The sequence below is a fragment of the Nuphar pumila genome, chromosome 11 (genome assembly GCF_984573655.1).
Source record: "Nuphar pumila chromosome 11, dmNupPumi1.hap1.1, whole genome shotgun sequence".
Taxonomy (NCBI): Eukaryota; Viridiplantae; Streptophyta; class Magnoliopsida; order Nymphaeales; family Nymphaeaceae; genus Nuphar; species Nuphar pumila.
Genome location: NC_143259.1, coordinates 41,022,000 through 41,166,178, shown reverse-complemented (window position 1 = coordinate 41,166,178; position 144,179 = coordinate 41,022,000). Strand labels below are relative to the sequence as shown.

The following is a 144,179-nucleotide window of genomic DNA, read 5'->3' as shown; positions in this document are numbered from 1 at the left end:
CTTCATCTCTGTCCAATACAGTAGTTGTGCTCATAGGAGTATTTTTTGAAGCAGTTGAGTTCATGTTGAACCTTTTCAGAAGTTCATGAGCATACTTAGACTGATTGATGAAGACTTCATCCTTGGTTTGCTTAATATGCAGTCTAAGAAAGTAGGTGAGTTCTCCCATCATACTCATTTTGAATTGTTTCTGCATGGACTTAGAAAAATCTTCACACAGACTGTTGTTAGTAGATCGAAAGATGATATCGTCCACATAAATTTGAACGATTAGGGTATGATCATTCACTATTTTTACAAATAGAGTAGAATCTGCTTTGCCTACAGAAAATCTGATTTTTAATAAAAAGGTTTTAAGTCTGTCATACCATGCACGAGGTTCTTGTTTTAAACCATATAAAGCACGTTTTAGTTTGAAAACATGATCCGGAAATTATTCATTTTCAAAACCTGGAGGTTGTTTTACATAAACTTCTTTATTTATAAAACCATTTAGAAACGCACTTTTAACATCCATCTGATATAGTTTGAAATCCATATAGCTTGCATATGCTAAAAACATTCTAATAGATTCAAGTCTAGCAACAGGAGCAAATGTTTCATCAAAATCAATACCTTCTTCCTGGTTGTATCTGTAAAACCCATGAATTTTAAGAAATTTTCAATGAAATAAAAATGTGTGTTTATGTGAAATAATATGGTTTATGAAATATTCAATGTGATTTTGAGGCTTGCGGGCCAGTAGAGCAAACCCGGTAACGAATATTAGAAAGGGTACTTGGATCCGGACTTTAGCGAGATCCGATGATCCGACCCGGTTCACGAGGCCAAGTGGGGAAATCCGATGGTTTCGAGATAATAGCGTGAGATCTGAAGCACATTTAAGGTGAGAGAGTGCAAGGTTGAAACAAATGGGAGAAAAATTCATGAAGTAACGAGAGAGATCCACCAACGGGGGTAAACGTCTCAATAAGAAATAAAGGCAATTTCTTTGCAAAAGTAAACAACAAGCAGTGGTGTGGTGTAGTGGTAGGGCACACGGTTGTTTAAAGCCACAACCCAAGTTCAAAACTCACGGTGCACCTACGTAGGAAGGAAAAATGTTGTTTTTTTTCATGAAATCCGGAATTGAACCAAAAGGGTTAAATACAATAAAATCTACACACTTTGCAACAAAAATCAATGTAGCACAACTGGTGGGGCTCGTTACCCCTTTGGTGGAAGACCACAATTCAAAACCCCTTGTGCGCGGAGTTCTTTTTTTTGCACAAAACACCATGGTTTTTACCTTATTGGAAAAGGTAAAAACGTGGGCTTAAATTAAACCCTACTATTTTGGCCTCTCTCCACCAAAAACATGAGCAACTCCTCTCACTTTACCAAAAAAAGAGGAGAATCCCATGTGACATGGAAGATGGGTACCCATAAAGCAACCTTGGAAATCCTTTTGCTAAAGAGGTAAAGGGGGCAATCTTGGAAATTTCTAAACAAACCACACAAAACGTGGGTTGGAGATTAGTTTTTTTTTTAAATCAAAACTTTTCCTAAGTAGGGAAGGAAATTAAATGGCTGAAAAAGGGGGAAAACGACTGGACTTCCTTCCTTCTCTCTCTCTCTCTCTCTCTCTCTCTCTCTCTCTCTCTCTCTCTCTCTCTCTCTCTCTCTCTCTCTCTCTCTCCTCTCCATTTTCGTGAGTTTGAGCCTCTCTTGCTGGACGTGTAAACCTTCTATTGATGTGCAAGTGGACCTCCATTAGCGACATAGTGTGCCGCTTCAACGAAGATAAGGAAGTGGGGTGGTTTCCATCGCGAGACTCCAAAGAGGTAAGGAGTATTTGACTTTATATGTGCGTGTTTGACGTCTCGTGGCACAAACATGTTGCAGTGTCACCGGGCGATCTATGAATGGACGTCACTATAGACCCGAGTAGAAGTCACCATTAAAAAAAAACAAAAAAAAAAACTTAGTTCTGACATATGTTGTGTACCCATTAGAAGAAAAAAAATGTCATTTTCTGATTCTAAGAAACAGAAAAAAAAAACTTAGTTGTGATATATGTTGTGTACCCATTAGAAAACACGTCTTTTTCTGATTATAAGAAATAGAAAAAAAAACTTAGTTGTGACATATGTTGTGTACCCATTAGAAAAAAAAATGTCATTTTCTGATTCTAAGAAACAGAAAAAAAAAACTTAATTGTGATATATGTTGTGTACCCATTAGAAAACACGTCTTTTTCTGATTATAAGAAATAGAAAAAAAAAAACTTAGTTGTGACATATGTTGTGTATCCATTAGAAAAAAAATGTCATTTTCTGATTCTAAGAAACAGAAAAAAAAACTTAATTATGATATATGTTGTGTACCCATTAGAAAACACATCTTTTTCTGATTTTAAGAAACAGAAAAAAAAAACTTAGTTGTGACATATGCTGTGTACCCATTAGAAAAAAAAATAACGTCATTTTCTGATTCTAAGAAACAGAAAAAAAAACTTAGTTGTGATATATGTTGTGTACCCATTAGAAAACATGTCTTTTTCTGATTATAAGAAACAGAAAAAAAAAATTAGTTGTGATATAGGTTGTGTACCCATTAGAAAACATGTCTTTTTCTGATTATAAGAAACAGAAAAAAAAAATTAGTTGTGATATAGGTTGTGTACCCATTAGAAAACAATCTTAATAATGTTTGTTTGATGGATCAGATCATTTGCAATCAAAGAAGGTTAGGTATAGGTTAATTGTGCAACAAAATAATAATGTGTAAGACTTGGACTATTACTATAGTCATTGACTGTGGAATATTCAGAGTTTCAATTTTTTTATGTGACTAGAAGCATACCAAGTTATGTTGGGACGTCATTTGTCATTCCTTCTTGTATATTGGCATGTCACGAATGTCTACTTTTATGATGGCTATGTATGTATTTTTTAGTAAAGTGCTTACTGATTTGTACAAACATGCCACATTTTAACGCATAACTGTCTAATCTGATCTTGGGCATCAGGCCATTATTTTATTTATTCCTTTGATTATTCTGCTAGGTTGGATTAGTTTGACATAAAGTTAAAAAAAAATAGCTTATTTAGTGAATGAGGACTCAATCAATATGGTCTTCTACTCCGTGGGCTTGGGACAGATTTACATATCTTGCTATTTGCCAAATTTATGTTGAGCATGTTGGATCTAATGATTCTAAATTTATGCTGCCACTGATCTGATTAAATGCTTAGACCATAAAAGTCTGTAATCAGAGCAGTATGGCTAAGGGAACAGTAGTGTGGGTTTTGAACTATTATATTTTTTGTCTTAAACATGGGAGAGCCCTAAAATGCATCTTTGCCATGTTCTAAGTACAATATGTTCTTAATCGAACTTAATGTTTTTGGGCCAATTTACTGCTCAAAACTCAGTATGCTAGGAACTCATTGAAATATTTGTGATCTTAATGCATGCTCTATGATATGTCCTACTTCCGGCTAGTTTAAAGCTTTGGAGTTGATCGATCTCACCCGGACAGTGTGCCACGGGTTTTGGAGAGGCTGCAGGGGGGGTGAAAGACACTGATTATGATGGTCGGTAGACACATAAGGGTCTGATGTGACCCACGAGATCCAAATGGTGGTGTTGCACCACTAGCAGGGGTGCGGCAATAGTAGGAAGAAAACTCACTTTGGGTGTTTGATGGGCCTTGCACACATAGGTGACAGGAGGCTCCTCAACGAGCGATAGCGACGGTTAGCAGTTTTCGTGGATGGCGTCACCTAGAGGTGGCAGCCACAAGGCCACAACACGAGAAGGCTAATGACAGCCTGACTTGTTGCAATGAGTCTTTGTGACCTTAGAAAGGGCACTCTTGAAGAAATATATATGTATATATATTATAAATCAAGCAAACCATGCCACGTGAATGGCTTGGTTTGTGGGTACGAACGCGTACGCCATAGTTTGTAAACAAATACGTAATTGTGGGCTCTGAGTCAAACCTTTTTTCAAGAAATGCTATATTGATGGTGCTTAGGGCACCTGGACAAAAAAATGCATACAATGTATGTGAACCCAATGGCGGGTTCGGGATTTTGGAAATCCCTTGTGGTGCGATAGCTCGCACAGGAAAATAAATGAGAGATAAAAATGTATGCATAATCATAAGGTTCACGAGGCTCTGGGTATACCTGAAAGAAGGTATATGTTACTGGACCCCTCGTGGTGAGATGGCTCGCAGATAATTATAAAGAAAAGGTTAAATGAAAATATAAACATAAAACCTTTGAGATTCTGGGTACATCTGAAAGAAGGTGTATGTTACCGGATTCTCTGGGCTCTGGGTACACCTGAAAGACGATGTATGTTACCGGACCCCTCATTGTGCGATGACTCGCACCTGGTTTTAAAGAAATGTTAAATGAATACATAAATATAAAAACCTTTGAGATTCTTGGTACACCTGGAAGAAGGTGTATGTTACTGGATTCTTCGGGCTCTGGGTACATTTGAGAGAACGGTGTATGTTACCGGACCCATGATCTACCTTGGAGAGGGTCGGATACGATGTCGAATGCCTATGCGTACCCATTGGGTAATGGAAAGCTAAACATAAAAAGTTTACATTGTTCTCGTAGATGTTTGTGAATAAAAGTTGTAATCCTTGCAGTGGATCTTGTAAATGATAAAAACACATAGTGTATGTAAGAATGAACACACACCTGGTATTTTCTTTTTTCATAGCAAAGTAGAAAGCATGCATATTTTAGTAGAATTTTCCTTCTTAGCAAGTTATATTGCCTGAAACTTTACAATTATGATATCTACCAATGTTGCACATATTTATACACAGGACACTGAGTACAACATATAAATATAATACTTCTTACGCAGACAGAGGAGTCTGACCCTTCTGCATTAAAATTTTTCAGGTAACGCATAATTAGAGCATTGTGGCGTCGCATTTGGAAGTAGTCAAGAGATCTCAGTTTTTCAGTGTTTCCTGTTTAAACTCTGAATAGTTAGATTTGTATTTCCATTTATGAGATGTACTTAAAGCGTTAATAAATGAATGAAATGATTTCAGTACCTCTCTGGCTTACCTGTAACTCGCCCGACGCTTGGACTTGTCACTTCTGCTATTTCAAAAAAAAAATTACTCCAAAATTTTTACTATAAAAAAAGTTGGGGCGTTACAGTATCCTTGAGCTACTAGCTTATTTCTGAAGATTACCTATTTCATCTAGCTTGTTTCTGAAGATCCATCTTGTCCCAATGATCTGATGATCTGATGAACTTTAGGTCTTGGTACAAGATCCTAGACATCATTTCTTTGGAGTTGATTCAGTTCTTCAGTCATGGCTAGCATCCAGAACTCATCGATGATGGCTTCATCAATCTTTTTTGGTTCAAGTTGAGAAATGAATGCCATGTTTGCAATCCGTTTCAGCTGAGCTCTAGTTTGAACCCCCTTGGTCAGGTCTCCCAAAATCTGCTTTTGAAGATGATCTCTGATTTCGGCAAATGTTCTTTGAAGATCATCTTCATTGGGTTTAGTTGTGTTATCTAAGAATAAATCTGTACTTTCAACATCATCATCGTTAGTCTGCTTATGAACAGATTGATCAATAGATTCATAAAAACTGACATGCATAGATTCTTCAATAGTATTTGAACTCTTATTAAAAACTATGTATGTTTTACTATGACTTAAATATCCTAAGAATATGCATTCAACATATTTAGCATCAAATTTATCAAGGCAATCTTTTGTGTTAAGGATAAAGCATTTACACCCAAAGACTTTAAAGTAGTCTATCCTTAGAGTTCTGTCATAGAATAATTCATAAAGAGTTTTATTTAATAAGGGTCTGATAAGAACTCTATTTGATATATAGCATGCAGTATTAACAGCTTCTGCCAAAAAATATTTAGCAAGGTTATTATGTTGGAGCATAGTTCTAGCAGATTCCTGAAGGGTTCTATTCTTTCTTTCTACTACACCATTTTGAGGTGCAGCTCTAGGAAAGGCAAAATTATGTGAAATACCATGCAAGTTACAAAAATTTATAAAAAGATCATTATCAAATTCTCCTCCATGGTCACTACGAATTTTGATAATAGAAGAAGATTTTTTATTTTGTAACTTTTTACATAAAATTTCAAATTCATAAAATGTATCACTTTTATTTTTCAAAAATATTACCCAAGTAAATCTTGAGTAATCATCTACAATGACAAAAGCATATTTATTATGATTAAGACTAGCTACTCTAGAAGGACCAAAAAGATCCAGGTGGAGAAGCTCTAAAGGTCTTTTACTTGAAACAATATTTTTTTATTTGAAAGATGATTTTGACAATTTTCCTAGTTGACATGCATCACAAAAATAGTCCTTTTTAAATGATATTTTAGATAACCCACATACTAAATTGTTTTTAGCTAATTTAGACATGTATTTTGAGTTGACATGACCCATTCTCATGTGTCATAAATTTTGAGTGTCATTATTAGCTATAAGGCAGTGTTCAATAATATTCTCTAAGTATAATTCATACATATTATTTCTTCTTATACCTTTTAAAATGATATTTTCGTTGGTGTCTGCTATAAGGCATACATCATATTTAAAGCTAACATTATACCCTGTGTCACACATTTGACTTATACTTAAGCGGTTATGTTTTAAGCCTTTAACAAGAAGAACATATTTGATAAGAGGTTTATCGATATTATCAATATTGCCAATACCAATTATCAGACCTTTGTTGTTATCTCCAAAGGTGACGGTTCCTCCTTCTTTATGATGAAGAACAACAAAAAGATTTGGATGTCCTGTCATGTGTTTTGAACATCCATTGTCTAGTATCCATCTATTCTTCTTTTTTGGAGCCTGCAAAGCATCAAGTAAAAATTCTTTGTGGTACCCAATCGGGTCCCTTTTTGTTAGACTTTGGAACCCATATCCATTTTGATTTGGGTTTGTCTATAATTTTAGAGGAGTACATAGTATGAAAGTTGTAATACTCCTGCTTAGTTTCAACAGAACCTTTGACAAAAATAGTCTTTTTATTTATACAAGAAGGTTTATTCATGTGAGAGTAACCAATACCATTCTTGTAAAAAGAGAGTTTTTGAGAAGATAGGAGTTTATCCAGGTTCTCTTTCCCTTTGGTAAACTTGAAAACCCTTTTCATAAGGTTTTCAGTTTTGCTTTTTAATTCTAAAATTTCTACTTGAAGAATTTTTGTCTTGGAATTAGTAGAACTGATTTCAGAAGTAATAATAAGATTTTCCTTTTTCAACTCAGAAATTTCAATACTGAGTTCTTCATTTTTCTGGAGAAGCTCTAGATTTTCAGATTTCAAACTTTTGTTTTTGAGAATCGTTTTTCTTGATTCTTCAAAGAGTTCTTGAAAAGCATTTTTGAAGTTCTTCAAAAGAAAAAACAAGGGATTCACTTACAGAGCTTTCTGCCATGAAGCACATGTTGGTGGTTTCAGCTTCATCATCACTTGACTCTTCACTTGTGGATGGTTCTGAATCATCCCATTGAGCATGCAGAGCCTTTTTCTTGAAGAACATTTTCTTTAATTCCTTGATTTTGGGTTTTCTTTTAAGAAGAGGACAATCATATCTTATATGACCTGGCTTATTACATTGATAGCACATGGAATCTTCTTTAGAAACTTTCTTTTCCTTGTGCTTATTTCACAGTCTGTTCTTTCTCATGAAGCGTTGAAATTTTTGAGTAAGCAGCGCGATTTCATATTCTTTTTCAGAGTCCTCATTTTCAGAAAGGGCTGGGAAGGCTAGAGTTTTCTTTGTAGGTTGTTCTTCTTCCCTTCTTTCCTTCATATGGACTTCATAGGCCATAAGATTGCCTATTAAGTCATTCAGTGTAAGTTTGGATAAATCTTGAGCTTCTTCAATAGCAGTTGTCTTTTTCTCCCAATCAATTGTGAGAGGTCTCAAGATTTTCTTCACCTTATCAGTCTGGGAATAGGTTTCTCCCAGAGATTTAAGGTCGTTGGTGATGTTTGTGAATCTTGTAAACATCTCTGTGATGAGTTCATCTTTGTTCATTTTGAACAGCTCATATTTTTGAACCAGAGATGAGATCTTGGCTTCTTTTACTTTGTTGGTTCCTTCATGAATGACCTCCAGAGAATGTCAAATATCATAAGCAAATTCACAAATAGATATTCTGTTGAATTCGTTCTGATCAATGGCACAATACAAAGCATTCATAGCCTTTGCATTTAGATTGACCATCTTCTTTTCTTCATCAGACCATAAGCTATAGTCTGCGGATGGAGATGTGTATGGATGTTCAACAATTTTCCATACTGCAAAATCTATGGACTTTAGAAATACAGTCATTCTACATTTCCAGTATCAATAGTTGGAGCTGTTGAAGAAAGGAGGGTGAGATGTGTGTTGACCTTCAATATCACGAGCATAAGAGGTTGATGCCATTTGTACTGGAAGACTTGTTATGTCGAAACCAGCAAACCTGCTCTGATACCAAATGAAATTCTACTAGAGGGGGGGTGAATAGTAACATATGAAATAGATCGATAAAATAAAATTTAAATGCAATAAGGCACAACACATAAAACATAAGATTTATACTGGTTCGGTCAAGTCACTGACCTACATCCAGTCCCCAAGCAAAACACTTGAGCCTTTCACTATAAAATCCGAGTTACCGGATAAATAGTACAACACCATCTTCCTCAGAGGTCTACTTCTCTCAACAGAGAAGGAAAACACCCTCTTTCTCAGAGGTCTACTTCTCTCAACAGAGAAAGGAAACACCCTCTTTCTCAGAGATCTACTTCTCTCAACAGAGAAGGAATACAGTGAATAACAGAAAGATACAATACTTCCTATAGAACCTTCAAAATGATATGAATGCACGAATGAAGGATTCTCAGAATGTTCTGTTCTTTTCACTCAGATAATACTCTTTGTCAAAGAGCTATTCTTGACTTTTTTTCTTTCTTTTCTCTTTCTTTTCTCTTTCTTTTCTCTTTCTTTTTCTAGACTCTCTTTTTCAAATATCGAATAGGATTTTTTCTCGTTGTAAGCTAAAATGTCTTGTTTTGAAAAACTATTTTGTTTGTGTTTATATAGCCTCCAGAAAATAGTTGTTGCCTTTTTGAAATGATTGTCCTTTTGGGATGTGAGATGTCAAGTCATTTCAAAAACAACTTTGTGTAAAAAGATGTGTACTGTATTGTATTTTCGAAAAAGTCTTCTTTCTATAAGTGTAGCATTTGGGGTACACTATTCGTTGTAGTATTTTAGGTGTGATATATTTTGTGAAAGGTTTATTCTTATAATAAATTATTTGTAGTACTTTGAATGTTGGATTGTAAATCATTATGCAGTTTTGTCTTTATTCAATTTAATGATTTGTAGTATATTACTATTTTTATTATAAATCATCACTTCTTTACTTAAATGTATGTAAGTACAATAAATGCTTTGTTGAGTACTTTATTTGTAAATGGTCATTTCTCAAAATGCTTTATGAGGTGTTATTTAATGTCTACAGAAAGAATGATGACTTTAAGTAAGTCGACATTCTTGAGTGGGGATTAAGTAAATAGTCATTTCTTAAATGCTTTTGAGGTGGTATTTAATGTTTACAGAAAGAATGATGTCTTTAAGTAAGTCGACATTCTTGAGTTGTATAAAGTAACTAAAGTCTTTTCCAAACATAATATAATAATATTAGTTTTCTTATATTGTCAATTCAAGGTAGACGATTTTGTATTATGACTTAAATTCATTTTGTCTTTTCTTTCATACTTGAAATCATTAGTTTTTATTTCTTTTCAAGTTGTCTTATTCATAGATGCATGTTAAAAGGTACAATTAATGCTTTTGAAATTATGAGCTATTATATCTTGTCAAAATACCTTTTTCATAAAAGTTTGTAAGAAGGTACAATGATTAGTTTTTAAAAAGGTGTTTTTTGACATATTGTATGTTTTTATGAAACATAGCTTTTGTAAATATATGGCTTTGTAAATATGCACTATGCATCCTTCTGAAGGTTCTGTTACATATGACTCTAAAGAAGAAAAAAAATCTTCATCTTGAAGTAGCTGATTTCCTTGGATGATCTTTAACAATGAATGACCCATCAAGCTTTTTTTTCAGAGAGTATGATTGTACCAAAGGTTGTACTTGAGCAGGAGGTCTCCATCTTTTTGGGGTGAAATAACCTTGCATCAAATACTCGTTAAATACATGACAAATCATATCCAGTCATAATATAACATTATTCATGAAGGCATATTATCATATCATATTGAAGCCTATATATCATATTATGTGTCATCAAAACCTAGTTTCTCAACAGATTGAGATAGAAGTTATGAATCTATAGATTTAGCTTTTCTATTATAGCATGATTATATATTGAACTCAGATATGATTATTAGATCCTTATTGATTTTAGATCGTGATATGAGGTTATGATTGTGATGCTTATGTTAGCGTATAGGTGAATGACAATCACGCCTACAAATGGTTAGTTTTGACTTATTAGGTGACCGATATATCACGCCTACATTGTTTCGTTGCAAATGATTGCATTATGATTATTTGAGTAAATATATCACACCTATGTATCATGATTGATGTGTATCATGAATATCTAACTAAATTACTTATAAGGTATGTGTATGTGTTTCACGTTGGAATGGTCAAATGTAATTTGACTTATTGTTTATAAGGATTATGAATGCATATGAAAATGATGCAATGATCTGAATGTCTTATATATATATATATATATATATATATATATATATATATATATATATATGATGACTTGTATGACTTGAATGCATATAGATTATACTTTATTACGTGAGATAAGGTTGAATAGAATATTAAGTGATAAAATGCTTTTAAATACTTTATGTTTGAATGCTTGAAATGAATGACTCATAGGATGTTGTTCCCTTGTCTATCACTTGACGGTGGATGAATAATATATCTTTACCTTTAAATGCTTGATATATTTTTTTTGAATTTTGAGTTTGGGTTGCTTTACCAGACTTAAGCGAGTCTGACCCTATTTTATGGGAGACAGGTAATACAAGTAAAGTATGATGAGTAGTTGGAGCAAAGGGTTGGTCGAGCTGCATCCTCGAGGGTCCACTCTTACCTTGCAATCTTGGTATTCATGATCTTTTCGTTTTAAGTACTTGATCATGTAAAGACTGAAGTATTGTTTTCATACTCTGATTTGAAATGAAATTAAAATTCTTCATATTTCAATCTTATATTGTACGTGGTTTGAAATATGTATATCCCGTACATTTTGATTTGATTGTTATCTTTAGTGTAACCGCGCCCAAAGTCTTAACAATTTTTAAAAATCTTTTTCGCATTATAAGATTTGATTTACCTATACTTATAAAAAAAAATGTCTCGAAATTTTAATATTTGAACTATAATTAAGGTTAAAAATTTTGGGGCGTTACAATTGGTATCAGAGGAGTTTGGTAACAGTGGCCATGAGATGCGAGTTAGACGACCGTCGCAAGTAAGGTATTCGTTTTTAAATCCTGTAGATGTACATATATGAAAGGTGTCAATATTAAATGTGAAAGACCTATATGATTTGTGATGTTTAAAATGTTGTTGATGTTAAAATAAAAATATGCCTAAGACTCATATTTATTTTGTGATCTTTTCTTCGCCAGATGGTTTGGGTAAGAAGGGTCAATGACCTGATGAATACTCTCACATGTTTAAATGATTGTATAAATTTCAAGGATGAAATTTCTTTTAAGAGAGGTAGGATGTAAAACCCATAATTTTTAAGGATTATTAATAAATAAATAACTTATTTTGTTTATCTCCAAATTAGAAATGTGTTTCTAGCTTTTGAATTTCATTTATTTATTTATTACATATTCATTTGTTCATTCAAGCCAATCAAGGTATAATTTGCATTTATAAAACTATTTTGGGCTATAAATCACTATATATATATATATTATATTTAAATATATTTTTGATGGAGTTTGTAAATTATTAGAGTGTATTTGTGTGTTATTTGGCTCTTGGTAATGATTTATAGGGTAATTTGTTATTTTTGGCTCATCTTGTTATAATTAGCATTTTTTGAGTTTTTGGCATTTGCGATCGCACACCAAGGGTTTGTTATATTGCTTGGGTAGCGGTCTTTGCGGAATTCGAAACTCCTTGGCCTTTTAAGTTTTGATTCATTGTTCTTCACATTATTAAGGTAAGATACCTTAATTGAACTTATAGAGAGCATGTTTAGGCACTAATTGTGTAAGCATGATGTTGCATTGAATATCTACATGAATTGTAAATACAAGTTATGCTCACACACTTCACTTAGTTGTGGATATCTAAGACTCTTGTGATTGTAGTTCAGAGATCGTGTTTGTCATGATTGTAGTTAGCGAAATATGGAGTGTGTTTGTTGCAGATACACTTGTGTGTGGGTTTGAATGCATGTGCACTTATGAATGTATAATATGTACGCAATGTGTGTCATCATACTTTGGTTTGTGCATATTATGTTGCTTTGTGTGTTTGTATGAATTTGATACATGGTGCACATATAACTATTATGGATATGTATAAGTCATATTTGATGCATACTATGGATGTTATATATATTGTCTTGTCATATGATGGACTCATTTATTCTTGTATAGAAGAATGCATGTGAATGTTATAAATTATTTTGAACTTGTATGTCTTGTTTGCTTGAGAAATATATGCGTATGATGTACGGTAGGATGGTCAATGAGATTTTGACCAGCCCTTACACAATTATATCTAAGGTGATATATCAATTTATGTGGTAAAAAATGTATATGACGTTTATCATATGTGTAAATCTCGAACTACGTAGGAGTTATGTATGTTGAGGCTTAGTTGCTTCGTATTATGAAATGTGCATGTTCACGTATACATGCATAGAACTTATGTTTTGTTTACACATGCTTCGATGTTTAATTTATGAAGTACAATGTTCTTTGTGGCGATGATATGATGTGTAAGATAATATGCTTATTTATAATATGATTTAAATGTCACGTGAAATGAAATTATGAATGCATGTGATAAATATTTAAGTTCAATAGTGAACTTTGGTTCATGAAGCCTTATTGGTTAAATGTGTGATTTTATAATTTTAATGCCATATGAAGTGATGTATGATGTGATGCTTTAATTGTATACATGCTTATGTCTGTGTTGATGGCTATTGATCCTGATAGTGGTCAATTGTATTGATGCATGTATCACAATAGTTTTACTGGATATGATACACATTGAGGAACTGTTCCCAAATGATTCTCTGTGAGGGTGTGCATGACCGGATCAGGTAATCTGGCTAGAGCGGTAAGTCTCTGTGAGGGAGTGCATTGTCCAAGAGCGGGTAGCCTGCGAAGACGGTGTATCCCTGTAAGAAAGTGTGTTGTCCAAGACCAGGCAGACCATCTGTCTAGGGCTGTAACTCCTTGTGAGGATGTACATTTTCCAGATAAGGTGATCCGGCATGGATTTTGTAAATCTTTATTATGAATAAATGAAATGTTATAATGAATTATGATGATCTTTTGAGTTGATTGAGATAGCCAGTTATGAATCTATAGATTTGGCTTTTCTATTATAGCATGACTATATATTGAACTCAGATATGATAATCAGATTCTTATTGATTTTAGATCTTGATATAAGGTTATGATTGTGATGCTTATGTTAGCGTATAGGTGAATGACAATCACGCCTACAAATGGCTAGTTTTGACTTATTAGGTGAATGATATATCACGCCTACATTGTTTCGTTGCAAATGATTGTATTATGATTGTTTGAGTAAATATATCACACCTATGTATCATGATTGATGTGTATCATGAATATCTAACTAAATTACTTATAAGGTATGTGTATGTGTTTCACGTTGGAATGGTCAAATGTAATTTGACTTATTGTTTATAAGGATTATGAATGCATATGAAAATGATGCAATGATCTGAATGTCTTATATATATATATATATATATATATATATATATATATATATATATATATATATATATATATATATATATATATATGATGACTTGTATGACTTGAATGCATATAGATTATGCTTTATGCTTTTAAATGCTTTATGTTCGAATGCTTGAAATGAATGACTCATAGGATGTTGTTCCTTTGTCTATCACTTGACGATGGATGAATAATATATCTTTACCTTTAAATGGTTGATATGTTTTCTTTAAGTTTGAGTTTGGGTTGCTTTACCAGACTTTAGCGAGTCTAACCCCGTTTTACGGGGGACAGGTAATGCAGGCAAATTATGATGAGTAGTTGGAGTGAAGGGCTGGTTGATCTGCATCCTCGAGGGTCCACTCTTACCTTTCGATCTTGGTATTCATGATATTTTCGTTTTAAGTACTTGATCATGTATTGACTGAAGTATTGTTTTTATACTCTGATTTGAAATGAAATTAAAACTCTTCATATTTCAGTCTTATATTATATGTGGTTTGAAATGTGTATATCCCATACATTTTGATTTGATTGTTATCTTTAGTGTAATCGCACCCAAAGTTTTAACCGTTTTTAAAAATCGTTTACGCATTATAAGATCTGATTTACCTATACTTATAAAAAAAATGGTCTTGAAATTTCAATATTTGAAATATAATTAAGGTTAAAATTTTTGGGGCGTTACACTAGTTTTGCAGAGACATTCAAGGTTGTACTTTTTTATTTTTATTTTCTTTATTTTAATTTATTATTGATATAAATTATAAAAAAATTAGAATAAGAATTTAATTTCTTACTTAGAATAGGGTTGTATTACATATAATGTATTTTTCAATAATGTCAATGTATGTTGAATGATAATTCATGCATATTCAAATCTATCATGGTATACATGAATGGCACGTGCACTAGTTTCTAAGGAGTTGATAAACTCGATGGGTTTCGTATTTGTGGCCATAGTCAGAATACGAATAAAACCTAGATTTATCATCTTCTTTTAAGCCACAAACAGCCTACACTTTTAAGCATTTTCAGAAATCATAGCATATTTTCAAACTTTTAAGTATTTACCTCTTTTAGAATCAAGTGAGATATATTCAATACATATTCGTGGCCATAGTCATGGATATGTAGAGAATATATTTTATCTAAATTCTATAAGGCACATAAATTCATTTACAAAAGGTTTTTCTCAAAATTCTTCAAAAAAAAAATTTTGCCAATTGCATTCATGCATCATCTAGGTTAGACTGCATCATGAAAAGACTTTCAGAGGGCCACACGCCCATACCTTTTGATGTTTTTCAATTCAATCTCAACAAAAATTGATTTTCTCAAAAAAGATCTCCTTTTCTTCAGTAATCAATTTTCTTTTCTTCAAAAAGACTTCTCTAATGCAATTCATGATTTTCAAAGTGTTCTTTATCCAAGTATTTTCCAAGTATTCCAAGCATACATTATGTTTTCAGTCAAAATTTTTCTAAGTCATAGCATATGCCTGATTCTTTGTACATTTAGAAATAGAACATTGATTTAGACAAGTTGAGCAAAGCAATGCACATGATTGATCCTTGGTTCAGTTACCCCTGGTTATGGCACCATGAATGGTTGAACCTCGTACCGACAGACGAGTCTCATTCTACGAATTTTTTCCGCATTTTAAAATGGAGGTGAGTTATTTTCAAAATCCTTTTCAAATGTCAGTTTGACTTGCAAAAGTAAAATTTTGCAATGATAACACTTGTCCATTCATTTTTTATGTCATCAATGCTGCAATTGAGTTTTTATTACACTTTACTATGATTTTCATGCACATGCAAGGACAAATAACATTTTACTATGTTATCTGCTTGACATTAATTTCACTTGCAGGCAAGAGACATTAAAGTGAAGGCCTTGGAGGCTGCTGAAGCTGCAAAACGTCTTGAAGAAAGAAAAGAAAATGAAAGTAAACTAAAGAAAGAAGTTGCAAAGCTTGCGAAGGAGAAGCTAATGCTGGAAAATCATGGACAAATTGAACAGAGAGAAAGGGAAGAGGAGAAAACAAAGAAAAGTTGGATGGTATAGCAAAGAAAAAGGGAAAAAGAGAAGGAAAGGAAAGGAACTATATTCTCCTTAGAATCTTGGGTATTTTCTTTGTTGGGTTTAAAATCTTTAATCTCAAAAAGAGACAATATGATGAATTGGCTCAAAGGAACTATACACTTTGGGCCTGGTAAAGGGTATAGCAACAACTCTTCAAACATGTTCTCCTTAGAATCTTGGGTATTTTCTTTGTTGGGTTTAAAATCTTTAATCTCAAGAAGTGACAATATGATGTCATGTTTTTTCTTTGTTGATGTAGAAAGCTGCAATTGAACGTGTGTAAGCAATGTGTGCATGTGTGTGTGAGAGAGAGAGAGAGAGTTTATGTTGGCGCTTAAAGTAAAAAGACAGCAAAATTATGTATGACCTTAAGTTGATCTATAATTTTTTTCTCGATATTAGCCTTGAAAAGAAATCAAATAAAAATACAAAAACAAAGAGAGGAACAAATGTAAAACGGATGACCATAAACCACAGTATCATTGTGCATGCAGTAAAATATTTTCCTAACCACAAAACCATTAACCACACTACCATTGTGCATGCTCTAACAAGTCATGATTTTTCATAAAAGTGGTAAGCTACTACATGACCTTATTCCATGCCTTACTATTTTTGTTTTTCTTAGGCAAAGTAGAAATCCTTCTTTAAGATTTCATGTGAGAAGCTTCTTTGGTTCTCACTCCTTACACATTTCCCAAGGTTGGTTCTCTAAGCAAAATTGCCCTCAACCCCTTTGTTGGCTTAGTTGGTTCCATTCCAACTAAGTTCAACCAACTTAGTTATTTTATAATATTTAATATATTATTTTATTTAAAAGTATTTATTTTATGTATTAATTGTTTGAACCCTTAATTAAATTTTTTTTATATTGGATATTCAATTAGATCTGACTCTAATTGGATCTAATTCAAATCTAAGCTTAATTTATTTAATACTTAGTACTTGGCTTTATAAATAATAGTTTTGCTTAATGCATCACTAAATTTTCATCAAAGTATTAATTTACTATCACAAGAATTTATGATTTTTCCTCTAGTTGGCTAATTGTTTTTATTATTATTATTCTTTTTTTTCTTTTCTGTTATTAATCAAAACAATAATTGTCACTAACTTAAATATTTTTTCAAATTCATCCCCGCCAGACTAAATTGAACAGGTAAAATGAATTTTTCTTACATCGATCACTGAGAGTCTGATTTAAAGGTTTGAAGTTTTGTGGTCTTACACTTTTCACCTCTTGAAGGACCAACGAGGGTCCTCCCCCTTTCCAGGATTTCGGACGACAGCCTCACTGCCAAACTAGAGTTTCCCCCTTTGAGGGCCCGGATGACAAACAATGCTTGTCATCCTAACAGATTCCCCCCACCTGATCCTACGCTTTGCAGTGTACCGGACGATGATCTGGCATCTGTCACGGTTGACCCTTAATTGGGCTTACGGTAGGCATGCCAGGCCTATCGTCCATCACGTTTTTCCCTATTAGGGTTACCAATGGCGGGTAAAAGCTTGTTATCCGTCACGGTTCTCTCCCCTTTTCAGGTTCCCAAACGGCAGACCATATTGTCCGATCGGGTTTTCCACTTTTTTAAGGTACCGAACAGTCATTTTTGTTAGTTATGTTTGTGTTCCTGCCTGGACGATCGGACAACATCCCCATCTGACAACATCATGGTCAGCAGCAGCCACCATGCCGTCAATAGCGTAACCCTTTTGTCGTTAGTCTGGAAAAATATTGAAAAAAAGGAGGAGCCACGTACCGATCGGGGGTACGTTCCTTGTTCGATCGGTGGTGCGAGCCCATCAACCTCGTCATCCACAGAAAAAACCCCTTCATCTTCCTTTTTTTTTTTTCTCTCTTTTTCCCTCATCTCTTTGTCTGGCTTTTCTCCTCTTCTGCATTTTTTTTCCTCTTTCTTTATCCATGTTTGTCTTGGATTGGAAGGCGCAAAAAAGATATGAGTTTCCCTGTTGACATAAATTGGAAGGCAAAATAGAATTAGAACTTTGTTATTTTAATAAAGTCTATACATTGATGCATATTGAAAGGCTAATTTTCTTCATATCGATCGTTCAGCAAGAATGAGGGTCATATATCTGATGGGCAGGCATCATAAGCTGCAGTGGTAAGGCTACTGGTCCTATGAACAAAGGGCATCATTTTGTCCCACGAGCTGCAAATGAATCCTATGTGAAAATCTCATTAACTGTCAAACGAAAACTCCCTAAATGTTCTGGATCACTCTTTGATGATGTAACAGGAGCTTTCTTTGACGACGCAACTTTTGACGTTGTTTACTGCCGCGGGAGCAATCCTTTATCGTCGTCTGCTACGGCCGGAGCACCCCTTTGCAGTGAAGATGAAAAACAAACGAAGAAAGATGAGGAAGAACTAAAGATGAAGAAGAAGAAGGATGACGAAGAGAAGGAAAAGCAAAAGGAGAATGAGGAGGAGAATGAAAACTACGCGCACTTATGAGGCAAAAGGATTTCTTTCTGCCGACCATGCAAAATTAAATCTACATACACATCATTCTTCATGTTATCTATCATGATCGGCAGTTGCATCGCACTATACTATGCATCGAGTTGTTATTTATAGTGCCAATAAAAGAAATGACTTATCGTATATGTGCGTTGACGATAGTGATTCACGTGACAACAATTTAATGACAGCTACGACGTTGTGAAGCGATTTTAATTTTAATCGCTAAATGAACACCAATTTGAATACGTAAATTGCCACCGCAATCATGCAACAATGTAAGTGTTGCACTCACATGTTTCAATATCATAATATAAATATCTTACAAATCGACACTATCAAACACATAATATGTTACAAATCGATATACATATCGCATAACAACAACAACAACAACAACAACAACAACAACTACGCCTTCATCCCAAAACAATTGGGGTCGGCGATATGAACCAAAAAAGAAAATCATTCTGGGTCTTCCACATGATTCCTTCTCCTCCAATCATTTATATCTAATGCCATGTTCTCGATGAGGTTCAAAGCATTCATATCCTTTCCTATCACCTCCATCCATGTCTTCCTAGGCCTACCCCGACCTCTTTTAACTAATATATTTTCCCATTTCTCCATCCTTCTAACTGGAGCATCATTAGGCCTTCGCCGAGTATGTCCAAACCACCGTAAATGATTCTCTCTCATCTTATTTTCAATGGGTGCAACGCCTACCTTCTTACATATCTCCTCATTTCGAATCTTATCTTTTATTGTATTTCCACACATCTATCTCACCATACGCATCTCAGTTACACTCATTTTTTGAATATGAAGTCTCTTGTCAGCCCAACATTCCGTACCATATAGTAAAGCGTGCCTAATAGTCGTCCTATAAAACTTTCCCTTCAACCGCAATGGCATTCTACGACCGCGCAACACTCCAGTTGCACTTTTCCATTTCATTCACCCAACCTTTATCCTATGATTTACATCTCCATCAATTTCTCCATACTTTTGAATGATAGATCTCAAATATTTGAAACAATCATTCACCGGTATTTCTTGCTCATCAAGCTTCACTACTTCGTTGCTTACTAAACCGACATTCCATGTATTATGTCTTACTCTTACTCAACTTAAAACCTCTTGCTTCCAATGTCTATCTCCATAATTCTAACTTAGCATTAACCCCAGCTCTAGACTCATCAATCAAAACAATATTATCAGCAAACAACATACACCACGGCACATTTTCTTGAATTGATCTCGTAAGCTCATCCATCACTATAGCAAATAGGAAAGGGCTTAAAGCAGATCCTTGATGTAACCCAACCGTTATAGGAAAATTGGTTGTCACCCCTCCACAAGTGTGGACATTGGTTACTACTCCTTCATACATATCCTTAATTATACTAATGTACTTGAGAGAAACACCTTTCTTCATCATTGTCCACCAGAGAACGTCCTTAGGTACTCTATCGTATGCCTTCTCCAAATCAATAAAAACCATATGCAAATCTTTGTTCCTCTCTCTATTTCTCTCAATAAGTTGTCTAAGAAGATGTATAGCTTCCATAGTTGATCTTCCAGGCATAAAACTAAATTGATTCTCCGATATCATGACAACCTTCCTCAACCTAGACTCAATCACCCTCTCCTAAAGTTTCATAGTATGACTCATGAGTTTTATACCACGATAGTTTGTGCAATCTTGTATATCACCCTTATTCTTATAAAGATGCACCAAAGTACTCTTCCTCCACTCATTAGGCATCTTATTTGTCCGCCAAATCTTGTTAAAAAGATTTGTCAACCATTCTAAACCTTTCTCTCCCAAGCATTTTCAAGCCTCGATAGGTATACCATCTGGGCCAACTGCCCTTCTTGATTTCATTTTCTTCAAAGCCTCTGCAATTTCTTTATTTTGAATCTTGCGCATGAAGTCACGATTCATCTCATGAAAAGGAATGGAGAAGTCTCCAAGATCTTGAGCATGACTTTCATTAAATAGTTTATCAAAATAATCTTTCCATCTCTCCTTAATCTCCTCATATTTGACTAAAACCCTTTGCATTTCATCTTTGATACATCTAACCATACCCAGATCCCTCGATTTCCTATCTCTCATCTTTGCAAGCCTATAAATATCTTTCTCGCCCTCTTTGGTATCCAACTTGTCATAAACCTCCTTATATACCTTATCCATCGCGTTCTGAACTACTTTTTTAGCTTCCTTCTTTGCTATCATATACTTCTCCAAGTTCTCATTATCACGACTCTTACTTAGATTTCTATAACACTCTTTTTTAACCTTAATAGCTAATTTGACATCCTCGTTCCACCACGATATATCCTTACTTAGAGGTGCACCGCCTTTAGACTCACCCAATACCTCCTTAGCTACATTTCTCATGCCACCTGCTATCTTATTCCACATTGATTCTGAATCCTCCTCGAGACACCAATCAGCTTCCTTAACTACCTGCTCTAAAAACATTCCTTGCTTAGCTCCTTTCTGTGCCCACTACTTAATTCTAGGATTTATCTTATGTCTATTTGTTTTGCGGCATTGTCTAATTCTAAGATCTAAAATTAAGACTCTATGTTGTGTAGCTACACTTTCTCCCGGTATAACCTTATAATCAATGCAACAACCCCTAACTCTCGTTCTAAGTAGGAAAAAATCTATCTGACTCATATTAACCCCACTTTTAAATGTTACTAGGTGAGACTCCATCTTCCTAAACCAAGTGTTTGCTAAGATCATATCATAGGACAAACTAAAATCTAAAATCCTTTCTCCACTTTCGTTTCTTTCTCCTATACCATAGCCTCCATGGATACTCTCAAATCCATCCCTACTAATGCCTACATGCCCATTAAGGTCACTGCCGATGAAAAGCCTTTCTCTATAAGATATCCCTTGTACTACTCCATCTAAATCTTATCAAAATTGACATTTAATGGAATCATCTAAACCTACTTGAGGTGCATAAACACTAATAATATTAATAATATTCGGACCTAATACTAATTTAATAAGTAAAATCCTATCACCCTTCCTATGGACCTCAACTACATTATCTATAAACTCACGACTCATAACAATCCCTACTCCATTCCTATTCCTATTTATTCTCGTATACCAAATCTTATATCCCCAAGGTTCTATCACTTTTGCTTTCTCACATACCCATTTGGTCTCTTGTAGACATAAAATATCAATTTTTCTCCTACACATAACATCTACTAACTCTACCAACTTACCAGTTAAAGATCCTATGTTCCAAGTGGCTAACCTAATTTTATGGTCTTGGACTAACTTCTTTACCCCCACCCGTCCAACAAAGTGAGTGAACCCTTGCCTATTTGACACCACACCCGGGCGTCGGTGTGACGCGTCGCTTCCGGGCGACAACCTAGCAACCCTTGCCCATTTATCACTGCCTCCGGGCCTATAGAGTACAGCGCGTCGCTCAGTAGGGAACGCCCCAACGAAATTCTCATATTGGTTCATATTCATAGGGTATGACTAAGTTTTTATATTGGCTGTCACAAGCCTACCGCAACCCTCCTCCTTTATCCGGGCTTGGGACCGACAGTGTATAACTAAACAGTTATACACAGGCGGGGTTGATATACATATCGCATAATATATTACAAATCAATACAGAAATTCAGCTTAATAGCTTACAAAATCAATATTAACAAACAAAACAATATCTCATAAATCGATAGTATGTTACTACAACCGCGATTTGCGTTATACTATTCCAATATTTTTTTATACAAAGGCAAATCGTTGTGGCTGACATAGACGTCATTGCGTAAATCACATAAATCGTCAACCAGAATCCAGGTCTCACAAGACATCGATTTTTGACAACGAGCGAGATGTGAAACGATGTTTCTTTTATAAATCAATAACACATATTTTCGTAACAAAGGCAAATTGTTGTGGTGATTTATGATTTATATATTTGAAACAACAATGATTTATATATTTAATGCAGTAGCGATTTATGATTTATAAAGTTATCAAGATTTGTACTCAAGTTTGCTAAATCGTACAATGATGTTTACTGTTGAATCCCAAACATTACAATGATATGTACTTATGAAAGGTGTGATTTTTACATCGATTTATACGTTTGAAGCAGCGATTTATACGTTTAAAGTCGAAACGATTTATACGTTTGATGCAATAGCAATTTATACTTTTTGACGATAGTGATTCACGTGACAGCTATTTAATTATAGGTACGATGATTTAAAGTGATTTTCATAGAAATTGCTAAATAAGCAATGATTTGGACACGCAAATGGCCACCTCATGTCTCTACAATGTAAATTCCTCACGCACAGGTTTCAATTATATACTACAAATATCTAACAAATTGACACTAGAAAGCACTTAATATTTTACAAATCGGTGCGCATATCGCATAATATATTACTATACCTAACCCTAAACCCCGAATATCTTACTAAACCCTAACCCTAAACCCTTAATATCTTACTAAACCCTTACGCTAAACCCTAAACCCATAATATATTACTAAACCCTAAATGATAAACCCTAATGCCTAAACCCTAACCGTAAACCCTAAACCCTAAACCCTAAACCCTTAATATCTTACTAAACCCTAACTCTAAACCCTTAATATATTACTAAACCCTTTAACCCTAAACCCTAAACCCTAAACTCTAAACCCTAAACCATAAACCTAAACCCTAAACTCTAAACCCTAAACTCTAAACTCTAAACCCTAACCTAAACCTAAACCCTAAAACTAAACCCTAACCCTAAACCCTAAACCCTAAACCCTAAACCCTAAACCCTAAACCCTAAACCCTAAACCTAAACCCTAAACCCTTAACCTAAACCCTAACCCTAAACCTCAAACCCTAAAACCCTAACCCTAAGCCCTAAACCCTAAAATCCTAATACCCTAAACCCTAAACCTAAACCCTAACCCTAAACCCTAAAGCCTAAACCCTAAAACCTAAACCTAAACCCTAAAACCATAAACCCCAAACAGGAATTTTCATATCGATTTTTATGTTGATTTTGTATATCGGTTTATAAGCTATCAAACATAAATCACTTAAAGGTACATGTCATTTTATTATAAAATCTTTGGCGGCTCTCATAAGCATTAAACTCCTCTGCTATAAAAAGAGCTCCTCATAATATTTCCTCCTAAACGTTCCACAAAAAATCTTTGTCGTCGTTTGCTTTCGTCGGAGCACCCTTTGATGTCTCAGTGAGTTTTGTGTAAACATGTGTTTTTATTATTTATGAAGTTACCACGATTTGTACTTAGGTTTGCTAAATCTTACAACAATGTTTTTGTGTTGTGCAGGTTACCAATGGCTTACATTCATAAAAGAAGAAACACTTCATCGTTAGAGAGGATGACTCTTAACAAAATCGTCGAACAATATGCTTTGTATGAGCAATTAAAAGTGTACTACAGAATAATGACGATTGAAAATGATAAATAAAGGGAGCAAGTGTTGGTAAAGTATAGAGCAAAGCCTAATCCATCAAATATTGAAGAAGATAATCCAACAAAGAATGATGAGAAAGAAGTAAAGATGAAAAAGATGACGAATAATGAAGAGAATTAAAATCATAGGAAGGAGGAGGATAATGAAAAAAAGCAAAGATAATCAAGGCAAAAGGAGTTTAGGGAAAAGCAAAGGAAGAATAAGGAGATGAAGGAAGAGAAGCGGAGGCAATTGAAGAAAAAGGAGGAAGAAAAGCAAAGACAATTGAAAAGAAGGAGGAAGAGAAGCAAAGACAATTGAAAAAGAAGAAGGAAGAGAAGCAAAGACAATTGAAGAAGAAGAAAGAGGAAAGGCAAAGGAAGCAGATTTAGAATGAGGAAGAGAAGGAAATACAAAGGAAGGAGGAGGAAGACGAGGAAGAGAAGGAAAAACAAAAGAAGGAGGAGGAGAGGGAAAAGCAAAGAAAGAATAAGGAGAAGGAGAAAGATAAGCAAAGGCAAAAGAAGGAAGAGGAGGAGAGGGAAAAGCAAAGGAAGAATGAGGAGAAAGAGGAAGAGAAGTGAAGGCAATTGAAGAAGAAGGAGGAGGAAGAGAAGCAAACACAGTTAAAAATGAAGGAGGAGGAGGAAGAGAAGCAAAGACAATTGAAGAATAAGGAAGAAGAAAGGCAAAGGAAGCAGATTCAGGATGAGAAAGAGAAGTAAAGGCAAAGGAAGGAGAAGGAGGATAAGGAAGAGAAGGAAAGACAAAGGGAATAGAAGGAGGACGAGGAAGAGAAAGAAAGACATAGGAAGGAGAAGGAGGACGAGGAAGATAAGAAAAGGCAAAGGAAGGAGAAGGAGGAGGAGGAAGAGAAGAAAAGAGAAAGGAAAAAGCAGAGGATGGACACAAAAGAGCGAAGGAAGAAAAAAGTACAAAAGCAGAGGGAGGGGATAAAGAGGAGAAAAAGTGTGACCAAGGTACGTAAATCGCTATTGTTTGTCGCGATGTATTATTGTAGGTATTATTATGTATAGCGATTACTATGAATATGATTACTCTCTATAGCGATTATTGTGATAGTGATTACTATGTATAGCGATTACTCTTTATAGCGATTACTCTGTATAGTGATTACTGCGATAATGATTGCTTTGTATAGCAATTATTATGTATAGTGATTATTATGTATAGCGATTACTCTGTATAGCGATTACTGTGATAGCGATTACTATGATAGCGATTACTATGACAATGATTACTATGTATAGTTATTATGAGGTTACCACGATTTGTACTTAAGTTTGCTAAATCGTATAGCGATTATACGAACAAATGAAATGATGCTTGTTAAAAGTGATTTGATACGCAAATTACTCTAGTTGGCCACGATTTACTGTGATAGGTATTATTATGTATAGTGATTACTATTTATAACAATTACTATGTATAATAAAACTAATTGTGATTTGATATTTTGTGTTATAGGCAGGTCAGAAGAGAAGCATAGCAGCAAGTGAAAAGCTGAAAGGGCGGTGTCAGTGGCCTGTAGTTCTGTCGTGATATAGAAAGTTGAGTGAATATCATGACCGATTACAAAAGATGCACTTTGGCGGCCTTCTGAACCAACATTATTTTGAAAATTGTTGGAACACCATGACCCAGTTGGTCAATAAGTGAAACCATAAGATGAACACATTTCAGTTTGAGGGTTTTGAGATCACCATGACCTTAGAAAATATGGCACGGATTATGGGTCTTAAGTGCCATGAAAGTGTTGTCCTAACACCGAATTCAAACTATAACCCAAGGGACAAATGCACGGCCCTTCTAGGAATGTCGATGGAGGAATGGCGTATGTGTATTTTTGGTGGAAGCAATTCCATATCAATGAAAGTTTATTTTTTTCGTAATAAATGGGAAGGCTGGTTCGCTGCATGTGAATCTGAAGCAGTTGACCAAGAGTTGCGTGGCTTCCTTCTTTATTTTTTTAGACTTACTTTATTTTTTGACTGTTCTAGTTCGAGAATAAGTTACTTGTGGTTGCAGTTCCTGAAAGACTTAGATGAAGTTGACAACAGTGCATGGGGTGTTGCTATGCTCGCACACTTGTAGAGTCAACTTTACTGTGTGAGTAAGGGTACGAAAACTATCGGGGGGTTGGCCATTTGTTCAGGTATTTGTTTATTACATATTTAGTACTTATAAACTAAGCTCGTTGAAGGTTGTAGCCATACTAATATATTATTTTTGTAGGCCTGGATGTGAGAGCATATTGTCGCCTTGCGTCCTCAGTGTGGCCCTGCGGTTTGTGGTTTTCCTAAGATCGGCCAGCGGGTTACAATAAATGTCAAGGAGGATAATGCTCAGTTCATTTTAGATGGTTTGCAATTAAATGAGGTAACTAGTTTAAAATCGTTGTAATGTTTAGCATTCTTAAGTAACCATCACTTTAGGATTTTGTCTTTCTTAGTATAAATCGTTATCTCCTTAGCATCTAACTTTTATTAGCGTAAATCGTTGTAATGTTTAGCATTCCTAAGTAATCATCGCTTTAGGATTTTGTCTTCCTTAGTACAAATTGTTATCTCCTAAGCATTTAACTTTTATTAGTGTAAATCGTTGTAATATTTAGCATTCTTAAGTAATCATCGCATTCAGTATTTTGTCTTCCTTAGTACAAATTGTTATCGCATTCAACATTTTGCATGAATAATTATGTCTATATCTAAACCACAATATCGATTATACAGGTTGTGTGGAGACCGTATGGAGATGGGGAGGACGAGAACGAAGAAGTTGTTGTTGAGGCTGTAAGTCTATCTATCTGCGATATTTGGCTCTTTAGCCGAGTTGCAGCATGGTAGTCGAGTACTCCTACAAGCTGGCTTGGGACAGTTGATACCAAAAGTGCAGGTGGTATTGAGAAGGAAGATGAATAGTGGTGGGGTCAGGAATGTGAATTGGCACGAACGCTTCAGAAAACAATTGGATAGCTGGAACAAAGAAGGTGTTCGTGCCATACCATATGATTATAAAGAACGATAATATGACCCCAACTATTTCAAACAATATTGGCAACTCATGCATTGAAATCGACAAATTGAGAAGAAGCAACATGAAAGTAAGGTCACTCTTATCCTCGAGCATGTCGTCGTCCAGCATAGACGTAACATCCATCGTGTCCCTTTGGCGGATACTACGATTCTCTTTATTGTAGTACATGATAAGGAGCAAACACAACTCATAAAGGAGAAAGTAGTGTCTGCCAAAAGGTTAGCGATGCTGGAGAAGGAGAATAAGGAGTTACAGAAGCACGTGCAGAATTTAGAGAGACAAATACGGTCACTGGTACAGATGATTACCAGTGAGTTTAATAAGATCAAGGGAACAAAGAGACCACCAAATAAAGAGACTCCACCAAGGCAAAGAAAGAGACTATTTGTGTGTCCATCTGAGTCGTCAAGTGCCAGTGAATAAACATATTATGTGATTTGTGTATTTTGATAATTCTATGTTATAATTTAATTATTCTTTGTTGTAATTATATAATTCTTTCATTAATAAGTGTAACACAGAAGTGCCACTGAAAAATCTACAAGACTACATAAACTTAAGTTTGAAAAATCGTACAAGTTTCCTTTACTTATGTATTCCAAACATTACAACGATATGTGCTATGTAGGGTGCAATTTCTACTACGATTTGAACGTTCAAAGCAAGGATTTGTACGTTTGAAGCAATAATAATTTATGAAGTTATCATGATTTGTACTTATGTTTGCTAAATCGTATAGCAATTACTGGCTTAGGGTTTATTATATATCATGATTCATGTGATAGCGATTACTATGTATAGCAATTATGAAGTTACCATGATTTGTACTTACGTTTGCTAAATCGTATAGCAATTACTAGTTTAGGGTTTATTATTTGTAGTGATTCCTGTGATAGTGATTATTTAGTATAGCGATTATGAAGTTACCACGATTTGTACTTACGTTTGCTAAATCGTATAGCGATTACCAGTTTTGAGTTTATTATGTATAGTGATTATTGTAATAGCGATTACTCAGTATAGCGATTATAAAGTTACCACGATTTGTACTTAAGTTTGCTAAATCGTTAAGCGATTACTGGTTTAGGGTTTATTATTTATAGCATTTCCTTTAAGAGCAAGGAACATCGCATAACATTAGTTTAGGGTTTAGGGTCTAGAGTTTAGGGAAACGTCATCTGACACACTACTAATGTTATGCGACGTGTCATTTATTTACACGTACTAATGTTGTTTCGATGATACTAGCAAATGAAACGATGACTTTTAATTAATACACAATGTAATTTATTTATTTATTGTATTCTTTGGGCTTGATTTTTGAAAATGGGCAGAACGTGGAACGACGTGAACACAAGACATTTCCTTTAAGAGCAAGGAACATGCAACGTTTCATTTAAAGAAGAATTGGATCCTTTCCTATAACCCTCTTCGTGAGCAACGAACAGAAAAAATGATGTTTCCTTTAACCTCCTTCATCGCAAAAGTTGTATCAATGTCGAAGAAGGACGCAGTGATTCAGTCAAACGTCCACAAAAAAAGTACCTTCGATTCCTTTAACCTGCTTCATCTTTTTTATGTCGTATATTTGATTTGTTTTGTGTACTGTAGAAAGGAATTGCAACATAATGCTACAGTTTTTTTACTGAATATTCAGTTAATTTGAGTGCAACATCCACAAAACAAGGTGCCAGAAAACTGAGCAAAGTGCTCGAAGAGAACATCGACCGGATGTGAGATAAATTTGCAGAAGGAAACACTATCAGTAATTTTGTACGTATGAAACCACTATCAGTTATACATTTACATATTTCATGGGTATGTATATTAACAAATTCATATTTGTTGTAAATAGACTATACACGATTTCGTCATGTATATTCAAAGCAAGGGAACAACCATACCGGTCTGCATCGTCACCTCTTATTTTATGGTATATCGGTTATCTTATATGTTTATTTTCTATTTTGATTTACTAATGTACCTTTGTGTTTTAAACTTGCTATTATTAACAGAGTATCGTCCGCCGAATGTCATACGCAGCTGGATTTTTAGATGGACTATAATACTGGGTTAACGATGACCAAATGGCAGACTTTTCGTCAATTGAAAAGGTTTGTGACCATATCAATTTCCATATCGATTTAAGATATTGTTTTGATTCTTAATATCGATTTGAGATATTGTTCTGAATCTTAATATTGATTTCTATGTTGATTCTTAATATCAATTTAAAATATTGTTTTGGTTCTTAATATTGATTTCTATGCTGATTCTTAATATCTATTTTTAAGCTATCAATAAGAATTTTCATATCGATTTAAGATGTTGTTCTGATTCTTAATATCAATTTCTATGTTGATTCCTAATATCGATTTAAGATATTGTTCTGAATTTTAATATCGATTTCTATGTTGATTCTTAATATCGATTTAAGATATTGTTCTGAATTTTAATATTGATTTCTATGCTGATTTTTAATATCAATTTAAGATATTGTTTTGATTCCAAATATTGATTTTTAAGATATCAATATGAATTTTTATATCGATTTAAGATGTTGTTTTGATTCTTAATATCGATTTAAGATATTGTTTTGATTCTAAATATTGATTTTTAAGATATCAATCAAATTTTCAAATCGATTTGAGATATTGTTCTGAATCTTAATATTGATTTCTATGTTGTTTCTTAATATCGATTTAAGATATTGTTTTGATTCTTAATATCGATTTTTATGTTGATTCTTAATATCTATTTTTAAGCTATCAATAGGAATTTTCATATCGATTTAAGATATTTTTCTGATTCTTAATATTGATTTCTATGTTGATTCCTAATATCGATTTAAGATATTGTTTTGATTCTTAATATTGATTTATATGTTGATTCTTAACATCGATTTTTATGCCATCAATACGCATTTTCATATCGATTTTGTAAGATATTTTATAATCGATTTATAGATATTGATTCCTACATTGTGGCAATCGAGAAAGCATTGGGTCTTATACGTGTTGGATGTACGAAAATAACAAATATGGTTCTATAACTCTTTAGACTTTAACGGTGGTGTAGACCATGACATTGTGCATTTGGTAAGTTTCTATTTATAAGATTATTGTATCTTGTATCGTGGCCCGAAATTTACTTGCTTTTGCATATACCACAGGTTGGATTTTTCAGAGACATGTTGGGTGTCGTCATTGGCCCGTGGAGGCTTTACGTCGCAGAGAATGCTCCTTTAAAAAATAATGGCGTCGATTGTGATGTCTTTGTAATGAAGTATATTGAAGCAATATACTATGAACGAGAACCAGAATTCATTGTTGTATGCTATACACTTAAACATGTTTTATTATCCTATATTATTGGTGACTACATTTCTATATTGGTCTGACTTTTTTTTTTTTGCAGGATGATATACATGGATTCCGCACAGAACTATGCAAAAAATTGATGAATTTTCTAATTGCGGAAGATACAAAAACTCAGACTGCGAGATTACCTAGAGAGCAACAAAGGATGTGAGGCCCCCAGGAGTAAGCGGAAGTCATTTTAAACGTCTACCTGTTCTTAAGGATAACGTGAAGAGGATTACGTTCTACTGCTGAGAGAGATAGAGCAATTTTTTGTTCAATATTCAATTTGCCGAACATGACAATTTTTTTGTGTACAAACATTTATAACAGATTTTGTAGACTGTGAATACAAATTTTGTAAGACTGTGTACAAAATTCACATTGATCCAAAAACCAAAATTATGCACCTGGCACACTTGTGTTGAATACGCAAATCGCCACCTCAAGCACGCAAATTACAATAATGTAAATTCTGTAGACACACGTTTCAAAATCATAATATAAATATCTTGCAAATAGACACTAGTAAACACATAGCATGTTACAAATCGATATAATATTGCATAATATATTACAAATCAATTCTTAATATCGATTTATATGCTTATTCTTAATATCAATTTCTAAACTATTAATAGGAATTTTTCACTCGATTTTTATGACATTTTATCATCGATTTGCAGATATTGCTTCCTAACACGATGTTTACTATAAATTTATAGGATATTATATCAATTTAAGATATTGCTTTGATTCTTAATATCGATTTGTATATTGATTCTTAATATCAATTTCTAAGCTATCAAATAGGAATTTTCATATCGATTTGCAGATTTATAGGATATTATACAGATTTAAGATATTGCTATCAATAAACATCATGTTGATTTGTTGTTTCTTTCTATTTTTCACCTTTTATCAGTCATTGTGTAAATCACGATAAGACAAATTGTTTCTATCATTTTTTGTGAAATATTGTTTTGTTTGTTAATATCGATTTGTTAACTATTATGTTGAATTGCCGTATTGATTTATATATATTATGCTCAATTGTTGTATATCGATTTGTAAGATATTATGTGTTTTCTAGTGTCAATTTTTATGATATTTGTAGTATGATTTCTATTGTAGAATTACAATAAAGAATTATTGATTTATAACAAAGAATTATATAATTACAACAAAGAATTATCGATTTACAACAAAGAATTATAGAATTACAACAAAGAATTATAAAATGTTAAACATTACAATTATTTACACTAATGAAAGTTAAATGTTACAACTATCTTGTGTTCCGTCCAATTTTTTTGAATTGAACTGAGTCTGTCATAAAAGAGATCAATATCAGACACTACATTAAGTTCAACAAGAAATACAAACATCCTTTCAAAATTATTGCATATCAAAAGACTTGTAAAACCCATGCCATCGTTCCACTCAAACAGGTTGAGAGGATTGCAGGTTTTAACGTTGTAGTCCACGTCTGTAAGGTATTGCTGCATGTTGGAAATTACACAAGTTAGATATTGATAAGTTGCATGTAATACAATTTACATAGGAAACAATATACGGTATTACATACATGTTCTTGTGAAGGGCCTGGTTGCTTTGGGGTTGGTTGTTTCTTAGACATTTTCTTGCCAACCAATTTTAGTGCACCCTTTGTCCTCCGACGACTGCGATTAGAGGTAGGTTTCTTTTTTATACCCTTCGTTAGGTGAATATTTTCATCATAATCTACAACGCTCACTTCTGACTTGTAGAAGATGATGTTTATGCTTCAGCGCGACTTTTCATAAGGGTCAGGGGAAGCATGATTTTCACCTACGATGTTCGATCTCGTTTTCTTAGATTGGCCTTCATGAACTGCAATAGATTGATGGTGAATTAACTGCACTTTTTCAAGTAATTCCTTTAACACTTTTCTAATACATACATAGGCTTCTTCGCTTTTCGATGCTAAATCTACAATATGCATAAGTAACCTACATAGTTGTTGGCAACGGGAGGCTATGTGGCACTTTTCATCAACCACAGATGGACTAACATTATTTGTATCCAGCAGTTCAATTTTTGTTTGTCTCATCCATCTTCGTATTAAATATAACTCAGGTATTTCTTGTATCTTCTCTTAATTAAGTGCCTTTAATGCATGACGACATAAAATACTTTTGAATTCATACAATTTGCACGTACATTCAATTGTTCTGTTGTCAACATTATATGTAACATGTGCTTTTTGCCTTTTCGGATGCTCTTCGCCCTCCCATACAATATAATATTTGTGCATATTCTAGGTTTATACGCATCCTTCTATGTTGCAATTCATGACCTATATAACCTTCTTCTTAATTCATTCAAATACAGTTAGTGTATACAGATATGCAAGTCGCATCAATATTTTCATGCCCAAAGTTACAGAGCGTGTATTGAAGCATTTCACATCTTGTTCATGCTCATTCTGTCTAAGACCGTCTACAAATAATTCATACAGTTCCATGAAGTGATACATTATTAAACATGAATATAAGGTTTTTTTCAGTGTGGCATGCATAGATTCAGCTCTTTGTGTGCTTATCATACCAGCACAAATGTAGTATCTTCCATATGCCAATGTCTACTTCTCTTTGTCTGCATATAAATGTTGTAACCACACACAGTCTTTAAGGTCATACATCTGAATCATTTGCTTCCAATCAGACATAAAGGTGACTTTGTCTATGCTCTCAAGTACACACTTTCTAAACTTTTTATCAAACTTTGTCTTCTGATTAAAAATGTGTCCTATGTTCTTTGTTGCATTTTAAAAGATATGCCACAAATATAGGCAATGATATGCATCTGGCCATACGTGAGACACTACAGCCGCAATTGCATGATCACCATGTGTAAGTACAGCTCCAGGATGCTTCCCATTCATTGCCTATGTAAATACTCTGAACAACTACTCAAAGTTTTCCTTGGTCTGGTCATACAAAAAAGTGCCGCCTAATATGCAACTTCATGAGTGATGGTTCACTCCAACAAATTGCGCAAATGGCCATTGTTACATATTAATCTTCACTGTCGTATAAAAAATAAACACATCATTGAAGCATTCATAATCTACTCTTGACTTTGAATCTACCCAAAACATATTCACAGCATACCCATCTTCATCCAGTTGCATTGCACTAAAGAAACCAGAGTCGTTGCTTCAATTCTTCTGTAGGCAATCAACCAAAGAACATATTCCTCCATTCTTCATGTTGTCTGACCTTTTCCTTCTCAAGTGGTTTCTTAGATTCATAGATGTGAATGGTACATTCTCGCAACCACCATCTATATGCGTGCATAAATTATATATTTTTCTTGGTGCAATGTCGGCGCTATCAGCTATTTCAGCAATTGCAACATGCACTTTAGTTACTTTACAATGTGACCTTAACATAAGAGTCATAAATGAAGTGGCTAATTCATGGTCATGATCATTGATTAAAGTACGAACTACATATTTCTCATTCGAAAGTCTTCTTAACATCATTCTCGCTGAACATCCACATCTTGAATCTGGCTTGCTCCTTATTGGATTTCCACTTAACTTCTTCTAACCTTGCTTAGAACAAACATATGCCTTTCTCACCATGACACCCTGAGCATTTTTTGCCCAAGAATACTTTCTAACATTGAAGCCAAGTTTTAAGGTATAATCATTATAAAATTTGTATGCAGCTTCCTCATTATTAAACTGCATTCCCTCTACGGGAACAGAGTCAAGTGTACTATCATGTAGACTTGAGATGCTTGCACCTTTGTCAAGTGCACTGTCATGATCGTCTACCTCATTATCAAATTGCATTTCATCTGCTGGAATATTCAAGTCAAGAGTGAATCCAATGTCTGCACCCTTCTTATCATGTGCATCATTAGTGCACATATTCACTTCTTCAGGTGCGTCAATAGTACGAATGTTCGTTGTTCTATGACTTTCCAATGATTGAGATACATCATCTTCACTGTAACTAGTTGATAAGCTCAACATTGTTATGAGCAAAATATCAATTTGTGTTAGCCAGCACATACGTTTACTACGATTTATTTAAGATGCATATAACAATGGCTACCGATTAGTTAAGCAAGTCAAAGAAACGATTGAATGAATCCCAGTATCAAAGCAACAACATAATAGCTTACAAATCAACAATAACAAACAAAACCATATCTCACAAATTGACACTAGAAAACACATAATATCTTACAAATCGATATATGATAATTCAACATAATATATTACAAATCGGTATACGATAATTCAGCAAAATATCTTATAAAATTGATATACGGCAATTCAGCATAATATATTATAAATTGATATTAACAACCAAAATAATATCTCACAAATCGACACTAGAAAATACATAATATCTTATAAATTGATATACGGCAATTCAACATAATCTATTACAAATCGATATTAACAAACAAAACAATATCTCACAAATCGACACTATAAAATACATAATATCTTACAAATCGATATACGGCAATTCAGCATAATATATTACAAACCAGTATTAACAAACAAAACAATCTCATAAATCGACACTAGAAAACACATAATATTTTACAAATCAATATACGACAATTCAGTATAATATATTAAAAATTGATATTAACAAACAAAACAATATCTCACAAATCGACACTAGAAAATACATAATATCTTACAAATCGATATACGACAATTCAGCATAATATATTACAAATTGATATTAACAAACAAAACAATATCTCATAAATCGATATATATGTTACTACAACCGCAATTTGTGTTACATTGCATATACTGAGTGAATGGATGATTTTGGATGGAGTAGAGGCCCTTGCTCGCATCTGTAACCAAGCATTCTTGTCAACAGATCCCACCGCCTTACAAATATCTTCAAGTTTCCAACCATCGAAACAATAAAATCTACCTGCAACAACAAAATAATGCCTTAATGACACTCACAACGACATACGTTCTTCAACAATAGCATGATGATATGGAAAGGTACTCGCGATGCTTTAATGTCACTTGTTGGAATGTTTGTGCGTCATTGCTTTTTTTCATATTGTCTAATGAAAATGAAGAAGAAGATTGTAAAAAGAGATGGATGACAAATTCCCCTATGACGCCCACCAATGATCGAACCAGTCGTTCAATTTATAGTTATCTCCACAAGGTAGGAACAAACCTGGGAATATTTTCTATCTAACACAAGGCAGGAATGAGAAGGCGGCCATGTGTTGTAACACAAGCTAAAAACAAGGGCAGAACGTGCAAATCTATTTACGAGGAGCGGGAGGACATTTTCATCCAACACATATCTATCTTACAGGAGGACATTTCAGTCAAAAACATATCTACGTTTTTTATATGTTATTTTATTATAAAGTCATCGTGGTCAACATTGGCATATGAATTATCGTGGGTCCCAAGATATTCCTCCATACACACCGAAACATGTGAATTTGTGTTCCGGGGAGAACACACAACACCCTCTCCAAAATGGTCATGCCAAGGGATAAGCGTTGCTCATTAACATACCAACTTTTTAGCATTAGCATACATCATAGGTCCATGAGATGGTCACCGTTAGGAAAGAGCAAGAATCCCACAACACAAAAGCAAAAAGCCCTTAACATATGCTTCTTTGCATTCAAACGGGTGGTTGTGAGGCTGAAAGGTTGACCCCAAGTCCTCGGGCATGATGTGAGGATAACAGTTTTGTATGTCCCAAGATAAGTGGATTAGGTTCTAGTGTGAATGCCCAAACAGAGAAAAGGGTTTTGATACGTTCATAGTTCCCTGGCTCACTATGAATCCATCCATTGGATCTCTTGTGGGAGAATTAACCTGACCTAAAAGGTGAATCGTCTTGTAAAGAGTAATGGTCATCTCTCTAAAGGGTAATCAAAAGGTATTTGTACGAGGAATCTAATGTTCCATAAAGTCAAAAAGAAGGGCATCATTGGTGGGCATCTTTCGTAATCGGTAGACATGATAGATCTCAAAATTCTTGAAGAACTAACAATAGACAAATTAGAGTTCAGTATACCATTCGTCAAACCAGCAAGGGGCAATGATTCTCCCATCGTATTCATGGTCAGTCTACAAAAAGAAGGCATAAAAGCTAGGAGGAGATCAAACAAACATAAAGGAAGAAAATATTCTTACCAATCGCCCATAGTGGATGTGATGATGGGCACGTTCTTGGTGATGATTAACTAGAAAAACATTATTCTTCTCAAGGGTAACAATGACTACAGGCGAGTCCATTGTAGAAGCTAGAGAGCACCAACCAAGCTGAAAAAGAAGTAGAAAAACCAAGAATTTGGTGTGAACCAGACACAAAGCATGTTTATAAAGGTAAGAAGCGCAATCCTGGTGGAAGTCAAATTCTTGGGTGGATCCCGCATGGCAAAACTGATATCTCACATGGGATGACAAACTCAGTTTGTCGTCAAGCATAGGATGACAATGTTGTTGGTCCTTCATACACGGGATGACAATGTGAGTTTGCCGATAAATGCAAGGATGGCAAAGACCTTTGTCGTCCACCAGAGGGACGACAAAGCGTATTCATCATTTATTTTTGGGATGACAAAGTATCTTTGTTGTCTAGTCATCCATAAGCATAGTCACTTGTCACTTTTATTTTTGTTTAACTGGACTTAAATGGTCTAGACAACCCAGTTGTTTCCATCATTGGCCCAATCTCATTCGGCAAGACTTTAATGGTCTCGGCAACCCAGTTGTCCCAACCTCGTTCAACAAAACCCAAACAATCTTGGCAACTCAGTTGCCCCCAAATTGGCTCGACTTTATTCGATGAGACCCAAATGATCTCGACAACTAGTTTCTTTTCAAACTAGCCCAACCTTGTTTAATGAGACTCAAATGGTCTTGACAATCTAGTTGTCCTTAAACTGGCCCGACATCATTCGGTGAGACCCAAACATTCTCAACAATCCACTTGTTCCTAAACTGGCCCAACCTCGTTTGGCAAAAACCAAATGGTCTTGACATCTCATTTGTCTTCAAAACTGACCTGACCTCGTTCGACGAGACCCAAACAGTCTCAGCAACCCAATTATCTTCATACTGGCTTGACCTTGTTCGACGAGACCCAAATGGCCTCAACAACCCAGTTTCTTTTCAAACTTGCTCAACCTCGTTTGACATAACCTAAACAGTATCAGCAATCCAGTTGTCCTTAAACTAGCCCAACCTTGCATGATGAAACCCAAACGATCTCGACAACCTAATTGTCCATAAACTGACCTGACCTCGCTTAACGAGATCCAAATGGTCTTGATAACCTAGTTGTCCTCAAACTAGTTCGTCCTCACTCAGCAAGACTCAAATGATCTTGACAACCCAATTGTCCAAGCAGGACTCTTCATAGATGAGTTTTATCTGTAATGCCTTAAAATCTCGAACTTGTAAATTCTTTTAGGAAAAAATTGAAGCTTTGCAATAAATCTTTTTTTAGAGTTTAAAATGGTAGTTCATCAAAAAAACAGTGTTTGAAAGAACAAGTCAATGGACCTTGGATGCATTACAGGTGATCCTTCCTTTACACAATGGATTTGTATCTCCATACAATCATTGAAACCATAGATTTAAAATAAGGTTTTTCTATAATTAAAGTTTACACAAAATGAGGTATTTTAAAAGAAACCCTTATACAAAATTACAAAACATGCTCAAGAGTGAAACAACAAAGAGAGAGAGTGGGTTATTGATATCATCATGTCATCGAGTCATCGCTTGCCGCATCAACTTAATTATCACTTGTATCCCATAAAATGGGTCAAACTTATGAAAGCTAGGTAGGTGCATAAATATAAAAAATCAAAACAAGATTGACATATGTGTTATTCCTTTCGTGAGGTGCAGTTTTAGAATAAGTAAAATGAGCATGGTAATCTTATTTTGATAATTACTGCCCTGTGGGTACACAAAGGATAAACATAGAAACAACTGAGACCATCTCGGGGTTTGTTATTCTATGTATTTTGATACCCCCAAACAAGTCTGCTCCTAAGGGGATGGCCTAATAATCGAGAGAGAAATTCCCCAGAGGCATAAATGGAAAGGGATGCATCCCAACTTCTGCAAAAACCAATGGAATCTACTACCTAGGATATTATTTGGTAGCCCAGTCCCCTAACTTCGGTGACCAGGGGACACTGATTCATTGCTACTCGACGAGCGTAGTTGTTAACAACTTGTCCATCAGAGGTTTTGTACTATCTTATTCTCTCTCTTGACAAAACCAAAGAGATTAATGAGTATATTAGGTATTATTTTAATTGATGATCAATTTTACATGCTCTGGTCTTTTAAACCAAATCAAGCATCTTGCCTGTGAAGGCGATAATCTCTATTTATATAAAAAAAATTTAATCATCGTGCATTATCACACTACGAGGTTACCATAAACCTCCAGTCCAATCATTGTCGTACTAACATGTCGTGCATGTCTGATAGTACCACTACGTTGATAAAGATATTGGTTTCTCAAAAAGAAACTCAGACACAACATTTAGAAAATTTTAATATCTTAGACTGGGAAATATCCAAGTCATCCCGGGTACAGAAATGAAGAACCTGGTGTACGTACCACCGAAGCCTTTTTTGTTATATTGGTTTAAAGAAAAAACTTAGTTGCGAATATGTAAATGCAAAACACTTGTTTTGCTTTTCGAGACATCGAACAATGCGAGCTTGAAATCTTGTATGTAAAATCTTTTAAAATTTGAGTTTCGATAAGGATGCACAAATATGCATCTTTAAATACATACTAGCATAATCTAAAGTATGCAGGAGTACGCAAAATTGTGTACTTTATAAAATTAATACATATATATTAAAGCATAAGTATCTGCACACTACAGCGCAACGGTAAAGTAAATGACATAAAGTAAGGTCCAATGTGTGAAACCACATATTGAGCTAAATAAATTTTGTAAGCGAGACCTAGTGTACAAAACTGTATATCGGGCTAAGTGAATTACGTAAAACAAGAGCTTGTGCACATTATAGCGTGGTGGCAAAGTAAATGACATAAAGTATGGCTCGATGTGAGGCTAAATAAATTACAGAAAATTGGAGCATGTGCATATTACATCGCAATGACAAAGTAAATGACATAATTTAAAATGGACAAGAATATATATATATATATATATATATATAATACATATAAGTTAAAAGTATTTTGATATTGTTCTCGTATGCAATTTTCTCCTGCCTCGAAGATGGATTGAATCTCTAATGATTTTGAGCATAGGTTCTTAAAGGCTCAAGCCTCGGTAAGCATGTCTCATCCATTGTGTCAGTGTGAAGCACTAAAAAGGATTCTATCATGATGCATAAAGAATGATGTTAAAACCTTATTTTAGTGGACGAGGCAATGATTGCATCGTAGGGGTCGAACCTGAACCTAGTTCGCGCCGGACTCGATACAAGAAATCGAGTCAGCTTCGCTAGCAAGCCAAGTCGGGTATAACGAGGCATAAGAAGTTGGTTTGGTAGGGAATCGAGTTGACTAGGTTTGACCTAATCAAATTTGGTACCGAAAAAGATGGATTGAGCTAAGTTCGGCCGAACTTAGCTTGGTTGAGCCAAGTACGAGGCAGCCCTAAGCTTCCTCTTGACCAATCTGGGCTCGAGCTAAGGTGGGGGTAAAGCATGATCGAGCCAGGCTTAGTTTACTAACTGAGTTAGTTCGGTCTAAAAGGATGGACAGAGGTGAGCTCTGTTGAAACCGAGTTGAGCTCAGCAAAAAAAGCAAATCGAGGGAGGGGGGTGGGCTTGGTGGTCAGGCCGAGCCTGTTCTGGTCCCAACCCTATGACAGAATCGAGCCTTGCTCAATCCTTCAACAAGGGGAAGGGTGAGGGCCAGCGGACAACACCGGGAGGTTGGCAGCCAGGCCACTATCGGAGGTGGGAGGGTGTCAGACCTGCAGATTTCGGTGAGGGAGAGAGAGATGGGAGATAGAGGGGAAGTCGGGAGGGCATCGGTCTTGGCGATCAAGGCGAGGGAGAGAGACGAGGAGGGAGTCGGGTCGGGTGCATCGGGGGTTTCAGTTTCTTTTTTAAAAAGAAACCCCCCTGTGGGGGGGGGGGGGGCGGGGTTGTTATATTGATTGGTATGTTGACATTCCACCCGGATCCAAACCTTTTATTTTATTTTTTATTATTTTTTTAAAACCCCTTAATAGTCTATGGATTGTATATTATTCCTCTTCTAAGATAAGCACATATCTATTTGGGTTGAACTCAAATCCAGAAAATCGTTGATTTGTATCCTGTTATGGATTCCCATAAATAGGAGATGACTCCTATAGCCTAGAGGATCTGGAATTTATCTAGCTAAGTGTTGTCCCTAGAGAGAATTAGCCCTAACCTTGTTTTCACTCTGCCTTTCTCTCTCAAATTGTTGTACTCTACACGGAGGTGCTGCTAATGAAGAAAAGTCAGTCAGAGCATAAAGAATTAACGAACCCCAAAGTCCAAAAAAGGTAATTTTCATATTGATCTACTTGTTTATTCATCTATTTTAATTCCTACATTTAATTTGTTTCATGAGTGCTTATACATGCTTGATTTATATGGCATGTCTTGTTTCTCAGAGAATCATGAATTCGGACTATTTCGGTGGTGAGCGTTGCGTTTCAGAGATTGAAAAACCTTTTCCTGCTTTACCTTCTCATAGAGAAGAACGGCTGATGCTTGAAATAAGTGTCTCACATATTTTAAACGAATTTGAAAAAAGGTTTTGTGAAATCCATGTGAGTCTTATCTTCTTTACCACAAATTTTTTGTTAACAATATATATATATATAGAGAGAGAGAGAGAGAGATTGACAGTCCATAAGGTGTGGACAATATTGATTTTCATTGTTTCAAGCCATGTTTAATAAATCAGACCCCATAAATGTGTTCAACATGTGATTATTGGATCATGCCTTTTCGATGAAAAATATGATTTTATGAGCTTTAAAATGTATCAAATTTATATGCCATTGATTTTTGAATCCATATAGAAACCTGCTAATATGTGGTAATCACGTGATTCAAAAGCCGATTCCTAGTAAACAAACCATGTAGATCACATCAGTAAGGTCAGATTCCAACAAAAGTATTGAGAAAATGACGGTTTACACCTTTCTACCCCTACTATTAAGGGGAACCAATCACTACATATATGTAGTCTAACATAATGAAAGCTGGATATGGTGTTCATTCATATTTGTCTACTATTTGCATGATCCATATCCATATCCAATAAAGTGATACATGGTTTATCCATATGAGATACACATTCGTAGCCTATTTGTATAAATAGTAGTTTGGAAGTCCGCATAATATCGGGTCAAATATCCAACAAAAACTGGCTTTTGCTTAAATATACATATAATATACTTGGGTTGGCTGGGTTGGGTCAAATATCCAACAAGAACCATTATTCAAGAACACATATTACTCGCTCAGGTAGGAATATAAATGTAGGTTATGTTTCAACGATGCTCTGTTCTGATTAATACCTAGGGGAGCTTGGAAGGCACATTCCATCTGCTAGCCGAGTGGTCTTATGAGTGCAACGATCTTTCGGATTGGTCGGGATCAAATCCAACGTTCACGGTGTGTTTGATATGCAGGACACACCCGCGCAGGGACAGCCCTGTTCCTGCCCGTGTGGTGTCCTGCATTTGAAACGCTCAGGAACCACTTGGAGTGCAACTGGCATGTTCTGTACAGAACACTGCATAGAAGTTTGGGCGGCGTTCGTCCAACTATTCGACATGCTCATTCATTTGCACAAATTGAGAGAGAGAGAGAGAGAGAGAGAGAGAGAGAGAGAGAGAGAGGAACTCGACTATTGTGTTAGCTTTTTCTTGAGAAGAAAAAACAATACACTTACAAAGGGTTTGATGTCAGAAGATACGCCAATAACCTATCATCTGCAACTTCATATAATTTCAAGCTTCACGGGTCACTTGGACCATCAATTAACGCAAACCCAAAAACTCATGACTGTGTTCTTAAGTGTTATTTACATGCTCAATCCATATTTGCCTCAAAGGGGTTTGGCGTAGTGGGATGAGGAGCTAGGCCACTAGATGGGTAGTATGGGTTGAAATGCCATGCGCGTCAGCCCTTTGCACATTAAGCTGAAGCAAGGTGACTCCCTGTCGGTGAGGAGTGTGCTACGGTTTTATACCGCCCGTAAAGGGGACCGTAGGTTTAGCAGGCATAACTTCAGTACAATCAGGTCTCTTACTTCGGGGTAAAAAACAGAAAAACTCAACCCATATTTACAGTTTATTGTTGAACATATGGTGGGACACATATGCATAGCAACAGACAAATTTTCTTAAAAAATGGTCTTTAGTCAGTAACTGCCGCTAAAAACCATTTGGGCGGGCGCATAGCGCAAGTCCACCCTCTCAACACCCTTTTACCATTCACTGTTACACCAAATCCCATATTTACATGATTCAAACCCTCAAAAAAAGCTCATTCAGTTCCCAGCTCAAACAACTAAGCCTTCGACCAACTAGACTTGACTAGACAAACTATGATGCATGGCAAAATCACATGCGGGAACAGTATCATCCAATTGGTTGAATTGGATTTAGTAAAGAATTAGAAAGTTCAAAGCAAAATCTAATTCTTCCCAATAGCAAACAATCCAAATGACCATGCCGAGACTATGAAATAGGGGTGGAGAAGTTCAATATGCATGTTTGTGCATCATGTGAAACATGACTTAACTACTTGTAGGCACTTTTCATTTTTATACCTATGGAAGGAAAATCCTAGATCAGGTGGTGGGGCTTGGATAAGATTTGTTGGGTTAGGTGATATCAATCACCCATCTTGACACTATTAGGGTTAATTAATCCTTGCCTCATCGCTAGTACTTTAGAGCACGGGAAAAAATTAGATGATAGCATCGCCATTTGGTCAGGCACGATCAACGATGATGCTTCGTCCAAATAATCTTCAAACACTTTACGTGTTTGAAAATACATGTTATTATATATATATATATATATATATATATGTGTGTGTGTGTGTGTGTGGATAGCTGATAGCTGCCTACTCTGTTTTGTGCCTTCCATGATTTGAAAAGGTTTATTTCTATTTTTTCTAGATCTAACCATACAAATATGATCTATATGCTTGATTTTATAGAAATCGACTCTTGAATCAATCAATTCTAACATGCAGGTAGGTTTCTATAAGATTTAAAAATCAATGGTATACAATTTAAAAATATTCAATGCCTGAAAAGACATGTTTTTTTTATAAAAAAAAAAAACATGATCCAAGTATCATTTTCTATCAAATCAACCATATCGATCACATTTGAAGGTTCAGATTTGTGAAAAACAATCTAGAAATACGTATTTACTGATAGTAGGTTGACGGTAGGCAGTTACCACTTATATATATAGTTGTATTTGAGATTATATATATTTAACCATATTAAAATGATTAAAATATCTTTAAAAGATTGAGACTTTTGAAAATGCAAGGTAACTTTTTGTGGTTAAAAAGGTAACTTTGATGAATTCATAAAATCATTTTTTCCAAAAATGGTGTTTGACTTTTCATTTTTCTTCAAGTTCAAAATACCTATAATGGCCAAAAAAGTAAGTATGCATTTTCAAAAATGCTATTTTTATGGGTATTTTAATTATTTTAATATAATTAAATTCATCTAATGTTAAATACAACTAGTTTAATTTTAGATTAACCCTATACATATATATATATATATAATCACTGTATGAATTGAGATTTTTATTAGTTTTCCTGTTTTTCTTAAAGCTCATCATATATATGTAAGCTACATTCTCATTTTTATTGGGATGGATTCTCGGATTGACCAATTATGACACATAAGAAGAAACTTTAAAAGCTTGAAAATCAATGACTCGGAATTCTTGTAAATATTTGATCATCCAATAATCATATTTTTTCAAAAATACATGATCTAACAATCAATTCTTAGCAAAAGGACTCTGTATCCAAGATCGGATTTATGAAGAAAATGTTTGAAATATATAGTTCACACTCGTTAAATATGTTTAGTGATATATATAAAGAGAGAGGAAAATTGATCATTCAACCAAAGATCCAAAATCTACAACCAATGATGATTTGACAGCTCCTCTTCTCGGATGTTTAAGTGTATCATTGGTCAGGCCTTATATATTTGTTCTTTATAATTTACTAGATAATCGGTCTGCCCATATGACTAGGGCTCTATATAATAACTCAAATAATAAAAAAAAAGGTTTACATCGTGTAAGTTGAAAGTGAAAATAATGAAATCATAAATATATTGATAAATTTGAAATATTATAAATTAATTTCATTTTATGACTATTAAAAAGGGGGAAAATGTTTTTGGAGAAAGAGATTCCTTATTTTATGCCTATTAAGTAGAAGAGAGAGAGTTATAAATAATAATTAATTTATCAAAAAATTACATTGTGGCATGTAACACTTGTTTTTATGAATACTTTATGTAAATATCCATACAAATTTTTAATTACATTCTCAACCTTCATGACAACAATGTCGATTAAGAAAAAGTTATAAAAGCATCCATTTTTTTTTACACTTGTTACCCTTGCTTATGCTTTTATAATATTTAAGATTTAGTAAGAAAATGTTTTACATGAAGACTTTACAACAACTAGACATGTTTTTTGAAATGTGAAAAAATCAATGGCTCACAATGCATTTAAAACTTTACAATACAAAGTATTGTGGGCCATTGATTTTTAATGCTTTCAAAAATGTATCTAAAAATTCAAAATTCATAATTTAAAACATGTTACTAAATAAATGATAAAAATCCAATATGTAAAGTCTGATTGATAAAAAATTTGATCATTAGATAATGAACATCATCGATCATCATTGGACGATCCTTCCCCTATATGGATGATTAGAGAGAGAGAGATACTGAAATATGAGAACTATAAATATGGGCATTTCCAACACTCTTTTTTTTTATCCAACAACGTGGATGTGCTTGGCATGGGGAATTTGCTATTTTTTTATAAAAAATATGAATTTTTAATGCTTGAATATTTATGAAGATTATGAGTCATTGATTTTAAAGCCTTAAAAAATCTCGTATATGCATCAAAATTGGATGATTTAAGAGCAGATTCTTATAAAACCAAACATGTAGATCACATCCATAGGGTTAGATTCAGGAGAAAAGCACAAAAAACCATGAAAATCGTGGTTCACACATTAGTTCTCGCATTATAGTGACTCATATATATATATATATATATAGGACTTGAGAACAACCCCAAACAAATCAACATATCAAATATAGGTAGCTGATATCGGGATCCAGGTTGGATCTAGAACATATATAGCCCAGTCTAGCCAGACTTTGACTCAAAGTAGATAAGCATATGGAATTCGCATTAGGGAAGGAAATAGATCCTTTTTTTTCGTTTCTACGCCTTTTTAAAACATTTTTTGTTGCACGTTATCTGAACCTAGATCTGAGCTTTTGCATTAGGATTCAATTTTGATCCAGATTCAGATCAAGAATTATTTTCAACAAAGCAGACACAGGGAAATAGTATCAATTCAAGCATGTTCTGATTTGATTTGTAGCACATTCGGGACCGAATCTTAATTCAATCTGATTAAGGTATATCCAATTAGACGGATGTGATCATACCCACCTCTGAACCAAATCCAACCTGTTTACATTCTTAAATATAATGACCAAAAAATGTGATATTTTCACATTTTGAAAATATTGTGTTTTTTTTCGTGTCATAATTTTTTAATACTTTTACATGAATAGGCATGCTTTATATTGTTACATGTTGTATATGCCAATATTTTTTTCAAGAAAAACATATTTTTCAATATATATCATGTGATATTTCCGGGAACAATATTTGTGACATTTTCTATAGCATCTGTACTGCTTTCTCTCTAAAATCATTGGCGTAAATCCAATTCTTATCTCCTTACATTGCCAGTGTATTTGGATCATAATGAGGTTTACTAAGATTACTTTCATAAGCCAATCAATGCTTCTGTGTTTAGGGTTATGATATAATCCGATCCATTCATACTTTTTCTGTTTTTTAGATAGGGCAATAAAAAACTCTCTTCTATCATCTAATGCACATTGGCTGACCATCTAAACCACCGGGCAGTACAATCAGCTTCCACCTTGCAACAAGAGACAATCTCATGAGGTTAAAAACTCATGATTTCTAGTCAACTTGGAACCAAGGGGTCGGGCAAGGTCCCAGCCCCCACCGCCCCCCGCACCCCCCACCCACAAGAATTATATATATATATATATATATATATATATATATATATATATAGTGTGTGTGTGTGTGCGCGCGCGCTTAAGTGGAGCCCAAAACAAGAATTAAGTTGATTATTTTATTTACCTTTTCACACACACACACACACACACACACATATATATATATATATATATATATATATATATATATATATATATATATATATATATATATATATATATATATATATATATATCGTTGTCTTATCCATGTATGGTGTACATTGTTGTATTTGAGTTTGATAAGAGGGTAAGCATGAATGGCTAAGACTCATCTTGACTTCTATGGAAGCTTTAAAGCTGTTATGCTATGCACTGGTGTCATTGATAGCATAATTTTCAGGTTTGTGTAACAATTTCATGAATATCTTATGTATCTTGTATTTTAACCAAAACAAGAAATACGTGTTCTAAACTGGTTGTACACTCTCTTGATCTCTTCTATCTTGTGACAAATAAGCAACTTCCTCAGACAAACATGCATCTTCCTTCCTCAATTGACCAAGTGATTTCTCGTTGGTCATTTGGTCCTTCATCCTGCATCTTGCATTCATGACCAACAAATTAATTAAGTAATTCTGATCTTTGCACTTATCCTGTCGACCCAATTGGACCTTATAGATGGGTTCCACATAGTCCAAATGTTAAGAACCGGTTTTTTTGGACAAAAAAATGATTTTACGAGCCAAGACAATATTGCACATTGCAAGCCGTTGATTTTTCAAGGCTCATAAAATTGTATTTATGTGTCATAATCAAATGATTTAAAAACCGATTCCCACTAATCCTAGCATGTAGATATTAGTTTTATGAAAAACAATACATAAAGTGTTTGATGATGCCTTGGACACACGTGCGTCAATAACGAAAAAGACTTTCCGCGGTCAGATCGACCGCCACTAAAAGTACTTTTTTTGCTCGAGGCATTAACAACAGTCATAAACCAACCCTAATGCCTTTTTTTTTACACACATCAACCAACGACCTTGGTTTGAGGAAAACCCGTTCGACCTTATATATATATATATATATATATATATATATATATATATATATATATATATATATATATATTGATGGTCTTACCTAAATTTTCTGGTTTCACCCCTGCAGACGAGTATAGCCCTGACGAGTATAGCCCTTGTGAGCTGATTCATTCATACTTTTTAGGTAGACCGAGTACTACCAGTCGAAGCAGGTTATATGTTTCCCCACCCCGAAGACGCATGGTTTTACTATTAATGCTAAATAACAAATATTTTCATACTGAAACAAATTGATTTGTACATATCCACCTTCAGAGCGTTGAAAAATAGTTAGCACGATTTATTCTTATGAAGGCCAAACATTTCAACGATATGTGCTTATGAAGGCTAAATTTCTACAATGATTTGTACGTTGAAATGAAACAATGATTTATACATTAAATGCAGTAGCGATTTATACGTTTGATGTAGCAATGATTTATACGTTTGAAGCAGTACTGATTTAATGAAATTACCACGATTTGTACTTAAGTTTGATAAATCGTACAATAATGTTTAAGTATGAAGCCCAAACATTACAATGATATGTACTTATAAAGGTTGTGATTTCTACAATGATTTGTAAGTTTGAAGTAGCAACGATTTATACATTTAAAGCAGTAGCAATATGTATTTATGAAGTTACCTCGATTTATACTTAAGTTTGCTAAATCATACAATGATGTTTACTTATGAAGTCAAATATTGCGATGATTTGTAATATTGATGATTGTTTAACGAATGGGATAATTTGTATTATTATATACTTGGGGAGGCGGTTGTAACATTTAATGATGCAGTTAAATTTATGTGTTGTGCAGGTTAGCAATGTCTAAAGCTCGTCAGACAAGAAATCTCCTGTCGTTCGATGGGATGACTATTAGAGAAATTATCCGTCAGTCTCATCTATATGAGCGTTATGAAAGGTACCAAAATATAATGAAGATTGAGAATGATAAAGACAGGGACAAAGCATTGAAATTGTATAATGTGGAGCATTATCCATCAGATATTGAGGCTAAAGAGCAAATGAAGCATGAGGAAGAACTAAAGATGAAGAAGAAGAAGGATGATGAAGAGAAGGAAAAACAAAGGAAGGAGAAGGAGAATGAAAAGCAAAGGAAGAAACAGCAAATAAAAAAGGAGGAGGAGAAGGAGAGGGAAAGGAAAAGGAAGAAGGAAGAGAATGAAAAGCAAAGGAAGCAGGGCAAATAAAAAAGGAGGAGAATGAGAAGGAAAGGCAAAGAAAGAATAAGGAGGAGGAGGAGGAAGAGAAGGAAAGGCAAATGATGAAGAAAAAGGAGGAAGAGAAGGAAAGACAAATGATGAAGATGGAAAAGGAAAGGCAAAAGAAAGGGAGCAAGTGTTGGTAAAGTATAGAGTGGAGCTTAATCCATCAGACATTGAAAATGATAATCCAACAAAGAATGATAAGGAATAAGTAAAGATGAAAAAGATGAAGGATGACGAAGAGAAGCAAAAGCAGAGAAAGAAGGAGGATAACGAAAAAAAGCAAAGGAAATCAAGGCAAAAAGAGGATAGGGAAAAGCAAAAAAAGAATAAGAAGATGAAGGAAGAGAAGCGAAGGCAGTTGAAGAAAAAGGAGGAAGAAAAGCAAAGGCAATTGAGAAAGGAGGCAGAGGAGGAAGAGAAGCAAAGACAATTGAAAAAGAAGAAGAAAGAGAAGCAAAGACAATTGAAGATGAAAGAGGAAAGACAAAAGAAGCAGATTCAAAATGAGGAAGAGAAGGAAAGACAAAGGAATGAGGAGGAGGAGAGGGAAAAGCAAAGGAAGAATAAGGAGAAGGAGGAAGATAAGCAAAGGCAAAAGAAGGAGGAGGAGGAGAGGAAAAAGAAAAAGAATAATGAGGAGAAAGAGGAAGAGAAGTGAAGGCAATTGAAGAAGAAGGAAGAAGAAGAGAAGCAAACACAGTTGAAAAAGAAGGAGGAGGAAGAGAAGCAAAGACAATTGAAGAATAAGGAAGAAGAAAGGCAAAGGAAGCAGATTCAGGATGAGAAAGAGAAGTAAAGGCAAAGTAAGAAGAAGGAGGACGAGAAAGAGAAGGAAAGACATAGGAAGGAGGAGGACGAGGAAGATAAGAAAAGGCAAAGAAAGGAGGAGGACGATGAAAAAAAGGAAAGACAAAGGATGGAGAAGGAGGACGAGGAAGAGAAGGAAAGAGAAAGGAAGAAGCAGGAGGAGGAAGAGAAGAAAAGGGAAAGGAAAAAGTAGAGGATGGACACGAAGGAGCGAAGGAAAAAAAGTACAAAAGCAGAGGAAGGGAGGGGATGAAGAGGAGAAAAGTGTGACCAAGGTATGTAAATCGCTATTTTCTGTCGCAATGTACTGTTGTAGGTATTATTATGTATAGTGATTATTATGAAAATGATTACTCTCTATAGCAATTATTGTGATAGTGATTACTATGTATAGCGATTATTCTTTATAGTGATTACTCTGTATAGCGATTGTTGCGATAACGATTGCTTTGTATAGCGATTATTATGTATAGCGATTACTCTGTATAGCGATTACTGTGATAGCGATTACTATGATAGCCAATACTATGATAGTGATTACTATGACAATGATTACTATGTATAGCGATTATGAGGTTACCACGATTTGTACTTAAGTTTGCTAAATCGTATAGCAATTATACGAACAAATGAAATGATGTTTGTTAAAAGTGATTTGATACGCAAATCGCTCTAGTTGGCCATGATTTACTGTGACAGGTATTATTATGTATAGTGATTACTATTTATAGCAATTACTATGTATAATGAAACTAATTGTGATTTGATATTTTGTGTTATAGGTAGGTCAGAAGAGAAGCAGAGCAGCAAGTGAAAAGCTGAAAGGGCGGTGTCAGTGACCTGTAGTTCTGTCGTGATACAGAAAGCTGAGTGAATATTAGAATCACCGATTACGAAAGATGCACTTTGGCGGCCTTCTGGACCAACATTATTTTGAAAATTATTGGAACACCATGACCCAGTTGGTCAATAAGTGACACCATAAGACAAACACATTCCAGTTTGAGGGTTTTGAGATCATCATGACCCTAGAAAATATGGCACGGATTACGAGTCTTAAGTGTCATGGAAGTGTTGTCCTAACACCGGATTCAAACTATAACCCAAGGGACAAGTGCACGGCCCTTATAGGAATGTCGATGGAGAAATGGCACCTGTGTATTTTTGGTGGAAGCAATTCCATATCGATGAAAGTTTATTTTTTTATAATAAATGGGAAGGTTGGTCCACTGTATGTGCATCTGAAGCAGCTGACCACAATTCTTTCGCGATTTGCTATGAAGGCCAAACATTTCAACGATATGTGCTTATGAAGGATAAATTTCCACAATGATTTGTACGTTGAAATGAAACAATGATTTATACATTAAATGCAATAGCGATTTATACGTTTGATGTAGCAATGATTTATACGTTTGAAGCAGTACTGATTTAATGAAATTACCACGATTTGTACTTAAGTTTGATAAATCGTACAATAATGTTTAAGTATGAAGCCCAAACATTACAATGATATGTACTTATAAAGGTTGTGATTTCTACAATGATTTGTAAGTTTGAAGTAGCAACGATTTATACATTTAAAGCAGTAGCAATATGTATTTATGAAGTTACCTCGATTTATACTTAAGTTTGCTAAATCATACAATGATGTTTACTTATGAAGTCAAATATTGCGATGATTTGTAATATTGATGATTGTTTAACGAATGGGATAATTTGTATTATTATATACTTGGGGAGGCGGTTGTAACATTTAATGATGCAGTTAAATTTATGTGTTGTGCAGGTTAGCAATGTCTAAAGCTCGTCAGACAAGAAATCTCCTGTCGTTCGATGGGATGACTATTAGAGAAATTATCCGTCAGTCTCATCTATATGAGCGTTATGAAAGGTACCAAAATATAATGAAGATTGAGAATGATAAAGACAGGGACAAAGCATTGAAATTGTATAATGCGGAGCATTATCCATCAGATATTGAGGCTAAAGAGCAAATGAAGCATGAGGAAGAACTAAAGATGAAGAAGAAGAAGGATGATGAAGAGAAGGAAAAACAAAGGAAGGAGAAGGAGAATGAAAAGCAAAGGAAGAAACAGCAAATAAAGAAGGAGGAGGAGAAGGAGAGGGAAAGGAAAATGAAGAAGGAAGAGAATGAAAAGCAAAGGAAGCAGGGCAAATAAAAAAGGAGGAGAAGGTGAAGGAAAGGCAAAGAAAGAATAAGGAGGAGGAGGAGGAAGAGAAGGAAAGGCAAATGATGAAGAAAAAGGAGGAAGAGAAGGAAAGGCAAATGATGAAGATGGAAAAGGAAAGGCAAAAGAAAGGGAGCAAGTGTTGGTAAAGTATAGTGTGGAGCTTAATCCATCAGACATTGAAAATGATAATCCAACAAAGAATGATGAGGAATAAGTAAAGATGAAAAAGATGAAGGATGACGAAGAGAAGCAAAAGCAGAGAAAGAAGGAGGATAACGAAAAAAAACAAAGGAAATCAAGGCAAAAAGAGGATAGGGAAAAGCAAAAAAAGAATAAGAAGATGAAGGAAGAGAAGCGAAGGCAGTTGAAGAAAAAGGAGGAAGAAAAGCAAAGGCAATTGAGAAAGGAGGCAGAGGAGGAAGAGAAGCAAAGACAATTGAAAAAGAAGAAGAAAGAGAAGCAAAGACAATTGAAGATGAAAGAGGAAAGACAAAAGAAGCAGATTCAAAATGAGGAAGAGAAGGAAAGACAAAGGAATGAGGAGGAGGAGAGGGAAAAGCAAAGGAAGAATAAGGAGAAGGAGGAAGATAAGCAAAGGCAAAAGAAGGAGGAGGAGGAGAGGAAAAAGAAAAGGAATAATGAGGAGAAAGAGGAAGAGAAGTGAAGGCAATTGAAGAAGAAGGAAGAAGAAGAGAAGCAAACACAGTTGAAAAAGAAGGAAGAGGAAGAGAAGCAAAGACAATTGAAGAATAAGGAAGAAGAAAGGCAAAGGAAGCAGATTCAGGATGAGAAAGAGAAGTAAAGGCAAAGTAAGAAGAAGGAGGACGAGAAAGAGAAGGAAAGACATAGGAAGGAGGAGGACGAGGAAGATAAGAAAAGGCAAAGAAAGGAGGAGGACGATGAAGAAAAGGAAAGACAAAGGATGGAGAAGGAGGACGAGGAAGAGAAGGAAAGAGAAAGGAAGAAGCAGGAGGAGGAAGAGAAGAAAAGGGAAAGGAAAAAGTAGAGGATGGACACGAAGGAGCGAAGGAAAAAAAAGTACAAAAGCAGAGGAAGGGAGGGGATGAAGAGGAGAAAAGTGTGACCAAGGTATGTAAATCGCTATTTTCTGTCGCAATGTATTGTTGTAGGTATTATTATGTATAGTGATTATTATGAAAATGATTACTCTCTATAGCGATTATTGTGATAGTGATTACTATGTATAGCGATTACTCTTTATAGTGATTACTCTGTATAGCGATTGTTGCGATAACGATTGCTTTGTATAGCGATTATTATGTATAGCGATTACTCTGTATAGCGATTACTGTGATAGCGATTACTATGATAGCCAATACTATGATAGTGATTACTATGACAATGATTACTATGTATAGCGATTATGAGGTTACCACGATTTGTACTTAAGTTTGCTAAATCGTATAGCAATTATACGAACAAATGAAATGATGTTTGTTAAAAGTGATTTGATACGCAAATCGCTCTAGTTGGCCATGATTTACTGTGACAGGTATTATTATGTATAGTGATTACTATTTATAGCAATTACTATGTATAATGAAACTAATTGTGATTTGATATTTTGTGTTATAGGTAGGTCAGAAGAGAAGCAGAGCAGCAAGTGAAAAGCTGAAAGGGCGGTGTCAGTGACCTGTAGTTCTGTCGTGATACAGAAAGCTGAGTGAATATTAGAATCACCGATTACGAAAGATGCACTTTGGCGGCCTTCTGGACCAACATTATTTTGAAAATTATTGGAACACCATGACCCAGTTGGTCAATAAGTGACACCATAAGACAAACACATTCCAGTTTGAGGGTTTTGAGATCATCATGACCCTAGAAAATATGGCACGGATTACGAGTCTTAAGTGTCATGGAAGTGTTGTCCTAACACCGGATTCAAACTATAACCCAAGGGACAAGTGCACGGCCCTTATAGGAATGTCGATGGAGAAATGGCACCTGTGTATTTTTGGTGGAAGCAATTCCATATCGATGAAAGTTTATTTTTTTATAATAAATGGGAAGGTTGGTCCACTGTATGTGCATCTGAAGCAGCTGACCACAATTCTTTCGCAATTCCATATCGATGAAAGTTTATTTTTTTATAATAAATGGGAAGGTTGGTCCACTATAAATCTAGGTAACTTGATAAATATAAATCGACTTAGAACCACAATTCTTTAAGTTTAATAATATAATAATATTTTTTCTGTCGCGATTTGCTTTTACGAGCTATGTCTATGTGAACGATATGTCCTATCACGATTTACACAATGACTGATTCATAAAAGGCAAAAAAAAATAATAATAAACAAATCGACACGATGTTTAGACTTAGTAAACTATAAATTGAGACTTAGTTGCAAATCGATTTCACTGTAACGATACATGCTATCACAATTTGTTTGATACTGATTGTCCTATCGAGAATTGCTTTTATGAGCTTTGTCTATGTGAATAATATATCCTATCGCGATTTACACAATGACTGATTCATAAAAGGCAGAAAAAAAAATAATAAACAAATTGACATGATGTTTAGACTTAGTAAAATACAAATTAAGGTAACTTCAATGATACATCATCACCAATGGTTTGGCTTAGATACAATACATGACCATCATTATCAAAGAAAGCAGACATCATCATCAGCATCACCCCCACGTCCAAATAGTGATGTGCTTCGAATGCAATCCAGGTATGCATGAAATCTAGCTTGCTAGTGCAGAAAGCTTCGAGGCAGAGCTGACGAAGCTACATATGATATGGATTCCAACAAACAAAGAAGATGGAGCCCGCACGACTGTAGCATATTTGTCATGAAGTATATCAAAGATTAGGCATATATTTTTTCAACTGTGAAGGATGGTTTGCGAACGATGGAGGGTCCGGCATAGGAATAGATCAAATAGATGGTCATCAGTATCACCCTCTGTCTATCATGCATAATATATGTACTTGCTTCAATATGGCGACAACGATTAAGGATGATTATGGTCATTATATTTTGCATAAGCTTTGATATACTTCACGACAAATATGTCACAGTCGTATGTATCATGAATATATCGATGTATACATATAAGATAACCACCATAATCATCATCAAAGATTATACAGATGTTTTCTCACGGCGTGAAATAACTACATTATTAGCATCAAATTACATCTATCAAGCACAAGTAGAAGGAACACAGAAGAACAAAGAAGAAAGAAAAATACAAAAAAGAAGAAGAAGAAGTTACGTTGTTGCAGAAAAAAGGAAGAGAGGTTAAATAGATTAGGGTTTTAGACCTAGACAACGGGTCGGGTCGGTAGGGTTTTGCATAGAATAGGGTTTTATATAGATCTATATTAGGGTTTTACAAACATATCAATATCGTTCACAAAGACAAACAAAGTTATATCGTTATCGTGGTAACTTCATAAATACAAATTGACATCTTGATAATTATTTGTTGGGATTGTATAAGTCTTTGTTGGAATTCTATAATTCTTTTATGTAACATGACATTCTATAAGTGTATAAATCTATTTTAATAAGTGTAGCACACAAATGTCACTGAACAAATCGTTGTAATGATCGACCTTCGTAAATAAAAATTGAACAAGCATTTAGCGTTGTGTACAGTAAAAATATGATTTGCTTTTACGAGCTATCTTCCTATCGCGATTTACACAATGATTGATAAAAGGCTAAAATGATTTGCATAAACATTGATAAAAGGCTGAAATGATTTATACGTATAAAGGCTACGTGCTATCGCGATTTGCTTGATACAGTTTGGCTTGCAACCAGTTCTATAAGAGATCTCGATTTATTTTTTATAGGTGTTCTATCATGATCTGTACACCCATTTTTTATAGAATTTAGGATTTAGGGTTTAGGGTTTTAGAATTTAGGGTTTAAGGTTTAGGATTTAGGGTTTAGGATTTAGGGTTTAGGGTTTATGTTTAGGTTTTAGGTTCAGGGTTTTAGGGTTTAGGATGTAGGTTTTGGTGTTTAGGATTTAGGATTTTAGGGTTTAGGATATAGGTTTTGGTGTTTAGGGTTTAGGGTTTTAGGGGTTTAGGATTTAGGGTTTTATGTTGTAGGGTTTAGGGTTTAAGGTTTTGGGGTTTTACAGGTTTAGGTATTTAGAATTTAGGGTTTAGGGTTTAGGATGTAGGTTTTGGTGTTTAGGGTTTTAGGGGTTTAGGATTTAGGGTATAGGGTTTTATGTTATAGGGTTTTGGGTTTTGGGGTTTAGATTTTTGGGTTTTACGGGTTTTGGGGTTTAGATTTTTGGGTTTTACGGGTTTAGGGATTTAGAATTTAAGGTTTAGGGTTTAGCATTTTAGGGTTTAGCATGCAGGTTTTGGTGTTTAGATTTTAGGGGTTTAGAGTTTAGGATTTAGGGTATAGGGTTTTAGGGTTTAGGTTTTGGGGTTTGGGGTTTGGGGTTTGGGGTTTAGGTTTAAGGTTTTGGGATTTAGAATTTAGAATTTAGGGTTTAGGATTTAAGATTTAGGGTTTAAGATGTAGATTTTGGTGTTTAGGGTTTAGGGTTTTATGTTGTAGGGTTGAGGGTTTAGGTTTTGGGGTTTGGATTTTAGGTTTAAGGTTTTTGGGTTTAGGGATTTAGAATTTAGGGTTTAAGATGTAGGTTTTGGTGTTTAGGGTTTAGGGTTTGGGGTTTAGGATTTAGGGTTTAGGGTTTAAGGTTTTAGGGTTTGGGATTTATAATTTAGGGTTTAGGATATAGGTTTTGGTGTTTAGGGTTTAAAGATTTCATGTTGCAGGGTTTAGGTTTTAGGTTTTAGGTTTTAGGTTTTAGGTTTTAGGTTTTAGGTTTTAGGTTTTAGGGTTTAGGGTTTAGGGTTTAGGGTTTAGGGTTTAGGTTTTGGGGTTTGGGGTTTAGGTTTTAAGTTTTGAATCTATCTAGATTCTAAATGGATCCTCTTAAATAAATAGAATTTGGGTTCATTTGATAACAAAATAAATTTAATTAAAAATATATATGTAGACATGTATCTCTATATATATATATATATAATAGTTTAGATTTGGTTTGGATTTCATGAGAGCTAAATGGGTCTCACAACCAACCCAATCCAATCACTCCCTCACCTAAACCCATCACACAGTCGAATACATTCCATCCCACCAAATCTGTTTAAATATCCTATTGCGATTTGCCTTTACGAGCTTTGTCTAAGTGAATGATACGTCCTATCGCGATTTACACAATGACTGATTCATAAAAAGAAAAATAATAATAATAAATAAATTGAGACAATATTTAGACTAGATAAAGTAAAACTCAAGGTAACTTCATAAATACAAATCAATTTACAACTTGATACTGATTTAAGTAACAGTTGCAAATCGATTTCACTGTAACGATTTGTATAACCACGGATATAAAGCGAAAAAGATTTATCTTATCGTGATTTGCGTTGACAAGCTTTGTCTATGTGAACGATATATTCTATCGTGATTTGCACAATGACTGGTAAAAGACGAAAACGATGTAGAAAAAACAAATTGATACGATGTTTATTGGTAAACTACAAATCTAGGTATCTTGATAAATACAAATCAACTTACAACCAAAATTCTTTAAGTTTCATAGAATAACAGTTTTTATCCTATCATAATTTGCTTTTATGAGCTTTATATATGTGAACAATATGTCCTATCGCGATTTACACAATGATTGACAAAAGATGTAAAAAATAAATTGACACGATGTTTATTGGTAAACTACAAATCTAGGTATCTTGATAAATACAAATTGAGTTACAACCAAAATTCTTTAAGTTTCATAAAATAATAGTTTTTGTCCTATCACGATTTGTTTTTATGAGCTTTGTTTATGTGAACGATATGTCCTATTGCGATTTACATAATGACTGATAAAAAATGAAAAAGATGTAAAAAAACAAATTGACACGATGTTTATTGGTAAACTACAAATCTAGGTAACTTGATAAATACAAATCGACTTACAACCAAAATTCTTTAAGTTTCATAGAATAACAGTTTTTGTCCTCTCGCGATTTGTTTTTACAAGCTTTGTCTATGTGAACGATATGTCCTATCACAATTTACACAATGATTGATAAAAGACAAAAAAGATGTAAAAAAATAAATCGACATAATTTTTATTGGTAAACTACAAATCTAGGTAACTTGATAAATACAAATCGACTTACAACCAAATTTTTTTAAGTTTCATAGAATAACAGTTTTTGTCCTATCGCGATTTGCTTTTACAAGCTTTGTCTATGTGAGCAAATCATTGTAATGTTTGTCTTTTGTAAATGAAAATTGAGACTTAGTTACCGAGTTTTATAAAAGGCCGATGAACTGATGTTTTTTAATTTAATTAATGCCCAATACAATTTATTTGCACGTGATTTTTAAAAATGAGCAGTATGTGAAATGGCATTTCCTTTATAAATGAATGACACGTAGCACAAGTTTAGGAGGTTGTCGCTTCGCTTCGCTTCGCTTCGCTTTGCTTCGTGAGTAAGAAACAGATGAACTGATGTTTTCTTTATAAATAACGTGTTCGTGGGTCGAACATATAACTTGCTTCGTCGTAAAGGGGGTATCGATGATGAGTAAGGAGACGACGACAACTACACGGCCAGCAATGGCGAATTAGGCATATATTGTCTAAACCTTGTGACGAGTTTCTTTAAAATTTGTTTCTTTTATGGCATATATTCGATTTGTGTTGTGTACTGTAGAAAGAAATTTCAATATCATTTATTAAATATTCTGCTAATGTCAGTGGAACATCCACAAAAAAGGTGCCCGAAAACTCAGCAAAGAGCTTCAAGATAACATCAATTGGCTATAAGATGAATTTGCAGAATGAAACACTATCAGTAATTTTGTACGTATGAAACCACTATCAGTTATATATTTACGTATGCCATGGGTATGTATGTCAACACCTGCATATTTATTGCAAATACACTATATTTGATTTCGTCATGTATATTCAAAGCAACGCAACAACCAATATTAGACGTGTTGTCACCCCTTATTTCATGGTATGTCGGTTCTCTTATATGTTTATTTTCTTTTTTTATTTACTCTTGTTGCTTCGTGTTTTAACCTTACTATTATCACTATTTCGTTCAACGGAGTTTCGTCCATCGAATGTCATACTCCATTGAATTTCAAGATGGACTACCATGTTGGGGTAACGATGATCACTGCGAAAACTTCTCGTCAAGTGAAAGGTAAGTGAAGAAACCGCTTGTCTAAGGTTTAGGCATAATAGTCCTAACATGATGTATACTATCGATTTGTAAGATATTGTATCGATTAATAGATATTAATTCCTACACTCTGGCAAACTTTTGAGCATTAGATCTTATACGTGATGGATTTATGGAAAGAACAACTATGGTACTACAACTCATTGGACTTTCACACTGGTGTACAACGTGACATTCTGCATTTGGTAAGTTTCTATCTATAAGTGTATCATATCTTATATGGTGGCCCAGAATTTACGTGCTTCTGCATTAACCACGAAAGGGATTTGTCAAAGACGTTTTGGATGTCAACATTGGCGAGTGAAGGTTTCGCTCAGCACATGATGCTCCTTTACAAAATAATGGCGTTGATTGTGGCGTATTTATAATGAAGTATATTGAAGCAATATACAATGAACGAGAACCTAGTTTTGACGCTGGATGCTCTACACTTAAACATGTTTTATTATCCTCTATTATTGAGGACTCAATTTATATATTGGTGTCATATTACCTTTTTGTTGTAGGATGATATACCTGGATTCCGCATAAAACTATGTAAAAAATTGACGGAGTTTCTAATTGCAAAAGAGAAAAAACTCAACCGGTAAGAATACCTAAAAGGCAACAAACAACGTGACCCCCTAGGAGTAATATAATGTACAGAGATTTCTAACAGATTTTGTAGACTGTATATACAAATCTTGTAAGACTGTGTATACAAATTATGTAAATCTCTCTGGGTTGAAATAAAATTTCAATTTTACTAAACACGCAAATAAGTTGGACTGTTATTTGTAGCAAAAGGCAAATCGTTGTCTCCGACATAGATGTCATTTTGTAAATCGCTATAGGACACTATCTTGTATAACGATTCAAATACAGTATATGTATAAGGATTTGTCGTATCGTGATTTACACAATGACTGATAAAATGCGAAAAAGATAAAGAAAAACTAATCGACATGATGTTTATTGGTGAACTACAAATCTAGGTAACTTGATAAATACAAATTGACTTGCAACCAATATTTTTTAAGTTTCATAGAATAACAGTATTTATCCTATCACGATTTGCTCTTACGAGCTTTGTCTATATGAACAAATCATTGTTATATTTGCCCTTTGTAAATGAAAATTGTAAAAGCGATTAGTGTTGTGTACAATGGAAATTATGATTTGCTTTTACGGTCTTTCTGTCGCGATTTGCACAAAATTGATAAAAGGCTGAAACGATTTGTACGTATGAAGGCTATATGCTATAGCAATTTGTATGATATGTTCTATAGTGATTTACAAAATGACTAATTAAACAGTACAAATCAATGACCCATTTAGAATTAGTAAAGTATAAATCGAGATAGCTTCAATGATAAAAATCGAGTTAACTTCTTAAATACAAATCAATTTCGTTCACAAAGACAAACAATGATATATCATTGTCGCGGTAACTTCATAACTACAAATTCACATGATTTACAACCACATTCATATCTATCTTTTACGGGAGGACATTTTCGTCAAACACATATCTATCTTTTAGAGACTCCCATTTTTAAAGAAGAGATCACCAAAACATCCATATCATTCATCGTTGAGTTCATTTTCTGTTGCAAAGCAATTCTATGTGCAGTTGAGGATACATTCTCTCCAAGCAAACAAGCTCATTAGTAATGGCAGCCCACTGCACCATTTGGCAAATATTTTTTCAACTGCGAACTATGGTTTGCGAACGATGGAGCATATCAAAAACTGTTATGCACTACTTTAGAGAGAAATATGGAGTCCTCACCACTATAGCATACTTGTTTTGAAGTATATCGAAAATTAAACAGTAGAAATAGATCAAATAGATGGTCATAATCATCACCTCTGTCTATCATGCAGAATATATGTGTTTGCTCTGATATGACAGCAATGATTGAGGATGATTATGGTCGTTATAATTTACGTAAACTTCGAACCCCATCTATCAAGCACAGGTAGAAGGAACACAGAAAAACAAAAGAAGAAGAAAAAAATACAAGGAAGAAGAAGGAGAAGAAGAAGAAGAAGAAGAAGAAGTTGCGCTGCTGCAAAAAAGAGGAAGGGAGGTTAAATAAATTAGGGTTTTAGACCTGGACAACGGGTTAGGTCAGGTCAGGTAGGGTTTTACATAGAATAAGGTTTTACACAGATTTATATTAGGGTTTTACAAATACATCGATATCATTGTCGTGGTAACTTCATAAATACAAATCGACTTCTTGATAATTATTTGTTGGGATTCTATAATTTTTTATTGTAATTCTATAATTCTTTTTTATAACATGACATTCTATAAGTGTATACATCCATTTTAATAAGTGTAGCACACAACTGCCACTAAACAAATCGTTGTAATGCTCAGCCTTCGTAAATAAAAATTGAACAAGTGTTTAGCATTGTGTACTATGAAAATTATTATTTGCTTTTATGAGTTATCTTCCTATCGCGATTTACACAATGATTGATAAATGACTGAAATGATTTGCACAAACATTGATAAAAGGCTGAAACGATTTGTGCGTATAAGGACTACGTGCTATCACGATTTACTTGATATTGATTGGCTTGCAACCAGTACTATAAGAGATCATGATTTGTTTTTTATAGAAGGTGTTCTATCACGATCTGTACAGTCATTTCACCTAAACCCATCCAACAATCAAATCAAATATGTTTGAATATCTTATTGCAATTTACCTTTACGAGTTTTGTCTAAGTGAACGATATGTATCATCGTAATTTAAACAATGACCGTTTCATAAAAGGTAGAAAAGAAAAACAATAAACAAATCGGGACAATGTTTAGACTTAGTAAAGTACAAATCGAGTTAACTTCAATGATACAGACGTTATTGTGTAAATCGCTATGGGACACTATTTGGTATAACGACATGATGTTTATTGGTAAAATACAAATCTAGATAACTTGATAAATACAAATCGACTTACAACCATAATTCTTTAAGTTTCATAATATAACAATATTTGTCCTATCACGATTTGCTTTTACGAGCTTTGTCTGTGTGAACTGGTGTGAGTTTTGAAAAATGCTTTTTAAAATAATATTTTTAATGAAAACAAGTGTGAAAGCTAGACACCAAATAATAAAAACTAGCTCTCACGAGTGGTGGAGTCTAAGTCGATATCAGGGAACGAGAAATACTTGTATTCAATCACACAATCTACACTACTCTTTATTGCTAAAAATAAATGAATTAATTAAATACTTAAATAACTAAGGGAGTATAGCCCTACGCAGAGGGATTTAAACAAAAAAATAAATGGTTTTATTACAGACCCAATAATTGAATTGAATTAAAAATGAAAACCTATTCTAAAAGCAAAAGTGTCTTCAGTGCTTGAGTCTTTGTCCCCTTGTGTTCCCTTCTTCTGCCTTTCTTATTTGCATATCACTTTGTGGTCTCTCTGAGAGCTCCCTGAGGGTACTTATGAGGGCTTGAGGGGACCTCAGAGGGTACTTCGAGGGCACAAAAAGGGCTCTCCCGCACGTCCGATCTCTCTCCTGCAAAAATCAAAAGCAAACCATAGCAAAAACGAAGCAAACTACTATAATTTAATGCTGAAAAATCAACAAAACAAGATCTTAACTAATTCTAACCAACCACCACAAGACGAAATAGTTAAACTAACTAACAAATTATGTAACCACTAAAACAAGTTATGAAACAACTTAACTATATCTTATACTAAGCTAACCACTTAGAACAAGTTGGATTAAGCTACTTAATTCCTGAACAATAAAACATGGGCAACATTATGTAATTTAACCATCTAATATTATGAAATAGTCAAATGACAAACTGAGTATGGATTAAAGAACACGTGAATTATAATTAATTAAACAGATAAAATCTAATTATAAACATCTATACTAATCTATGCTAACAATTAAACGCTACACAAAAATCTAATCTAAGAAAAAAAAATGTTACTCAAAAACAATATGACACTATCTAATTTAATCAACTAACATAGAGTATATTCAGCCATCCTAATTTAGATAAAAGAACGTTAGGTTTTGTATGTTAGACTAATGCTAACAAAAAAAAACTACAGCTAATGAGAAATTGTAACTTCTGTTATGACTACTTAACAAAAAAAAAATTATTCTAGCAACTAATTAACTAAATACTGCTCAATTAAGAATGAAAGAACCTAAAGTTTTACAGCCTTCAACTAATGAACCGAAAAGACAAAGAAAGGAAAATATGCTATGAATCAAACAATTAAACGCTACATGTTAAATTCATCTACCTAACTATAAAATAATAAAAAAGGTTGAAATTTTTATTTATGCAGTCCTTTGGCAATAACTCTTGTTTCAAGATCACCCCAGCGTCAATCACACTAACCGCGTAATTGATGAGGCTAACACTTGCAGGGTCAGACCAGCGTGATCTGAATCACGCTAATACAGACCCAGCATTTCTATTGTGTGCAGATCGGTTCTGTATTGACAGACTGATCTATGCACAACCGACAATAAACATGTGGGCCGAGTTCACGTAGATCTCTCCTTGGGGTTGCAGGCACCACCGTTTGGACAAACTAAAAAAAGTCGGACTGCAAATTTCTACACTGAACCAAGGAAAAGAAAATAAAAGAAGAGAAAGAAAAAGAAGAACAAAATGACAATGAAAGTATATCCTAATCTAACATGCTGAATTAACTCATAAAATCAACCACACTAAATAAATCCATATTGATAAGCAATTAAACTATAATGCATGCACAGGCTAAACCGAATCTAGATTACCAAAAATAATATATTATGCTATATTCAATGACAGTACAAATTTTTTTCTTTTTTTTCTGATTTTTTTTGAAAGTTTTCAGATGATGCTTAAACTATGCTATGCAGATCTAAGATGCGATATGCCAATGCTATTCTATGCAACTAGCTACGGTGAAGAGATGGGAATAAGAAGAAGGTTACCGAGTGATTTGGCTGGAGTGGTTGCAAAAAGAATGGTTGATCCTGGGCTTGCTTCAGCTGCACTTCTCCGATGAAGAGGGTGAGATAGCCGGTGATGGAAAGGTTAATAGTAATAAGAACAAGAAAAAAAAAGGGAAGAAGAAGAGGAAGAAGAAAAAGAGAAAGAAAGGAAGGAAAAAACGGCTTTGAGAGAGAGAGAAGAGAGAGAGGGCTAACTACTATTTATAATATTATATTTAGGTTAAACCAATTTTTCAAAACAAGTCCAAAAATTTTTTATAATTTCCAAAGAAGGCTTTGCTTGAAAAATAATTTTCCTAAAAATGTCTATTCCTAAATTGATTAAACTTGGCTAGTTAGAACCTAATCTAATCAAAGTATAACTAAAAGAGAATTCCTAAACTAATAAAACACTAAAAACACAGGACACGACTTGAAACTCATGATTTTTCGATATTTTCACTTTCGGCATGGTTTCTCGAAACTAGTGATAAAATTAAGAATTTAATATAATTTTTCACTTGATCATGCATAAATTAATATGAATAAAATGTGAAATGTATGTATGATCATAAATGATATGTCATATTGCGATTTATATAATTCTGATTAATAAATAAATGACACATCGCACAAGTTTAGGAGGGTGTCGCTTCGCTTCGCTTTGCTTCGTCAGCAAATAACTAACAAACCGACGTTTCCTTTATAAACGATGTGCATATTTGTTTCAAATTGACTATATACGATTTTGTCATGTATATTCAAAGCAACGCAACAAACAATACTATACGCGTCGTCACCCCTTATTTCATGGCATATCAGTTCTCTTATATGTTTATTTTCTTTTTTGATGCGTTGCCGCAGAAAAGCGGAAGAGAGGTTAAATAGATTAAGATTTTAGGCCTGGACAACGTATTCTTTTTTTAATAAGTGTCACTACAAGAAAAACGTGAATTAGCAATGGACGTTATCCGTCGTTAATCCATCGCTAAACAACTTAGCGACGGATTGGCGATAAATTAACAATGGATAGCGTTCGCCGCATATTTTTCATCACTAATTAGTGACATAAATGATTTGTCGCTACTTTCATCGCTAATTTGCGATAGATTAGCGCCGGACATGATCCATCGCGAGTCTGTCGCTATTTTAAATTAACGATGGATAATATCTGTCGTGAGTCTATCGCTATTTTAACTTAGCGACGGATAATATCCGTCGCTAAATTTTAAAAAAATTGCTCCCTGTCGGGCGGTATTCCGGCAGCAATAGGCTGGACTTGTATCGCACCACACATGCGTTGCACCCGAGCGGCCCGGCCCGCCACTGCGGGGTCTTTTACACAGAATCGGTGCGCTCTCCAGCACCCTCCCGACCTGGCTCCCTGCTTTTTCGGCATGGCTCGTCATTGCGAGGTCTTCTGCACAACGTAGAAGAGTGCACCTCTGAACCGGTGCACTCTCATGCGCGCTCTCGACCTGGTTCCCCGCTTGTCCGGTCTGGCCCGCCACGGCGGGGTGTTCTGCATAACGCAGTGGCTGCACCTCCGAACCGACGCACTCTCCAACGCCCTCCCGACCTGGTTCCCTTGCTTGTCCGTCGACCTGAAACCAGAACCCCCAACAGAATCGTTAGGCTAGGAACGGAAAGCCACGCTCGGAAAAGAAAACCACTTACCGGACCGGAGAGGTGGGGTCGGCCTGGTCCTCCACCGTCGGCGAGTGACTCTGACTCCTCTTCTTCCTCGCGTTCCTCCACCACGAGGTCATCCTCGTTCGAGAAGTCAAGGAAGCCCTCCACGAAGTAGTCAGTTTAAATTTCGCACGAGAAATGGGTCGATTTACATCAAAAAGTAGCGACGAATTAGCGAGGGAATTTTTTCGTCGCTAATCTGTCGCTACTTTGGGACAGATTAGAGACGAAAAAATTCCCTTGCTAATTTTGTCGCTAATTAGCAACAGATTCACGACGAAAATTTTCCCTCGCTAATTTCATCGCTAATTAGCATTTTTCTTGTAGTGTTTGGTGAAGAAAAAAAAAATCGCTCATTAGCGACGGAATTAGCGAGAGAAAACTTTATGTCGCTAATTTCACAAATATTTTGAATGTTAGCGACAAATAGTTTTCTCTCGCTAATCCGTCGCAAATTTGCGACGGAAAAAATCCATCGCAAATGTTCGTCGCTAATTAGCATTTTTCTTGTAGTGTATAAAACACTAGTGCCAATAAACAAATCATTGTAATGTTTTGGCCTTCATTAATGAAAATCGTAAAAGCGATTAGCATTGTGTATAATGGAAATTATGATTTGTTTTTACGATATTCCTATAGCGATTTAGAGTGGAAATTATGATTTGTACGTATGAAGGCTACGTGCTATCGTGATTTGCTTGACACTGATTGGCTTGCAACCAATTATAATTCATTTTGTAACGTAACATTCTATATTAGATAATTCTTTCTATAACAAATCATGAATTGTTTTTCATAGAGGAAGTGTCCGATCACGACATGTATAGCCACAGACATAAAGCGAAAAAGATTTTTCTTATTGTGATTTGCTTTTACGGGCTTTGTCTATGTCAACGATATGTTCTATAACGATCTAGAAATCGATTTAAGTAATAGTTGCAAACCGATATGAGTAAATTGTGATATTATATATCGATGTCGTTCACAAAGACTAGGTTTATTCATAAATGATTACAGAACAATTGTGGTTGTAAATCACATCGATTTGTAGTTTTGAAGTTACCGCGACAACAATATGTCTTTGTTGTGGCCGACATAGACGTCATTGTGTAAATCGCAATAGGACACTACATGATACAACGATTTATATACCAAATAAATCACCATAGAGGCAATTTACTAATGGTATAAAAAATAAGCTACAGCGATTTAACAACTATCAAATGAGACAACCATTTGTATATGTAAAGGCTAGATGAGACAACAATTTTTACGAATGGTATAGGCATTGAACAACAGCGATTTACCTACGGTATCAAAATTATGGCTCTGTAGGCTGGATGAGACAATGATTTATATATGTGAAAGACTTATATTATAATAATTTATACATGTGAAAGATACATTATTAAACAAAATTCACACGTGATTCATGTGTTCCATAGCTCACTTTTGAAATGAACTGAGTCTGTCATGAAACCGAACAATATATGACATTACATTAAGTTTCACAAGAAATGCAAACATCCTCCCAACATTGATTACATACCAAAAAACTTATAAAACTGAAGTTATCATTCTAGAACAACTGGTCGGGAGGATTGAAGGTTCCAACGTTGTAGTGCACTTCTATAGGGTATTGCTGTATGTTGGAAATTACACAAGTTAGATATTGATAAGCTGCATATAATGCAATTTATATAGGAAACAATATAATGTATTACATACCTATTCATGCGAAAAGCTTGGTTGCTTTTGCTTAGAGTTTGGTTATTTCTTAGACCTTTTCTTGCGAACCAATTCTAGTGCACCTTTTGTCCTGCGATGACTGCGATTAGATGTAGGTTTTCTTTTGATACTCTTCGCTAGGTGAATTTTTCTATCATAATCTACAACGTTGACTTTTGACTTATTGAAGATAATGTTTACGCTTCCATGCAACTTCTCATGCGGGTCAAGGAAAGCATGATTTTTACCTCTGTTGTTCACTCCCATTTTCTTGGACTGGTCTTTATGAGCTGCAATGGACTAATGGTGAATTAATTGCACATTTTCAAGTAACAACCTTGATACTTTTATTAAGCATATATAGGATTTTTTACTTTTTGATGCCAAATGTGCAACATGCAAAAGTGACCTACATGGTTGTTGGTAACGGGAGGCTATGTGGTACTTCTCATCAATACCAGATTGACTGACATTATCTGTATCCAGCAGTTCAATCTTTACTTGTCTCGTCCATCTTTGCATTAAATATGACTCAGGTATTTCTTGTATCTTCTCTTGATTAAGTCTCTTTAATGCATGATGACATAAAATACTTTTGAATTCATATATTTTGCACGTACATTCAACTGTTTTGTTGTCAACATTATACGTAACATGTGCTTTTTGCCTTTTCTTGCACTTTGCCCTCCCATACAATATGTATTTGTGCATATTCTCGGTTTGTATACATCCTTCTATGTTGCAATTCATGACCTATATAATATCCTTCGTAATCCATTCAAATACAGTTAGTGTATACAGATCTGTAAGTTGTATCAATATTTTCATGTACAAAGTTACAGGACGTGTATCGAAGCATTTCACATCTTGATCATGTTGATTCTGTCTAAAACCGTTTACAAATAATTCATATTATTTCATGAAGCGAAACATTATTAAATATGAATACAGGGTTTTCTTCAATGTGGCATGCATAGATTCAGCTCTTTGTGTGGTTATCATACCTGCACAAAACTATTCTTTCATATGTCAATGCCCACTTCTCTTTTTCTACATATAAATTTTGTAACCACACACAATATTCAAGGTCGTACAACTGAATCATTTTCTCTCAATTAGACATAAAGGTGACCTCATCTACGCTCTCAAGTACATACCTTGTAAACTTTTTGTTAAACTCTGTCTTCTGATTAAATATGTGTCATATATTCTTTACTGTATTATGAAAGATATGCCATAAACATAGGCGATGATGTGCAGCTGGCCATATATGAGACACTGCAGTCACAATTGTGTGATCACCATCTATAAGTACAACTTCAGGTTGTTTCTCATTCATTGCCTGTGTAAAACTCTGAACAACCATTCAAAGCTTTCCTTGGTTTGGTCATACAAAAAAGCGTCACCTAATATACAACTCTGTGAGTGATGGTTCACTCTGACAAACTGCGCAAATGGTCATTGTTCAATATTAGTCTTCACTGTCATATAAAAAACAACCATATCATTGAAGCATTCATAATCTACTCTTGACTTTGAACTACCAAAAACATATTCACAGCATATCCATCTTTATTCAGTTGCATTGCACTAAAGAAACCAGGGCCAATGCTTGATTTCTTCTGTAAGTAATCAACAAAAGAACATATTTCTCCATTCTTCATGCTATCTGTCATTTTCTTTCTCAAGTGGTTTCTTAGATCCATAGGTGTGAATGACATATTCTCGCGACCACCATCTATGTACGCGCATAAATTGTATGTCTTCCTTAGTGCAATGCCGATGCTATCAGCTATTTCAGCATGCACTTCAGTTACTTTACGATGTGACCTTAACATAGGAGTTATAAAGGAAACTGCTAATTCATGGTTATGATCACTGATTAAAGTATGAACTACATATTTCTCATTCAGAAGTCTTCTTAATACCATTCTCGCTGAACATTCACATCTTGAATCTGGCTTGCTCCTTGTCGAATTTTCACTTGACTTCTTCCAACCTTCCTTAAAACAAATATATATCTTTCTCACCACGACACCCTGTGCATTTTTTGACCAAGAATACCTTCTAACATTGAAGCCAAGTTTTAAGGCATAATTATTGTAAAATTTATATGCAGCTTCCTTGTTATTAAACTACATTCCCTCTACAAGAACAAAGTCAAGTGTACTATTATGTACATTCCGAGTGCCTGTACCTTTATCAAGTGTACTATCATGATCATCTACCTCATTATCGAATTGCATTTCTTCTACTGGAACATTCAAGTCAAGAGTGAATCCAATGCTTGCACCCTTCTTATCATTTTACATCATTAGTGCACATGTTCACTTATTCAGATGCGTCATTAGTACATATGTTCACTTCTCCATAACTTTTCAATGATTAAGATAAATCATCTTCACTGCAACCAAATGATAAGCTCACCACTGTCATAAGCAAGATATCAATTTGTGTTAGCCAGTGCATAAATTTACTATGATTTATTCAAGATGCATATAACAACGGATACCGATAAAGTTAAGCAAGTCAAAGAAATGATTGAATGAATCACTGTATAAAAGCAACAATGATTTGTTATTTGCTTATATTATGCATTGAGTTGTTATTTACCATGCCAATAAAAGAAACAATTTGTCATATATGTGTGTTGACGATAGTGATTCATGTGACAGTGATTTAATTATATCTACGACGTTGTAAAGCGATTTCAATAGAAATCGCTAAATGAGCAGCGATTTGAATACAAAAATCGCCACCGCAAGCGTGCAACAATGTATTTCGGCACACACGTTTTAAAATTCTTTCGTATATACATATCACATATACAAATTGATATTAGAAAATATGTAATATTTTATAAATCGATATACATATCGCATAATATATTACAAATCGATATGACAATTCAGCATAATAGCTTACAAATTGACACTACAAAACACATAATATCTTACAAATTGATATACATATCGCATAATATATTACAAATTGATACATAAATTCAGCATAATAGCTTATAAATCGATATTAACAAATAAAACAATATCTCACAAATTGGTATATGTTACTACAACCACGATTTGTGTTACATTACATATATTGAGTGAATGGACGATAACGGATGGGGTAGAGACCCTTCCTTGCATCTGTAAACAAACATTCTTGTCAACAGGTCCCAACGTCTTACAGATATTTTTAATTTTTCAGTCGTCGAAAAGACAACATCCACCAGCAATAACAAAACAACGCCTTAATGACACTCATGACAATATACGTTTTTCAACAATAGCATGATGACATGAAAAGGTATTCACGATGCCTTAATGACACTTGTTGGAATGTTTGTGCATCATTGCTTTTTTCCATACTGCCTAACGAAAACGAAAAAAAAAGAGAAGATAATATTGTAAAAAGAGATGGCCAACAAATGCCTCTATGACGCCCACCAATGATCGAATCAGTCAATCTATTTATAGTTATCTCAACGAGGTAGGAATGAACCCAAGAATGTTTTGTAACACAAGGCAGGAACGAGAAAGCGACAATGTATTGTAACACTAGCTAAAAACCAAGGCGGGAACCTGGACTCGAGACGACAACAAAGGGTGCTTCAACGACAGCAGACGATAGTAAAAGATGCATTGTCAAAGGGAGCTCCTGTTACAATAGATGGTGCATCGTCAAAGGGTGATACGCTGACAGCATAGGAGTTTACTGCTTAGGGCGAAAATGGAACGTTTGGACTTTTTGAATAGTTAAGATCATTCTCCATTTTCTAGATGAAGGATATTTTTGTCCTTTTCTCGAATCATCGTTTCATAGTGAGAATGGCTAGAAAGGGTACCTAAGTCTTTGCAACTGCACCAGACTCCGATGCTAAGTGATGTTGACACACACAGGGATACGAGCCCCACGTATTTATATACGTGACGCTCATTCAGACCTTCGAACATGCACTGTAGCAAACCCTGCATCTTCGAGGGAGAACACGCAACACCCTCCCACTACCAGTTAGTGGGATGCAATCAGACCAAATTTAGTATTAAAGTTTTATGATTTCTTTTTTGCAATATGATTGGGATCCGACTTTCTTATGCATTTAGCTGGTACAGATTCGATCCGTTTGCATCCCTAACAATTAGTTGTATCCCGAATCTGGGAGAGGGTGGTGTATGTTTGCCCCCAATGATTCACTGAATCCCACGTCTGTGTTCGGGGCTTTGAATGAGCACCACGTATACAAGCACATGGGGCTCGTATTCCCGTGTATGTTGACATAACTTTGCATCGGACTCTGGTGTTGTTGCAAATACTTAAGTACCCTTTATTGCTATTCTTCTCATAAAGTGATGGTTTGAGAAAATGACAAAAATGCCTTTCATTCAAAAAAGAAAAAACAAATAGTTCAAAAAAAGGACAAACATGTCCTCCATCCAGAAAGTCGAGGATGATGTTGACTCTTCAAAGTCTTCTTCTTTTTCTGTTCAAAAAAAGGACAAACATGTTTTCTTCTTCTCTCTCCCTTCTCTCTCTACTTATGTGCCTGATTTAGAGTTTTTGCCCTTACAGGAGGGGGGTCCGGGGGCTCCCCCCCGGCGCGGATCCCGCTGCGCGGTCAGCGGGCGGGGGTCCAGGGGGGGGCCGCCCCTGGCGGGGGGGGCTCGGGGGGCAGCGCCCTCCGGACCAAATTTTTTTTGGGCCTTCCAACAATGATTTGTAGTATTATCGGGCTTTTCTGCAGCAATTTGTAGTATTTGTAGTGTCTTCCGTAAATCGCGAAATGCTATAGCGATTTGTAGTGTCTTCCGCAAATCGCTATAGCGATTCGCAAATCGCTATAGCGATTTGTAGTGTCTTCCGCAAATCGCTATAGCGATTCACAAATCGCTATAGCGATTTGTAGTGTCTTCCGCAAATCGCTATAGCGATTTGTAGTGTCTTCCGCAAATTAGGACCAACTTGTCAGAGTCATATCTCCCTAACCGGAGGTCATATTCCAAATCCGCGATTTGTAGTGTCTTCCGCAAATCGCTATAACGATTTGTAGTGTCTTACGCAAATTAGGACCAACTTGTCAGAGTCATATCTCCCTAACCGGAGGTCATATTCCAAATCCGCGATTTGTAGTGTCTTCCGCAAATCGCTATAGCGATTTGTAGTGTCTTCCGTAAATCGCTATAGCGATTTGTAGTGTCTTCCGCAAATTAAGACCAACTTGTTAGAGTCATATCTCCCTAACCGGAGGTCATATCCCAAATCCGTAAAAAGTGGTGTCTTCGTTATTGAGTCTAGTTTATTTCTGTAAATTTTCAACAATTTCTATTGTCATTTCATTCCCCATTTTAACTTCAACGATACATTACAACCACAATCATCAAAAGAAAGATTGCCCAAGCTAAGAGTCACTGTTCTCGCCCTCCTCCTCGACAGCAACCCAGTCGGTGCAGTCGCGCTGAGGATGGCCAGCAGAAGCTCCACCACGTCGTCTTATTCTCCCTAGCGAGGAGGTCTCAGCGGAGCCGTCGTTCCGGTGACGGGTGTTCATCTCGTTCCGGTGATGGGTGTTCTACGAAATGTAAATCCCCCCTTCTGTAAGGGCAAAAGGCCATGAACACGCTGGGAGGAGCCCTCAGACCCCCCTTCTGTAAGGGTAAAAGCTCTGAATCAGACTCCATAACTCTTCAAGTTGAATGATGCTACCCACACTGGGAGGAGCTCTCAGACCCCCCTTTCTGTAAGGGTAAAAACTCTAAATCAGACTCCACAACTCTTCAAGTTGAATGATGCTACCCACGCTGGGAGGAGCCCCCAGACCCTCCTCCTGTAAGGGTAAAAACTTTGAATCAGGCTCCACAACAGTAAATGTGCAGGTCAGTCGGTGCTTGATGGAGCAATGTATGATCTTCTAATGGATGTGCACAGAAGCAGAAATAGAAGGGAGAGAGAGAGAGAGAGTGAGAGTTGAATGATGCTACCCACGCTGGGATGAGCCCCCAAACCCTCCTCCTGTAAGGGTAAAAACTTTGAATCAGGCTCCACAACAGTCAATGTGCAGGTCAGTCGGTGCTTGATGGAGCAATGTATGATCTTCTAATGGATATGCACAGAAGCAGAAATAGAAGGGAGAGAGAGAGAGTAAGAGGGTTAATGTTCATGGCCTCCTTCAGGGAAGATTTCTTTCTCGGATAATCCTGCAGTGCAGAGACTGGATCTTAAATAATCATCTTCGGGGCACTTAAGTTTTTACAACCACTCCTTTTCAAGAACCGTCATTTTTTTTTGTACCAATGAAGGAGAGGGTACTTAAGTCTTTGCAATCGCATCAAACTCCAACGCTAATTAATGCTGACAAACATGGGGATATGAGATGCACATGCTTACATACGTGGTGCTCTTTGGGACCCGATCATGAGATGTAGCTAACTGCCCTGGGGGGAACATATAACCTGCTTTGCGAATCTGGGTTTGACATACTGCACAATATTCGATTCAAATCATGATCTCGGCCCGTATCCGATCCGTTTGCGCCCCTAGTTTAAATCTCTCCAAACTCGATTCTGAGAGAGAGAGAGAGAGAGAGAGAGAGAGAGAGAGAGAGAGAGAGAGAGGAATGAGGAGGTTCACCTTCACCACCAGCCTGTTGGTGTTGTTCGCCTTCTTCTTCGTTCTGCTCAGCGTTTCAGATGCCAAGAAGAGGCTGCACATCACAGACGACTTGGACGACGTCGTTGACGATGAGGAGGATGACGAGTGGAGGGAGTGGGGCAAGAAGAAGACCCCGACGAAGGTGCCATCACCACCCGAGTGGGACCCACCTCCTGATTTCGCAGGGATGACGCCGGAGCAGATTCAGTCCGAGATGATGAAGCGGCATTCCGGCCCTTCAATGGGCTTCGTCAAGTTGAGGTTGGGAGTTAAGCGATCGAGGGTAATGTGGTTTTTTGGTGTTTCTTTTTCTTGTTTGATCTTGTTGGTATTTAATTTTTTAACTATTTGGTTAAATTGGATGGTTTTGTGTTCTACAATGTGTTAGTTCTTTTTTTCTTTTTTGGCCACTGATTGGAAACTCTGGGACTGAATGTTTGATCTTAGCTTTTTTCTTACTTTGTGTTTTTTTCGCTTTTTCTGTTTTTTTTTGTTTGGGGAGCGGTGTTTGGTTGGTTAAAGTGAATCGTGATCGTGGTTTGTTGTATTGGAATTTTGGTGGAGCTTAATTTTGATAAAAACCTGATCTTTTATGATCTTTGGGTTGCTTTTTGGTTTGCTGGCTCTTTATACTATTGGGCACTGCATTTGTGACTTTGTAATAGGTTATCTATTCTGGAATTTGTGCTTACTTTTTGTAGTAGTAGTAGTAGATTGTCACCATCACTGTTAGTTATATCGTTGGTATTGGTAGTAGTAGCAGATGTAACATTGTTACAGTGGTCGTGGTGGTAACAATAAATAATTCATTATCATTATCATCATTGTCACCATCACTGTTAGTTGTATCGTTGGTATTGTTGGCAGCGTGATGGTTTGTATTCTTAAAGTTTTAGCGGAACACACCTTGAAGAATATAATGGAATTACATGAATGGGTCGTGGTACATTTATGGATTATTAGCATTGAGTTTTAGACGGGCAAAAGTGAACAATGAAGTCTATTTACATGGTGAACACTTGCAAGAGCAGTGTCATGGGACGGGAGCAAGAAGTTGTAGGTTGGAGTGTTGACCGTTGTTGAAGATTTCAAATTTATCGAGTTACCATGTGCTACCAGCCTCATTTACCGTGTTTCCATTTACTGTTTTACATTTTCTGTTGTAATTTTATCTCTTGCTGTTGTTGTTATTTGTTTTCACATTTATCGTGATATCATCCCTTTGATGGTGGGATGGTCATTGTATTCTTATTTGTTTGTTTCCATGTATATCGTGATCCAATTTCTTAGTTGGTGGGATTGTCTTTGTAATCTTCATATTAGCTGAATCTTCAATGAGAATTGACAGCTGGAAATTCAATTTCTGTCTTCCTCTTCACACGGTATCAGAGAAGATACCTTGAAGAGCCCTTGCTTCTGCCATTAGAGTTTTTGTTGCCATCTTGTGCTCGTGATCATGGCTGAGAAAGGTCCCTCACTGTCAGAAACAAGGAACGACTCCATTGATATGTTGAGCCCCTACTATGTGCATCATTCAGATAGCCTTGGAGCCATCTTAGTGTCACAGCCCCTAAATGGTGACACATATGCTACCTGGAGTTAGGCGATGATCATGACACTGTGACAATAACAAGCTCAGTTTCATCGACAGTTCAGTACCTCAACCTGACCAGAATACTCCCGTGCTTGGATTATGGACGTGCTGCAACCATATGATCCTATTGTGGTTGCTCAATTCAATCTCAAAGGAGCTGTCCGACAAGGTTATTTACAGAGCTACAACACGAGGTATAGTCTGATCTCAAAGACCACTTTACTCAAAGTTACACACCTAGGATATATTAGATCTGAAGTGCCATTGCTCGCCACCAATAAGATTCCATGTCAGTGTCCGCTTATTACACTAAAGTCAAGGGGTATTGGGACAAATTAGTGTCATATTGTCCTCTTCCCACATGCACTTGTGGTGCTGTCAAAATGATTGCTGACCAACAGAAAAGTGAATGTGTCATTCAATTTCTCATGGGCTTGAATGTCTCTTATGATGTTGCAAGAGGTCAGATATTTCTGTTAGATCCAATGCCTTTTCGTTAGCTAAGGCATATTCTCTTGTACTTCAAGAGGAAAAGCAAAGAGAGGCCAGTTTCCCTAAGAGGAAGCTCACAAACGAAACTTCAAAAAGAAACTTACGAATGATCTTTCACAATGAACACAATGGTTCATACAACACACTCACAATAACCGAAATACTCAAAAGAGTGCACACACGAAAGAGAGAAAATATATCTCATTAAAGAGGGATAAAGCCCACACTAGAAGTGTCTTTATAAAGGAGAAATAGTCCCATATTTATAGAGAGAAGAAATAGAGCTAGGAGAGAGTCATTGGGCTCCCAACAACTCCAAAGGTACATGCTACTTTTTGACTTGGTCAAAAATCACATGTCTAAGAGTATCCTATTTACAAAACAAAATCCTAATTCTGACTGGTTCCTAACTAAACTGAAAGCTAACTAAACAAAATGTAAATTACATATGAAGATTACATTTTTAACACTCCCCCTCAAACTTACGGTTGGATAACCGAAAGTTTGTCCAAGAGAAAGTGAAATCGAGGAGCCGCGAGAGGTTTGGTAAAGAAATCTGCCAGTTGATATTCTGAGAAAACATATGGTAGAAGGATGGTGCCATGTAGGAACTCCTCTTGTATGTAGTGAAAATCCATTTCGATATGCTTGGTGCATTCATAGAATGTCTGGTTGCTGGCAATATAAATAGAACTTTTGTAGTCGCATCATAGTCTTGATGCTCCTGTACTTTTAACCCCCATGTCATGAAGTAAACGTCTTAGCCTGACTACTTCTATAGTGGTTGTAGCCATTGCCCTGTATTCGGTTTCAGTTGACGAAAGATAAACTTTTTGTTGCTTTTTGCACCTCCATGAAATCAACGATTTACCTAAAAACACACAGAAACCAGTAGTTAAGCGTCGATCATTGGGATCACCTCCTCAATCTGCATCAGTATAAGCAGTTAAATCAAAAGAAGAAGCAGACAAAAAAAGTCCTCAAAAAATTGAGGTTTTGATATATCGAATAATGCGTAAAACAGCTCCCATGTGCACAGTAGTGAGAGCATGCTGAAATTGACTCGCTGTATGAACGATATGTGCAATGTCAGGTCTGGTAATAGAGAGATAAGACAGTGCTTCAACAAGTTGTCTGTAAGGAGTTGGATTTTCAAGTAATTCTCTATCATCAATCTTCATTTTGATGTTGACAACTTCAGGAGTGTCAACCTGCTTTTCATCCGTGATACCAGACCTGTTAACAATATGCAAGGCAAATTTAGACGGAGTTAGCAAATAGCCTTTGGAAGAATAAGCAACTTCTATACCAAGGAAAAATTTTAAGAAACCCAAATCACTCATTTTAAAATGTGTTTTGAGAAATTTTTTAATGTTATAAACTCCTGTTTGTCACTTTCAGTGATGATCATGTCGTCTACATAGAAAAGAAGAATGATGATACCTGCATTAGAATTCTTAACAAATAATGCTGTGTCAGTAAGGCAAAATTGAAAGCCAAAATCAGTCATAACTTGACTAAATTTATCATACCAAGCCTTTGGAGCTTGCCTAAGTCCATATAAAGCTTTGTTTAATCGAAGAGCCTTTCCTTTGGGAACATTAATACCAGGTGGTGGTTTCATATATACTTCTTCAATTAGGTTTCCATTAAGGAATGCGTTTTTAACATCCATTTGGTATACATGCCATTTCTTTAAAGATGCTAGAACTATCAAGATCCTAACTGTGGTCATTCTAGCAACTGGAGCAAACATTTCTTCATAGTCTATTCCGTATTTTTGAGAATATTCTTTGGCCACTAAACGAGGCCCTTAAACCTTTCAAGAGTTCTATCACTCTTAGTTTTCACTTTGTACACCCACCTATATCCGATAGGCTTTTTTCCTAATGGAAGATCTTGGATAGTCCAAGTATTTTCTTTTTCTAAGGCTCTTAACTCTAATAATATTGCTTCGACCATTCAGATTGTTCTTTTGCTGTATCATAGTTAGAGGGTTCTACATAGGAGTGTATCAAAGCGATATAGGCTTGATATTTTGGTGAAAAAGACTCGTATGACACAATTTTTTTGGGAACTTTAGAGACTCTCGATGACTTCCTAGTGGATACTTGTTCTTATTCTTTAGTGTATTTTTCGAGAGCAAAAGGTTTCGCTAAATTACCTCGCCTAGAGTACTGAATGCAATCAGAAGGATCACTAAAAACTTCTGAATTTGTTATATCAAGTTGTTCTTCTGAACTCTTTGCTACATAATCTTCAACAATTTTTGGAACTAGATCCAATAGAAAAGAATATTCATCTATTTCCTTAGAATTCACATTTTCAAAAAAACTTTCATTTTCCAAGAAGGATACATTCCTTGAAACATACAATTTTCTTGTTTTGAGATCAAAGCATCTATAGCCTTTTTGATGACTTGCATATCCTAAAATTCACATGAAATAGCGCGAGGAGAGAATTTATCATGTTTGAAAAGACAAAGCATTTGCACTCAGAAACTCTTAACCTGGAGTAATCTGGGATTTGTTTAAAAAGTTTTCAACAGGAGATATATGGTTTAAAGAAGATGATGGCATCTTGTTTATAAGATAAACTGCGGTTAACGTGACTTCAGCCTAAAAAACCTTTGGTACTTGATGTGTAATAAGTAAGGTTCTTCTTGTTTCTATGATGTGCCTATGCTTTCTTTCTGCTAAGTCGTTTTGTTGAAGAGTATAAGGGCATGATTTTTTATGTATAATGCCATGCAAGTTTAAATAATCATTAAATTCTTTAGACAAAAATTCTCCTCATGAATCGGTACGAAAAATTGAAATATCCTCTTTGAATTGATTTTTAACTAACTGATGAAATATTTGAAAGTGTAAAAAGACTTCAGATTTGTGTTTAAGAAAATAAATCCAAGTGCGTCTTGTGAAATCATCTACAAAAATTACATAATAAATAAAGCCACCTTTTGAGCTAATAGGTGCAGGGTCCTATACATCTGAATGTATTAACTCTAGTGGTCGAGAAGAGACAAAGGTTCTTGTTTGAAACGGTAGTCTTTTCATTTTTCCCAGAATACATTTTTTACATTTAAAATTCTCAAAATTATAATTTTTTTTCATCTTTGGAAATAACTAGAGCTTGTATACACTAGGATGTCCAAGTCTCTTGTGCCATAAGTCTAAGTCAACCTTTTGAACATTACAACACAATGTATTCTTAGGTATGTCCAAAAAATCCACGTAGTACAAGCCTCTTTCTCTATGGCTTTCCTCAATCAGCTTCCCTGACTGGTGATCCTGCACTCGACATTCACGAGAGGAGAAAGAAACATTACATCCATGGTTAGTTAATTGTGAAACAGATAAAAGATTTAAATTTAGTTTTGAAATATATCTGACTTGTGGAATATAAAACCTTTTTGAGTTTTCAAAATTTCCTACTCCTTTTATTTCAAGAGATATTCCATCAGCAGGAAACACGTTTGACCCATTTGAGTTATGACATTTAGATAAGACATTAATATTTGGGGTCATATGAAACGAAGCACCTGAGTCAAGAAGCCAAAGAGATTTACCTGGATCTGAGGTGCTAATGGAAGAAACTGTGGCTCCAGTAGAGGAAGACGCCCCCTTGAGCAGTGGTTGAAGTGCCTCGACTAGTTGTGCTAGAGACATACTTCTAATGGAAGATTCATTGGATTCTTGCGGAGGTCCGACAGATGCAACTTTCTTTTCATGTGGTTTTTTCAGCTTCGGACAATAAGTTTTTACAAATGATAGGCTCACGACAGTAGTAACAAATTACTTTTCTTTTCTCAAAATCATTTTTGTCATTTGTTTTTCCATAATTCAGAGGTTTGTAAGTACGAAGATGATTCCCTGGTATAGATATGGCTAGAACCGAGTCATCATCATTTTTGACAATTCTACTTTTGAGCCGATTTTTCTTCATGCTTAATTCTTCTATAGTGTCTTCAATTGAGGGAACTTTTCCTCGATGAAGAATAATGGACTTGGTAGCTTCAAAATCCGATCTTAGTCCATTGACAAATTGAAAAAAGTGTCCCGCATTCATTTGATTTTGGCGGAGTTCGATGTCTTGTGGGCAATGCCATTTTGGTTCGAGAAGAGCTAACTCTTTCCATAATTCGGATAAGCTATTGTAGTATTCTCTAATGCTTTTGTCCCCTTGAACCATATTCCGAACTTGATGTTGTAGATTGCACACATGTGCAATATCTTTAAGAGAATACATTCTCTTAAGATAGTCTCAAGCGTCTTTTGCATGTTCAAACTTTGCAAGACTTGAACATTTTTTTATATTCACACTACTTATGAGCCAAGACATAATCTTGGCGTGTCCCATTCTCCACTCTTTTCACTTTTTCTCATAAGTGGTAATGACTTTAGTTTTTTTTTACCTCCGTAAGAAGTATTTCTTTCTCACCTTCGATCTTTGTGAGGATTAGTTTAGGTTCCAAGTCGGTTCCATCCACTAGTCCCCACAACCCCTTTCCCCATATAAGGTGCTTCATGATTGAAGCTCATGTGACATAGCTTGAATCATTGAGCTTGATGGGTTTAATGGTGACGTTATTATTGTCATCCATTTTACAAGGCTTAATAGAGAGAAAAGAAAAGAACAATAAAAGTAGAGGAAAAAAAGGATATACTCTACCACAAATGATAGATACGAGCACACCTTTATATATACATGAAGAAAAACGTTTCTTCTTTTCCAAAGCTTGAGTGGCACGCTTCCCAATGCACCAAGATAAAAAGCTTGATCACAACCAATAGCTTTGATACCATGTAAGAAGAGGAAGCCCACAAACAAAACTTCAAAAAGAAGCTTACGAATGATCTTTTACAATGAACACAATGGTTCATACAACACACTCACAATAACCGAAATACTCAAAAGAGTGCACACACGAAAGAGAGAAAATATATCTCATTAAAGTGGGATAAAGCCCACACTATAAGTGTCTTTACAAAGGAGAAATAGTCCCATATTTATAGAGAGAAGAAATAGAGCTAGGAGAGAGTCATTGGGCTCCCAACAACTCTAATTAGAGTTGTTGGGAGCCCAACGGCTCCAAAGGTACATGCTACTTTTTGACTTGGTCAAAAAGTGACATGTCTAAGAGTGTCCTATTTACAAAACTATATCCTAATTCTGACTAGTTCCTAACTAAACTGAAAGCTAACTAAACAAAATGTAAATTACATATGAAGATTACATTTTTAACACTTTAGATCGAGTTGCCCTAATGGTTAAGTCTCAAAAGGATTCTACAATTGTTGACTCTCGATCCTCAAAGTCCAAGCAAGCAGGAAGACGTGAACGGCCAGTATGCTCTCATCACAGCAGGGTTGGTCACACAAAGGACCACTATTTTAAGCTCCATGGGTACCCTCCGTGTCACTGCCTTCATAATCTAAATCTAACTCAGGTAGCTGCAAATGCCAATGATTCAGGAGATGCTACACCAGCCCTAATGGTTGGTGAATACTGCCAAATTATGTCTCTGATTAAAAGATAAGCCTTCCACTTCCTTGGCAGCTTTTGCAGGTTCGTCTCAATCTCCCTTTCTCCTACCTCTCTTAAGCCATGGGTCATCGACACGGGCCAGCAGGTACATGACTTCATCCATGGAGTTGTTGTTTCATGTGTCACCTATTCTGTCAATTCCACCAATCAAATTCCCAAATGGTAAAATTGTTCTTGTCTCTTATATTGGTTCTGTTGAAGTTAGCCCCCACATAACACTCAAGAAAGTTCTTTGTGCTCCTTTCAAATTCAATTTTCTGTTTGTTAACCAATTGACAAAAGATATGAATTTTACTATCATGTTTAATTCTCATTCTTGTGTTGTCCAGGACCGTACATTGAAGATGACAATTCGAGTGGGTGAAGAAAGAGATGGGTTGTATTTTCTTTAAACAGTCGATCCTACTGTTTCATCTTCTGCCTCCCATCAACAGATGATCGATCTGTGTCATTTTGGTCACCAGTCCTCTTTTTGCATAAACCTTCTTAGCAGTGATGATTCCAACATTTTTTTATTGAATTCATATCATTGTGATGTGTGTCCGCGTGCTAAGCCGACATGTCTTTCTTTTAGTTCTAGTGATATTTCTGCTTCATGTCCTTTTGAACTCATTCATTGTGATATCTGGAGTCCGTGTTCTCAATCTTCATTGTCAGGGGCACAATATTTTCTTAGTATTGTTGATGACTTTTCTCGATGTATTTGGATATATCTTATGCGTCATAAATTCAAAACCAAGTCTTTGTTACAATACTTTTTCAGTATGGTTTAAACCCAATATCATATCCAAATTAAAATTTTACGATTTGATACTGGTATTGACTCTTAAAATATATGTAACTATACATATATACATATATACATATATATATATATACTTGTCTATAAATCTATATATATATATGTATGTATAATACCCGATAGGGGTATTATTGTCCTTTTACATAGTTGTTTTAGCAAACAACTATTTCAACTATTTCTTTTTTATTTTATTTTTTTCTTTTTATTTTTGTCTCAAATCCAAGCCAAAAAGGGGCCCCACATAGAGTTGTTGGCCCCACCAATGACTCTATGGGAGCCCCCTTTTGGCTCTCCTTTTGAGACTCCTTTTGGAGTGTATAAATAGGGGTAGACCCCTTTGTATTATTTATGTACTGGAGCCTTAGTGCTCTCTCTCTCTATTTCTCTCAATAAAGAGACTTTATAGTTTAGCTTGTGCTTTCTTTAAAGCTTGTGTATGTATTGTCCCATAGTGGACTTGGCTATTGTTCCTTTTGTGTATTAGTCCATTGTGGGACATTGTGAATGCTTTTTAGCATTCTTTACCTTTCCGCATACTTCATTACATGGTATCAGAGTCATTTGGTTCATAAAAGAAAAGGCGTGATATTCATTTTTACATTCATTGTCTTCATCCTTCACACTCTTTGGTGGCATCATGGAATCCAAAATCGGCCCATCCTTCAAGCTCAATGGAAAGAACTATATGATGTGGGCATCGATGGAGAACAACCTCAGAGGTAAAAAACTTTGGGGCTACGTAATGGGTTTCATTCTGGAACCTCGATTAGAGCTCACCAAGATTGAAGGAGGTCAAGAAAAGGCTCTTGAGGGAGATGCTCGTCTCAAAGCCATTGAAGACCACCAAAAGAAAGTTGAAGATTGGGAAAGCAACCACGCTAAGATTCTTGCTTGGTTCATGAACAATGTGGAACTCAAGGTATGTGCCAATATAGCTAAATTCCATCGAGCCACTCACATGGATGCAACTTTACAAGTAGTTCAATATCTCAAAAAAGGTCCAGGTTAGGGCATTTTTCTGTCTGCCAATACTTCATTTCAATTAAGCATATATTGCTATTTTGACTGGGTCGATTGTCCAGACACCAGTGACCAGACATTCTATTACAGGGTATTGTGCCTTCCTTGGAATCAGTCTCATTTCATGGAAATCAAAGAAACAAAACATTGTTCCTCGGTGTTCTGCTGAAACCGAGTACCGCGTCATGGCTAATGCAACTTGTAAAGTTATGTGACTCAAGTATATTTTATCAGATCTATTGATTTCTCATAATCAACCTGAAGCTCTCCATTGTGACAATCAAGTTGTATTACACATTGCAGCTAACCCTGTCTATCATAAAAGAACCAAGCACATCGACATTGATTCCCACTTGGTTTGGGAAAAAATTGTATCTGGGCAAATCATCACATCCTATGTCTCATCAAAGGAACAAGTTGCAGATATGTTTGCAAAGGCCCTCAGAAAGGAGCATTTTTCAAATCTAATATCCAAACTGGGCATTTGTGATCTCCATGCTCCAATTTGAGGGTGAGTGTTGAAGATTTCAAAATTATCAAGTTATGTTACCAGCCTCATTTACCGTGTTTCCATTTACTGTTTTACATTTTCTGTTGTAATTTTATCTCTTGCTATTGTTATTGTAATGAAGTATGCAGAAATATAAAGAATGCAAAAATGCATTCACAATCACCAACAACGGAGAAATATCAGAAGGGAGCAATACACAAGTCCACTATGGGACAACACAAACACAAGCTTCATAAAAAGCACAACTAAAATAAAAAGACTCTTTTATTGAAAGAGTGAGCATAAAATGCTTAAGGAATACAAGGGGTCTCAACCCTATTTATACAAAGAGAGAGGGCTGAAAAAGGAGGGCTCTCACGGAGTCGTTGGGAGCCCCCAACGGTCACATTTGTGACTGTTGGGGGCCCCAACGACTCTATTGTGGGCCCCCCTTTTGGCGTGAATCCAAAAACAAAAAAGTAAAATAAATAAAAGGAAAAAGAAAATAAAAAAGGGAAAAAATTTGTTTAATAAACAATGTGAAAAGACTATAATACCCTTATCGGGTATTATAGTCTTATACATATAATTTAACACCCCCCTCAAACTTTACGGGGTGATGACGGAAAGTTTGCCAAGGAGAAACATGAAGCGAGGCACAGGAAGTGATTTAGTGAAAAAGTCCGCAAGCTGATATTCTGATGTAACATATGGCAATGCAACTGTTCCACGTAGATACTCATCTCGAACATAGTGGCAGTCTATTTCAATATGTTTGGTTCGTTCATGGAAGGTGTGATTGCTGACAATATAAATGATACTTTTATTATCGCAACACCGTTTTGAGGCGCCAGTGATGTCTACCTCCATGTCTTTGAGAAGACTTCGAAGCTACACGAGTTCCATTGTAGTAGTTGTCATAGCCCGGTACTCAGCTTCAGTAGAGGATAGAGAGACTTTCTGTTGCTTCTTGCATCTCAAAGCAATTAAAGAATCTCCTAAAAAGACACAAAAGCCAGTAGTTGAGATTCTATCATTAGAATTATCTTCCCAATCTGCATCAGTATAAGCAAGTAAATTTAATGAAGAAGAGGAGGATAGAAATAACCCTTTACTTATAGTATTTTTGATGTATCAGATGATCTCGAACACAACACTCATATGCACAGTTGTAGGGGCATGCTGAAATTGGCTAGCAGTGTGAACAACATGAGTGATGTCAGGTCTGGTGATAGTTGTTAAAATGTAAAACTGTACATATATGTATATATAATAATATTATATTATTATATATATATAAATACATTTTTCATTTCTTTCTTTTCTGTAATTTTTTTTCTTTATTTTTATTTTTTGTCTTTATGTCATCTAGTTCAGTTTGAACTAGAATGACTGTTGCTAGTCAAGTCCTGTCCAGACTTGACTAGCAATAGAGCTGTTGGACTGACACATTCCAACAGCTCTAAATAGAGCTGTTGGACTGTGCCCAACAACTCTATTGAGTCCTCTTTCAGCTGTGTATATAAAGGGGTGTAGCCCCTCTTGTATTTCACTCCAATGCTTCTTAAGCAATTGGTTTTTCATATCAATAAAGAATACATTTTTATTTTTATTTTGTTTCCAGTTATACCCTTTTTAAGGGTTATGCTTTAGTGTCTTTCTTGACACTTGCCCTTGTTAATCTAAGCTCGTGTTTCGAAGATCCCCATTTCATTTCATGGTATCAGAGCCGCGAAAGTACTAAATCTTGAGGAAAAGTTGCCTCGGTTTCCGTGCCCATTTGCAAAAGTGTTCGCCACTTGAAGAGAAGTGTTTTATCACTTCATTAGAGAAGATTTCACATCTTGTTGTATTGTTTTTTTTTCTTTCTTTCTTTTTCATTTTCCTTCTTGTTTCTCTTCTATCCCTATTCTTTCTCTCCTTGTAATCGATGGATGACAATGATAAAGTCACCATCATGCCTATGAAACTAAGCGATACAAACTATGTAACATGGGCTTCAATCATGAAGCACCATATATGGGGAAAAGGCTTATGGGGGGATTGTGGATGGTTCCGATTCGGAACCTAAGCTATCTCTTACTAAAAAGGAGGGAGATAAAGAGGTCCCTCTATCGAAAGAAGAGAAAATCAAGGCTATTGCCTCATACGAGAAGAAATGGAAAGAATGGAGAATATCTCATGCGAAGATAATGTCATGGCTTATCAATAGCGTTGACATTAAAAAATGCTCAAGTCTTGCCAAATTTGATCATGCCGATAAGGCATGAGAATACCTTAAGAATATGTATTCCCTTAAAGATATTGCACACGTGTGCAACCTCCAAGAAAAAGTTCGAATGATGACACAAGGAGACAAAACTATTCGTGAATATTACAATGGGTTGTCCGAACTTTGGGAAGAACTTTCCCTTTTAGAACCAAAGTGGCATTGTGCCGAAGACATCGAGCTTCGTCAGAAACAACTCGATGCTGAACATTTTTACCAGTTTATCACTGGATTAAGGCCGGAATTTGAAACCACTAAATCGGCCCTACTTCACCGGGGAAAAATTGCTTCTATTGTTGAAACTATTGAAGAGTTAACAATGGAAGAAAATCGTCTCCGGAAAGGTTCTTTAAAAATTGAAGATGATTCCGTTTTAGCCGTGTCTAGACCAGAGAATCATGTTCGATCATATAGGCCTCCTCACTTTAACCGACAAAATGGTGACTATGATAAGAAGAAAGTTATTTGTCATCACTGTCATGAACCGGGACACTACAGGCCACAATGTCCCAAACTTAAGGAGCTCAGAGAAAAAAGAGCTGCAATTGCTGGATCAGAGCCTAAAGATCAGGATGCACCAGTTTCCCTGGCCCAACTAATGGAGATTCTTCAGCCTCTCATCAAAGGTGCCTCTTCCTCATCTGAAGCTTCAACCGGCGCAACAACCTCATCTTTTTCTGATCTAGATAAAATTTCTTGGCTTCTTGACTCTGGTGCATCTTTTCATATGACCCCAAATAATCAAAGTCTATCCAAATGTGTTAAAAATAAAACAAGTGTGTCAAAGGTCTTTACTGCTGATGGGACTTCTCTTGAAATAGAAGGAATAAGAAATTTTGAAAACCTTGGGGATATTGGGGATATAAGATTTGGTATACAGGAATAAATAGGAATAGGAATGGAGTAGGGATTGTTATGAGTCGTCAGTTTATAGATAATGTAGTTGAGGTCCGTAGGAAGGGTGATAGAATTTTACTTATTAAATTAGTATTAGGTACGGATATTATTAATATTATTAGTGTTTATGCACCTCAAGTAGGTTTAGATGATTCCATTAAGCATCAATTTTGGGAAGATTTAGATGGAGTAGTACAAGAGACATCTTATGGAGAAAAGCTTTTCATCGGCGGTGACCTTAATGAACATGTAGGCATTAGTAGGGATGGATTTGAGAATATCCATGGAGGCTATGGTATAGGAGAAAGAAATGAAAGTGGAGAAAGGATTTTAGATTTTTGTTTGTCCTATGATATGATCTTAGCAAACACTTGGTTTAGGAAGAGGGAGTCTCACCTAGTAACATTTAAAAGTGGGGTTAATACGAGTCAGATAGATTTTTTCCTACTTAGAAAGAGAGATAGGGGTTGTTGCATCGATTGTAAGGTTATACCAGGAGAAAGTGTAGCTACACAACATAGAGTCTTAATTTTAGATCTTAGAATTAGACAATGCCGCAAAAGGGATAGACATAGGATAGATCATAGAATTAAGTGGTGGGCACTGAAAGGAGCTAAACAAGGAATGTTTGTAGAGCAGGTAGTTAAGGAAGTTGATTGGTGTCTCGAGGAGGATTCAGAATCAATGTGGAATAAGATAGCGGGTGGTATGAGAAAAGTAGCTAAGGAGGTATTGGGTGAGTCTAAAGGCGGTGCACCACTAGGTAAGGATACATCATGGTGGAACGAGGATGTCAAATTAGCTATTAAGGTTAAAAGAGAGTGTTATAGAAATCTAAGTAAGAGTCGTGATAATGAGAATTTGGAGAAGTATATGATAGCAAAGAAGGAAGCTAAAAAAGTTGTTCGAAACGCGAGGGCTAAGGTATATAAGGAGGTTTATGACAAGTTGGATACCAAAGAAGGCGAGAAGGATATTTATAGGCTTGCAAAGATGAGAGATAGGAAATCGAAGGATTTGGGTATGGTTAGATGTATCAAAGATGAAACGCAAAGGGTTTTAGTCAAAGATGAGGAGATTAAGGAGAGATGGAAAGATTATTTTGATAAGCTATTTAATGATAGTCATGCTCAAGATCTTGGAGACTTCTCCATTCCTTTTCATGAGATAAATCGTGACTTCATGCGCAAGATTCAAAAGAAAGAAATTGCAGAGGCTTTGAAGAAAATGAAATCAAGAAGGGCAGTTGGCCCAGATGGTATACCTATCGAGGCTTGGAAATGCTTGGGAGAGAAAGGTTTAGAATGGTTGACAAATCTTTTTAACTTGATTTGGCGTTCAAATAAGATGCCTAATGAGTGGAGGAAGAGTACTTTGGTGCCTTTATATAAGAATAAGGGTGATATACAAGATTGCACAAACTATCGTGGTATAAAACTCATGAGTCATACTATGAAACTTTGGGAGAGGGTGATTGAGTCTAGGTTGAGGAAGGTTGTCATGATATCGGAGAATCAATTTGGTTTTATGCCTGGAAGATCAACTATGGAAGCTATACATCTTCTTAGACAACTTATTGAAAGTTATAGAGAGAGGAACAAAGATTTGCATATGGTTTTTATTGATTTAGAGAAGGCATACGATAGAGTACCTAGGGACGTTCTCTGGTGGACAATGATGAAGAAAGGTGTTTCTCTCAAGTACATTAGTATAATTAAAGATATGTATGAAGGAGTAGTAACCAATGTCCACACTTGTGGAGGGGTGACAACCAATTTTCCGATAACGGTTGGGTTACATCAAGGATCTGCTTTAAGCTCTTTCCTATTTGCGATAGTGATGGATGAGCTTACGAGATCAATTCAAGAAAATGTACCGTGGTGTATGTTGTTTGCTGATGATATTGTTTTGATTGATGAGTCTAGAGCTGGGGTTAATGCTAAGTTAGAAGTATGGAGACAGACATTGGAAGCTAGAGGTTTTAAGTTGAGTAAGAGTAAGACTGAATATATGGAATGTCGGTTTAGTAAGCAACGAAGTAGTGATGGGAGTGTAGTGAAGCTTGGTGAGCAAGATATACCGGTGAATGATTATTTCAAATATTTGGGATCTATCATTCAAAAGTATGGAGAAATTGATGGAGATGTTAATCATAGGATAAAGGTTGGGTGGATGAAATGGAAAAGTGCTACTGGAGTGCTGTGCGATCGTAGAATGCCATTGCGGTTGAAGGGAAAGTTTTATAGGACGACTATTAGACCCGCTTTACTATATGGTACGGAATGTTGGGCTGCCAAGAGACATCATATTCAAAAAATGAGTGTAGCTGAGATGCGGATGCTTAGATGGATGTGTGGAAATACAATAAAAGATAAGATTCAGAACGAAGAGATACGTAAGAAGGTAGGTGTTGCACCCATTGAAAATAAGATGAGAGAGAATCGTTTACGGTGGTTTGGACATATTCGGCGAAGGCCTAATGATGCTCCAGTTAGAAGGTTGGAGAAATTGGAAAATATATTAGTTAAAAGAGGTCGGGGTAGGCCTAGGAAGACTTGGATGGAGATGATAGGAAAGGATATGAATGCTTTGAACCTCACCGAGGACATGGCGTTGGATAGAAATGATTGGAGGAAAAGGATTCATGTGGAAGACCCAAAATGAATTTCTTTTTTGGTTCATATCGCTGACCCCAATTGTTTTGGGATGAAGGCGTAGTTGTTGAAAAAATTTATAAAACAAAAAAATTTTTTATTCCAGAAATTAGACATGTTCCCAAATTAAATTTAAATCTTTTATCTGTATCTCAAATTTCTGATTATGGGTGTAATATTTCTTTTTCTTCTCATGGTTGTTGGGTACAGGATCGCCAGTCAGGCAAGCTGATTGGGGAAGGCCATAAAGAAGGACTCTATTACATGGATTTTTTGGAAATGCCGAAGAAAACTTTTTGTTATAATATTCAAAAAATAGAGTTGGAACTGTGGCATAAGAGACTTGGTCACCCACATATAGCCAAAATCCAACATTTTCCAAATCTAGGGAAATTTTGTAACTCTGAATCATTTGATTGTAAAGATTGTATTCTCGGCAAAATGAAAAGATTACCATTTCAGAACAGAACCTTTTTCTCTTCAAGACCACTTGAATTAATACACTCGGATGTTTGGGGTCCTGCACCAGTAATTTCTAAAGGAGGATTTGTTTACTATGTTATTTTTGTCGATGATTTCTCCCGACATACGTGGATGTACTTTCTCAAGCATAAGTCTGAAGCATTTTCATACTTTCAAACTTTTCATAATATGGTTAAAAACAAGTTTCAAAATGATATTACTATTTTTCGCACAGATTCAGGGGGAGAGTTTTTATCCACAGATTTTCAAAATTATCTTAAATTGCATGGCATCACACATCAAAGATCTTGTCCTTATACACCTCAACAAAATGGACTGGCAAAACGAAAACATCGCCATATTATAGAAACCACTAGGACTTTATTAATAGCAAATCAAGTCCTGAAAGACTTTTGGGCAGAAGCTGCCTTAACTGCCACCTATCTCATTAATAGGATGCCATCTTCTTCGTTACAAAATATCACTCCCATTGAAAAACTTATGAACATTTCTCCAGACTACTCTAGACTAAGAATATTTGGGTGCAAATGTTTCATATTTATTGACAAAAATGATAAACTTTCCCCTCGTGCGATTCCCTGTGTCTTTTTAGGATATGCTGAAAACCAGAAAGGTTATAGATGTTTTGACTTCAAAAATAATAAACTATATGTGTCTAGAAATGTTTCCTTTCTTGAAAAGGAGAGCTTCTTTGATTTTAGAAAATTAAAAGACGTCACTGAGTACTCCTTTTTGCTAGATCTAACATCAACATCTGATGAATATGACCTTGACTGTAACTTTGATGATGATCAAAGAATTATTGATCTTAATGTTGAAAATGAAGTTCATAGAGATACTAGTATTCAATATTCCAGGCGACAAGAGTCTAATCCTCCATGTGCACTTGAGAAATATTCTAACATTCCAACTAGACAATCATCCTGAATCTCGAGGCCTTCAGGAAAGTTTGTATCATACGAGTCTTTCTCACCCACATATAGGGCAGTTATTGCATTAATTCACTCATATGAAGAACCATCCACATATTTTCAAGCAAAAAATGATATCAAATGGATAAAAGCCATGAAAGCTGAATTAGATGCACTTGAAAAGGCTTCTACATGGAATATTCAAGATCTTCCTCCAGGGAAGAAAACTATAGGATGTCGATGGGTTTATAAAATTAAAACCAAGAGTGATGGTACTCTTGAAAGATATAAAGCTCGTTTAGTAGCCAAAGGTTATGCCCAAGAATATGGGATTGATTATGAAGAAACCTTTGCTCCGGTGGCTCGTATGACTACTGTCCGAACCTTAATTGCCTTAGCTTCTATCAAAGAATGGTCTATTTTTCAAATGGATGTCAAAAATGCGTTTTTTAAATGGAAAGCTAGTTGAAGAAGTATATATGGAACCCCCTCCTGGCCTAAGTATTCCTAAGGGTAAAATCCTTCGCTTAGAAAAAGCTCTTTATGGACTTAAACAAGCGCCAAAAGTTTGGTATGATAGGTTTAGTCGTGTTATGATTGATATTGGTTTTCAATTCTGTTTAACTGACACTGCTTTGTTTATTAAGAATTCTGATGCAGGGATCATTGTGCTTCTTCTCTATGTGGATGATATGATCATCACCGGAAGCGATAAACAGGGAGTTGAAACAATCAAAACACTTCTTAAATCTCATTTTGAAATGACTGATTTGGGCTTGTTGAGATATTTTTTAGGCATTGAAGTTGCTTATTCTCCTAGAGGATATTTATTATCTCAGACTAAATTTGCTTTTGATATTGTTTTCAGGTCTGGTATTACTGATGATAAGAAAGTTGACACTCCAGAAGTTGTTAATGTTAAAATTAAGATTGATGATGGAGAACTTCTTGCAGACCCTACTCCTTACAGACAGCTTGTCGGGGCACTTTCCTATCTATTTATTACCAGACTAGATATAGCACATGCTGTTCATACAGCAAGTCAATTTCAACATGCTCTTACTTCTGTTCATATGGGAGCAGTCATGCGTATTATCAGATACATCAAGTCCTCTCTTTCACGAGGACTTTTCTTATCTTCCTCCTCTTCTCTTGATTTAATTGCATATACTGATGCTGATTGGGGAGGTGATCCCAATAACAGACACTCAACCACTGACTTTGTGTCTTTTTAGGGGAATCATTAATCTCGTGGAGGTGTAAAAAGCAACATAAGGTATCTCTCTCATCCACCGAAGCTGAATACAGAGCCATGGCAACCACGACCATGGAATTAGTTTGGCTCTGACGACTGCTTGCTGACATGGGAGCTGAAGCAACAAAGGCTTCACAAATGTGTTGTGACAACAAAAGTGCGATCTACATTGCCAGTAACAAAACATTCCACGAATGCACCAAACACATCGAAATGGATTGTCACTACGTCAGAGAGGAATATCTACACGGGATAATTGATCTGCCATATGTCACTTCAGAATATCAGTTAGCAGACTTCTTTACAAAGCCTCTCGCTGCTCCTCGATTTCACTTTCTCTTAGACAAACTTTCGCTTATTGTACCGTAAGTTTGAGGGGGAGTGTTAAAATGTAAAACTGTACATATATGTATATATAATAATACTATATTATTATATATATATATATATAAATACATTTTTTATTTCTTTCTTTTCTGTAATTTTTTTTCTTTATTTTTATTTTTTGTCTTTATGTCATTTTTATTTATGGAGTAGGGATTGTTATGAGTCGTCAGTTTATAGATAATGTAGTTGAGGTCCGTAGGAAGGGTGATAGAATTTTACTTATTAAATTAGTATTAGGTACGGATATTATTAATATTATTAGTGTTTATGCACCTCAAGTAGGTTTAGATGATTCCATTAAGCATCAATTTTGGGAAGATTTAGATGGAGTAGTACAAGAGACATCCTATGGAGAAAAGCTTTTCATCGGCGGTGACCTTAATGGACATGTAGGCATTAGTAGGGATGGATTTGAGAATATCCATGGAGGCTATGGTATAGGAGAAAGAAATGAAAGTGGAGAAAGGATTTTAGATTTTTGTTTGTCCTATGATATGATCTTAGCAAACACTTGGTTTAGGAAGAGGGAGTCTCACCTAGTAACATTTAAAAGTGGGGTTAATACGAGTCAGATAGATTTTTTCCTACTTAGAAAGAGAGATAGGGGTTGTTGCATCGATTGTAAGGTTATACCAGGAGAAAGTGTAGCTACACAACATAGAGTCTTAATTTTAGATCTTAGAATTAGACAATGCCGCAAAAGGGATAGACATAGGATAGATCCTAGAATTAAGTGGTGGGCACTGAAAGGAGCTAAACAAGGAATGTTTGTAGAGCAGGTAGTTAAGGAAGTTGATTGGTGTCTCGAGGAGGATTCAGAATCAATGTGGAATAAGATAGCGGGTGGTATGAGAAAAGTAGCTAAGGAGGTATTGGGTGAGTCTAAAGGCGGTGCACCACTAGGTAAGGATACATCATGGTGGAACGAGGATGTCACATTAGCTATTAAGGTTAAAAGAGAGTGTTATAGAAATCTAAGTAAGAGTCGTGATAATGAGAATTTGGAGAAGTATATGATAGCAAAGAAGGAAGCTAAAAAAGTTGTTCGAAACGCGAGGGCTAAGGTATATAAGGAGGTTTATGACAAGTTGGATACCAAAGAAGGCGAGAAGGATATTTATAGGCTTGCAAAGATGAGAGATAGGAAATCGAAGGAGTTGGGTATGGTTAGATGTATCAAAGATGAAACGCAAAGGGTTTTAGTCAAAGATGAGGAGATTAAGGAGAGATGGAAAGATTATTTTGATAAGCTATTTAATGATAGTCATGCTCAAGATCTTGGAGACTTCTCCATTCCTTTTCATGAGATTAATCGTGACTTCATGCGCAAGATTCAAAAGAAAGAAATTGCAGAGGCTTTGAAGAAAATGAAATCAAGAAGGGCAGTTGGCCCAGATGGTATACCTATCGAGGCTTGGAAATGCTTGGGAGAGAAAGGTTTAGAATGGTTGACAAATCTTTTTAACTTGATTTGGCGAACAAATAAGACGCCTAATGAGTGGAGGAAGAATACTTTGGTGCCTTTATATAAGAATAAGGGTGATATACAAGATTGCACAAACTATCGTGGTATAAAACTCATGAGTCATACTATGAAACTTTGGGAGAGGGTGATTGAGTCTAGGTTGAGGAAGGTTGTCATGATATCGGAGAATCAATTTGGTTTTATGCCTGGAAGATCAACTATGGAAGCTATACATCTTCTTAGACAACTTATTGAAAGATATAGAGAGAGGAACAAAGATTTGCATATGGTTTTTATTGATTTAGAGAAGGCATACGATAGAGTACCTAGGGACGTTCTCTGGTGGACAATGATGAAGAAAGGTGTTTCTCTAAAGTACATTAGTATAATTAAAGATATGTATGAAGGAGTAGTAACCAATGTCCACACTTGTGGAGGGGTGACAACCAATTTTCCGATAACGGTTGGGTTACATCAAGGATCTGCTTTAAGCCCTTTCCTATTTGCGATAGTGATGGATGAGCTTACGAGATCAATTCAAGAAAATGTACCGTGGTGTATGTTGTTTGCTGATGATATTGTTTTGATTGATGAGTCTAGAGCTGGGGTTAATGCTAAGTTAGAATTATGGAGACAAACATTGGAAGCTAGAGGTTTTAAGTTGAGTAAGAGTAAGACTGAATATATGGAATGTCGGTTTAGTAAGCAACGAAGTAGGGATGGGAGTGTAGTGAAGCTTGGTGAGCAAGATATACCGGTGAATGATTATTTCAAATATTTGGGATCCATCATTCAAAAGTATGGAGAAATTGATGGAGATGTAAATCATAGGATAAAGGTTGGGTGGATGAAATGGAAAAGTGCTACTGGAGTGCTGTGCGATCGTAGAATGCCATTGCGGTTGAAGGGAAAGTTTTATAGGACGACTATTAGACCCGCTTTACTATATGGTACGGAATGTTGGGCTGCCAAGAGACATCATATTCAAAAAATGAGTGTAGCTGAGATGCGGATGCTTAGATGGATGTGTGGAAATACAATAAAAGATAAGATTCGGAACGAAGAGATACGTAAGAAGGTAGGTGTTGCACCCATTGAAAATAAGATGCGAGAGAATCGTTTACGGTGGTTTGGACATATTCGGCGAAGGCCTAATGATGCTCCAGTTAGAAGGTTGGAGAAATGGGAAAATATATTAGTTAAAAGAGGTCGGGGTAGGCCTAGGAAGACTTGGATGGAGATGATAGGAAAGGATATGAATGCTTTGAACCTCACCGAGGACATGGCGTTGGATAGAAATGATTGGAGGAAAAGGATTCATGTGGAAGACCCAAAATGAATTTCTTTTTTGGTTCATATCGCTGACCCCAATTGTTTTGGGATGAAGGCGTAGTTGTTGTTGTTTGTGTTGTTTGTATGTCATCTAGTTCAGTTTGAACTAGAATGACTGTTGCTAGTCAAGTCCTGTCCAGACTTGACTAGCAATAGAGCTGTTGGACTGTGCCCAACAACTCTATTGAGTCCTCTTTCAGCTGTGTATATAAAGGGGTGTAGCCCCTCTTGTATTTCACTCCAATGCTTCTTAAGCAATTGGTTTTTCATATCAATAAAGAATACATTTTTATTTTTATTTTGTTTCCAGTTATACCCTTTTTAAGGGTTATGCTTTAGTGTCATTCTTGACACTTGCCCTTGTTAATCTAAGCTCGTGTTTCGAAGATCCCCATTTCATTTCAATAGTAAGATATGTGAGAGATCCAATGAGTTGTCTGTAATGTGTGGGATCTTCTAGAAGAACCCCATCCTCCAACCTTAATTTTGCGTTGATTACTTCTAGAGTCTTCACCTTTTTATCATTTGATTTAGCACATACATCTGCAACAAGTTTCATTTGTGATAATATATATCCTTGGAGAGAATATGCAACCTCAATGCCAAGAAAATACCGAAGAAAACCTAAATCAGACATGTCAAAACTATCTTTTAGCATATTTTTAACATTAACAATACTATGTTGAGCATTTTCTGTGATAATCATGTCATCAACATAAAGCAGCAAGATAACAATATTCGTACCTACATTTTTCACAAAGAGAGCGGTGTCAGTATAACAGGAACAAAAACCCAATTTGTTCATGATATCACTAAATCGATCATACCAAGCCTTGGCAGCTTGCTTAAGACCATATAAGGCTTTTAAAAGTTTGCATTCTTCACATCAAGTTGATATATTGGCCATTTCTTGGTTGATGCAACAACTATTAAGGTTTTAACACTTGTCATTCTGGCTACAAGGGCAAATGTTTCCTCGTAATCAATTCCATATTCTTCAGCATATCATTTAGCCACTAATCTGACTTTATATCTTTCTAAGGATCCATCGCTTTTGGTTTTAACCTTAAAGACCCATCAACATCCAATAGACTTTTTATGAGGAGGTAGGGTTACAATTTTCCAAGTATTGGCCTTTTTAGGGCATCTAACTCAATTTGCATGGCTTCAACCCAATGTGGTATAGTTTTGGCTTGATTATAATGAGCTGGTTCATAATATGAATGTAGTGTTATCAAACATGCTCGATAGCTAGGAGAAAGAGACTCATATGACACAAACCTATTAAGTGGGATTGATTCTCTAGAAGATCTTCTAATAGGATTTTCTTCTGAAGATTCAGTGAGATGAGAAAATTTCTCCAAGGCACTAATATGCCTTTCTTGACCTCTTCTGGTATAAACATTAACGTTTTCATTACTGATATCACCATTAGATGGTGATATATCAACATTGGATACATCACATGTATCCTCAATATCCTCAAGGTGATTCATGGAATCATTACACACATCATCAATAAGGTCACGTAGAAACATGTAATCAACTTCATTTTGGTTATCTATTTTTTCAAATCCATTCTCATCTTCCAAAAATGTTAATCTTTTGAAACATATAGTTTGTTATTTTTAAAATCAAAGCATCTATAGCCTTTTTTATTTTTCCCATAACCTAGAAAAACACATCCAATCGCTTTAGGAGATAACTTGTCTCTCTTATGCAAGAGAACAAAGCATTTACAACCCAAGATGTGAAGACGATTGAAGTCAAGAGGAAATTTAAAAAGTTTTTCATATGGAGATACATTCTTTAGTTTAGAAGAAGTCATTCTATTGATCAAATATGTTGACGTTAAGACGACTTCAGCCCAAAAGCTTTTTGGAATATTTTTAGATACAAGTAAAGTTCTAGCGGTTTTGATAATATGCCTATGTTTTTTTTCGCTAGTCTATTTTGTTGTGGAGTCCTAGGACACGACTTTTGATGACAAATTTCATTTTGCTTTAAATAATTTTGAAATTCAATAGACAAATATTCTCTACCAGAATCGGATCTGAGAATGGATATATTACTTTGAAATTGATTTTGTATTTTTATATGAAATTCTTTAAAGAAGGAAAACACTTTCGATTTATGACTAAGGAAATAAATCCAAACATATCTAGTGAAATCATCGATAAAAGTGACATAATAAGAGTAACCATCTTTAGACATAACCGGAGATGAACCCCATACATCCGAGTGGACCAATTCAAAAGGTCTTGAAGAGAGGAAAGTTCTTGTTGGAAATGGATTAGATTTCATTTTCCCAAAAATGCAATCTTTGCAATAGATGTCTTTTTTCTTACAAAATTTGTTTCCAAATGAAAAAAGATACATTTTTGAATAACTTGGATGTCCAAGTCTTTTATGCCAAGTTTCAATGTTTTTATCTTGGACATAAGTACAAAAAGAATTTGTAGGAAGGTTTAGATGATCCATATAGTAGAGGTTGCCTTTCCTATGGCCTTGCCTAATCCGCTTCCCGGACTGAAGATCCTGCACATAGCACCCATTAGATGAGAAAGATGTTTCACATCCATGGTCGACAATTTGGGAAACTGAAAAAAGATTTATATTTAATTTTGGAACAACTCTAACCTTTGGAACAAAAAGATTTTGAGAATTTTTAGAATCAAGAGTTTCAATACTTGTGATTTTTAAAAAGGTTCCATCGGCTGTGGAAACACATGAGCCTCTTGAATTTGTGCATACATCGGTTAATGCATTCTCATGTGGGGTCATATGAAATGATGCTCCGGAGTCTAAGATCCAAGAGTACGTACCAGGAGGTAAAGTAGATGCAATGGCCGCACCCGATGTGGAGGAAGTAGCTTTGAGAATTTGTTGAAGAGCCACAGAAATTTGACCAAGCGTTTCTTTGAGGTCTTCGCTCTTGCCTTCATCTTCTTTGATAGTGGATTCTTCAAGAGAAGCCACCTAGGGCTTGAATGTCTCATTTAGTTTCAGGCAAACAGGTTTAATGTGACCCAGCTCATGGCAATAATGGCATACAATCATTTTTCTTCCTCCACCATAGTTGCCTTGCTTTCCAAAGTGAGGTGGTTTGTATGTTTTGACATTGTTGCCGGGTTCGGATACGACAAGCACTTCATCAATGCTTTTACTCATGCAAAGCCTAGTTTCTTCTTGAGTAATTTCGGCTATGACATCTTCAATAGGAGGAAAAATAGATCTATGGAGGAGTGAAGACCTAACTTGCTCAAATTCGGGACGTAGACCAAACAAAAATTGAAACAATCGATCTTGTTCCATTTGTTTTTGCCTTAGTTCAACATCCTCCATAGATACCCATTTTGGCTCTAAAAGAGCCAACTCATCCTACAAAGGGTTTAGAGTACTATAGTAATCTTGAATGCTCATATCCCCTTGCTTAGTAGTTCTAACATTTTCTTGCAAGAAATAGGCTCTTGCAAGATCTTTTTGGGTATACATACTCTTTATAAAAAACCAAGTCTCATTTGCTCAGCGAAATTTGGCAATATTTGCACATACCTTAGTTCTACATTGCTCATAAACCATGCTAGAATTTTTGCATGGTTGCTCTCCCAATCTTCTACTTTTCTTTGATGATCTTCAATAGATTTGAGGTGAGCATCTCCCTCAAGAGCTTTTTCTTGACCTCCTTTAATCTTGGTGAGCTCAAGTTGAGGTTCCGGAACGGATCCCATTACATAACCCCAAAGTTTTTTTCCTTTGAGGTTATTCTCCATTGCGGATGCCCACATCATGTAATTTTTGCCATTTAGCTTGAATGATAGGTCGATCTTGGCCTTCATTGCTTCCAATAAGGTAGTAGAGAATAAAGAAGAGAGATATTCACAACTTCACCTTACAAGAGTCTAGTGACTCTGATTCCATGTAATGAAGTATGCGGAAATATAAAGAATGCAAAAATGCATTCACAATCACCAACAACGGAGAAATATCAAAAGGGAGCAATACACAAGTCCACTATGGGACAACACAAACACAAGCTTTATAAAAAACACAACTAAAATAAAAACTCTTTTATTGAAAGAGTGAGCATAAAATGCTTAAGGAATACAAGGGGTCTCACCCCTATTTATACAAAGAGAAAGGGCTGAAAAAGGAGCCAAAAGTGGGGCTCCCAAAGAGTCATTGGGGGCCCCAACGGTCACATTTGTGACCGTTGGGTTCCCAATGACTCTATTATGGGGCCCCCTTTTGGCGTGAATCCAAAAACAAAAAAAGAAAAGAAATAAAAAGAAAAAGGAAAAAGAAAATAAAAAAGAAAAAAAACATTGTTTAATACATATAATTTAACAGTTATTTGTTTCCACATTTATCGTGATCTCATCCCTTTGATGGTGGGATGGTCATTGTAATCTTATTTGTTTTTTTCCATGTGTATCGTGATCCAATCCCTTAGTCGGTGGGATTGTCTTTGTAATCTTCATATAGCTGAATCTTCAATGAGAATGAACAGTTAGAAATTCAATTTCTCCCTTCCTCTTCACAACCCTAAAAATGATTTTTACCAATTATATGTGTTCCAGAATTTTTGGACTGTGAATGTTAGTAATCAAATAGGAAGTTTCTGCTTTCTGCTATCTTGCTGATTCTGGTAATGATTATTTATGTTTTCGAAGACTGTATATTTCTATTGCAATGACAGCAATATTGTCCTTGGAATTGATGATGGCAATATTGCCCTTAGAATTTAAGTTCTGAGAGTTCCTTTTGTTTTCATGTACTCTATTTTTTATCCTGTTGCAGCTTCTCCAACACACTCATGATTGTTTTTTTTTCTATGTTTTGAATAATGTGTATGTTGTGGCCTATTCAATGTGGAAAGTAAACTTTGACAGAAATTTTGGAGGTTTTGTTGATTATATAATTGTTGATGTTAGTTCAAAAAACTGTGGATACAACTCTTAATTCACATAATGGTGAAGTCTTCATTGAGGTATTTAAATTCACTTGGTCATTTAAGGCATTTAATATTGGCAAAATGTCCGCACTTGTGGAGGGGTGACAACCAATTTTCCTATAATGGTTGGGTTACATCAAGGATATGCATTTAGCCCTTTCCTATTTGCTATAGTGATGGATGAGCTTACGAGATCAATTCAAGAAAATGTGCCGTGGTGTATGTTGTTTGATGATGATATTGTTTTGATTGATGAGTCTAGAGCTGGGGTTAATGCTAAGTTAGAATTATGGAGACAAACATTGGAAGCAAGAGGTTTTAAGTTGAGTAAGAGTAAAACAGAATATATGGAATGTCGGTTTAGTAAGCAACGAAGTAGTGATGGGAGTGTAGTGAAGCTTGGTGAGCAAGAAATACCGGTGGATGTCTGTTTCAAATATTTGGGATCTATCATTCAAAAGTATGGAGAAATTGATGGAGATGTAAATCATAGGATAAAAGTTGGGTGGATGAAATGGAAAAGTGCAACTGGAGTGTTGTGCGATCGTAGAATGCCATTGCGGTTGAAGAGAAAGTTTTATAGGACGACAATTAGGCCTGCTTTACTATATGGTACAAAATATTGGGCTGCCAAGAGACATCATATTCAAAAAATGAGTGTAGCTGAGATGCGTATGCTTAGATGGATGTGTGGAAATACAATAAAAGATAAGATTCGAAACGAGGAGATACAGAAGAAGGCAAACGTTCTATCCATTGAAAATAAGATGAGAGAGAATCGTTTACGGTGGTTTGGACATATTCGGCGAAGGCCTAATGATTCTCCAGTTAGAAGGATGGAGAAATGAAAAAATATATTAGTTAAAAGAGGTCGGGGTAGGCCTAAGAAGACTTGGATGGAGATGATAGGAAAGGATATGAATGCTTTGAACCTCACCGAGGACATGGCATTGGATAGAAATGATTGCAGGAGAAGGATTCATGTGGAAGACCCAGAATGATTTTTTTTTTGTTCATATCGCCGACCCCAATTGTTTTGGGATGAAGGCGTAGTTGTTGTTGTAGTATTGGCAAAATGGAGAGTGCAGATAATGCTGTGGGCTCAAGAACTAAGTATAGAGATTGCACTTTCAACATCTATTTCTCATCAAAGAAAAGATATTGACTGTGCTGTCATTGAGTAGAATGGTTTTCCATCTCTGTGGCTGATTGTCTATTAATTAGAAGAACAATACATTGCTTTTCCCTATTAATTTCTCTAATATGGCTTAGTTTCAATTGCTTACATTTTAAACAGCTGTTTTAAATTCGCCAAGGAAAAGCAAAATAAGTTGGCAACAACTTTCATCAGCTGCCTAACTGAGTTTCCTGTGGAACCAAATGCAGATCATGAGAACTTGCTGTAAACTCCTCTTCAAGGAAATGGAATACTTTTCTTTGCAGAGGAATTGATTAGGGTAACTAAATGTTGGTACTAGGTAGCATCCTTGCTATCTAATTGTTTCTAGTAACTTAACTTGGTTTAATGATGACCTATGTTTAATTGATGGAAATGTATTTTTTTTAAATTTTTTTCTTTTCTTTTTTCTGATAGTCCATGGGACCCCCTATCACAAAGTATGTGGAAGTACAAAACAATGTGCATAAGCACAATTACAATCCAAGAATGAATAAACAGAGCACTAAGGCACTACACAAGCACAAAGTGCATACGAGGTTATAAACACCCTACCATGAGAATGGCATGAATCTCGATGCACTACTCTTATTTCAGTAATTTGAGAAACCGAAAAAAGATTAAGATTGAGTTTTGAAACTACTATTATTTTGAAAAAAAAAAGGTTTGAGATGCTTTTAAATCCAAAGTTCCAGAATTTTTAATTTTTAAAGAAGTTTCATCCGCGATTGAAATATAAGGTAGATTTGTATTGGTGCATACATCGGAAAGGGGATTCTCAAAAGGAGTCATATGAAAGAAGACACCTGAATTAAGGATCCAAGAACACATACCGGGAGGAAAAGAGGAAGCAATAGCGGCACCGGATGTAGATAATACTTTGAATATTTGTTGAAGAACCTTCGTTAGTTGAGAGAGGGAGAAAGAGTCTTTAGAATCACCTCCTTTTTTGCTTGGCTCTTCCCTCTTTGGAGTAAATTTCTCAACCGAAGCCACCTTGTTGTTGAGCTTTGGACAAGCCGGTTTAATATGATCCGGCTCATTACAATAATGATATACAATTCTTCTACCTCCACCATAGTTATTTTTTCTTTCAAAGTGTGGCGGCCTATAAGTTTTTACATGGTTACCGGGCCTAGATACGACTAAGACTTCATCTACTCTTCTTGTCATTCCAAGACGGGTCTCCTCTTGACATACTTCGGCAACGACATCCTCAAGAGGTAAAGAAGAGGTTCTATGAAGAAGAAAGGATCTCACTTGCTCGAATTCGGGACAGTAATCATATAGAAATTGGAAGAAGTGTTCTTTCCAATTGCTCTTGTCTCATTTAAATATCTTGAATGTGAACCCATTTGGGTTCAAGAATAACTAATTCATCCTACATAGGAGATAATGTGGTATAATAGACACACGTTCATGTCTCCTTGCTTGGTGGTTCAGACCTTTTCTTCCAAATAATATTGCCTTGCATGATCCTTTTGAGTGTACTACATTCTCTTCAAGAATACCCAATCTTCATTAGCTTTTCGAAACTTGAAAATGTTGTCAACCGTGCAAGAATTTTTGCATGATTACTCTCCCAATCTTCCACTTTGTTTTGATAGTTTTGAATGACCTTGATATGATCATCTCCTTCAAGGGCTTTATCTAGATCTCCTTCTTTCTTTATGAGCACGAGTTGGGGTTCGAGAATGGTTCCTGTAACGAAACCCGAAAGCTTCTTGCCCTTTAGATTGTTTTCCATTACGGAGGCCCACATCATGTAATTCATCCCATTAAGCTTGAAGGAGAGGTCAATCTTATTATCACGGTCCGCCATAGATAATTGTAATGAGAGAAAGAGTAGTCTTTTGAGAACCACAAGAACATCACTAACTTCAAGCACCACGAACAAAATGATTTTGCACAAGCTTAAGCACCACGAATACCAATAGGGAATTCACTACAAGATCAAGAGCCTATGTATGATACCATGTCACGAAGTATGTAGAAGTACAAAACAACATGCATAAGCACAATTACAAATCCAAGAATGGATAAACACAAAAACACTAAGGCACTACACAAGTTAAAAGTGCATACATGGTTACAAAGACCCAAATGAACAATATAAAAAATATACACTATTGATCACAAATGCTTAAGCAAAGCCTTATCTTACAAAGAGGAGAAAGGCACTATATATAGAGCCATGATGGGCATTTAAGAGAGGCATTCAATGTTGGAACAATCTCATTGGCAGTCACTGTTAGTTGGACTGTTCCAATAGTCATATAGATCCCCTACACTATACAATAAAGACAAAAATAAAATAAAGAACAAAAATACAATACTGTCTCTAGTGGACAGTCGCTATTTACATGAAAATAACAAGACCAAAATGCCCCTAGAGAGCATTACCTATTACATAACATACAATATATATATATTCACCCCCCAATCATTGTTCGCACATTGGCTGGTCTCCGGTTGGTAAAACCCTTGAGGTCCCCCTGCCTGCCAGGGAGCACACCCAGCTTCGACCTTGCGGCAAGAGACGCCGGTAAAAGTATCTTCAACAAGATACTATAACCAAGACCCAATATTCTTGACGAAAGATAAGTGCACATATGCACAATAAGAACACCTAGAACGCTTGTGCACAAAAAGCATAAAACAATCAATTTCACAAATGCACACTAAAAAATGAATATTGTTTTTATTGAACACTTGGGCTTTGACCCAAAGCCATACCAAACTCAAAGGGGAACACCCCTATTTATACACAGTGAGAAGCCATGGAGGGGCTCCCAATATGATCGTTGGGACCCCTCCAACGGTTATAATTATAACCGCTGGAAGAGCCCAACGATCATGTTGGGTGGGCCCCTCCATGTGCTAAAAGAAAATAGATGAAAGAATAAAAAAAGAATAGGAAAGAAAAAGAAAATAAAAAAGAAAAATTACATACATATTCTCAAAAGAGAATGTGTAAAATGATAAATATACCTTTACAGCTAAAGAGAAATAAATATATATTTTATATATATAATAGGTAGATATATATACATATATTATATATATATATGTATTACCTTATATATATAAAATATATATTAGATTACAAGATTTGATTACATAATTTAACACCCCCCCTCAAACTTAGGATAGGATGACCGAAAGTTTGTCATGGAGGAAATTGAACCGCGGAGCACACAAAGCCTTGGTGAAGAAATCAACCAATTGATATTCTGAAGTTACATATGGAAGATCTATAACTCCTTTCAGATACGCTTCCTTAAAATAGTGACAGTCCATCTCAATGTGTTTAGTCCGCTCATGAAAAATATGATTTTTGGCAATGTATATTGCACTCTTGTTATCACAGCATAGCTTGGTGGGCCCTTCTATTGTGATCTCCATGTCTTCTAATAGTTGATGAATCCATACAGTTTCCATGGTAGTAGTTACCATGGCACAATATTCAGCTTTGGTTGAGGATAAAGACACTTTTTGCTGTTTCTTGCATCTTCATGAGATCAACGAATCTCCTAAGAACATATAAAAACCAATGGTGGAGTGACAGTTATTTGGGTCACCTCTCCAGTCAGAATCAGTATAAGCAATTAATTTTAATTCAAAAGAAGGGGATAAAAATACTCCCTTATTTAATGTACCCTTTATGTATCTTACGACCCGCAGAATTGCACTCATGTGAACCAATGTTGGTGTATGTTGAAACTGACTTGCAATATGAACTGCATGAAAAATATCTGGTCTAGTAATACTCGGATACATCAAAGATCCCACAAGCTATCTGTAGGGGGTGGGATCAGAGAGATGAATACCATCATCAATCTTCATTTTGGCTCCCACTATAGCAGGAGTTTCACAAACCTTATCATCCGTAATACCTAACCTGTCAATAATCTCAGAGGCAAGCTTAGTTTGAGATAAAAAATACCCTCTATGAGAGTACACTACTTCAATACCCAAAAAATAAGTTATCAATCCCAAATCAGACATTTCAAATCTATCCTTCAAAATTGATTTTATGCTTTTAACAACTTTAGGATCACTTCCGGTTATAAGCATATCATCTACATATAAAGGCAGAATGACAATCCCTGCTTTGGTTTTTCTAACAAATAAGGCAGTGTCAATGAAACAGGATGAAAAACCATTTTCTAACATTACGGAGTTAAACCTATCATACCAAGCCTTGGGGGCTTGTTTTAAACCATAAAGTGCTTTGCGAAGGCGAAACACTTTTCCTTTGAGAGTCTCCATTCCTGGTGGAGCATCCATATATACCTCTTCATTCAGATCACCATTTAGAAAGGCGTTTTTAACATCCATTTGATAGATGTTCCATTTGTTGATTGAGGCAACGATGATGAGGCAATGGACACTGACCATTCAGGCCACGGGGGCAAAAGTTTCTTCATAGTCAATCTTATATTCCATATTCTTGACTATATCCCTTAGCAACTAATCTCGCCTTATATCTCTCAAGAGATCCATCACTTTTAGTTTTTACTTTAAATACCCATCTACATCCTATTGTTTTCTTACCCTTAAGAAGATCTTGAAATTCCCAAGTCTTGGCTCTTCTTAGAGCACCAAGTTCATTCTCCATAGCTTCTACCCACATAGAACATTTTCGTGCTTCCTCAAAATTTTTAGGTTCTATGTAAGAATGAATGACACTAAGACATGCCCTATATTTGGGTGAAAAAGAGTCATATGAGATAAACCTCGAGGGAGCTTTCCTATGTCTTTCAGTTCTTCGCAGGTTCTCCTCTCTGCGAGAGACAGTCCTACTGGTGTCATCATATCTTTCAAGAGCACTTCTGAAGTTGTTCTTATCTCTATGGACATAGGTGATAGGCTCTCTAAAAGATCTCTCATTGATATGTTGATGAGGAGAAGAGGGTAGAGAGGTGATAGTTTCCTCGGTTTCATTATCGCTTGAGTTATTCTGAGTTGACTCATCATCACTTGTATCATCATCTTTATCCAACATTTTAAATAGAAAGGAATAATCCACGTTCTTATCATGAGATAGAAGACTTTCGAAACCACTAAGATTTTCCAAAAAATTCACATTTCTGGAGACATACAATTTGTCATTTTTAACATCATAACACTGAAAACCCTTTCAGGTTTCCGAATAACTAAGAAAGGCGCAAGTTATGGCCTTTGGGGAAAGCTTATCATTTTTTTCCGTAAGGACAAAACATTTATATCCAAAAACCCTTAACCTCTTGTAGTCAGGTTTCTTCTTGTATAATTTTTCAAAAGGAAAAATTTTATTCAATTTTTTTGATGGAAGTCTATTTATGAGATAGACCGATATAGGGGCTGCCTCAGACCAGAGTTTTTTTGGAATGTTTTGCGAAATAAGCAAAGTTTGAGTTATTTCAATAATATGCCTATGCTTTTGTTCGGCTAATCCATTTTGTTGAGGGGTTTTTGGACAAGATTTTTGATGGAGAATACCATAACTTTCAAGATAACTCTTGAATTCATTTGATAGATATTCTCCTCCAGAGTCAGATCTAAGGATTTTTAAGTTTCCATTAAATTGATTTAAGATCATCATATGAAAAGTTTTGAAAGTCGAAAAAACTTTATGCATATGTTTGAGGAAGTATATCCAACAATACCTAGTGTAATCATCAACAAAAATCACATAATATGAGAATCCTCCTTTAGATATCACAGGAGCCAGACCCCATACATCAGAATGAACGATTTCAAAAGGTTTTGTTGTAAACATGGATCTTTGATAAAATGGTAAACTTTTCATTTTTCCAAGAATACATTCATTACATGTAAAATCTCCTTTACAGAGGTGTTTAACAAAAGGTAAATATGAAATTTTAACAATATTGGGATGTCCAAGTCTCTTATGCCACACATGAATATCTTTATTTTGGACAACATTATAAAATTGATTCTTGGGAACTTGGAGAAAATCGATATAGTAGAGATTTTCTTTCTTAGAGCCTTCCCCAATCAACCTCTCGGACCGACGATCCTGTATCCAACATTTATTGAAAGAGAATTTTATATCGCAACCATGGTCCGAGAGTTGAGAAACCGAAAGCAAATTCAAATTTAGTTTTGGTATGAATCTAATTTTTGGAATAAAAAATCTTGTTTTTCGAAATTGCCTATTCCTTTAATTTCAAGGGATGTTCCATCTACCGTTGAGACAAAAGATGCTTTTTTTTAGAGTATTCAGAAAGAGAATAAGCACTTGGGGTCATATGAAATGATGCCCCGGAATCTAAGAGCCAAGATGTCTTATCGGGTGGGGAAGAGGTTGACATAGCGGCTCCGAAAATTCCTCCCTTGAGAAGAGGTTGAAGAGCTTTCATAATTTGTTGTAGAGAGAGAGAGAGACCCATTTAAAGAGGATGGTCGTTCTTCCGGTTGAGTGGTGGTGGCCATTGCAAGCAATTTCTTCGATTTTAGGCAAATAGGTTTGATATGCCCCAGTTCTTTACAAAAATGACAAGTTAATTTGCTATAGTGTCTCTTTCTATTTTGCCAATTTCCTCATTGATTTTGATTCTTAAAATAAGGAGGTTTGTAAGTCTTCACATGGTTACCCGGTCTTGAAACGACATTCACCCCTTCACTTTCTTCTTGAATAGAGGAGGTTGCAAGGATGCTAGGATTGCTTTTACTAATGCCCATACGGGTTTCTTCCCCACTCAATTTGGTAATAACATCTTTAATGGCGGAAGAAGTGAAGGAAGAAAGAAGAGACGACCGGATTTGTTCAAATTCGGGTCTAAGACCATTTAGGAAGTTAAAAAAGCGATCTTCCTCAAGTTGTTTGTGTTTTCGAATAGTCATCTCATTTTGTTGTAAGGTCAAAGCCCTCTTTTGAATGTAGTATTTGTGGGATAAATCTCTTGAAGTATACATTTTTTCAAGATATAGCCAAGCTTCGGATGTTTTCTTGAATTTGATGATGTTGGCATTGATCTTAGTTTCAACGGATGAGAAAAACCAAGATAAGATCTTGAAGTTTTTCATTTCCCATTCGTCATGTTTCTTTGAATAATCTTCAAGAGCTATTTGCTTTTCTTCTCCTTCAAGAATCTTTATATCTCCTTTTTTCATAATGGTAATTTTTGGTTCGGGTTTCGGTATCAAACCTTGAACATACCCTCAAAGCCCCTTTCCTTTAATATTAGTTTTCATATTACCGGCCCAAACATGATAGTTTGAACCATTGAGTTTAAACCCGAGGGAGAAGTAGGAGTCTTTTTCGCCCATTAGAGAGGATAAAAATAAAAAAAGAACACGTACCTCAATAGATTTTTAAGTCTTTCTTGACAAGGAAAACTTCTAAAATATTGGCCGAATGAAATAATCCACTCCAATCTCCAATAGCTTGAAGGCACATTTTTTGAGGCACTCAAGAATGTGGAGAAACACACGATCTTCCTTCCTTAAAACCCTGCTCTGATACCATGTAAAAGTATCTTCAACAAGACACTATAACCAAGACCCAATATTCTTGACGAAAGATAAGTGCACATATGCACAATAAGAACACCTAGAACACTTGTGCACAAAAGCACAAAACAATCAATCTCACAAATGCACACTAAAAAATGAATATTGTCTTTATTGAACACTTGGGCTTTGACCCAAAGCCATACCAAACTCAAGGGGGAACACCCCTATTTATACACAGTGAGAAACCATGGAGGGGCTCCCAATATGATCGTTGGGACCCCTCCAACGGTTATAATTATAACCGTTGGAAGGGCCCAACAATCATGTTGGGTGGGCCCCTCCATGTGCTAAAAGCAAATAGATGAAAGAATAAAAAAGAAAAGGAAAGAAAAAGAAAATAAACAAGGAAATTTACATACATATTCTCAAAAGAGAATGTGTAAAATGATGAATATACCCTTACGGCTAAAGAGAAATAAATATATATTTTATATATATAATACACAGGGGCGTAGCTAGGATTCATGTGAGGGGGGGGGAACAGGGGTGTAGCAAAAAAAAAATTTGGTGTGATAGTCAGGGGTTCGGGGGCAGCGTCCCCGATTTTTTTTTTTGAGATAAAATAAAAAATGGCTACAATTATTAATAAAAATCTATTTCATATGGACAAATCAAACTATCTGCTGCAGTCTTTCTCAACCTCAACGGAAAGTTCTTAAACATTATCTAATGGCAATATATAACAGTGGTGTGATAATTTGAAGTTCATAACAATGCATAAATTTTATTTATGACAAAATAAATCAAAATACAAAAGTGCCACACCCATGTGACATAGATGAGGAGAGAAAACTCTTGGTTATTGATTTATGTTTCATAGTTGCTGAATTTTATTTGTTATTAATGTTTCATAGTTGCTGGGAATTCTTGCTTTTCTCATTTCCTTTTTCTTTCCCTCAGTTTTTCATAGAGGATCATTTTTGTATAATTAAACTTTTTTCAACCTAAGGACCATCTTGCGGAAGAATAAAAGCTGAAAAGATTGCTAGAGATTTCTGCAACATGATGGCTTCTGCAAAATTGTAAACTATTCTAGCATGATTGCAAAGCATAAAGAGATAAACCCTTACAAGATCATAGCTCACACATACGCACACATAAAATGTACTCTAAAATAGACAAGCATAGTGGGTATTGTATCTAGATTTGCAGCAAACTATTTAGATTTCATAGGGAATACTTAATTAACATCAGAGAAATCACAACCATTGACACCTCATATGATTGTGCCATCACAAGTGTAGATCCTTTTGTAGTCAGAATTATCGTTGCTTGATTGTACCAAATTCTTATAATAGTTCAAAATTATTGTTGTTTGATTGAAACAAATTCTGCACGAAATGATTGTTAAGCAAGTCTGACTTGCATCTCCAGTTTGATAATTTGTTTTTTCTTTGTAGATAATCTAAGTAACAGGGACTCGACAAAGCAGGTGCCACACCTGCGTCGACGCGATGCGGGTGCGGCACTGGGTGCGGTCAACACGACCCTGGGTGCGGTCAACACACCTAGGGTCGTTTTCGTCCACATTTCAGACGTTAAAAAAACCCGATGAAAAGAGGGCAAATTTTTTTTGCCCAAATCACTCTCCTCTCCCGCGCAGCTCAGCTCAAGCTCTCTCCTCCTGACGCCACCTCCTAAGCTCCTCTTCTCCCTCGTCGCAGGTACGTCCCTCTCGCTCTCTGCTTGTATCGGCAATGGAGGGGTCGAGCCCCCCCTGCGCCCTCTCTTTCTCTTGTTGGGTCGGCAAGGGAGGGGCCGAGCCCCCCCCTGCGCCCTCTCGCTCTAAAGGTGGTTCGGCAGGGGAGGGGCCGAGCCCCCCTTGCCCCCTCTGATTTCAGCAGAGGAGGTGTCGAGCCCCCCCTGCTCCCTTTGATTTCGGCAGGGGAGGGGCCGAGCCCCCCCTCTCGCTCTCTTGTTGGATCAACAGGGGAGGGGCCGAGTCCCCCCTCTCGCTCTCTTGTTGGGTCGGCAGGGGAGGGGCCGAGCCCCCCCCTCTCGCTCTCTTGTTGGGTCGGCAGGGGAGGGGCGCTCGCTCTCTTGTTGGGTCTGCAGGGGAGGGGTTGAGCCCCTCCCTATTTTCGGCAAGGAAGGGGCCGAGCCCCCCACCCTGCTCCTTTTGATTTCTAGGGAGGGATCGAGCCCCCCCCCCGCTCCCTCTGTTTTTGGCAAGGGAGGGGCTGAGCCCCTCCTGCTCCCTCTGTTTTCGGCAGGGGAGGGGTCGAGCCCCCCCTCTCGCTCTCTTGTTGGGTGGGCAGGGGAGGGGCTGAGCCCCTCCTGCTCCCTCTGTTTTCGGCAGGGGAGGGGTCGAGCCCCCCCTCTCGCTCTCTTGTTGGGTGGGCAGGGGAGGGGCTGAGCCCCTCCTGCTCCCTCTGTTTTCGGCACGGGAGGGGGTCGAGCCCCCGTCCCTGCTCCCTGTTTTTGGCAGGGAGGGGCTGAGTCCCTCCCTGTTTTTGGCAGGTGAGGGGCAGATCCCCCCTTCTTGGTGATTTTATATCAGGACAATGTCAGTCTGTATAATTGATTTAAAATTTTGAATGTATTATTTTTGTGTTTTCACGATAAAAATGACAGATAAAGGGAAAGAACTTGCGTCATCCTCGTCCCAACATGTGAGTTCTGCCACTAGTTTTAGTGGGATTGGTGATGTGGGGCCATTATGGGTACATGTAGATAAACTTGCAAAAACTGGTGAAGGAGGTGGTGGAAACAAGAGATTTCGATGCAAGCTCTGCGAAAGAGATTTTGTTGGGTCTTACACAAGAGTGAAGAGTCATTTGTTGAAGATACCAGGACATGGCATTTTAGTTTGCAGAAAAATTGATGAGGCAATGCGAAGACAATATAAGAAAATACAAGAAGAATATGAGAAGAGAAAGGCAATGGCTGATTCTTGTGCAGTTAGTGTGCCATTTGCAAGCCACCAAGAAGATGCTGAAAAAAAAAAAAGTCAATGTAGGAGGTAGAGGAACGATACAAGCACCATTCAATACATATGGAAGAGAAGAATTGGATAGAAAAGTTGGGAAGTTTTTTTATTCTGGTTCACTCCCATTTAATGCGGCTAGAAATCTTTATTGGAAGGATTTAGTAACATCCTTGGCAAATTGTAATTTGAGTAGTTATGTGCCTCCAAATTCAAAAAAATACGAACCACACTTCTTGCAGAAGAGAGAGCAAATGTGGAGAGGTTGCTGAAGATTAAAAAATATTCATGGGAGCAAAATAAAGTTTCTATTGTGTCTGATGGATGGACAGATATTCAAAGGCATCCATTAATCAATTTCATTGCTTGTTCGCTTAGTGGCCCAATATTCTTGAAAGCAGTTGATGCATCTGGAGAATATAAAAATGTAGAGTATTTGAAGGGATTGTTTATAGAAGTGATAAAAGAAGTGAGTAATAAAAAAGTTGTACAAATCATTACAGACAACGCTCCAGTTTGTAAAAGTGTAGCGCTGAGTTTGGAGAGTGAGTACCCTCATATTTTTTGGACTCCCTGTGTAGCACATAGCTTAAATCTAGCCCTAAAGAGCATCTACAACTCCAAAAAAGAAGAAAATTCACAAGCATATGCTTTATGTTCATGGATTGAAGATTTAGAAAGAAATGTCAAAAGCATTAGGAATTTTGTTGTTAACCACCATCGTGTTAACGCTATATTTAATAGGCATTCTGACTTAAAATTATTGAAGGTCGTTGAAACACGTTTTGCGTCCATCATTGTGATGGTAAAGAGGATTAAAAGAGTGAAGAATGCTTTGATTAACATGGTGACTGATGAAAATTGGACATTCTATCGTGCTGATGATGATATCAAGGCTCAAGAAATTAAAAAATTCATTCTTGATGATGAGTTTTGGGATAGAGTGGTATACTTCCTTCAATTTACGCAACCTATTTGAGAAATGTTAAGAGAAGTTGATAAAGATGAGTCAATGCTTCACAGAGTTTATGAAATGTGGGATATGTAATGAAATGGTGGTCTTCAACAAATGCACAAATAACTCACAAACAAGTGTCTATTGGAGACACTACAAGCATGACCCTTGAAAGGGTATAAAAGGAAGAACACTTGAAAAATAAATAATACTTTATTCATGAACAAAATGCTTAAGAAGCATTATTCTTTACATTGAAGGGGTTCACCCCTATATATACAAAAAAGTGGAAGAGAGAGGAGAGCTCATTTTGAGCTCTCCAAAAGAGACGTTGGATTCCAACGTCTCTTAATATAGCTGTTGGACTACAGTCCAACAACATTTATTATTATAGCTGTTGGACTATAGTCCAACAACATTTGTCCAAATATCTAGTTTCTATTGAACTAGATGCTAAAAAAGAAAATAAAGAAAAATAAAAGAAGAAAATAATAAAAGAAAATATAATAATATTAAATAATATATATATATATATATTACAGTTTACATTTTAACACTCACCCTCAAACTTACGGTATAATGAGCGAAAGTTTGTCTAAGAGGAAGTGAAATCTGGGAGCAACGAGAGGCTTGGTGAAGAAGTCTGCTAATTGATATTCTGATGTAACATATGGCAGATCAATGGTTCCATGTAAGTATTCCTCTCTGACATAGTGACAGTCCATCTCAATGTGTTTAGTGCGCTCATGAAATGTCTGGTTGCTTGCAATGTAGATCACACTTTTGTTGTCACAACACATCTTTGAAGCTTGCATTGCTTTAGCTCCCATATCCGCTAGCAATCGTCTGAGCCAAACAACCTCCATAGCGGTGGTTGCCATGACTCTGTATTCATCTTCGGTGGAGGAAAAAGAGACTTTCTGCTGCTTCTTGCACCTCCATGAAATTAAGGTTTCACCTAGGAACATACAAAAACCAGTAGTTGAGTGTCTATTATTGGGATCACCTCCCCAGTTAGCATCAGTATATGCAATTAAATTTAATGAAGATGAAGCAGACAAGAAGTGTCCTCGTGAAAGAGAGGATTTTAAGTATCTAATAATACGCAAAATCGCTCCCATGTGCACGGAGGTGGGAGCATGCTGAAACTGAGTGACTGTATGAACCACATGAGTTATATCTGGCCTAGTAATGGAAAGATAAGAAAGAGCTCCAACAAGCTGTCTATAAGGAGTAGGATCATCAAGAAGTTCTCCATCATCAATTTTCATTTTAACATTGACAACTTATGGAGTGTCTACTTTCTTATCATCTGTAATTCCAGACCTGAAAACGATATCAAGAGCACATTTAGATTGAGATATCAAATACCCCCGAGGGGAATAAGCAACTTCAATGCCTAAAAAATATCTTAATAAACCTAAGTCAGTCATTTCAAAGTGAGTTTTAAGAAGAGATTTGATATTTGCAACTCCCTGTTTGTCGCCTCCGGTGATGATCATATCGTCCACATAAAGAAGAAGAATAATGATGCCTGCATCAGATTTCTTAACAAACAAAGCAGTGTCAGTTAAACAAGGTTGAAAACCAATATCAAGCATAACATGACTAAATCAGTCATACCAGGCTTTTGGAGCCTGTTTAAGACCATAAAGAGTTTTTTCTAGACGAAGAGCTTTACCTTTAGGGATACTAATACCAGGTGGGGCTTCCATGTATACTTCTTCAACGAGATTCCCATTCAGGAAAGCATTTTTGACATCTAATTGAAAGATAGACCATGTTCTAATGGAGGCCAAGGCTATTAAGGTTCTAACAGTGGTCATACGGGCCACATGAGCAAATGTTTCTTCATAATCGATGCCATACTCTTGGGCATATCCTTTTGCTACTAAACGGGCCTTATATCTTTCCAGGGTCCCATCACTTTTGGTTTTGACTTTGTATACCCACCTACAACCTATAGGTTTCTTACCCGGAGGGATATCTTGTATCGTCCAAGTATTGGCCTTTTCTAGTGCATCCAATTCTATTTTCATGGCTTCTATCCATTCTATATGATTTTTTGCTTGAGAATAGGATGATGGTTCAACATATGATTGTATTAATGTAATGGCGGCCCTATATGTGGGTGAAAAAGATTCATAAGACACAAATTTTTCTGAAGGTTTAGAGATTCTGGACGTTCTTCTAGGTGAGACTTCAGAGTATTTTTGTAATGCACATGGAAGATTTTGCTCTCTACGTCTTGAATATTGTAGACTAACATCCCTATGGATTTGCTCTTCATTATCATCATTTTCAACAACAATAGGACTTTAATCATTGTCAAGGTCACATCCAACATCACATTCATTGGATTTTGAAGTTCGATCAATTAAAAACGAGTATTCAGTGACATCCTTGGATTTTTCAAATTCAAAGAAGCTTTCTTTTTCCAAAAAAGATACATTTCTTGACACATATAATTTGTCATTTTGAAAATCGAAACCCTGTAGCCTTTTTTATTATCAACATATCCTAAAAAGGCACATGGGATTGCACGAGGAGAGAGTTTGCCATTTTTGTTGGTGAAAACAAAACATTTGCATCCAAAGACTCTTAATCTAGAATAATCTGGAGTTAAATTAACAAGCTTTTCTATTGGAGTTGTATTCTTTAATGAGGAAGATGGCATCCTATTAATGAGGTAGGTGGCAGTTAGGACCGCTTCAGCCCAAAAACTTTTTGGAACTTGATTTGCAATTAGCAATGTCCTAGTAGTTTCCATAATGTGCCGATGTTTGCGTTCGGCTAGGCCATTTTGTTGTGGAGTGTGTGGACATGATCTTTGATGTGTAATACCATGTAAATTGAGATAGTCTTTGAATTCGTTTGACATAAATTCTCCCCCCTGAATCAGTGCGAAAAACATAAATATCATTTTGAAACTTATTTTTAACCATTTTATGAAATATTTGGAAGTTAGCAAAGACATCAAATTTATGTTTAAGAAAATAAATCCAAGTATGTCTAGAAAAGTCATCAACAAAAATGACATAATATGTATAACCACCTTTGGAAATAACTGGTGCGGGGCCCCAAACATCCGAATGTATTAACTCAAGTGGTCGTGAGGAAACAAAAGTTCTACTAAGAAATGATAACCTTTTCATTTTGCCAAGAATACAGTCTTTACAAGAAACATTTTCAGAATTACAAATTTTTTCCAAACTTGAAAAATATTGAATTTTAGACATATGAGGATGGCCAAGCCTTTTGTGCCATAAATCCAATTCTAACTTCTGAATATTATAACAAAATGCATTCTTGGGTAATTCCAAAAAGTCCATGTAATAAAGTCCTCCTTCTCTATGGCCTTCCCCAATCAGCTTCCTTGACTGGCGATCCTGTACCCAACAACCATGAGAAGAGAAGGAGATATTACATCCATAATCAGATATTTGCGAGACAGATAAGAGATTCAAATTAAGTTTAGGGATATATCTAACTTCTGGGATAAAAAATCTTTTGGATTTTTGAAGATTTTCAAAACATCCTATTCCTTTTACTTCAAGAGATGTGCCATCGGCTGTAAAAACCTTTGACACACTTGAGTTATTTTTAAGACATCCGGATAGACTATTAACATTTGGGGTCATATGAAAAGAAGCACCAAAATCTAAAAGCCAAGGAAAGTTACCTGGACCGGAGAACGATGCAACTGCCGCTCCAGTTGAGGCTTGGGTTGAGGAGGATACCCCTTTGAGAAGAGGTTGAAGGATTTCCATCAGTTGAGCCATAGACACAGGTGCATCTTGATCTTTTGACTCAGATTCAACAGATGCAACTCTTTTTTCTTCTCTTCTTTTTAACTTTGGACATTGAGGCCTATAGTGCCCCGGTTCATGACAATGATGACAAATAACTTTTTTTTTTATCAAAGTCGCCGTTTTGCCTTCCAAAATGAGGCGACTTGTAAGTACGAGTATGATTCCCCAGTCTAGATACAGCTAAAACGGAGTCATCATCAACTTTTGGAGTACTTTTTCTAAGTCTATTTTCCTCCATAGTGAGCTCTTCTATAGTATCAACAATAAAAGGAATTTTTCCACGATGTAAAAGGGCCGATTTGGTGGATTCATACTCCGGCCTTAGACCATTCACAAATTGATAGAAATGTTCCATATCGAGTTGCTTTTGGCGAAGCTCGATGTCTTCGGCACAATGCCATTTGGGCTCAAGAAGAACCAACTCTTCCCAAAGTTCGGACAACTCATTATAATATTCTCGAATAGTTTTATCTTTTTGAGTCATTGTCCGAACTTTATCTTGTAAATTGCATACATGTGCAATATCTTTAAGGGAATACATGTTTTTGAGGTATTCCCAAGCCTTATCGGCATGCTCAAACTTAGCTAGACTAGAGCATTTTTTAATGTCTATGCTATTGATGAGCCATGATATAATTTTTGCATGCCCTATCCTCCATTCTTTTCATTTCTTTTCATAAGTGGCTAACGCCTTACTCTTCTCTTCTTCCGTTAGAGGAACCTCTTTATCACCCTCTTTCTTGGTAAGAGATAGTTTAGGTTCCAAATCGGAACCATCCACTATACCCCATAAACCTTTTCCCCAAATGTGGTGCTTCATAATCGAAGCCCACATTACATAGTTAGTATCATTTAGCTTCATAGGAATGATGGTGATCTTATCATTGTCATCCATCTTTTACAAGGGTAAGAGAGGAATAAATAGGAGGAGAGAGAGAGAAAAATAAAAAGAAAAGAAAAAGAGTAGACAAAGGAATAAGAGAGGGTACAAAACCAATTTTTTTTGTAGCACAAGTTCGTCTTTCTTCAAACAAATCTTCTTGAGCCAAGAACAAGGTGATGAAACACCTTTTGTAAATGTGGCACGGAAATCAAGGCGGAAGCACTTCAAGATCTAAGCATTTCGTAGCTCTGATACCATGTAATGAAATGGTGGTCTTCAACAAATGCACAAATAACTCACAAACAAGTGTCTATTGGAGACACTACAAGCATGACCCTTGAAAGGGTATAAAAGGAAGAACACTTGAAAAATAAATAATACTTTATTCATGAACAAAATGCTTAAGAAGCATTATTCTTTACATTGAAGGGGTTCACCCCTATATATACAAAAAAGTGGAAGAGAGAGGAGAGCTCATTTTGAGCTCTCCAAAAGAGTCGTTGGATTCCAACGTCTCTTAATATAGCTGTTGGATTACAGTCCAACAACATTTATTATTATAGCTGTTGGACTATAGTCCAACAGCATTTGTCCAACAGCTATTTGCACAGTCAATGTAACACCCCAAAATCGTGGACAAACCTTTTATGAAAAAGGTTGAAAACTTTGAAATCAATCATTTATCAGAGTTTAAAACAGAAGTTCAACGGAAGATCAGGTTCAAAACAACAAGTCCCTAGACCTTGGGCACATTACAACCAAAAGCAGATTCCCCCTTACAAACCGATTTGCAGTTCAAATATATATTTTATTGAAATGAAAAGAAGAACCACATTTTGGTAATACAGTTTTAGAAATGCAGAGTTATAATCAAAAGAGATGCTTTCAAAGAAACCTTATACCACATCCGTCAAAAGAGTTCCCAGGAGCGCAACGTCAGGAAAGGGCATTGCCTTGAGTGCATCGCGTCATCGTACCATCGCAAGCTGTCTCAACCTGTTCACCACCTGCCCATGAAAATGGGTCAGTCTCACAACAGACTAGTAGGGGTGCAAAGGACAAGAAAGAACAAAGGCTACAATAATCAAGATAAACGTTAGCTCAAGCAGGAACAAGCAAGACTAGCAGATCTAACAAAAAGTGCTGTGGAGTAAGCAAAACTCTAGTAAGGCAAACAGCTACGTACAAGAGCAAGGAGGATTAAAGTGCTAAACAAACAACTATAGCAATCCCACAGATATAATAGGTGAAGAGTAACTAACTCTATCTATCAGTCAAGCAAAGCAATTTCATAAGACAGGTATTCTTGACAATACTCGTAATACATACAAGTACCATTATATGGCTCAATCTATCGACAAGTGATTACATTAATCGTGAGGCACAAGCTATTGTATCACAAGCAATACATAAGCCACACAGGATAAGCAATCAACTAGTATGAGAAGCTAGTTATTACTAAGTAAGGAACTGCATAAGCAGTTTAACCAACAAGGGTAATGCCTCGTCAGGCGTACCTAGCTCAAAGAGTAGCATACCGAACTACCGAGCTAACAAGTAAACAAACAACGCACGTCACAACATGCATATCTCATGATCATGTGTATAAGTTATATCTTGTCTCATTACTGAGCAGGCTGTTGTGGGTACACACAAGGCAAAACGTAAAAACAACCGAGATCGATTCGGGGGTCCATTATGCTATGTATTTTATTATACCCCGAATGACTGACTGAGTCCGCTTCCTAAGGGGACGGTCTGTGACCAAGAGAGTAAATCCCCAAAGGCAAACAAAAGCCCAATGGATGCGCATCCGTACTTCTGCAGAAGTGGCCCAAAGGATTTCCCCTAACCTCCGATGACTGGGGAAGGTCAGATCTTTGCCCGAGATTGCCATATATGACTGCCCATCGGAGTTTTGTACCATCCATCCTCTCTCTTGATGAACCGTCCCGAATGAGCACGACAGAGGGTTTTTTTTACCACCGTCTCATTCTCATGCTCTGGTCTTTCAACCCATTCGAGCATCTTGCCTGTGAAGGCGCATGATTATTATTTAGGTGAGTTATACGCGCCATTGCGCGTTCGAGGCAAGCACACAATTCACATCTTACTCACCGCAGTACGCATCGTAACTATTCACATATACAATCACGATGAAAGGGGGTCAATCTCCAGTGAGGATAGAGACATCACTCTTGTGATCTCCAACACATGTCATTGCATGTTCGAGGCAGACATAGACCTCTCATCCTACTCATCGTAGTACGCAACGTACCTGTTCAAAAGTACAACCACGATGAGAGGGGTATGGATCTCTCGCAGGAAATCCCAATGCTTCTACTTTATAGAAGCCTACAGTGAACTCATTCCAGTTCCAACTGATCGTGCTCGGGTCCTTTAGACAATCGCGAACAAACTGCCTATTAGGCGAAATCAACATAACAGGATTAGCTTCATGTGTCAATACACGTTTAGAGGTTACTATAGACCTTTTGTCCTGCTCTTCGTATTCCAAACATATCGTACGTGACTAAGGGTACAACTACTAGAGGAGGAACATGGATCCCTCGTAAGAGATCCAACAATACATTCACGAACGAAGGCGCCACAATCATGGTTGAACCAGAAAGCCTAGAAACTAGGTCTCGCATCAGAGGTGAGGTAACGCCGATCTAGTGATGGCGCAAGTACCTTGCTAGGATCCCCGCCCCATTCGTGCACAGGATCCTAAACAAGGTTATCTAAGTCGTATCGAATAGGCAAACCAAGGTTGTACACATCTATCCCAAATACATCGATTTGGGAGGTTCGGCCACTACCTCTGCTTTACAAGCTATACATCTTGAAAATAGGTTTGCACCTAAGACGATGTCTTTTGAGAACTGAAGTGCATAAGTGTGTGTCGTGGCTTGTAAGCCAAGTGAGACGATATACACTATGCACTCGAAGTTGTACTCAGGTAGTGCAAGCTAACAAGAGGCAAACTCGTGCACATACTAATACAAAGGCAAAATGAGGGACAAGACTTGGTGGGCGAAGCCGTACCGCAAGGGTAGAACGCTAAAGCTCCACACGAGGTATGAGATCATACCTCGATCATCGTAACACACAAGCAGGCAACTACGCAAGCGACTCGTGAGGTAGGAGACCCTATACTGACCACGCAAGTGTAAAGGACGACTCACGCGGCATAGGGTTGCACCTCGATAGATCGATAAGCGTAAGCAAGAAAGAAAGCATACGACAGAGATAAGAATACATGCATGAGCAAGACAACAGCAAGGTAAGGACAAACACAAGAAAAAGGCAAGTGCAAGAGCAAGCACGACAGTACAAGAAAGTAAAGCGAGAAGCAAAGGCCATGGCGCATAAAGCGCGGGGCAACAAGTAAATGCAAGAAGGTAAAGTGCATGAACATAAAGGAGGACCAGGCATCTTGGAGAATAAGGCAAACATAAGTAAATGCCAGGGCGCAAAGCGCGAGGCAACAGAAAAGTAAAGTGCGAAAAAGTAAAGAGGACAATGATCGCGAAACCGCGTCCTTGAGTTAAAAGACATGGAATGTAAAGGCAGAAATAGAAAGGCCTAGGCACATATAGTGCGGCGGCGACAGAAAGGAAAGTGCAGGAAAGTAAAGAGGACAAGGATCGCGAAACCGCGTCCTTGAAGGTAAAGACATACGTATATATATTATACGTATACATATATCGTCCTCTTTTAGTTATCTTTCTTATTTTAGCATTTATCAGTTCATTGTCCTTTTCACGCAAAAATCCCCTACCTTAAGGGGGTTGCGGGTCCTCGTACGCACGCAGCGTAGGCAAACAAGAGCTCGAGCCACAGAGGGCGAGCCGAATCCATCGTTCAACCTGGAGAGCTTAGAACGTTAGTGTATGCTGCAAAAATAAACGAGAAGAAACAGAGGCAGCAAGGCCTCTCGCAGGCGAGAGTGCCAGAGGCAGGGGCCTCAGCCCTGCCTGGCAACAACAGCAGAGGCAGGGAGCAGGAGCTCCCTGTCTGCCAGCACAAAGAGAGGTAGGGTAGGGAGCAGAAGCTCCCCGCCATACCTGCCGCAACAGGGGAAGGCAGGGGAGGGAGCAGAGGCTCCCCGCCACACCTGCCGCAACCAGGAAAGGCAGGGGAGGGAGCAGAGGCTCCCTGCCACACCTGCCGCGACCAGGGAGAGGGGAAACACCCCCCCGACAGAACAGGAGACAGGGGGGGCAGCCCCCTGCTGGGAATGAAACAGGCAGGGGCAGCCCCTGCCGGCGGCAAGAACAAGGCAAGGGGCAAAGCCCCTTGCCGGAGAACAAATGAAATGCAGGGGGCAAGCCCCTGCTCGAAAACAGGAAAGCAGGGGGGCTTCGCCCCCCGTCGACAGCAAGAACAAGGCAAGGGGACAAAGCCCCTTGCCGGAGAACAAACAAAGATGCAAGGGGCAAGCCCCCTGCTGGAAAACCAAAGGAGGCAGGGGGGCCTCGCCCCCTATCGGCAAAATGCACGAGGCAGGGGGAGGCGAATCCCCCTGCCGACAAAGCTAATGGCAGGGGGACGGAGCCCCCTGCCGACAAAGCGAATGGCAGGGGGACGGCGCCCCCTGCCGAGACAATAGGAAGGGTAGGGGGATGGAGCCCCCTGCCGGCACAACAAGAGCGACAGGGGGGGGGGAGCAGAGCCCCCCCCGCCAACCCAGCAAGGACAGGGGGAACGGAGCCCCCTGCCGACAAGAGGCGATGACAGGGGGCTCAACCCCCCTGTCGACCGACTGCAAAAAGGCAGGGGGGGTAACCCCCTGCCAAACAAGAGGCGACAGGGGGCTCAGTCCCCCTGTCGACCTACCCAACACAGAAAGGAAGGGGGGGGAGTTTTATACCTCAGAAGACCGCAACAATGGGAGGAGTCGCCGGTGTGCGATGTCGGAACGTGAGCATAGACGGGAGCAGAAAGAGGAGATCGGGGGAGTGTCGGCTGACGAACGTTGATCGTTGTCAGGGGGCAGGTCGTCGGAGCTCAAAGGTGAGAGGCGGAAAGTGGCGACGATCGCCGGCGGCAGCAGCAGGGGAGATAGTGGTGGTCGACGACGAAGGAGGGGCCTGCGATACTGTGTTGGCGGCTGAGTCGCCGACGTCACGCGACACAGGAGACAGCAAGGGGTTTTCTGCAAAGAGGTGGCCGGCCACGAGTGGCCGACGTCGGTGGCCGCAGGGAGGATCGCCGAACGCTGGTGGCTGGCGGCGAGTCGCCGGCGTTGGTGGCTCAGGGAGGAATGAGAAGAGAAGGGTCGATCGAGGGGCTCACCGAAGCTCGAAGGGGGAGAATCGCCAATCGTCAGGGAGGCCGACCGGACGGAATCGCTCGCCGGCATCTCTGATCGTTGGCGGCAGCGTGAGGGGGAGATCGGAGCAGAGGAGAGAGAAGGGGCGAGGGGTTCTGCCCCTCACCCGAGACGCCTGTGACTCTTTAAAGTCATAGGCTTCTCGATCGTTCGAGAAGCCGGGTTCGAGTTTGGGCTCGGGTCCGGGTCCGTGTCGGACCCGGGTCCGACACGACGGACCAACCTTGACACGTGTCCGACACGTGCAGGGCACGTGTCCGACGCGATTTTTTTTCCCACGGGCTTTACAGTCAAGTTCCAACAGGAACTTGACTGGATCAAATATCTAGTTTCTATTGAACTAGATGCTAAAAAAGAAAATAAAGAAAAATAAAAAAAGAAAATAATAAAAGAAAATATAATAATATTAAATAATATATATATATATATATATTACAGTTTACATTTTAACAAGATAATATGATTGAAAAAATACAAGCTATAGTTTTCAAGTATGAAGAAAAAAATCCTCCATTGGATGATTCAGATTTTTTTAATCATATTCATTCAATTTTAGTCCGAAGATGGGATAAGAGCAACACTCATTTACATTGCATGACACATTCTCTTAATCCAAAATATTATGCAAATAAGTGACGGCCGGGTGGTATTGGTCGTGTCCCTCCAAATTTAGACCCAGAGCTATCAAGACATAGAAATATGTGTATGACAAGACTTTTTTCAGAAGCATATCTTCTACATCAAGTCACATAAGAGTTTGAAAAATTTTCATTTTCGAGATTATATAGACGGACATTATTCGCGAGAGAAGAAGATAATATAGATTCTATCACATGGTGGTCAACATTTGGATCAGAAGCACCTCTTTTTCAACGTCTTGCATTAAGATTGCTATCACAGTCTACTAGTTCATCTTGTTGTGAAAGAAATTAGAGCACATATTCTCAAATCCACAACATGAAGATAAACAAACTCACCAGCAAGCGTGCAAAAGATTTAATATATGTTCATTCAAATCTTTGATTACTTTCGTGAACCAATGATGAATACATGTACTAATTTGCTCTCTTAGTTATTTGATTATTTCTTAGTTTTTCATTTAAATACACTTGTATTGTATTTAACATTTTCAAATTGGGTTTGTAACGCAGACAAGGAACATCCAAATTTTGGGATGTAAACTCAGAAGAGTGTGACTTCGAGGGAGAGCATGATTTCAACATAACAAACATGGATTTAGCTAAGCACAATATTCCTTCTAATGATGCATTTGATGATGAAGAAGAAAATTGTTAACATCCATTACTTCATCAGGATATATTTTGGTATGTAATTTAGTTTTTTTATGCTTTACTTATTTGATTGATATTTAGGTTGATTTATGTAATTGCTTTACTTATTTGATTGATAATTTGATATTTAGGTTGATATGCTGCATGCATGGTGAATGATATTATGACAATGTTAACTGTTAAATGTTAAACTGTTAAAACTTCAAAATTATATATATATATATATATAAAATTTTTTTTTACATTTTTGCCCCTGTCGCACCCCCGCACCCGGGTTTTTTGGAAGTGTCGCATCCCCGCACCCTCACCCATGTGACATAGTAGATAATTTATGTTTCCATTAGCTTCAACATTTAATACAACTTGGTCCTTTAGATCTCTTTCATACTCGATCTCCTTGTTCTTCTCATCAATGTCTTTCTGCATTGACAAAACAACTGAATAACTAGGTATTTCGCAACTGCAGTGCCACCACAAGGGTATTTCTTTTTGTGATTCTAAGAGTTCCTGCAACTGGATAACTAGGTCATCCTCTGAATATATATGTCTATTTGTGGACAGTATTGTTATAGATTTTATTGTTATTCATGTTTATATTCTTAATGTGTATATTCTTTAATGTTTTCACTATAATCTTTTATTATTTTCACTTTTCTTATTTTGCATAAGTCATAGCCCCAATAATGTTGCTTTTACCCGTGACATTTTTTCTCTCCTCATCAGGGCTGGGCTAGGACTGGTTTTTTATTTTTTTATTTTTTTTAACTGGGCCGGGAGCCCAGTCCTGCCCCCCCCCCCAGCTCCGCCTATGTAGATACATATACATATATTATATATATGTATTACCTTATATATATAAAATATATATTAGATTACAAGATTTGATTACATAATTTAACGCCTCCCATGGCTTTCGAACTTGTGACGTCCCATCAACTTGTTGACATTCACAAGTCCCCCCTACCGGATGCACAGAGCCCTTGTGGGAAAATGTGTTCTTTAGTTAATGGAGCATACATTTAGGTGTCTTAACAATATAAAAAACTTGTGTTTTTTTATTATTGTTGAAATCTTAGGTGTGTTTTTGAAGATTTCCCTATATTTTAAGTCTATAAATTATATAAATTGGATTGGGCTTCAATTTTTAACCAAATAGAACCTGAACTGTAGCCCAACTGCCTGTTACTTCAGCAAAAGCTGGCTTGCCAACAAGAACTACGCGAGAGCTGCAAGATAACGAGGATGGAAGCACTTTCACATGCCTAATATGGAACTCTGTTTTGTAATTATGCTCACAAACAAAGGTCATCAGCTGCCAATGAGTGGTCAAAAAGGCAGCACACAGTTTTGTTGGGAAAGGCATGACATCCATTCAAGGTTATTAACTACATCAGTGAATTGTATGTTGCCCAGATTTTGTTGCATATATTTGAAGTCTCCCAATTGGATGGATGTTGAATGGATGTTATTACTTTTTCAGGTTATATGTCATTAGAGGGTTCACAAGGAAAAAAAAGTTTGGCAAAACCTCCTTTGGAAACAATGAGAGTCAGTGCCCAGACATCTGTATGTACAATAGCAAAAGCGAAAGTAAATACAGAATCACTAGGATGGTAAGGTAAAGGTCTAATATTTTGTAAGACATTTTCATCACAACAAAATTCTTTAATATTATTGTCAGAAATGTTGAGTGTCCTCAACATATCAAAATGACAAAATTTAGGACTAGGATGACAGTTTCTATGCCACAGTAGTAAATCAATTTGTTTTGGTTTAGACACAATACAAGCCAAGATAAAACGAGGAAAAAATTATGACATTTATGTCAGATATTTGAGAGGCAGATAACAAACTAGATTACATTTATAATCTCGGATATATGAGAGGCAGATAACAAACTGGTCATGGCGCCTTCTTTAAGGGTTCCAATATGTTTCACTTCTAATGATGTTTTCAGAGATATAATTAGATATCAGACATATGTCAGGAAACATGAAATGAGGATCCTGAATCTAACAACCACATTTAGATACCTGGTTAAGATGAACATGATAATGTTGAAGTAGAAATTGGTAGTCACACCTGACAGAGTATGTAGAAGTTGAATCTATTAAAGAGTATCTGCAATTTGTGTAATGGAAATACTCCCAACCGCCTATTCACTACTGTCAAGAACTGTGCAATCAACTCAAGCTGGAGGAGTACTAGCAATGCTTTGATGGCTCGATGAGGCTGAGGCAATTGATCCCTTGCTCTTCATGTCTCCAAATGGAGCAAGACGACAGATAAATCTTGTGGAAGTCCTTGGTTTGGCAACAACAAAGAAGAATTGCCTGAATTTATTTTTATCCCCATTATAGTCTTCAAAAGTGTTTCTCTCAGCTAATCTTTGTCAGTACCTCATGAATAGATGGAACAGAGGAGCTATGAGAGCAAATCTAAGTTCTTTGATTTGGTATTGTCTTAAAGGCAATCCTAAGTACATGTCTAACAAGGCCTGAGAGCATCCAATTCATCTTATAGTTGAGACATCATTGCATATTTTTCACGACTATGTCACATGGATATGGATTCTGAAGCGGGACACAATGTGGATACACTTGGTACGATACACTAATTTTAAAAAATTAGGACACGGGGACACAGCTGTACACACGTAGACATATGTATGTGTGTGTAAAACAATTCTAAATCACTACCAAATAATGAAACCAAGTTGAAATTGACATGTAATGTACAACTTCGATGTGTACTTTTACTCTTCTCCTTTTTGGTTGAGCAAGTTAGTGTTATCCATACAACTGTATTAAAAGTGCACTAGTTAAATTCACAATTATATGTATTAATCAGAGGTAGCAATTTCTCTTCAGTCCAACATTTTGATATTTCTATTCTCCCAAGTTTCATGAGCTATGTGCCTGAAATAATTCAGAATCATAGTTGAAAAAAAGTTGGATCAAACTTTTGTTATCAAACTTTTGGTTTGGGACTATATGTAATCAGGCGCCTATATCTCTTGCAATGTCAATTATGTTGCTCTTTTTGCAAATGCATTTCTTGACCTTGTTCACGTGCTATTTGTAACAGTGGCAACAATACAACAATGTGATTTAGCCATAAGCAAGATTAATGAATGCAATAACCTAATATGACTAGTAAGAGATAACTATGAAATTTTGAGGGCTTAGCTTTATGGCTTGCAGGATGATGTGCCTATGATAGCTATGAGATGGACCCAGGTTCTAAGAACAGGATCTGTTGAAGTGAAGTTCATGGCAGTTGATTTGAACACAATCATGTTTACCATGGAAAAAGGGGAGGACACAGAAGAGGTAGGAACCTACTATTTCATGTCTGCTACACTCCCTTTTTGGATTTCATTTTATGTTTCTTTACTTTGGCCCAACTTTACAAAGTCCTCTGGTTGTATAAATGATCTGGTTAGCATGTTTTACTCTGCATTTGAATATGCTTTTATGTTCTTTTGTTAAAGCCCCTCTGCTTATGCATTGTTGTTGGTATGTGCCAAAGTTAAGTAACAAACCTGTCTATTTACATCTGCCAGTTGAAAGATTTTATCTTAAGCCAGCCTGAGGCTTATGAGTTCAAGATAGGTGATCAAGCAAATCGAAGACCTGGTGACCCTCCATTAGAGGAAGTTATTGAGATGCTGCAGAGAGAAAAAGCTAAAGAAGATGATGACCTTGATGATGCAGGTAGTGCTACTACACATGGGAGAGATGAGCTCTAGACTTTAAACACTATCCTTTCTTCTTATCCCCCAAATACTGATGCCCTTTCTAGACCCATGTATGTCTGAAATGTTCTATATAGAACAAATGATGTGTTCAAACAGTGAGCTTATCCCAGAACACCAACCATGACTGCAAACAGAAACAATGCACCTTCCTGTTTATTCCATCTTGTGATCGCCGATCATGATGTGTTCATTCAATGCACGCATCTCCTATGTGTCCACAGCCAATCACATGGCAGCATTTTGTGAGCCCCTTCAATGCACGCACGCACACACATCCCATGATCTAACATTTGAGCTTTCAATATAGCATACACACGCCAACACCCGGCCGGGTTGCCTGAGTGGCAGCGGGCCCGAGGAGAAGGTGCTGACCCCTTCGTCCCAGGTTCAACTCCCTGTAAGGGCTTGGGTTTCCGTGACCCCACCTGGGGTTTACCTCATAGGAGATCAGGCCCATTAAGTGACCCGATTCTAGGAGAGGGTTCCTTGTCATAAAAAAAAGACACGACATAAGCTAGTGTTAAGATTAGACCTCCATACCCAATTTGGAAAACAGCAATCAGGCCTTCTTCATGTTATTGGATTTCTGTTAGCATGGAAAGGGAAAAGCATTGAAGGATGGTGCCCTCGTTCCATGGAAAGGGGTGGAACACGAGGGTTTGTGCAAAGAAAGGTCACCACCTATGCTAGTGATAACTGGGGCTCCAGAGAGCGAGAGCGAGTATTTTATATTTTTTACTTGGGTGTAGACCTTGGTCAGATCCAACTTCTATATGCAAAAGTTGTGCTAAAGTTGGGGACTGACAGTGGTTGTTGGACCAGTGTCGGTTTAGATCTAACACCAGAACTGCATCTGAATAGGGGTGCAACGAACAAATTTTATCCAATAGCCAATCCGAATTTGATACTTCATTTTCAGGTATGGATAGTTCTCAAAACTCTCTTCCCATTTTCAGGTATGGATAGGGACGTTAATGATGCAGGATTTGGTCAGATAACCAGTTGAACCCAAATCTGTTTAGTTAGATCTCAGTTAGGATAATCAGAACCAACTAGTTAATTAGGTTGGGTCTGTTTTGTGATCTTACATCTAAATCCAGAGCCAAACAGAGGGTCAGAATACATATATAGCTAATCATATCTGAGATCCGGTGAGGCCTTTTTTTACCCGTTTCCAAATCAGATTAGACTGTAGCTAATTGTATTCAACCTGAGTTTTGGATCATAAAATGGAATTATAATGTATTTTCAGATCCAATTCACATTTACATGGACAGGATATTTTTTGGCTAGGACTTACATCTTCTGTCTGATTCCTGCTCAGATCTGGATCAAATCACATTAGGTTGTCATGTCACTTGTAAAATATCAGTTTTTATCCTATTTTTACTAGAACCATATAAAGTTTTGATCTGGACTAACATCTACTTCCCATTAGGATTCAAAGTTACTGATTAAAATTTGGACTCATTCAATCATAATCCTGCCTATATCTAATCCACTTGCATACCTTTTTTTGGTTTTTTTACTAGGCCAAGGACACCCTTGATTTTTTTTTTCTGAAAAAGCATGAACCAAGGCTTGATCCTTAGCAAACAAACCATGCTGAATACATCTATGTGGTTAGATTGAGTCGATACAACTTGCACCTATGATTTCTAGCCCATTAGTTCCTTTTATTAGTAGCAAATATTTTTTCATATAGAATATATGAAAAATGATTGTACCGTACAGGTAATCTGACCCGATTTCCTAAAAATTCTACAATTTTTGATATTCTTTCGATGTCCAAAATCATAAATACCTAACATCATTAAAACACTTTTACCCTTTGCAACTGCGAATTTATACATTTTTTGCGATAAAATTGTATCGCCCGTCGAATATGCCCAACACCCACTTAAATCCAAAATCGCTGGTTTTTTTATGCGAATTTAGACCTTACGAACATAAAATTATTTTTGAAATCTTGGTGAAACTGAAACCACCAAAATCACAAATATCATACTCTTTCACATATATGTTAATATTTTAAAAAAATATATTTATGAAACACTTACTATTAATTTTGTAAATATCTTATTTTTTGCATATATTAAACGCTCTCACATGAAGTTATTTGCGAATCTCCATATATTACAAATATCGTAATTAAATATTTGTGAGATTATGCCTAATATGCAATTTTTATTTTTTAGGATTTTTTCAAATCATGTATAAACTCATTGTGGATTTTTGTGTATAACAATCCAAATAACAGTGAATGTAAACAAATAGACATTCAAATAATTTAAACAATCAAATGATTTGAAAATATATAAAAATATAAACAATGACATTATATACAAATCATTAAACATTGCTTTCAATTTGAACATTCAAATAATTTAAAGTGCAAGACCAATGGTTTTAGTTTAAACATTTAACAATGGTTTTAATTTTACATTCAAATCATTTAAACATTCAATCAATAACATTATATACAAATCAATGAGTTATAATGTTGATCTTCAAATATACAAAATAAAAAAAAGCAATCAAATAAATTTTTATTATAGAGGATGTTGTGATTGCCTCGATTGTAGCTTCATACTTTATTTGTGTTCTCCAAACGGTCAACTTGAATAAGTATCATATCTTCTTGAGTACGTACCATATTCTAATATACAAATTTCTTCAAGTGCAAGAGTCAACTCTCCTTCCGATCCACTTATGCTCTTTTTGTGCTTCTCTCCAACTTTCATCTCCTTATGAAAGACCCTCTTTGTCATTGAAGAACATGCAACCTGCTCGACAACTACAAAATCGTCATTGGTGGCACGTTCCATGGATGACAAGCCGATGTCTTTGCCACCCTCTTGCCAGTCTTAAAGTTCGAAGCCGAATACCGTGAGGTAATCTTTCATCCGATCCTTCATAGCATGCGATAGAAATTTCTAATTGTGCGAAGGCGACTGGTTGATTGTAGAATAAACCTAAACTTTCGAACGACTCGACTGGCCATTTGACACTTAACTTTATTCATATTGTGTATCCAAATATCTTCCATGGTGATGTCCTTCGCCCCCAGAACCACAACGACATTCTTCTCCTCTTTCAACATGCCTTCATAGGGGCATCAATTTACCTATATTTTCTTTATGGTTAGGCTTATAAACATGTATTTATTAAAAAAATATTTGAAATAGTTATCGAAAATAGTTGCTAGAATATTTGATGAAAATAGTTTCTGGAAGGAAGCAAGATGAGGACTACTAGTTAGGGACAAAAGACAAAAAAAATCCTAGATTATGCAAAAATAATCAGGTTGGGGATGGTAACATGTTTATATATGATCAGAGAAAATATTTCACAACAAATAAGTAATATTGCATATGTGTCATGATTTAGCAAATATTAAGTATGATATTTGCAATATAAGGTGATTTGTAAATTCCATAATGTAAGAACGTGTAGTATATGCGAATAAATAAGATATTTGTAAATTTAGTGGGGTTTTGCAAAATAAAATAGTGTTATAAATTTATGTGATATCGTATCATATATGCGAATAAGTAAGATATTTGTAAATTTGGTGGTAAGTGGTAAGTGCAGTTTCACATATAAATTATTTATGTGATTTTGAGAAGTATATGTGAAAAAGTATGATATTTGAGAATTTAGAGTTTCACACATATTTTTGTGATTTCATAAAATATATGCGAAAGAGTATGATACTTGCAATTTTGGTGGTTTCAATTTTACTGAGATTTCGCATATAAATTTATGCAAGTTAGTGAGGTCTAAATTCACATAAAAAAACATGTGATTCTGTCCAATGGGATGTTAAAAGATGTTAAATGCTCATTTCAAAAATGGCCTCTTGATTGGCCTTGGGGGGGTGACAGCATTGGAAGAGCCCATCCTCCATTAAGAGGCCCTCTCTTAGGGTTTAATAGCCCTATGGGGATTGACCAGCAGGTGGTGGCTTTGTTTTTGAGAAAGAAAAGAAGTTCTAAAAAAAAAGAATGAGAAGGTGCTAGGCGTGAGGCTGCTAGTTCAGCAAGGAAGAAGAGTATTGTGTTTTGGTGTTACTGTGCGTGAGCATTGGCTGAAGCTTTGTGTTGTTGAGTGTTTGTCCTGGACGTTGGAGACGTCATTTTTTCTACTGCTCAAGTTGTCCGTGAATACCTGTGTTGCTGATGAAGATTGGTGTCTTTTGATGGTTACAAACAGATACAATTTTCCTGCAACTTATTTTTAGTAGTTCTGATATTGTATGAGTGTGTGTTGATTTTCTGCTGAAAACTTGATATTCAGGAATGTGTTGATTTTGTTACAAGTTGTTGATGTGGTGTTCGTATTGAAATCGAAGTCCTTGTTATATTTCTAGTTGAGGTTCGTCTTGTTAAGTCTGTGATTGTTGATTTCTGAGATTCCGTGTCGAATTTGTGTGGACAAGCTTTCTAGCAGTGTTCGGTAATTTGCCCTGTTCTCCCAAATGGCTGAACAAAAAATTGCGAACCTTAGTTGGCTAACGATGTCGGATATTTACGACTTTTGACATCTGAAGAATATAAAAAGTGTAGGGTTTTTAAAGAATCGGGTTAAATTCAGTGGCAGAGCCATGGGTGGGTGGTCGCCCACCCCAGAATTAAAAACCGAGGCAAGGGGTGGGCATGGGTGAGCCAAGCATTTCTTCAATTCCTTGTTTACCACGACATCCTAGACTTGATTCTCGTACTCATTATAATTTGCCTAATTTACAATGACAATCTTCTCATTTTGCATAAACCAACATTGAGAAGGGTCAATATCTTAAGAAAGGCTTTGTGTGTGTGCTTGCACATGCACACGTGTTCTAACTTGTCAGTCACCATTCACCAATATTGCTATCAGCAACATTCTTAGTTGAAAAATAGTCACTCTTTTCCAAAGATCCTGTAAAAATTTTGGCAAAGAAAATTTAAAGAGATATACCTTTTGTCTAGCAGACGTACAATGCATCAATTTCACAAATTTTTTTTTTTTAAAATAAGTAAAAACCACACACATGATACAAACTACTAAATATGCAATTTGGGTACAAACTGGATATTTCCTATACTACTTTCACAAATCTGACCGCACGTGTTCCACATAGCACATTTGCTAGGAACCAACACATTTCAGACAAAAAAATACAACTTTTTGAGGCTTGAATATTAATGAAAGTTCTAGGCCATTTATTTTCAAACGCTAAAAAAACTTGCTGGCATGTTGTAATTATACGATCCAAGAGCCTATTTTTAAAAATTCAAGCATGGGTGCCCCCCCCCCCTAGAATTAGAAACCTTGGCATGGGTGCCCACCCCTCTTGCCTCTGCGAGCCCTTCCCGACAGGGGGATTGTCGGCAGGGGCTCTGCTTCTCCTGCCTCCTCTGATTACCGGCCCTGTCCCTCGAATAAATGGATCATCCTTCAAGACCATAGCATTGTCCCCGAGACCCGAAGTCTGCCCACCCAACGAAAAACTTCTGGCTCCGCCACTGGTTAAATTGCCCATATAGTATGGTCATTTATGGTATAATATATGTATATAATATACAATATACAATATACAATATACAACAACAACAACAACTACGCCTTCATCCCAAAACAATTGGGGTCAGCGATATGAACCAAAAAAGAAATTCATTTTGGGTCTTCCACATGAATCCTTTTCCTCCAATCATTTCTATCCAACGCCATGTCCTCGCTGAGGTTCAAAGCATTCATATCCTTTCCTATCATCTCCATCCAAGTCTTCCTAGGCCTACCCCGACCTCTTTTAACTAATATATTTTCCCATTTCTCCAACCTTCTAACTGGAGCATCATTAGGCCTTCGCCGAATATGTCCAAACCACCGTAAACGATTCTCTCGCATCTTATTTTCAATGGGTGCAACACCTACCTTCTTACGTATCTCTTCGTTCCGAATCTTATCTTTTATTGTATTTCCACACATCCATCTAAGCATCCGCATCTCAGCTACACTCATTTTTTGAATATGATGTCTCTTGGCAGCCCAACATTCCGTACCATATAGTAAAGCAGGTCTAATAGTCGTCCTATAAAACTTTCCCTTCAACCGCAATGGCATTCTACGATCGCACAACACTCCAGTAGCACTTTTCCATTTCATCCACCCAACCTTTATCCTATGATTTACATCTCCATCAATTTCTCCATACTTTTGAATGATGGATCCCAAATATTTGAAATAATCATTCACCGGTATATCTTGCTCACCAAGCTTCACTACACTCCCATCACTACTTCGTTGCTTACTAAACCGACATTCCATATATTCAGTCTTACTCTTACTCAACTTAAAACCTCTAGCTTCCAATGTCTGTCTCCATAATTCTAACTTAGCATTAACCCCAGCTCTAGACTCATCAATCAAAACAATATCATCAGCAAACAACATACACCACGGTACATTTTCTTGAATTGATCTCGTAAGCTCATCCATCACTATCGCAAATAGGAAAGGGCTTAAAGCAGATCCTTGATGTAACCCAACCGTTATCGGGAAATTGGTTGTCACCCCTCCACAAGTGCGGACATTGGTTACTACTCCTTCATACATATCTTTAATTATACTAATGTACTTGAGAGAAACACCTTTCTTCATCATTGTTCACCAGAGAACGTCCCTAGGTACTCTATCGTATGCCTTCTCTAAATCAATAAAAACCATATGCAAATCTTTGTTCCTCTCTCTATATCTTTCAATAAGTTGTCTAAGAAGATGTATAGCTTCCATAGTTGATCTTCCAGGCATAAAACCAAATTGATTCTCCGATATCATGACAACCTTCCTCAACCTAGACTCAATCACCCTCTCCCAAAGTTTCATAGTATGACTCATGAGTTTTATACAACGATAGTTTGTGCAATCTTGTATATCACCCTTATTCTTATATAAAGGCACCAAAGTACTCTTCCTCCACTCATTAGGCATCTTATTTGTTCGCCAAATCAAGTTAAAAAGATTTTTCAACCATTCTAAACCTTTCTCTCCCAAGCATTTCCAAGCCTCGATAGGTATACCATCTGGGCCAACTGCCCTTCTTGATTTCATTTTCTTCAAAGCCTCTGCAATTTCTTTCTTTTGAATCTTGCGCATGAAGTCACGATTTATCTCATGAAAAGGAATGGAGAAGTCTCCAAGATCTTGAGCATGACTATCATTAAATAGCTTATCAAAATAATCTTTCCATCTCTCCTTAATCTCCTCATCTTTGACTAAAACCCTTTGTGTTTCATCTTTGATACATCTAACCATACCCAAATCCTTCGATTTCCTATCTCTCATCTTTGCAAGCCTATAAATATCCTTCTCGCCTTCTTTGGTATCCAACTTGTCATAAACCTCCTTATATACCTTAGCCCTCGCGTTTCGAACAACTTTTTTAGCTTCCTTCTTTGCTATCATATACTTCTCCAAATTCTCATTATCACGACTCTTACTTAGATTTCTATAACACTCTCTTTTAACCTTAATAGCTAATTTGACATCCTCGTTCCACCATGATGTATCCTTACCTAGTGGTGCACCGCCTTTAGACTCACCCAATACCTCCTTAGCTACTTTTCTCATACCACCCGCTATCTTATTCCACATTGATTCTGAATCCTCCTCGAGACACCAATCAACTTCCTTAACTACCTGCTCTACAAACATTCCTTGTTTAGCTCCTTTCAGTGCCCACCACTTAATTCTAGGATCTATCCTATGTCTATCCCTTTTGCGGCATTGTCTAATTTTAAGATCTAAAATTAAGACTCTATGTTGTGTAGCTACATTTTCTCCTGGTATAACCTTACAATCGATGCAACAACCCCTATCTCTCTTTCTAAGTAGGAAAAAATCTATCTGACTCGTATTAACCCCACTTTTAAATGTTACTAGGTGAGACTCCCTCTTCCTAAACCAAGTGTTTGCTAAGATCATATCATAGGACAAACAAAAATCTAAAATCCTTTCTCCACTTTCATTTCTTTCTCCTATACCATAGCCTCCATGGATATTCTCAAATCCATCCCTACTAATGCCTACATGTCCATTAAGGTCACCGCCGATGAAAAGCTTTTCTCCATAAGATGTCTCTTGTACTACTCCATCTAAATCTTCCCAAAATTGATGCTTAATGGAATCATCTAAACCTACTTGAGGTGCATAAACACTAATAATATTAATAATATCCGTACCTAATACTAATTTAATAAGTAAAATTCTATCACCCTTCCTACGGACCTCAACTACATTATCTATAAACTGACGACTCATAACAATCCCTACTCCATTCCTATTCCTATTTAGTATACCAAATCTTATATCCCCAAGGTTCTATCACTTTAGCTTTCTCACCTACCCATTTTGTCTCTTGAAGACATAAAATATCAATCTTTCTCCTACACATAACATCTACTAACTCTACCAACTTACCAGTTAAAGACCCTATGTTCCAAGTGGCTAACCTAATTTTATGGTCTTGGACTAACTTCTTTACCCCCACCCGTCCAACAAAGTGAGGGAACCCTTGCCTATTTGACACCACACCCGGGCGCCGGTGTGACGCGTCGCTTTTGGGCGACGACCTAGCAACCCTTGCACATTTATCACTGCCTCCGGGCCTAGAGAGTACAGCGCGTCGCTCAGTAGGGAACGCCCCAACGAAATTCTCATATTGGTTCATTTTCATAGGATATGACAAAGTTTTTATGCTGGCTGTCACAGGCCTACCGCAACCCTCCTCCTTTATCCGGGCTTGGGACCGGCAGTGTATAACTACACAGGCGGAGTTATACAATATACAATATACAAATATATTATGTGTAAAAGGAGCCTATACGAGCTGAGCAGAGCTTGCTATGAACTGGCTCATTTATTTAAATGAACTGGCTTGTAGTTCGGCTGGCCAAACTGAGCTGAACTGCGAGCTGCCTATCTGTTTTTCATCAACCCTAACTTCAACCTTACTGCAAGGAATGCCCCGTTTCACATCAGACGACAAACCATAGTTGCCTCTAGCGAGGAAGGCAGAGCACTTGCGAGCATCCATTTACATACCTAATATATCAGCCAGTCATACGTTTCAATCAGCTTGGCCTTCAATTTATCTATTGGCTTTGCACCTCAAACCAATGATTATGTTATGCGTGTTTAATAAACCTTTCTTATACTAATTATTCTTTGCCCAAACTAGGTCCAAAACCATTAAAACAACTAGCGCCTCTTGGTTTGGCCCACTGGAGAGGTTGGCAACTGGCCAAACTCCAATAGTGAAAAGGCTACCTCTGGCTTGAATTTTTCAACATGATTCTATTAGCAGTCAAACTTAGCTATCATTATAATTGGATACACGGGGGAGTATTATCTGTAGCTTTGTCACAAAGTAATGAACTAAAGTATATGTTAGGTATGACCACATATCTAAAGTGGGCAGCAAACATCAGCTAAACAAATTCACAATTACTCCCATAATCCTTAGGATTCTTGATATTTCAATAGAGTAAAGATACGTAATAGCAATGTCAACCGAATTTTCTGGTGAAAAGAAAATTTTTGCGTCAAATTGAAAACTTGTGTGTGACAATTTTTTGGTGTAGATGTGCATAAGTATCAATGAGTCAAAATAAGCAGTAACTCATTGCTCTTGTTTTTTAAATGAATCTAGTTCTATTAATATGATCTACATAGTCCGTTTAGTAGGGAATCAGCCTTTGAATCACCAAATCCTCATGAGTGTGCAAGTCTTTCCAGTAATGTGAAAATCAACGTCCATAAAAGCATTGTGTGTATATATAGTTTACCACAGTGAGTGAGCTAGGTATTTCTGACACTTTTTTGGTGAATCCTGCATATGCTTTGGGCATGGTTTGTTTGGTAAGAATCATCTGTAGGATTTATGTATTTTCAACAAAAATATATGATTTTTGGATGCTTGAATAGTTATGAGAATTCTAAGCCATCGATTTTCAAGCCTTCAAAGCTCCTGATTATGCATTGTAATGGGCCGATACGATAACAGGTCCCCATAAAACCGTACATATATTTAAGAAGAAAAAAAACCCACAGAAATCTCAGTTCACACTCTATAACCATAATTCGGTTAAACATATTCTTGTGACAATTTGCACATACACACACAATATTAAACATGATAAAATAATATTAAGAAAATATGTAACGACCTGAACTGGGACCTCTCGAGTTTGAGTCTTTGGTATCAGAACCAAGTTATCAAAAATTATTAAGGATGATTTAAGAAAAATATTTATATCATCAAAGTACAGTCCAGTAGCCTAGAGTCAAAGAAGAGTTTACATAGCTAGTTAAACCTCGTTTTTTTTAGTTGAATCATGTCAACAGGTATGGATGCTAACAGTATGAACGAGAGAGACTATGACAAAAACACGAAAAAGAATAAAGCTACCGACAACCATTCAGACGGAACAAATGACAACTATCTTGACATATTTTTTTACAACACTGATGGACGTGGCAAGAGTGATAGGACTCATGATGCCTCCCATTCCTCCCCTGACACCAGTCTTCGTTGTGGTTAATGATGACTACTTTAAGAGACAGAGGATTGGACCTGACCACTTAGCACCACCCCTGACACCGACTAGTGGGTTACCAACGTTACCACTTGGGCCCACTAGAAGAGAAAATTGAGGGGATAGAGGTGCGGCGGTTGGCTACACAGGTAGCGGTGAACCTCATTACCATCACTTCAAGGTCGGATAAAGAACAAAAGCATCGCTCGTAATTAATGGTGGACAAGAACAACTTAGGGGACATGGTTGTTGGGAAGTGTCAAGAAATCCATGCGCTGCGACTCAGCAAGACAGATATGTTGCCGGTTTAGGGGAGGGACTTGAGAGAGGAATAGTTCAACCTACACGGGTTGCATTTCTACCTAGGAGAGGTAGAAACCACATGAACAAGCATCAATATTTCTATGCCTTTCATATAGGCGAACAAGCATCAGTAGTTATAGCTGCACCAGCATTAGTAAAGGTCCCTTCAGACTCGGAGGGCAAGGAGGAGCGCACGTACACCCCAAGTATCCCTTAGTGGGCTAGTGGGGTTCTGCAATGTATATAGTAATGTGTGCTTCTGTTTTGCTGTTTTGGGTAATAAGGGCTGATATGTAGCTTTGTTATCTTGTATTCTCAGGTTGTATTACGAAAGCACCCATGAAAAAAAACCTTGTTTGGTGTATCCTTTTGTAAAGATGTTGCTTTGTTAACTGTCTTATAGAAATAAAGTAATAATTTGGTGAGAATGTGTTGTGCTTACATATTGTGGGATGAATTTCTTTATAAGTATGTGTAAGCTTACACGTATTGTGAAGAAGAAGGATGGGTCGCTATGGATGTGCATTGACTATAGAAAGTTGAATGTAGTCACTGTAAAGAACAAGTACCACTACAAGAAACATGTGGATTAGCGACGACCTAAATTCGTCGCTAAGCCGTCGCTAAACAGTTTAGCGACGGATTAGCGATGGATAGAGGCCATCGCGAATTTTTGTTCGCTAATTGGGGAAAAAACTTATTTGTTGTTAATTCCGTCGCAAATTTGCGACAGATTAGCGACGGACATTATCCGTCGCTAATCTGTCGCTAAATTTTAAAAAAAAAATAAAAAAAATTTGATCCCTGTCGGGCGGTATTCCGGCAGCAATAAGCCGGACTTATACCGCACCCGACAGGGATTTCACAGACTTGTATCGTCCTCCGTGAACCGGTGCTCTCCGGCATCGCCGTCCTCCGTGAACCGACGTCGCCTTCCTCCAACAATCGCTCAGCCTCGTCGCCATCCACCGTGAAACGACGTCCTCCGAACTCGTCGCCGTCCTCCGTCGTCACCGTTGCCGTCCTCCGACGTCGTCACCGTCGCCGTCCTCCGACGTCGTCACCGTCCTCTGGTGTCGCCGTCCTCCGTGAAACGGCGTCCTCCGAAGTCATCGCCGTCCTCCGGCGGCGGCGTCCTCCGTCGTCGCCGTCCTCCATGAAACTGTGTCCTTCGAAGTCGGCACCGTCCTCCATCGTCGCCGTCCTCCGTCGTCGTCGTCCTCCATCGTCGTCGTCCTCCGGCGTCGCCGTCCTCCGTCGTCGCCGTCCTCCATCGTCGCCGTCCTCCGTCGTCGCCGTCCGCCGGCGTCGCCGTCCTCCAACAATCTGCCTCATCGCCGTCATGCTCTCCAGCGCGCTCTTCGATGGGGAGAGAGCGGTTTAAATCGCGCAGTCGATTTAAATTTCGAACGAGGAGAGAGGGAAAATTTCGCGCTCGGTTTAAATCGAAAATTAGTGAGGGATTTAGCGAGGGAATTTTTCCGTCACTAATCCGTCGCTAATTAGCGACGGATTAGCGACGGAAAAATTCCCTCGCTAAATCCCTCGCAAAAATGGTTTTCTTGTATTGAGAATTAGCGACGAAAAATTGTTGTCGTTAATCTATCGCTAATTAGCGATGGATTAGCGATGAAACAACCTTCATCGCTAATCCGTCGCTAATTAGCGACGGATTCATGAAAAAAGTTTTCTCTAGCTAATTTGTCGCTAATTTGCGACAGAAAAAATCCGTCGCAAATTTCCGTCGCTAATTAACAATTTTCTTGTAGTGTACTCACTACCAAGGATAGATGATTTGTTTGATCAACTTCAAGTGGCAGCATACTTTTCGAAGTTGAATCTTCATTCTGGGTATCATTAGTTGAAGATCAGGGAGGAGGGTGTGGTCAAGACAACACTTCACTGAAGATATGGACATTATGAATTCTTGATCATGCCTTTTGGTCTAATGAATGCTCCAATAACATTCATGAATTTAATTAATCAGGTGTTCAGACCTTATTTTGACAAGTTTGTATTGGTATTTGTAGATAATATTTTCATCTATTCAGCCAATAAGGAAAAACACACAGAGCATTTGAGAATAATATTGCAAATACTTAGGAAACATAAGCTATATGCCAAGTTCTCAAAATGCATATTTTGGTTGGATCAAGTCTTATTTCTGGAATATATCATTAGTAAAGATAGTGTGATGGTGGACCCAACCAAGGTCGAAACAATGACTAACTGGTATAAACCCAAGAATTCTATAGAAGTTCAAAGTTTCTTGGATTTACTAATATATTATAGACGATTTGTTGAAGGATTCTCAATATTGGCAGCCCCAATAACCAAACTTACAAAGACATAAGCAAAGTTTAAGTAGGATGAGAAGTGTGAACAAAGCTTCCAAGAGATTAAGAAGTCATTAACCATTGCACCAGTGTTACTTCTACATTCTGGCACTGACAGATTTATCGTCTATAGTGATGCATCACACAAAGGATTGTGATGCATCCTTATGCAATATGGCAGGATTATCACATATGCATCTCAATAATTGAAAGTGCATGAGATGAATTACCCAACTCATGACCTGGAGTTAGCGGCAGTAGTGTTCTCACTCAAGATTTGGTGACAATATTTGTACAAAAAATAATTTGAGGTATTCACCGACTACCAAAGTTTGAAATATATGTTCTACCAGAAGGAGTTAAATATGATATACAGGCAATGACTTAAATTACTAAAGAATTATGATTTTGAATTAAAATATCACCCAAGGAAGGCTACTGTAGTGGTCGATGCCCTTATCCTGAAATCAAAAGCAGTTGCAAGATTAGCTATATCAAACCTTATTGATGTCATTGTAGATCAGAAAGCAGAGGTTTAATGTTAGTCTAGTCAACTAATGTTTGTGCATATAACATTAGGGTCAAAAATTTGGGACAAGATCAAGGAGAAACAACACTTAGGTCTGAAATTAGAGGAGATTCGATTGACAATACCTAAGGGAGAAATGTCAAACTTTAAGGTAGACGATCAAGGAATATTGACATTTCAAGATCATGCATGCATTCCTAAGGATGAAGATCTTAGAAAATTATTACTGGATGAGGCACATCACTTCAGATGTTCCATCCACCTTGACAGTACAAAAATTTATAGACTTGAAAGATAATTTTTAGTGGAATGAAATGAAGATGTTGAGTTTGTCAGTAGATGCCTCATGTGTCAACAAGTGCTGATTGAGCACCAAAGACTAGGACGACTATTGCAACTGCTACACATTCCAGTATAAAAATGGATAGATATTATGATGAATTTTAACACAGAAATTTTAAAGACTAAGGAGGTATTGAATGCGATCTAGGTGATCATGGACAGGTTAACAAGATCTGCACATTTATTCACATGCAAAACAACTTGTTTCTTTGACTAGTTGGCTCATCTTTTTATTCGAGAAATAGTAAAATTGCATGGAGTGCCAGATTCTATCATTTCTAATAGAGATTCAAAATTTACTTCCAAGTTCTGGCAAAGTTTTTAAGAGGCGATAGGGACGCAGTTGAAGATGAATACAACATTTCATCCTCCGACAAATGAACAGTCGAAGAGGGAGATAACCATTCAAATGCTGGAAGACATGTTGCAAGCTTGTGCATTGGAACAACATGACTCATGGCATAAAATTTTGCCACTAATAGAATTCACATACAATAACAATTTTCAAGCTAGTATTGCATGGCTCCCTACGAAGCTTTGTATGAGAGATGTTGTAGAATGCCTCTATACTGGGACGAGGTAAGCGAGAAAAAGTGCTTAGGGCTGAAATTAGCTCAGCAAATGGGAAACCAGGTCAGATTTATTTGTGAGAAATTGCTAATAGTTAAGAGTTGCTAGAAAAATTATGCAAATCAGAGGCGATGAGAGTTGGAGTTCGAGCAAGGTGATCATGTTTTCTTAAAAATATTATATTTCAAAGGAGTCATGAGGTTTGGAAAGAAAGGAAAATTGAATTTAAGGTACATTAGACCCTTTGAGATTTTGCAAAGAGTAGGCTCTATTGCCTATAGATTGGCAGTACTCCCATCATTGTCAAGCATGCATAATGTGTTTCACATATCTATGCTACGAAAATATGTGTTAGATCCTTCACACATATCAGACGTAGTGGAGTCAGTATTATACATTAAAAAAGACTTGAGCATTAGTGAAGTGCCAATCAAGATTTTGGAATTTAAAAAACATAAATTAAGGAACAAGGTCATACCAATGGTCTTAGTCAAATGAAAGCATCACACTAAGAATGAGGTGACTTGGGAGAATAAGTCAGACATCCATATACAATTCCTACATCTATTTTCAATTAAGATTTATGATGAATGTTCTATTAAGGGAGGTAGAATTATAATACCTGAGTTAGCCGACCAAGTGGGCTCGAGTCCACCTGGCTCGGCTAGGTCAAGGAGGGGAGTCCCTTCCCCTCCCCCACATTAAAAGAATAGTGGAAAGTGGAAAGGCCCCCCACATTAAATACATTATTGGGGGGAGGGGGACCCTTCCTCTCTC

At 36.6% G+C, this 144,179-nt stretch overlaps 1 protein-coding gene across 1 annotated transcript; it reads left to right on the top strand.

Annotated features, from left to right (window-relative positions):
* The first annotated feature begins 74,458 nt into the window (after nt 1-74,458).
* Nucleotides 74,459-128,904, top strand: LOC149822300 (LDL receptor wingless signaling/trafficking chaperone). The gene is made up of 3 exons (XM_089981031.1): nt 74,459-74,809; nt 128,189-128,317; nt 128,551-128,904. Exons 1-3 carry the CDS (start codon nt 74,492-74,494, stop codon nt 128,734-128,736), a joined length of 633 nt encoding a protein of 210 aa, XP_089837157.1. The 5' UTR covers nt 74,459-74,491; the 3' UTR covers nt 128,737-128,904.
* The last annotated feature ends 15,275 nt before the right edge of the window (nt 128,905-144,179 follow it).

What these genes read in the sequence shown, in the direction of transcription:
- LOC149822300 (XM_089981031.1), top strand. Translation starts at nt 74,492, where the DNA reads ATGAGGAGGTTCACCTTCACCACCAGCCTGTTGGTGTTGTTCGCCTTC. An exon ending in TGGGAGTTAAGCGATCGAGG is followed by an intron (nt 74,810 to 128,188) that starts GTAATGTGGTTT and finishes TATGGCTTGCAG; the next exon opens with GATGATGTGCCTATGATAGC. An exon ending in AAGGGGAGGACACAGAAGAG is followed by an intron (nt 128,318 to 128,550) that starts GTAGGAACCTAC and finishes TACATCTGCCAG; the next exon opens with TTGAAAGATTTTATCTTAAG.